Below are 144,179 nucleotides of genomic sequence, written 5' to 3'. Positions count from 1 at the left end.
CGCCCTGTGGTTAGCGCCCCTTCTCCTCATCGTCAAGCGCAACACAATGTGTGAATGGTCTGACAGTGTACGCAAAGAAAATCTGTAGCTAATACCTTCTCCACGAGTGGCTGTGAAAGCAAGAAGATATCAATATGCAATGCCATATCGTGTGCTGAGGAGTAGAAGGTGTAGTCCCCTGTCTGTGGGTGAAGCATGCGCCACAAATCCCAGATAGCCAGCCTATCTATCTGACCCAACCGGCTGCGGGCTGCCCTAGACAGGGACTTAGGGGCTGTACCTGTCCTGTCCGTACACTGGCCTAAGATAGTGTTCATGTCCCCATCCCATAAGATAAGCATCGTTGGGTATGTAGATAGGATAGACGCTACATCTGCATAGAAATAAGGGGAGTCTATGTTTGGCCCGTATGTGTTGAACAGGAGTAGCTCAACACCTTCAAGGATGCCATGTACAATTACATATCAGCCTTCAGAGTCAATATGTGTACCTTTCTCCATGAATTTGAGTGATTTGTGAATACGGGTCAGAAATCCCCGGCACTGAGTTGAGTAGGAGGCCGTTAGTACCCCCACAAGGCTGCTATACTTCCGCTAACTCTAGCGGTGGCATGTGTTTCCTGGAGAAAGAGTAAGTTAATCTTATGTCTATTCATATATGTCATCATCCTCCTGGGTTTAGTATAGTTACCCGTACCCCGGACATTACAGCTAATCACGTTAATGGTTGCCATGCCTCCATGCAATCATACCCCTTTCCGAGAGCGGTTGTCACATTTCCCCTATGTGGCCAAACCAACGGGATCCTGCCTGCAATAACTCGAACCTCTGTCTGCCAAGACAATGTTGTAAAACTTGTCATTTCCAAGAAGCAACTCTCCCGCCCTTCCCTCATCCCCCCCAAACAAGGGAGATGCAGTCCCTTCCGTTCTCAAGAAAAAATAAACACTTGCAGCGGGTCTAACTGGAGCCGCACATGAAGGCTTCGTATATCATCCCATCATGTTGCAATAGAAGCAGGTGTAGCATAAATACAGACAACAAAGTTTACCATCAGCCTCATAACGGGCAGTTTCGGCCCTAAAGGGAACAAATAGGTCTATCTTCAGGTCTTCGAGGTACCGGCAGCAGCTCTGCTGCTGGGTAGGGGAATCTTAGCTTAGCAATATACTTAACAGCTTCCTCGGGTGCTGTGAAGAAGTACAGCTTCTCTTCAAATTGGAAGCAGAGCCTGGTTGGGTACAACATGGCATATTGAACATTGTGCTCCCAGAGGAGTTTCTTAACCCCCAGAAATTGCTACTGTTCCTGTTGGACCACAATCGAGAAGTCCAGAAACAAGATCTCCTGGGATCCTAGGTGCAGGTCCTGCTTGTCACTCGCAAGCTTCAGAAGGAGGTCTCTGTCCCGGTAGCTCAGGATTTGGGCGATTATTGGGCGCAGAAAGTCTCCAGGTTTAGGGGCCAGCGCCCTGTGTGCCCTTTCCACTCCAAAGAAGGGAGACAATGGCGGATTATCAAGCAGCTGCCTGTGGAGTACCTCAATGGCCTGTTCCATATTGCCGGACAAGGCATCCTCCGAGACCCCAACTATGCGTACATTGTTTCTGCGAGACCTTGACACTTTGATTTCACAATTTCATCTCCTTCACTAGGGTGGCAACTTCGCGCCAATTCTCTCGCCAGCTTCATTGATCCGCTGCACTTCCTTTGCCAGTTGTGCTCGGATGGTGGTGACGTTCACAGTAATATCATCAGTTTCTCGTGGACTGCCGCAAACCCCTTCTGTATAGTCTCAAGCATTTGTTGCATCTCTGTGGGTGCGGGGTCAGGTTGCGCCATTGGGGATTTCAGGGGGAGGTAAGGGGCCATTTGCTGGGGGGTAGATTTGGTGAACCTGTCCATACTGCCAGGTTTCTTACCGCTCCCTGCTCCTTGCGTCATGTCCCCACTGCCCCATGTGGGCGAAGTTATGCAGGAACACTGTCATGGCCTCGCTGCAACCAATAGCACAGATCCACTTGCTCAGGCCCCCTCCTGTTCTCACCTCCCGTCTTCTCCCTCACTGGCTCCAAACTCCAGGTGTTTGGCCACCCAACAGCCCCAGAAACGTTCTGTAACAGTGGTCACACAACCCCTGTACTGGCACACCAATGCAGTCACATGTTCAAGGCAATCAGGATTATAGGGAGGGTCAGCTAGCTCTTGGCATTATCAGTCAGAGTCTGCACTCCTGTTCTCCACTTTTCCAATATTTAGCTTACTGTTTATGCAGTGCAACTGTCCACAGGATTACAGGCATGATTTTGCAGACTCAGTTCTGCTTTGGAGCCACTCTTCCAGCACACAGCGGTATAGCCTATATCCTTTGAAGGTCACAACCCGCTCCAGCAGTCTTCTTTCCCATGGCTTGTGTTCTCAGGAGGCTGTAAACCTCTCCTTCAAACCAGGGCGCGGCTCTGCGGATCAAACGTGTCGTGTGTGCTCCTTGCTGCTGTGGTGTCCACACGGCAGTGCAGCCCTGCAGTAGTCTCTGCTCAGGCTAACACAGCCTCCTTCTCCGTCCCCAGCGCTGCTTTCCACCACAGTGTGCTGCTGCCGTTTACCCGTTTCAATGCGGGATAGGTTTCCGGAGCCCCACCGGAGCTCACATGCACACCATCACCATAGCCCGGCCAGGCCTCTCCAGGCTCCGCGGCAGATCTCTGCTCTGCAATAACGGAGACCGACCGGAGTTGCACTACAGGACGCCATAGTCGATTCTCACCCCTTATTAACCTGCAAATGGGCTGATGTTGCTCATTTACGGCTGCTCACACCATGATTGATGGCACCAATGTGTGAAGCCTCAAGACTAAGCGCCCATACTGCTTGGCAGCTCCATAACGCCCCCCGCCCCACCTTCCATAATCATGTTCTGCTTACACTGGGCCAATTGCTCCCTCATTTCACATATGCTGGCCTGATTAGCTTCCAGCATTTTGCTATGGGAAGTCAACAAGTCCTTCTTATTTTATAATTCCTGCTGCACACATTAATTCTCGTGCTGGCAATATTATAATTATAATTGTTCTTTTATAACCGCTTAATACCAGAGATTGGTTTCTAAGCACAGGATCGGGATTTAAACCTGTGTTGCCCTGCGTTGTCTTGCTTGCAAGACAAACGTCCTACCCCTCGAGCTTTTCCCTCTATATTGAATTACACTAGACCGTTCTTGACTTTTCTCCTGGCAATGCAGCATTTCTTTTTCAAAGTACACCTTTAATTGACCAGCCTGTTTCAGGCCAGTCTCTATTTGTTCCAATTTGTCCTGTAGATGCAAATTTGCATCTTTCACATTGGCAACTTCTTGGGAAGAGACTTGACTCAGGTCTTCATTTTCATGCGCCTGTTTTTGGATCAGTTGCTGCATCTCATGAGCTATAGCATCACGCTCTTGTGCGAGGTGATCCCTCTGTCTTTTTCGGGACTCAAACTCTTTGACAATGGGCCTCATTACGACCCTGGCGCTAAGTGACAAACGATGGCGGTAAATGCTTACCGCCATCGTTTTCCGCCAGGTCCGATCATGACTCCTGACCGTAAACTACGATGCCAATAGCGGCATCGTAGTTAACGCTGCCGCTAACTGCGCTAAGGGTGCGCGCACGCGACCGCCCACACCGTAATTAGCGCCATGGCGGAAAGGCACGCAAATGCCGACCCAAGCGGACATGCACCTAACGCCATCACCGAGGCCGCAAAGTACCTTACCGCCATGGTACAAATAACGCCATCGCGAACCAACCGTAAAGGGCCAATTCAAGTGAATGCAGCTGCCACAGGTGCACAGAAACAGCACAGGTGAAGGCAATACAGACTCAGGGGAGTACAAAAAGAGCACACCCCACCCCTACCCACACCCAGTCACACTCCACAATGATGCCAATACGACTAGCAATGTTGGGGCTGGAGGACCTGATAGCAATGCATGTGCTACTACAACAGCAACAACAACAACAACAACAGGCAGCACAGAGGAGACGCAGGAGAAGGAGGGCAAGGCAGGCCCAGCAAGCCCCACCAGCACAGCCAGTGCCACCACGCAGGCAGCCCCCAATCCCACGCATCAGAGCCAATCCAAACAACCTCACAGCTGAGCAGATCCACACCCTGTACCGTTTGGACCGGGACACCATCACCGCCATCGTAGACATGATACACGACGACATCGTCAGCATGATAGAAAGTCCAACCGCCATCCCCCCCCTACTGAAGGTAGTGGCTGTACTCCACTTCCTGGCCACAGGCACCTACCAGCACACAGTGGGGCACCTGCATGGCATTTCACAACCATTATTCTCACGAACACTCATCCAAGTGCTCGATGCCCTCCTCAAGCACACAGACGACCACATCTCATTACCACGGACTGCCCAGGAGATTGCAAACACCAAAGTGGGTTTCCATGCACTAGCCAGCATACCCGGTTGCATTGGTGCCATCGACTGCACCCATGTGGAATTGGTGGTTCCACGTGCCATGGAGGTACCGTACCGCAACCGGAAACAGTTCCACTCTATCAACGTGCAAATGGTCTGTGACTCCAACAAGATCATCACACATTGTTGTGCCCGATTCCCCGGATCAACCCATGATTCCATGATCCTGAGGAACTCCACAATACCACGCTACATGGAGCGACATGCAGGCCCAAGATCCTGGCTACTCGGTGAGTGCTATGTCATGGAAGTGGGCATGGGAATGACGTACCAGTGCATACTCCACCTGGCAGAAAGGGGGGGGGGGATGATGCATACTCCACCTGGCAGAAAGGGGGGGGGGGATGATGCATACTCCACCTGGCAGAAAGGGGGGGGGGGATGATGCATACTCCACCTGGCAGAAAGGGGGGGGGGATGATGCATACTCCACCTGGCAGAAAGGGGGGGGGGGATGATGCATACTCCACCTGGCAGAAAGGGGGGGGGGATGATGCATACTCCACCTGGCAGAAAGGGGGGGGGGATGATGCATACTCCACTGGCCTGTGAGTAACACAGAGAACGGATACAGAGGAAGGGCACTCACAATGCACAAAACCCCTCTGCATACATAGGGTGATGGCATGCAAAACAGGCCATGGCAGCAATGAGCATATACTGGTTGCATAGTGTGAATCAATTAGTGCATGTAGAAGTGAGCCAAGGTAACAGTTCCATGCCAGCCATGGTGGAACATCATGTTCCTGATCAGACAACATGACTGACACATACATTCTCGCCTACATACAGGTGATGCAGCCTACCCCCTGAAGAGGTGGCTCCTCACGCCAGTCCGGAACCCGCAGAACCAGCACGAGGAGGACTTCAACCGTGCACATACACGTACTCGTGTGGTCATAGAGCAGACATTCGGCCTCCTGAAGGCACGGTTCCGAAGCCTCAGCAGGTCTGGTGGGGCACTCCTGTATGGCCATGAGAAGGTGGCAAAGATTGTCATGGCATGTGTCATGCTGCACAATATGTGCGTCAGACGGAATGTGCCCCTGCCCCCTGACGCAGAACTGCAACCACCTGACGATGAGGATGAGGATGAGGAGGGTGCAGATGGGGCGCCACCACATGGAGGAGGCGATGTACAGGAGGGGCGTGCCATGCGCCAAAGTATCATCAACCACTGCTTCTAGCACACACGGCTGGTGTTCATCGCATGGAGACTGCACTTGGGGCACTGTGTGTCTCTGGGGCATGCACACTGTGGACTGTACACCAATAAAGCACACATACGCAATGAAAATGTCCACACATTTCCTTTTTTTGAAAGAAAAAAGTGTATTGGAACCATGAACTGTCGTGTCACACCCCCTCCCCCCTCCCCCCTGCACACCCCAACACACCCCCTCCCACCTCCCACCTCCCCCCTGCACACCCCAACACACCCCCTCCCACCTCCCCCCTGCACACCCCAACACACCCCCTCCCACCTCCCACCTCCCCCCTGCACACCCCAACACACCCCCTCCCACCTCCCACCTCCCCCCTGCACACCCCAACACACCCCCTCCCACCTCCCCCCTCCCCCCTGCACACCCCAACACACCCCAAGTAGCTGTCAACAGATGCCTGTGACAGTGTCCACAGGCCGTCACAAGCCCCCTCTCCCGGCACCCGGGGCACCCCTGGCTGTGGAGCGCAGGTTGCGTCCGGAACGGCGCACGGGGCTGCTCTGCGCAGAACTGGCAGTGGAGGATGTCCCTGGCTGCTCCTGTGCATGCACGTCCTGTCGTGTGTGGGTGAGGCCAATGACCGCACGACGCAAGGCCGCAAGTTCTGCACAGATGTCCCTGGACATGGCCTGCATGGCATCCCTGAGGGTGGCTGTGCTCTGCGCCACTTCCGCCCTTAGTGTCTCCGTGGCCTGTTCAATGCTACACCTAGCCCCCACACATTCCGCTGCATGCTCATCCAGCATTGCGGACAGTTGATGCTGCCGTTGAGTGATGTCCTCGAGGGACGGCTGGCCGTGCTGGCCCATGGCCAGTGCAGGTGGAGTGATGGAGGGGCTGGTCCCCTCCTGTGGAGTGTGGACAGGGCATGGGGTGGAAGGCCACTCCTCTGCCTCAGTGTGCCCCTGTGTGTCGCCCTCATGGGGGCTGGCGTCTGAGAAACAGGGGGAATGTAGTTGGTCAGTGGGGCTTCTGACCTCCTGCTCCATGTCCGAGTCAGAACATGCAGCTGTTGCAGCTGTCTCCCCGATGTTGCTGCTGGCCGCTGACCCCCTGCCTTCTGTGGCAGGCAATGTCGGTGGAGGTGGAGCAGCAGCTGCTGGCCTGCTGCCAACAGGGGTGCTTGCCGGTGGGACCTCCGGTATGCCTGCAGTGGGACCTGCTTGTCGTGGGGTCTGCCTCACTGCAGCTGAGGTTGAGGGTGCAGGGAGGTTGTTGGTGGACTTCGCCCTCTTCGGCGCAGGGGTCTCCTGGTCCTCTGGGTGTGATTCTGTGCCTGTGGTGGAGCAAAGGTGGGAGGGCGTTATTGATGGGTATACGGACTTTTGAATGACAATGGTTGACATTATTTTGGCCAGTGGATGAGGCAGATTTCAGGCAGTGCCATGCAGGTTGTCTCCTTTTGGTGTGGCATGTGGATGCAGGTATGCGGGTGCCAGCAGTGTATGCAGGGTGGTGCTCGCATGTGGCTATGGGCAGTATTGATTTGTGTTGCATTTACACTCTAGGGCAACCTTGTGCTACACATGATTGGACTGCTGTGTCTTGTATGAGGCACCTACCTTCATCGCCTGATGTCGGGGCTCCCCTTTCCATCCCTCCAACGCCTTCGATGGATTCCATGCCGATGGTGGCAGCACAGATCTCCTCCCACGGTTGGAGTTTCAGGGGGGATTCTGACCCTCCACCGGTTCCCTGGGCAAGGTTGCGGTTTGCCGAGATGACGGCTCTGACCCGTATGCGCAGGTCATCCCAGCGTTTCCGGCACTGCTGTGGGGTGCGGGGTACGGTCCCCACCGCGCTGACGCGCTCAGCCACCAGGGCCCAGATGGCCTTCTTCTTCCCGATTGCTGTCCGGCTCATTTCAGGGGAGAAAACAACACCTGCGTTGTCCTGCAGGGTCTCCGCTAGCATGCAGAGTTCCTCCCTGCTGAATCGCTCCTGGCGCAGGCGGTCACAGGCCTTTTTCACGCATTTCGGCATTTTCGGGAACTTGGGTGGGTGGGTGTTTTGTCGGGACAGGTGTCAGGGTTGGGTCTGGTGTTGTTTGGTAGGATGGCGATGGATTGTGTTTTTAAAGATGGCCGACAGGCTGCTTCCCGTTCCGGCGCGATGACGCTATTTCCGGTTTGGCCTTTTACGGCCACCGTAAATTACGGTGGCCGTAAATTACGCTGGCCGTAAATTACGGTGGCCGCTACTTACGCTGGCGGATGGGCACCTTGCTCGCTTAGCGATGGCGGTAGGGGCCTTTTCCGCCATGGCGTTATTTGCATTACCGCCATGGCGTAATGCTCGTGCGCGATGGGTCGTGATGTGGCGCTCTTTACGCCATCGTCCCACGGCGTAAACGCTCATTACGCCATGGCGTTAATGACGGGCGCTTACCGCCAGGGTCGTAATGAGGCCCAATGTGTTATTTCTTGTTTTAATTCCACTAAAAAGGAGTTTTAGGGTTGTGAGGTTGCCTAGCAAGGTAGTATTATGCACAGATTGGTTGTTATATTTTCCTTGTAGCATATCGTTGGCCTCCATCCACTGATTATAAGTATCCTGGAGATTCAGAAATGATGGCATCTGATTGTGCGGTTCATCACAAGATGTCTTGATTTCAGCTTGGTCCATTACATTGTGCTGATGCAATATGGAATCCTTGCTTTTTCAGTGATTCTTGCAGCTGCATAATAGCCCTCATTACAAGTCCGGCAGTAACCCTGCCGCCAGACACTTAACACTTTTCTGGAAAGGGGACACAAAGGCACCAGCACCGTTGCTAACGGTGCTTCTGTGAAAACTCTGTGGGCGGGGGTTGTTTCGCCCGGCGGATCAGACCAGTGGGATCTCCAGTTTTGTAAGATGTTTTAATCGGGCAATATCTAATTCAGGAGAACTTTCCACCCACCCCAAACCAGGCGCGCAAAACTTTCCTTTATTTAATGAAGTTCTTTTTATGAATCTGAGACCCCAATTTAATAACATTGATTCCTTACAGTTTCCCTCCTCTTTCGGGACAAGAACACAAATGGTTGCACAGAAGGTCTATTCATTAGCAAAATACAAATAATTGAATCTGATTAAAGATAAACAAATTGTTTCTTCATAAAAAGCCAATGATAAGAAAAAATAATCAACACATTAGTCACTTCAGTTTCAATGCCGCAGATATGGAAATAGAGACTTTTGTAACACAAACACCATAGGTATCTATGCATGTAATTCACCCTGATCACGTAGGCACCATGAATTGAATGCATTAGAGCATAGGAGGAATCTTTCATTTGTGAAAAGCAACATCTATGTAAAAAGTGTCAAATATAGGTGGAATTTTGTTTAAGCTGCGAAAAGCAGAAGCCGTGTGCCAAGGTCTTTTGATAACAATGTTTTGAATTGGAACACTAAAAGAGGAGTATTTGAAGCCTGTTATGAGAAAAGGCTATCTACCGTGGGGGAAGTTTCTAATGAAATGTAATTTATGTGTGGTTTTGTTTATTTTAATTTTGAATCACAAGGGACGTCCTGCAAAATAGCTTAGTGCATTACGTGTTTGTACATTTTCATGAATTATCATTTTTATAAAGCACCAAAAGAAACAAATCAGTTAGCCTTGGTCTGTTTATTATGTCTCCTAATTGAATTGTGTAGGAAACAGATTGATGTAGAACAAGTGGTAAACTCATTTTACCGCAGACGGTATTCCCTTTTGACACATGTAAAATGCGAAACAAAACTGGTCACTGTGAATTGGGTCCATCTCAGGGGCAGTTTTTATGAATATTTGATTTTGATTATATATATATCGCGCTCCAAGACAGTTCAACCGTATTCAGGCGCTGATGGTCAAAACAGCTAGATTCGAGATGCAAACTAAATATCATTGTGACTCTGAGTTGAACTGCCTACTTAAACAAGTGGGTTTTTAAAACCTTTCTGAACTGACCCAGTGACTGACGAGATTTAATCTCCAGTGGGAGATGGTACCCGAGCATAGGCCCAAAAACTCAGAATCTCCTATCCCCTCTGGCGACAAGCGTGGAACAGCAAGCAACTGTTTATCTCCCGAGCGAAGGGCTGTAGCCAGATAATAAAGGTGAACCTTTGCACTGAGGTAATCTGGGGCAAGGCCATTAAGGCATTTGTAAATCAAGTACACTGCTTTAAACTTGATTCGATCCTCGAACGACAACCAGTGCAAGGGTCTACGAAGGGAAGATCCGTGGTCCCCTTTTTCTCAAATGTCCTATCAGTCTAATCGCTGCATTATGGCCCCTCTGGAGTCTAGATATCTGCTTTGCTGGAATACCTGCCATCAGACTATTACAATAATCCAGATGAGTGTTCGTCATTACCCCCTTAGCCACTGCATGATCTTCTGAGGGGAAGAAGGCAAAAACATTCCTGAGCATCTGCAAGGAAAGATACACTGCCTTCACCTTAGCCTCCACCCGGGTTTCACTGACAACGTTCTCCTGCCAGACAGCCCAGATTTTTCATTTTTTTGGCAAACTCAAGTTTCTCACCAAGGATATAGGGCGAGAATGCTTGCTTCTCAACCATCATTTTCCACTTGGGACCGAAAAGAACAATCTCTGTCTTTGCTGCATTCATTTGAAACTTTTTACTTGCCATCCACTTGTCAATATCTGCCATGCATTGATTCATTCTCATAAATGTGTCCTCAATGTTTTTCGTCTCAATATAGATTTGTGTATCATCGGCATAGGAGTGGAAACTCAAACCATGCAGCCTCACAATATTTAGGACTTGCCGCATGTACAAATGAAATATCAGCAGGGATAGTGATGATCCCTGAAGGATGCCACAGCCGAGGACAACCGCCTCAGAGGTGAAGCCCCCAAACAACAACCACTGAACTCTGTCCATCAAGAAGGACTAAACCACCTCACAACTTGTTCTGACACTTTTCCCACTCCTCCAAGAAACTGCAACATAATTTGATGATCTACTGTGTCGAAGGCCGCGGATAGATACAGCATCAATAATAGCATAGATCCACCAGCATCTGCGGCCTCCAGCAGATCATCATGTACTGCCAGCAGCGCTGTCTCCGTCCCATGTCCCATGTTTGTGTTGGAAACCGGACTAGAGTTCATCCAACAGCCCCTCTATCCACAAATGCCTGAAATTGAGAGGAAACCACCTTCTCCAGGATTTTAGCTGGCAAGATGAAGTCAGCCACTGGCTGGTAGTTTTTCAACACGGCTGGGTCCAGATTAGTTTTTTAACAGGGATTTCACTATTACATTGTTAAGTACATCTGGAACCCAACCCTCAGACAGGGACTTGTTCATAAACAGGGTCACAAATGGTGTGATATTGTCGGCCAGCCGCCTAGTTGTACAGTCAGGTATTGCAAATGCCAAGCCATTTGTCAGCTTGAGTTGGAGAATAAGGGAATGTATCAGTTCCTCAGTCACATGCTGGAAACCAACATTTTCCTCCTGTACACCCAACCACCAGCAGTACACCCCCCTTATCATAATCTAGCGGCCCCGCCTGACCTCTCACACTATCAATGCTCTTCTGAGTAACAATGATCTTCTCCTCAAAGAAGGCACTGAAGTTGTCGAAGGAGCAAGTGAAGCCGCAATACAAGCTGGGCTACTAAATATAGACAAAACTGCAAATACTGCCCTCGCCCGATTCCCCGTCTGCTCAATCTCCCCCTGGAGAAAATCCCTTTTTGCTTCAAATAAAGCTACCTTATAGGATTTCAGTACGATCTTTGCCCTGCATTGAGGTGTCTTGGTAAGTGTATTCTGGATTACCACTAGTGGTATTGTAGATAAACTACCACATGATTGAAATCGTGATTTAGGGCCCACCAGGTCTGGTCTTGGCTTAAAGTTTATGATCCTGGTAGAAGAATAATATCAGGCAGTCATGTATATTTTGGGCTCAACAAAATACCACAAAATACCCCAACAGGCTCACCAAAAATACCTCTAACAGAATCTAACGGGAGTCACCAGCTCCTGTCAGGTACTGCTCTCCTCTCTGCATCAGCTGTAAGGGATTTAAAGATCCTGCCACATAGTCACTCCTCCCAAAAGTGCGTTTTTGGTCTTCGGGCTTTGCGGATCTTCATCGCTCTGTCCCTCTTCCTTTTCCCAGTAATGTAGAATAGTTCTTTTACATGTAGGGAATAGTCAGTCATGCTTGATGTCTCCTATTCTACATAACAATATGTCAGAGGCATGAGGAATGGAGAGGACCTCCCTAAAAGGGAAAGGGGGATAACAGGTCTCATCCGACAATGTCTCACTCCCCATCTTAGAGTCGCCTCTTCCCATGTGATCCTTCCTCGCAAAGCCACCCCCTTGGTCAGGATCACGTAGCGACTGCCGTCCACTGCCTACTTGAGGAGAGGCTACCTCTGGGAGAAGGAGTAATGACATCATCAGACTCATCACACTTCCTAACCCGATAGCTTTTCTCCAGACTTTCCAATGAGAATGTTTTTTGTTTATTTTTTTAAAAATTATGTTATATGGTTAAACAATAACCTTTAACATTAAAAAAAGATTAAAAAAACATGTTACAATACGACAATGCATTACTTACCGTAAAAGCATTTCTGATGGTTGTATCTGCTTAGATTCACATGCTGTGCATAGGTCCGACATCCAGTGGTCACTGCGGAGTATTGCATTTTGTTTTTCGTAGTCGAAAAGGGGACGTCGACAAGGCGTGTCTGTAACACTATCCCTATAGTAACGTGCGTTGTACCCACAATCCTTCACGCGTCGAGGTCCCTCTGTTTGTATTTTTTCTGCCCTGAAGGAGCCTTCTATACGTGAGTGAGTACAGAAAAGAGAGAGAGATGTAGAAAGATGTCTATGTTCCTTCCATCCGAGCGGGGAGGAAGGATGGGCGCATGTGAATCTAAGCAGATACAACCATCAGAAATGCTTTTACGGTAAGTAATGCATTGTCTTCTGATGTTTGTTAATCTGCTTAGAATCACATGCTGTGCATAGACTAGCGAGCAGTACCCAGAGTTGGCGGTGGGTTATGAGAAGGAACAGTAGAGAAAAGATGTCTTAATACTGCCTGTCCCACCTGGGAGTCAGATCTAGAGTGTGCATCTAGACAGTAGTGTTTTGTAAAGGTGTGCACAGAACTCCAGGTAGCCGCTTTGCAGATGGACTCAAGGGGAACATTTGCAATGAATGCTATGGATGCCCCAGTGCCTCGAGTAAAATGTGCTCTTGGCCTGAAGGGTAGTTCTCTCTTAGCAAGAGTGTAACAGAGAGTGATGCATTGAACAATCCATCTAGATATAGTGGACTTTGAGACTGCATCTCCTTCTCTTCCTGCTGCCACCGAGACAAAGAACTGATTAGTCTTTCTCAGTGGCCTGGTTCTTTCCATGTAGAACATGACAGCTCTGCGTACATCCAGTGTGCGCAGACTTTTTTCTCCCAAGTTGGAAGGGTTTTGAAAGAACGTTGGTAGTTCTATTGACTGGTTTACGTGGAATTTCGAGATGAATTTCGGTGCAAACCTTGGGTGTGTGCGTAGAACCACCTTATCCTTGTGAACTGTTACGAAGGGGTATAGAACAGAAAGAGCCTGTAGTTCACTTACTCTCCTAATGGAGGTGATAGCTATTAGAAAAGCAGTCTTAAGAGTGAGGTCCTTAAGAGTTGCCTTGTGCATGGGTTCAAATGGCGAGCCCATGAGTTTGGTAAGTACCACATTTAAGTCCCATCCGGGAGCTGGGTTAGCTATCGGAGGGTGTATTCTCTTTACCCCTTCCATGAAGGCCTTGATAACTGGGATCTTCCACCAAGACACTTTAAGTTGGGAAGTGGTGTATGCAGAAAGTGCCGCCAGGTGGACTTTAATGGAATTGAACACTAGACCTGAATCCAATAAATGGGTCAGGTACAGAACAATTTGTGTGGGAGAGCAGTCAACCGGGTTGATGCTCTTTCCTCTACACCAGATGACAAATCTTCTCCACTTGTTAGAATAGCAGTGGCGAGTATTAGGTTTTCCGGCTTCCCTAAGGATGTCCATACATCTCTGCGGGAGTTGTAGATGTCCAAATTCTATGATCTCAGGAGCCAGACTGCTAAGTTCATGTTCTGAGGGCATGAATGCAGTGTCCTGCCTTTGTCCTGTGACAGCATGTTGTGTGGGCAGGGAAGTTTCACTGGGGGAGATACAGACATCTCCATCAAGTGAGCGAACCATGGCTGCCGGGCCCACAACGGGGCCACTAGTATCATGGTGACTTGTTCCTGGTGCATCTTGTGCACAACTCTGTTGAGAAGGGGAGTCGGGGGGAAAAGCGTAAACAAATTTCCCTGACCATTGAATCGACAGACCGTTCCCCTTGGACTGGTTCTGGGGGTACCTGGAGGCGTAACTTTGGCATTGTGAGTTCTCCAGAGTTGCGAACAGGTCTATTTCGGGGAATCCCCATTGCGTGAAGACGTCTAAGACGATGTGTTCGTGCAATCGCCATTCGTACTCTTCGGGCAGGGGGAAGTCTCTGCTGAGTTTGTCTGCTAGCAGATTGAGTTCCCCTGGTACGTGTTGTGACAGTAGGAACATGTTGTGTCTGAGAGCCCACTTCCATATATTCTGGGAGAGCTTGGACAGTCCTGGAGAGTGTGTGCCCGCCTGCTTGTTGATGTAGTACATGGCTGTGGTGCTGTCTGTAAGGACCATCACTGTCTTCCCTTTTAGGTGTTCTTGGAAGACTTTTAGTGCTTTGAACACCGCCAGTAGCTCCAGTAGGTTTATGTGCTTGGATGCTACGCTCGGAGTCCACACTCCGTGAGCAGTCTGATGGGATAGGTGAGCCCCCCATCCTGTGAGGGATGCGTCCGTGGTTAGAGTGGCCTCCACCGCGGGTGTGGCAAAGGGTTTCCCTATTATCAGGTTTTCCTTTGTCCACCACCGTAGCGAGAGAACCAAGGCCTGCGAGACCACCACTAGATCGTCCCATTGTCCGCTGGCCTGACACCACTGGCTGTTGAGCCACTCTGGCATTGGGCGCATGCGCAGGCGCGCGTGAGGTACCAAATAAATACACGACGCCATCATTCCTAGCAAGCGCATCGCTTTGCGCACCGTCACCTCTCGACCTGCCACATATTGGGGGATCTGAAACATCATGTTTTGGACCCTCTCGTTGGAGGGGAAGACGAGGCCGTCCTTTGTTCGAATTAGAGCCCCTAGGAATTGTTTGACTTGGCTGGGGTCTAAGCTGGACTTCTTCTCATTGATGGAGAAGCCCAGTTGGAACAAAAGGTCTACAGTCTTTTGGGTGTTTGAGAAGCATGTCTCGTAAGAATCCCCTGTTATGAGCCAGTCGTCGAGGTAAGGGTATACTGGGATGGATAACCTGCGCAGATGGGCCGCTGCCACTGCCAGTACTTTCGTGAATACCCTTGGTGCAGATGCTATGCCGAAGGGTAGCACTTTGAACTGGTAGTGTTTGCCCTCTATCATGAACCTGAGGTATTTTCTGTGCGCTGGCAACATTAAAATATGAAAGTATGCATCTTTCATGTCCAGTGTTGTCATGTAATCTCCCTGTGATAGCAGTGGGATCACTTCCTGTAAGGTCACCATACAAAACTTTTGGGGTTTGACAAACTTGTTCGCTGGGCGCAGATCTAATACAGGGCGCATGGTTAGATCCTTTTTGGGTACAAGGAAGTACACTGAATAAATACCTTCCGTTACCTGAGATAGAGGCACGACCTCTATGGCTCCTTTTTCCAGCAGTTGGTCCACTTCTTGGAGAAGGATGGTGAGGTGTTCTGGTGTTATGCGGCGTCCCCTCGGGGGTCTGTATGTTGGGGAACTGTTGAACTCTATACAGTAGCCAGGGGCTACGGTGGAAAGTACCCAGCGGTCTGATGTTATTCCCTCCCATGCTGGAAGAAAGGATGTTATCCGGCCCCCGAACGGCGTTGCATGGGAGGGGACGCAAATCTTCGCGTCACTTGGTGGTGTTGGTGGCTTGGGAGCCTCTGGGGGTGGAACCCCGGCCTCTCCCTTTGCCACGGCGTTGACCCTTCTGATTGTACTGGCCACTATTTCCTTTGTAGTTGCTGGCAGAATACTGTTGTTGTTGGTTTTGTTGCTGGCATTGGCCACGAAAAAAGCGCTTATTACCAAATCCCCGCCTGTTAGGGGGTTTAGAAATTTGGTCTAAGGTCTTTATTGTGTCAAATTCTTTCCTCGCGTTCTCCAGCGCGTCATCCACTGCTTTCCCAAAGAGGTTGGACTCCTCTATGGGCTTATTAATAAGGGACGCTTGTGTTTCTGCCTTAAACCCGGAATTGCGAAGCCAGACGTGACGCTTCAGCAAAATTCCTTGTACCAAAGTGCGGCCAGCCGTCTCTGCTGCATCGAGGGTATTCTTGACGATGCTTTGGTTGACCAGAGAGCCCTCGTTAACTGTAGCCAGCAAACAAGTTCTTAGGGGTTCGGAAGCTTCTTCAATGTCCTGTTTAAGCTTTCCCCATTGAGCATCAGCTTAGCTTGCCAATAGTGTGTTATTATTGGCAATTCTGGTATAGAATGCTGCAGAGGTGGTGATTCTCTTGGCTAAGGCATAACGCTTCTTCCCCTCTTTATCTGGGGGTGCCTCGCTGGTAGATAGTGGGACTCCGGCCCTTTTCCTGGTGTTGGTGACGACCAGGGAGTCCGGGATTGAGTGACCCTTAATATATAATGGGTCTGATTGAGAGGGAGAAAACTGTTTCTCAATCCTCGGATTGACCCCTCTCACCAGTGCAGGAGTGGAAAGAGAAGGGGTAATACGTCTCTTAACTGAGGCGAGGATGGGGATAATTTGGCTAGTGGGGGGTTTTTGCTTGATAATCCTCTCCACAAAATCAGTGTCTGGGGTGACCTCCCCAGTTTCAATTTCAAAATGTGCTGCTGCCTTCTTCAGCAGTGCATTGAAGGTGGGTTGATCATCAACAGGCGAAGGGTTCCTGACTGGTGTAGTTTCAGTAGACCTGATGACTATACTGCTACTGCCTGTGTCTGTAGACCTAGCTGGTGACTGCCAGGGATTTGGGTCGCCCTCGCCTGTGTCCTCCTGGAATCCTTTCTCACTTAGGTTAGTGTCCTCGTGAAAACCTTCCTCTTCTTGTTGGTCTTCAACATAGGTGAACTCATCTTCCTCCTGGAAGAAGGGGTCTTCCTCAGTGAGATTGTAAGAGTATATGTCCTCCTGTATGGGGCTATAAAACTTCTGGTATTTAGCCCTTGGACTCTCCATGGGTGCCTCCCTTGGTCTCTTGGGTGCCCTGTCTTCTGGGATGGACATGAACCTGTCTAGTTTATCCATACAGGTCTGGAACCTTTCAAAGGTCCACTGAGGTCCGCCAGGACGGTCTGGGAATGAAAAAGGTGTTTCTTCCTCCTGTAGTTGTCTGGTTCTGTCCCATAACGTCGAAGAAAGTGAGCCTTCGCCTTCTGATTAGCCTTCTCGCTGGCGTCGGGAACTGGCCTGATCTGTTTTCCGGCGTTTTTGCGTGCCGGGGGGTATGTGCTTTGGTGTTTTTCCGTGTGCGTCCTTGTCGCCGGGGTGTTCATCCCCATAAGCTGGGCGTGAGCCGGGCTTGTCGGGGCCGGGGACGGACGACAAGGAGCGTGAATGCTCCTTTGAGAGGTCTACAACCTCCGCTACGGGGGCCGTGTAGTCACTGTCCTCGTCACATTCGGCGGTGGCGGCAGCGGGAGAGGAATCAGGCCTAGACATGGCGTAGGCCACCCACCTTTTGACCCTGCGGTCTTTTAGAGTTTTGGGCTTTAGTAATTTACAGGCCGCACAGCCGTCCTCCTGGTGATCGAGGGGTAAGCAACGGTTGCACCATTTGTGCTTTTCCTTCCAGGTATATTTACCCTTGCAAAGCGGGCAAAACCTAAATGGCGTCCTCTCCATAGTTGAGGGCAAGAGGTGTGACTACAACCTCGAAAGAGAGGGAGGGGAAAGAGAAAGGCATTCTTAAAGAGAAAGAAAGACCACACAACCCCACTCTCCCTACTGTGTATGGCCGGCGAGGCCAGGCCACGTGTTCGGCAGCGCCAAAGGATCCCCTCTGCTCATCGAAGGAGGGATGTACGTTATTGATATTAATAACAAACGACCAAAGGTCGAAGAAACTATTTGGCAATGTCTCTCGAGGAGCTACGCATAAAGGCGACCAGTAGCTGGGCGGAAAAAAACAATCTGAGGGACCTCGACGCGTGAGTGATTGTGGGTACAACGCACGTCACTATAGGGATAGTGTTACAGACACGCCTTGTCGACGTCCCATTTTCGACTACGAAAAACAAAATGCAATACTCCGCAGTGACCACTGGATGTCGGACCTATGCACAGCATGTGATTCTAAGCAGATTAACAAACATCAGAAATATAATTACAAGAGCATAACACCTATACAGTATTGGGATGGTTACAGACACCATGCTCCGCTCTCTCAACCACTTACTCCTATTCTCTCCTTTCCCTGTTTTAATACTCTCAACGGCTTGCCTCTACTATGCTCTTGCTCCCCTCCTCTGCCCTTTCTCACTCCCTGCTGAGAGCTTTCATCCTACCAGTTTTGCAGCTAGGGGTAGGACATACGTTTTCCTCTTCAAAGGAGTGGAGTTCTCTCTGTGCATCTGTGATAATAATTATAGAGGGTAGGCAGGGCTGTGGTGGTCTCCCTCCACATACATTTGCAGCCAAATAGAATTAGAGAGAAAAAACATTAAACAATATCATATTCAGCAAATTCCCTTCGATGTAATCACATAGAACCCTTGCATTTTGCATTGTTCTCTGATACAAAAGAAATCCAGGCAAGGGAGGCCCCATCTCTGGAACATCATGTGTGTTATAGACAGGTGAAGTCCCCCACTTTTTATTGTAATGTGAGAGTCTGCATAAAAGCTCTTCATTGTTTTGGATACCTGGCAGATGAATGGCTCATAATGACATGGAATTCTCCAGAGCCCACTCCCAAATCTTAATGAGCAGCCTGTAAAGTGAAGGAGATTTTGCTCCTCCCTGCTCATTTATATAATACATGCAGTTGGTGGTGGTGTCTGTTTGGATTAGAACTGTTTTGTGCCTCAGTGATGGGAGAAACTCTATCAATGCCAACTGGATAGATCTAACTCCAAGACATTGATGTGTTCCTGGTTTGGCCAAAGGGTGTGTACTGACAGATGGTCTAATGTCACCCCCACCCAATCAATGATGAATTCCTAGTGGATGACTTCTGTCAAGGGTACCCTGCTAGCAGTTGCACTCTCTGGGACCATCAGTGGAGATATGAATGCAAGTCGTTTGGGGCTGCAATGAGCACAATCTGCAAACCTGATGCCTGGTTCCAGTGTTATGCAAGGTGTCATTTCTTCACTTTTTTTTTAATTGTAATATTTAGTTCATACAAACTTTTATCACATTTCTTTCTGTTTCATACTAAAAAAGAAAGAAGAAAAACTCATTCCTTTCATTCCATCTTCATTTCCTATACACTTCAAAACAATACCATCATCATTTACACTATTCTTAGAATATGATCCAAATAGTCGATTATTGCACAGGTTAGCTTACAGTTTATGCCGGTCAATAACATAAACCACCAATCCTCCATATTTTTGTTAATTGGGACAAATTTACTCAAGAACAAAGACCTTGGAATTTGTAATTCCATACAAGCGATGACCAAGTGTTTTGATGATTCAATTTCCGCTTTGCAGTAGCAACAAAAGTTATCTTTGTCTCGTTTTAGGAATAACATCTCTTTTGTTTTGTATAAGTTTAGTCGCAACCTTAAAAACTGATCATGATGGTATCGTGATGGAAATTGGGTTAGATATTTCGGAAGCTGGTTGATTCCATTTACAGCCGGGCCAATATCAAGGGATGATATGAGAGAATTATGTACTGCGCCATTTTGTATCCAATGCCATCTTTTCACTTTCCGCTTTGTGATTTGGGGATGATACAGTACAGTTTCTACATCGATGTTAGCATGCTTTAAGATGGTGTTCATCTTTTCTGTCAAGTACTTTAGAAGACCAACATAAGGAAGTTCTTTTTTTTTAGCCAATATATGATATGGTATGGATGGTAAGTCTAGGTGCATTTTTCTCCATAGTGCTATTGATTTCCAAAGTACTGTTCCGTATAAAGAATCTAAACATAGTTTGTATTTTATGGCTGCAACAGATATGTTCTTCAGAAATTTAAGCACCTTCCTCCAGAACGTTCCCTCCAAGACCGACCACATGGCTTCATTTATGTTCCAACCAGACTCGCTTCCAAAGGTGATTGTCGGCACCACCTTTGGCGAGTAAAATGTCAGGATCGGAAATATGAGGAAAATTGATATATGTTAAATTGAATACCCAGATAACAAATCGAGGAAGTCATTTCAATACATTCACCAGCAATTATCCAGGAAATGTTTTTGTTTCGACATCCTCGTTGCAGCCAAATTTCATGATTTTTGTTTGGTTTACATTCTCTTGCAATTCATTCTTTTCGAGATAGATTTGAAGAGAATTTAATAATCTTTGCATCCCAATTGGGGTCGAATCTATCAACACCAAATCGTCGGCCTAGGTGACCCAGCTTATTTGTTGACCGTTTATTTTCAGTGAAAAAGCTTTTGTCTTGGTAAGTCAGCAATAAATAGTTTAAACAGGAGAGCCGCCAGAGGTCAACCCTGTTTTACTTCCTTTTCAGTTTTAATTTCGTTAGCGAGTTTTCCTTGGTTGTTAATGCAAACTCGAATTCTTGTGTTTTGATGAAGGGCAATTATCGGTTTCAATAATTCATGAAGACATGACCAAGACTGCAGTTTTTCCCATAACAGGCGTCAATTTATACTATTGAACGCGCTTGTCGCAGGTCAACAAAGATTAAGTACAGATTATTTTTTACTTTTGCAGGGCTTCAAGCTTTAGTATGTTTAGCAAAGTTAGATTTAATTCAACACCTACTCCTGTATTGACTTTGGCGGGTGTCTAGGATCCCTGCATTAGTTGCCCAAGCTGCAATTTTCTCACCAATGATGTCAAGTAGGGCAATCAGGCGATAGTTGATAGGATCGTCCCGATTGCCCTTTTTGTAGATTGGAACAAAAATTGCTAGGTACCAGGATACAGGTACTTTCATTGCAGTTGTATTGTTCTCAAAGAGCAAAGCTATGAAATACGACCGTGGCTCTTTATTTGCTTTTAGCATGGAGTTTGTGAGTCCATCTGGGCAAGCAAGCCCTTGAGCTATTCAGTTTTTGAATTGCAAATGCAATATCTTCAACTGATTCAATGACATTCATGGAAACACTAGACGTAATGCTAGTTGTTAACATACTACTCTGATTTAGTGAGCCCTGATTAAGAATCAACCAAATCTGTCTAGACTTGTGCTTTAGAATGAGTTGCAAGATCTCTTCACCTCTTTCTTGGTCACAAATTGTTGAGAAAGATTTTAGCCAGTTCCTGTATTTTTGCCTCCGTTTTTTTATAGCATGTACAGTCTCAGCATTTGGATGTTTTTTTAATAATCTCATATCTTTGTGAAGAATTATTTTTGCTTCTTTTACTAACATGCTAGATACATGCGTGTGTTTGTGCGTGTGTTGCTTTTATTTCCACAAGATTGAGACTTGAATTGAAGTAACAGAGGTGCATAGTCTATTTGACTATTTAAGGAGCCATTAATAGACAACAGATTGTTCTTTAGCGCGTTGATTTGATGCTCGTTTATCCGTAGTCTGTTTGCTCCTTGGTTAATCTGTAGAGTGTGTGTATTTGTTAGTGACGACGTCTCACTATACATCCTCCATGTTAACTTAAAAACATCATGATCACTTCTGGATGTCTTTAAGATTGTCAAATTATCAATTTTACAGAGCAAAATCCTTGAAGACCAAAAATAATCTAGTGTCTTATATGAATTATTTCGATGCCAGGTTGGTCTCGCAGGGATATCTCCGCTGACATTTCCATTTAGCATGTAGCAGTCTCTTATTTTTAGTTCAGATATCCACTTCAGCCCTCTATTTAACACCTGAGTTTTTCTAGTTGGAGAGCAGCTGGACACAGTGATATCATTTCCGAAACAAGAAAAGTTTATATCTCCACAAATGATGATTTTCAAATCAAAACATTTGATCGTCCATTTATCTATAATTGATGCAACAGATATTAGATCTCTCTTGGTGGATATCATAGCCAGATTCCTAAGTATTTATTAACAACAGATGTGTTTTTCTTGTGGTCTGATTGAGATATTTGCAATACTGTTGCTTGTACAAATATATTTGGATTTTCGGTTTCGATTATCTTCCCCATGTTGTTGAATTTTATCATGGTTATTAAACCAGAGTACGGTCGCCCTTTATGATTTTTTCCAGCAGGGTTGAGGAGGATTGCGTAACCGTCTTTAGATGGAATTTCTTCAAGCCACGTTTCCTGTAAACATATCCCAAAATTGTTTACAAGTGTGAATGGTAACTCATTGAATAAATGCAAAAACCCTTGAGTGTTCCAGGAGAAGAGCGAACAGCTAACCTCTCCTTTTGTGGTCAAGAGCTAATGACTATTTTGTTGTCTTGATGTATTAGTCTCAAATCCATTTCTTTGTGAAAAGCATTGTCTTCATGGCTGTCAAGATGTGCGTCCCGTGGACGCTGCGTACCTGTGTTTCCTGAAGGCTTGCGTGCCGGGGTCGCCAGGACGTTGATTGTAGAACGAAAGATGACAGGGTAATGCCAAGAACCGGCCCAGGTCCCGTCCTGATTTGCAGGATTGAAAATGGGTCCGATTCCTGACGCCACGGATGGACACTTCCCTGGATTTACGTGGCGCCAGAACAGTGCGAGCACTGAACAGGGAAGGTCAGTAGATGTTAACAGCAAGCTTGAGTGCGTTGCTTGTGATTCTGTGGAGACCCTCTCGAAGATGGTGGAAGAAGGCAGCCGAGACTGTAGTATGGCAGCAACTGCAGGCAGCAGAAAAGGCAGAGTAAAGGCACCGTAGAGGCACTGTACCCAAGCACAAAGCAGAGGAGTATTCAGGCAAGGGAAGGTGGGCAGGCAGGAGAGGGGTAAGGCGGCAAGAAGGGAAAAGGAAGGGACAAGAGGCTCCAGACCAGGACCAGACTAAGCCCAACCCAGGGAAGCCAGACCCCCAACCAAGGAACCAGACCAACAGGACAGGGGAAGGCAGGGCAAACTGGAAGGGAACAAGGAAGGCAAGCGGAGTAACCAAGTATGGACAAGGTAATCCAGTAGCGAGCGGGAGGTCAGGACCAAACCGCGTTGAGACGCGGCGAGTACAAGACCAGGAAGCTCTTTTATAGAGACTCAGCATGGAAGCGAGCCTTGACCCGCAATCCGAGTCGGCGCATGCGCGGAATCAAGGTATTCATGGAAACGAGGCTTGAACCACAAGCCCGTTCCCTGCCGCTTCTGCGTATGAACGCATGCACCCCGACTCGCCCGGAGCGGGCATGCACCCCAAATGAGCGATGACCTCGGAGAATACACCTTCGGCCAAGACGATACCGCGGGTACAGCCGCCAGGCATCTCCCCGCCCACGAGGATACGGACGTTCCTGTTCCCGGGTGAGTGTCCTAACACCATGCCCCTCCCAGAAAGACCCGGGGCCCCCGGTTTACAAGGATGGCGTAAATAGAACTCACGCACCAAACGAGGAGCATGGACATTCCCAATAGGTTCCCAAGTGCGGTCACAAGCTGAATACCCCTCCCAATCCACCAAGAACTGCAATTGACCCCGATGGAAACGAGAATCACAGATTTCCCGGACCTCATATTCAGGAACACCCTGTACCTCAATGGCCGCAGGACGGAAGCCCGAGCGCCCATAGGGGTCATCCAGGTAAGGCTTAAACAGGGAGACATGAAAAACGGGATGCACCCGCCAGGATGGGAGCAAATCTAGTTTGAATGCCACCGGGGAAATACGTCTAGTAATTCGAAAGGGCCCTAGGAAACGGGGAGCAAGTTTCGTAGGTAAGTTGCGAACAGGTAAGTTCTTGGAAGAAAGCCACACCTTCCCTCCAACCCTAAATGTGGATTCAGGGGTACGCCTCCTATCTGCCTGGGCCTTCATGTCCTCACGTGCCTTAACCAGGGTACCAGTCGCCTGAGCATGCAGTCTTCGTATCTCTTGAATCAGCTGATCAGCAGAGGGAACCGTGCTTGGTCGTACAGGAGCAAACGGAAAAAGTCTAGGATTGAGTCCATAGGAACAAAGAAAGGGGCTAATCCTGTAGCAGAATGGATCGAGTTATTATAAGCCACGTCAGCTAAGTCCAAATGCAATGCCCAGTTGGTCTGAGAGGCGTTGGAAAAACAACGCAGATACTGTTCCAACGTCTGATTTGTCCTCTCCGTCTGTCCGTTGGATTGTGGATGATAGCCGGAACTAAGCGCCCGATGTATGCCCAGGTGACGACACGGCTGTTTCCAAAAAGATGATATGAACTGGGAACCACGGTCCGAGATGATCTTATCGGGTAGTCCATGTAACCGGTAAATGTTGTGCAGAAATGCTCGGGCCATGGAACTAGCAGAGGGAACTTTAACAAAGGGAATAAAATGAGCCATCTTGGAAAAACAGTCCACTACTACCATTATGCATGTGAAGCCCTCGGAAGGTGGTAGTTCCACTATGAAATCAGTAGCTATAGTATGCCATGGATATGGCGGTGTCTCGATTGGTTGGAGTAGACCGAGTGGCTTCCTTCTGGGTATCTTTACTTGGGCACATACTGGACAACATTCCACGTATTGTTTAATCTGTTTAGCCAATCCTGGCCACCAAAACTGTCTGGCGACAAGTTCTTGTGTTGCACGTATGCCCCGATGGCCCCCAATCTTCGAATCGTGAAATGCTTGCAAAATAGCAATTCGAAGAGAGTCGGTAGGTGCATACAATCTCCCACTGAAGAAGAGCAACCCCTCGTTCTCACTAACTTGGGGTAATTTCAATAGTTCCGTTCTGTAGGGATCTGCCAACGTTTCTTGTAAGAACGTATCCAGACAATGAGACACGGAAAACAAAAAATGTTCTGGGGCTAGCAATAGCTGATTCTGGCTGTCTTGCTTGATGTCTTCCAAGGAGCGAGACAATGCGTCTGCTTTCAGATTCCGAGCATTGGGTATGTAAGTGATTGTTAAATCGTAATGTGAAAAGAAAAACGCCCAACGGGCCTGGCGGGAAGTGCGACATTGAAGAGATCGTAGGTACTGTAAATTTCTATGGTCGGTACGGACCTCAACAGGAAACCGGCCTCCCAAAAGGTGATGGCGCCATTCTTCAAAAGCTAATTTGATAGCTAAAAGTTCTTTCTCGATCACGGCATAATTCCGTTCGCTTGACGTTAATTTTCGGGAAAAATAAGCCACTGAAAATTCAACATCTGACTGCGGGTCCTTCTGTAGCAGAACAGATCCAACGGCGAAATTCGACGCATCTGCTTCCACAATGAATGGTCTACTCTCGTCGGGATGATGTAGGATGGGAGAGGTGCTGAAGGCTTCCTTGAGACGTTCAAACGCATTAGTAGCTTCCTCATTCCACACAAACGACGTCTTACTGCTGGTTAAACTGGTTAAAGGTGCTGTGAGATTCGGGAAACCTGGTATAAAGCGCCTATAGAAATTGGCGAATCCAAGGAATCGCTGAAGGGCCTTCACATCATTAGGTTGTTGCCATTCTTGAATTGCCCGTAACTTAGTTGGGTCCATCTGTATGCCAGAACGGCAAATCACGTACCCAAGAAATTCAATCTTGTCTTGATTGAAGAGACATTTCTCAGCCTTGGCGTATAAGTGGTTCTGACGTAAACGGCTGAGAACTTCTTTGACATGTAAAATGTGTTCCTTCTTATCTCTTGAAAAATTCAGTATATCATCTAGATATACCCATACAGATATTCCGAATAAATCCGAAAATACGTCATCCATCAAACGCTGGAAAACGGCTGGGGCATTGCATAGTCCGAAAGGCATTACACGATATTCATAGTGCCCCAAGGGTGTCTTAAAAGCCGTTTTCCACTCATCACCAGTCTTAATTCGTACCAGATGATATGCCCCTCTTAAATCCAACTTAGAAAATATACAGGCAGAGTGCAAGGATTCCAGGATATCACGTATTAGAGGCAACGGATATCTGTCCTTCCGAGTAAGATCATTTAACTGCCGATAATCCACACAGGGACGTAAAGTGCCCTCCTTTTTATTGACGAAAAACAGCAGAAATCCTGCAGGAGACTTGGAAGGGGTGATATACCCTTTCTGAAGACAGTCGTTTAGATATTCTTGTAAGGCTGTTCTTTCTTGTGGGGATAAGGAGTACACTCGTCCATGTGGAATCACAGAATCTGGCAACAGATCTATGGCACAATCAAAACTTCTATGAGGAGGCAGAGGAATGTCCCCTGGTTCCGAAAACACAGAAGAGTAGTCTGCATATTCAGATGGTACGGTAGATATCTGGCATGCATGAGATATTCCATTCACCTCTGTCTGTGTGGCAGTTGTGGATATCCCAACAGATAACCCTGAGGAGGAACAATCCAGTAAACAACGATCTGAATTAAATGTCAATGTACGGGTTACCCAATTAATTTTAGGGTTGTGATACAACAACCAGGGTAAACCCAACACGATCGGATAAGATGGTGACTTAATCACATCCAAAGATATCTTTTCCTGATGTTCATTGATCCACAACTGCAGAACTCCGGTGTGATGTTGAATGGGACCAAAAGACAAAGGTGTACCATCAATGACCTCAATCGGTGTAGCTTGATTCTTCTTAAGTAGAGGTATCTGGTTCTTCTTGATGAACTCAACATCGATATAATTGCCAGATGCTCCACAATCTAGAAGACCCATGATTACAGTTGACTTGTCCTGCCAGAGTACTTTAATTCGGAGTACCAAAAGGGCTGCGGGTGACATGGGCAGTAAGAAACCATCGGTATCCGGAAGGACTGGTTTAAATGGTGGGCCTGTCATTGCCTTCCTTATACATGACAGGCCTATTAGTTTTCCGACTTCCTGAGTGGTCGTAACTGACAACTACCCAAATAGTGCCCGGCTGCACCACAATACAGGCATAAGTTAAAGTCCCTTCTTCGTTTCCTCTCCATCGCGGACAAAGGTCCTCTGAGTGCCCCCAATTGCATGGGTTCCGGACCCGTTTCTGATGTACTTGAAGCACCAGCAGGTAATGGAAAAGACCTGGAGTACGTCCTCTCCAACCAACGTCTTTCTTCCTTCCGTTCAGCCAAACGGTGATCGATTCGAAGAACCTGTTTCTGAAGTACCTGTAAAGTATCCGGTTCTGGTATATGAAGAAGTTCATCCTTGTACTCCTCTCTCAGGCCTCGCCGAAAAAGCGTCTTTTGTGTTACTTCTGGCCATTGAGAATCCGCCGCCAATTGACGGAACCGACCGATGTATGTGATCAGATCACTTGAACCCTGCTTTAAATCCATCAATTGATTTTGTGCAGTGGTGGCCAAGTTAGGTGACTGGAACACTTCCAGGAACGCTTTCTCAAAGGCGGCAAAATCACTCAAAATTAGACTGTTTGAGGACACCAAAGGAGCTGCCCATGCAAGCGCATTTCCGGTTAGATTCCCTAGAATATACCCAATCTTCGCCTTCTCGTCGGTGAAACGGGAAGCCCGGAACAAAAAATGAATCCTGCAATGATTACAAAATTCGGCCACTCTTCTAGAATCCCCATCAAACTTCATGGGTGTCGTCTGTGCCATGGCAGAATCAACCTGAGTTGTGGTGCTAGTCCTATGCACCACCATCTGACGTAGTGTCTCATTTTCTAGACGAAGCGCTGTCATTTCAGCCTTTAAAGATCTGATTTCGTCTCTAAGATCAGAGGATTCCTCCATCTCTGGGTCCGAATCGGAGGTTAGGCGTCTCAATCTGTCAAGATGTGCGTCCTGTGGACGCTGCGTACCTGTGTTTCCTGAAGGCTTGCGTGCCGGGGTCGCCAGGACGTTGATTGTAGAACGAAAGATGACAGGGTAACGCCATGAACCGGCCCAGGTCCCGTCCTGATTTGCAGGATTGAAAATGGGTCCGATTCCTGACGCCACGGATGGACACTTCCCTGGATTTACGTGGCGCCAGAACAGTGCGAGCACTGAACAGGGAAGGTCAGTAGATGTTAACAGCAAGCTTGAGTGCGTTGCTTGTGATTCTGCGGAGACCCTCTCGAAGATGGTGGAAGAAGGCAGCCGAGACTGTAGTATGGCAGCAACTGCAGGCAGCAGAAAAGGCAGAGTAAAGGCACCATAGAGGCACTGGTACCCAAGCACAAAGCAGAGGAGTATTCAGGCAAGGGAAGGTGGGCAGGCAGGAGAGGGGTAAGGCGGCAAGAAGGGAAAAGGAAGGGACAAGAGGCTCCAGACCAGGACCAGACTAAGCCCAACCCAGGGAAGCCAGACCCCCAACCAAGGAACCAGACCAACAGGACAGGGGAAGGCAGGGCAAACTGGAAGGGAACAAGGAAGGCAAGCGGAGTAACCAAGTATGGACAAGGTAATCCAGTAGCGAGCGGGAGGTCAGGACCAAACCGCGTTGAGACACGGCGAGTACAAGACCAGGAAGCTCTTTTATAGAGACTCGGCATGGAAGCGAGGCTTGACCCGCAATCCGAGTCGGCGCATGCGCGGAATCAAGGTATTCATGGAAACGAGGCTTGAACCACAAGCCCGTTCCCTGCCGCTTCCGCGTATGAACGCATGCACCCCGACTCGCCCGGAGCGGGCACGCACCCCAAATGAGCGATGACCTCGGAGAATACACCTTCGGCCAAGACGATACCGCGGGTACAGCCGCCAGGCATCTCCCCGCCCACGATGATACGGATGTTCCTGTTCCCGGGTGAGTGTCCTAACAATGGCATTTCTGAGGGGAATACTGCATTTAGCCTTTGTTTTGCCATGAATCATTTTAATTCCTCAGAGTTCAAATTTGCTTCTTCTTGATTCTCATTTGTTTCGTCATTTCTCTTTTGATCACATTCTGTTAGTAGTTCAAAGCCGAAAAAGAGAAGCTTGTCTTTAGCTGCCAACAATGTTTTCATAAAATGTGATTTTATATGTAGAATCACCAAATCTGAACGAGTTTCAGTAACATATTCTACAATCAATATATCTTCAGATGATATTGTTCGCCGCATTGAGGGGATACAATGAAATAATTTCATAACATTTCCTCGGTTTAAATTTACTTCATTCTTAATGGACAATATATTTTCCAGTTGACGTTTACATCTTTTAGTGACTGAGTGTTATATTGATTGCACAAGTCACATTTCCCACTTGCGTTGTTTTTTTTTTTAGCTGAGCAGTAGTCAATTTTGGATTTAGACTGCATAAATTCAATTTTGACTGATCAGATGTCTGTCTGGTCACTATTTTCTGAGACTGAGAGTTTATCATATCCGCAGAGAAAATCTGTTTTTGGTGGGCTCATGTAACACTTCTTCTAGCTGCTACAGAATTTGTCATTTGAGCAGATGGTGCTATTGGATTTCTCACAATCACGGATGAATGAGAATCAGAGCTGCCTGAGGTGTTAACAGAGATGTTTGCAGAGTCAGGTGCATCACCCTCATCAATCGAATAGGTTGCTAGGTCGCCCAAATCTATTGAAACTGGAGATGAGGGAGCACTTTCAGCTTCATCATCGACTTGAGGTTGTTTATTTGGATTGGTAGGAACCGCATCTTCAATCTTTTTTTCACACAAAGATTTGGAGATGCGCATAAAAAGACACATTTTTGGAGGAGTTGTCAAATTCCTTATAAATTTCTTTGAATGATTTGATCGCCCTTTTGGTCTATTAAATGTTTGTTTGGGCTGGTCCAGTAAAAATTCAAAATGAGGTGATCTTTCTCGCGGGCATTGTCTGCTTAGACTTTTGTTCAACCGTTATAACAGTTTGTTCTTCAGGACTAATCAATAAGATCGCGACATCATTCCCCTCATACATGTCTTTACCAGGCTCTGTTGATGGCTTTGACTGCTTTAACTGATTTAATTCAGTTATTGGTGCTAGTATTTCGTGTCTCGGCTTGTTTTGAGTAGACACTTCTGATCATGTAATGCCATTTAAAGCTGTTGTTACATAGCTGTTGTTGCATCTGGCTATTGATCGTTCAGTACTAAAGATTTCCGAGGTACAGTTTTTTTTTGTCTGACAGGCTCTTTCTAGCAAGACTGAGCAGTGACAGTTTTGGTTACCAATCGGGGCAAGTGTAAGTTGCGACTGAGTATTATTATGCTGCATCCATTTTGTACACTCCAGCACTGCCTCAATTAGGTTCGACTTTTCAGCTAACTCATTCCTTGCTCAGTCGACTTTGCCAAGTTGCAGATACTTCAGCCTCCTTGTCTAGACGTCGCTGTAAATGCAAAGTGGTGGTTTCCATATTCTGAATTTTTGAAAGCACATTGCCAAGCAATGCGCCTTAATCTTTTATTGACAATAGTTTTGTAAACGGTATGAGTGCAATAGACGTACCAGCTAATACAGTGTTGTGTATCTGTAGACTTGCTGCTATCGAAAGGTTGCTTTTCAAGCCACTTCCGTTTTCAGAGTCAGGTTGAATCACGGTTGCTGAACTGTTCGTTTTGTTTGTATCAGGTGAACGAAATGTGGACCTTTGAGCATCTTCATTCTCTGCAGTGTTTGCAATGATAGAGTTAACCCGAGCTTTCAAAGTTACTGTCAGATTTCCAATCACAGGCAGTTTTCGTTTTGAATTATAACTCAGGGTGCCAACTCTATTGTGTGAGATGTTGTTTGGCCCAGATTTTTGCTTGGCACAAAACTGTACATTGCTTGTTATGTGCAAGTTTGGCATCTGTAAGAAGATGGTCGTAGACTTGACAAAACTCTCATTCAGCCATTCCTTTAGAGCTTCGAAGTCAGATTTTAAGCACTCTGTCAGCCGCGCCGCGCGAGCTGCAAAATCGTATGATTTACGTTGGTTTGTGATGTTATTTCTGAAGTCGAAGCTTGAGTTGAGCTACCATCATATGAGCCATTTGCTGAGGTCTGACATGCGTATAGCTCAATTGCCGACTGATTAGATTCGGCGTGTGCATAAGACTCGTTGGTATGTCGAGTGACGGCACTATTTTTAAGGGCATCACATATTAGGTTGCTATTTGCCGACTCCCATTTTTCTGAATTTATATTTTTCATATTGCGGGCAATCTCATTTAGAGACTATGGTCTTCATTCCTGTGTAGCGAGTTCTAGAGATTCCATTCACTGAATTGGAGACATTCGCCATTCTTCAGCCGTCTGACTTTCAAAAGCAACATTAGCACTATGAACGAGCTCTGAAAGTGGAAGTGCCAAGTGCTGCCGAGCGATTTTGTTGGAGATCCTTGCTTGTGCATCGTGATGGGGATTTCAGAACAGTTCCCTGTTGAATTTCACATTCACCCAGGACTCGAACTTCCATCAGTTCAGAGTCTGTGATTTCAAATGGAGAAAGAAGCTGAGCAGCGCTGGCTTCGACGTCTAAGAAAAGCATTCTGCTTGTTTCGGGCAAATATTTATTGATCTGCCTCTAAAGCTAAATGAGGCAGTTCACATTGATCCACATTGATCTTTCATATTTTTCACATAAAGGCTTGCAGCCACGAGTATAGACAACAGGAGCACTGACAACTCAATTTCAAACGGGGTTACAGAGGAAAGCAAAGCTCTCACTTCAAACGGTTCAATGAGAGCGCTTACCTTAGCCTCGAGACCTCGTGGTAATGTCATGTTTCCCCGCCGACGTTGTAGTAAAGATGTATGGCACGTCAGGGGACCAAGAGCTGCTTCCATCAAAATTCCATCTGCCGTCTGCTCGTCCTGTTCGCAGACTGGACTCAACTCGGGACTCTGCGTGGTGCTCCGCGCCTGGAGCCTCGATTTAAGGGGAGGACTCTCCACTTAAAGAGACAGTAATGTATAGAGCGGATCCAGGCAAATCCAGGCAAAATGAGGATGGAAGACTTCACAATAGCAGAACCACATAGCTGCAGCTCCTCACAAAATGAACACAGAGTACCAAACAGGAAGCAGACTGGACTCAACTCGGGACGCCGCAGGCACGTGTAATTGTAACCGCCTCAATTTGATGTCGGGCAAGAGTACGGACACCAGAGGGAACCACCGCATGTCAGCGCAGCTCACATGGGCACTACTCTTCAAAAAATTACAACTTGCCCCAACAACTACAATGGCACAAATCACGATTCGCCCAGTGGCCAGAGAGGGAAACAGCGAACCTCCACAGCCCTGAGGTGACAACCAAGAACTGCTAGGCTGAATGACTGCGGATGTGCACGCCATGGGAAGAGAAACTGCCCGACCCAAGGCACCAATTGCGGCACATGCAGTCACCGAGATCACTACGCACGCGTATGTTGATTGACGGGTCCACCCCAACAAAACACAACCGCCAAAACCATATGCCAGGAAGAAGCAGGCGGATACCTGCCTTATTGCAACTGGGGACAACAGGTCCACAGATGAATCGGGGATGAACATGAAGAGGTGGCAGCAGCAGTTATGTACGGACAAACGAGGAGAAAGGGCAAAATCCACCTCATCTCAGCCCTGGAACAAGGCAACGAAACACCAAAGAAGAAGGAGACCCAGGTGCCTCATACATGTACAAGGGCGGTAAACTGTCGTGACGGTTGAAACAGTAGCTTCCGTAAAAGTTATGCCAGTCGAGAAGTTCAAGCAGATGCAACTCCAGCCAGAACTGGAACACTCAGACACCCTGCTGTTCGTGTATGGCTGCAAAACGTCACTACCGGTCATAGGACGATTCAGGATAACCCTCAGCAAGGGAGACAAGATCCGATCAAAAGTGTATGTCGTCAATGCAGGCATACAATGTCTACTCAGTTGGGAGTCTGCAGAAGTTCTGGGACTGATAAAGTGAATATGTGACATTGCAGACTCAAATGAAATCTGTGATCTACTGACGAAACACCCTCGTCTTCTATGGTGCATAGGATGCCTGAAAGGAAAGTTGGTCAAACTGCACATTGATCCGACAGTGCAACCCACATTCTAGTCATCAAGGAGCTACGAGAACTTGAAAAAGCAGACATTATAGAACCTGTGTACCAAAAAAAAAAAGTAACAACCAGAGAAGGTGCAGATCTGCATCGATATATGCCTGCTGAACGCGGCCATAATAAGAGAACGGCACATCACCCCGACCGTGAACGAGATTGTAACGGACCAACAGGTTCCGGGTTCTTCTCAATGCTGGATACCACCAGTTGAAATTGCACCGTGACTCGAGATACATCACAACTTTCTCAACCCACCTTGGCCTCAGAAGATAAAAGAGGTTGAGCCTCGGCATATCCTCTGCAGCGTACATATTTCAGCAAGCAATCCAGGAAGTCATTCAAGGCATACCAGGGGTGCTGAATGTCAGGGAGGACATCCTCGTACACGCCAGCAGCAGATGAGAACACCTACGCAGACTACAAATGGTACTCGATGGGCTGGAAACTGCTGGAATCACCATTCACAAAGAAGTGCAAATTCATGAAGGAGGAGATCCCTTTCTTTGGCTATGTGTTCAACAACAAAGGGGTGGCAGCTGACCCACTCAAAGTTGAAGACGTTAAGGGAGCAACACCACCCACTATGCCCACAGAGGTATGCAGCTTACTAGGCATGGCAACCTACTGTGGAAGATTCATACCGAACTTGGGTACCATATCGGAACCCTTGAGTGAGTTAACCTAGTCAAACACCAAGTGGGAATGGAATATATGCTGCTAAGAAGCTTTCGAACACAAAAAAGCACTAACAGCGGATACCACCATGGCATACTGTGATGCCACACTACAGACAGAGCTATATGTGGATGCCAGCCCTGTCTGACTGGGAGCAATCCTGGTAGAACCATCGCACATGGGAGAAATAAAGCCAATTGCTTACGCGTCACACACCCTGGGGGTCATTACAACCCAGGCGCTAATTGCGCCAACTTTACCACCATGGTGTAAACTGCGTTTACACCATGGTGGATGGCGGATTTACCGCCCCATTCCAAGGTGAGTGGGGCGGTAAATCCCCATTTCCCATTTTCCCTTCCCCATTCCCATTTTTGCCCCATAGGGCATAATGGGAGTGGGGAAGGCGCTAATTACGCCACGTTACGGTGGCATAATTAGCATCATGGCAGGTTAGCGCCATGGATTTTAACGGCTGCTAAAAGCAGCCGTTAAAATCAGAATAGGCGTTAAGGGTTAACGACGGCGTTAACCCTTAACGCCTGGGTCGTAATGAGGCCCCCTGACACCAACAACAGAACAGAACAGACGTATTTGCACATTGAGAAAGAGGCCATTGCAGTCTAATGGGGTTGCAGGCATTTCTACCTTTACCTCTATGGGCGGAGGTTCAAGGCATACACTGACCACAAATCACTACTGCCAATATTCACGTGATCATAATCTCACCGACCGGCCAGGATTGGCAAATGGCTCCTACACCTCCAGCAGTATGATTTTGACCTGGCATACCAAGCGGTAGCGGACAACCCGGCAGATTTCCTATCCAGACACCCGAGAGCTGAGACACCAGTAGAGGTCAAGGAATCCAGAGAGACAGAAGAACACGTTTGCCAAATTGTCAGCTCAATGAAACCCAAAGCTGTCAGCATCATGGACATTTCAGAAGCCACTGACACGTGCTTTGACATAAAGAACACAATTCTTGCAGGTGAATGGAAAACATTCCTCCGAAACGTCCACAATTACCCGGAAGTTTCCAGAGACTTTGGCCATTACCTTGGCGCATGAGTGACATCAGGGGATGGTGAGAACCAAGGCAAGGATACGACACAGACTATGGGTCTCATTATGAGTCCAGCGGTAACCCTGCATGTGCTACTGGCAGGTTGCTGCCAGACTCGTAATATTTTACCGGCACCTGACTTCCCGGTACCACCGGCTGATTACAAGTCCGGCGGCCCAGGAAGTCATGCGCTGGTAAATTGTAATTCCCCATTCCCATAGAGTCCCATAGAACTCTATGGGAGTGGGGACACGGATTCACCAGCACTGTGGCTAACGGTGCTGGTGCTTCCATGACGGGTCTGCCAATGGAGGCTGCCGAGCCCGGCAGGGTCAGACCTGTCGGGCACAGCAGCCATGGCAGGCAGACTCATTTGCTGATCCAGAAACAAGGGTGGAGGTGAGTTTACCAGACCCTTGTTTCCGGACCAGCAAACTCCTAATGAGGCCCTATGATTTCCCAAATAGATGCAAAAGTAGAGTGTCATCGAATCGTGCCACCCCTGCCAAGTGACCAGTGCACCCCAGAGGCCGGAACCAATAGAGTGTGTGAAAAGTGGCTCGGCGTGATGGGGCCGATCAGTGTTGATTTCTGCACAGCACAGGAAGGAACATACCTTGTGGTCACCATAGACGACTACTCACGATACCCCGAAGTGGAAATTATAGTCAACAGCGGCAGTGATCGCAGCTCTATAAAAGATGTTCACCACACATGGACTGCCGAAATACATCAAGAGAGACAATGGGCCACCATTCCAAGGGACAGAACTAACAAAGTACATGGACGATTTACACATCCACAATCACCACATTACCCCAAGGTGGCCACAAGTAAATGGTGACGCTGAACTGTTTAGGAGGACCATAAACAAGGAGTTGCGCATAGCAAAAGCCCACAACAGCCCATGGAGGGTGGACCTGTACTGGCTTTTGTGAAACTACCGGGTGGCCCCGCATAGCTCCACAGACATGCCCCCGGGAGATCTAATGTATGGAACAATTCTCAACTCTTCAATACCGCATCACCCCCAGCAGATCAGTGAAGGAACTACACAAGGAGCGCACCCATACCAGGCGGGTGGCAGCCAACGAGCACATGAGCACACTGCGACGTGAAAGGAAATCAAGGGACAAGGTGGTGGACCACGTATTGGTGCTGAGAAATACAACAATTGCTAAGCTAACAACTGCTATGACCTTGCAACATTGGGGGGTGATCAGGAAAGGAGGGACCATGATAACAGCCAGCAGAGGGCAGGAGATCATCACGAGGAATGCATCATGGTTCAAGCGTGTCCCAGAAGAAATGTGGACAAAGATCAGAACCAGCCACAGAAGGAGAATGAAGATGCACAAACATCCCCGATGCTATACCAGGGGGGACTGGAGGAACAATACAGGGTCCTGAATCCATTGACCAAGCAGAGGAAGAGGAGACGCCCCCTAGCCTGGAGGGCGAGCGTGACGAGGACGAAGACACAGAGGCGGTGCCACAACAACACTCCAATGGATACAACCGGAGGGTGGCCCCGCACCCCTGGGTAAGCTGATAAAGTATGTGCGCTAATATGAACTCGAGTTTATCAGAGGTGTAAATTCGTTTTTAAGTTCTGAGAGTGTTCATGTATTTTTGTCATTATGGAAAAAGAGGGATATTGTGTATGTTCCACGTCACTGTGCACATGGGTCATGACCCACGTAAAATAAAGAGCCAGAAGGCACAGGCAGTCCGGCGCTAACCCTGATACGGTGTGGACGTGTCTGATTTGCATGCGCCACAGCCCTGAGGCCTACGCATGGCGCACCAGAGCTCCCTCACGCTATGAAGAGCTCCAGCTGAGACCTAACAGGCACTCCAAACACAAAGCGTGTGGGTCCTGTGCTGAAAAGTGACAAGCATGACCGGCAACAAGACATACCTGGCTTAACACCCAACCTAAATGCAGAAGAACCTGCAGGAACCCAGATGCAGCAAACAAACAAAAAAAAGGAAAAGAAACGGAGGGTCACTGCTGTGGAACCAGCCCCGTTCACTTGCTGTGGAACCAAACCAAGGGCAGTGTCTTTTGTTACATGGTTTAAGGCTGACTATCTGCCTTTTGGTTTCTATGGAAAAAGGTTTAGAAACACATTAAAGGAAATCGATCAAAATAATAGAAATGCCAGAGAGATAGGTATATATATTATAGTTATTCCAAGCAGAGGTCTCTCCAATGTTAGACAGGGTTTCAGGATATCAGACATGGGCAGAGATATTCGGTCTAAATGAGTAACCATAAAGGATCCCATGATGAATAATTATTATTGAAATTGACATCTTGCCAAACATATTCTGGTTTAAAATGCATCCTTGTTGGCATCGAGGCAAGATCTGAATTACACACACAAAATACTGGGTGGTCTTCTAAAGGGACCCAATGAAAGGGCCACATTTTTATGGGGCATGACGAAAAGGCCACAGAACAAAGTTGGCTTTGGCTTTCCAGAGTTAGCCCTATACGACAATCCATGCATGTTACAGATGCTGGGAAATCTAGCTTGGCGCAGAAGATGCACACACGTAGATGAGATTCGAAGTCCGGCTGAAAAAATCTCCAGATCTCAAAATGTTCTATTGGAGAGAAATTCAAAAAGAGGCACAAAACAAGGGCTATCACAGAGCTAATAAATTGCCAGAAAGTGACCCCAAAATGTTTGAGAAGGGCAAGGAGAAGGGCCCGCAGAGTACCATTTAGGATCATCAGCCGATTGAAAGAAAGGGAAAAAGGCTACATTGGAAACCATGCATTTCAGCACATATTAACTCACTAGCCTAGCTTTGGACTGCTGGCACATCATCTTTGACGAGGAGAATCATACTGACGGTGAAGGGCTAGCCTCACCCTTCTTGACAAGGGCTGGCTACATATTCACACTTTAGGATATATGGGTGCTTTCTGGGCCTTTTACAATTGATGTGACGCTTTTTTGCGTTCTTGGTCTGTTCAGTTAGGGTTTGAGATAGGAATCGGACAAGAAAAAAGACCCACCATGATGTGCATTTGATTATGCCTTGGTTTATCTGCCAAGCTATTTGTAGAAGAGGATTGCATATATAGGAAGCATGCCAGAAGAACAAGTTATTTACCCCTGGTAACGTTCTTTCGTCTGGATGTTCCTCCCACATATTCTTCATCTATGAGATCAACTATATCCGGCTTCAGGAATGTTTTTCGGCAGAGGGCACTGAGCGTCAGTGCGGTCGACTTAAGGTCCCTCGAGGGCCTCCATCTCGCAGATGACTTCATCAAAAGGTATATATGGCACGCACAGCGCCCGTTGTCTTCAATTCTGTTTTTTCGTGTTTTTCTTACAGTAGAACTACCAGCTTAAATGTGGTTTAGATCATACCAGACTGTGAAGGAGCGTAAAGTGTAAATCATGGAAATACTACTGCGGGGTAGGCTAGGAGGGCGATGAAGAATATGTGGGAGGACCATCCAGTCGAAAGACCTTTACCAGGGGGTAAGTAACTTGTTCATTCGAATGGATTGTTTCCTCCCACGTATTCCTCATCTATGATAGACTCCCAAAGCAGTATTAACTTTGGCAGAGGGAGTACGAATTTTGTAATCAAGGGGTTATGAACCAAATGAAGGGCTGCTTTCCCAAAGCTTCCATCCTGGCTTAAGGTAATAATGCTTTGTAAAAGTGTGAATGGTAGACCAAGTGGCTGCCTCAAAAATATATTTTATTGGAACCCTTTTGCAGAGCAGAAGTAGCCATGCCCCCAGTGGAATGGGCTCTCAAGCCTTCTGGGGGATCATTCTCAGCCAGTCTATAGCATTCAGTAATAGCTAATATAACCCATCTGGACAAGGTTTGTTTAGTTACAGCCTGTCCCAGTCTATGACCAGTATATCCTATAAACAGTTGGTCATCTAGATGAAACTTTGTAATTCTTGAAATGTAGAAACTCTGAGCCCTTCTTGGGTCAGGTTTGTGTAACCTTTCCTTTTCCTTGCCAGGATGAGGTGGTGGGTAAAAGGTAGGGAATACTAACTTTTGTTCCCAATGAAAATCTGATATAATCTTAGGTAGGAATGAAGGTTTCACCTGAAGGATGACCCTGTCCTTGTAAAAACAAAAAAAACATAAAAGGTGGTGTAGAAGATAGTGCCTGCAACGGTTTATAGTGATAAAATCGAAAAGTAAAATCTCGAAAAAAAAGTCGAAAAAAAAGTCGAAAAAAGAAAAGTCGAACCCGCCCTCCCCCCTTTTTTTTTACCCATTTTTTTTTAAATCCCAGACCCCAAAATAAATATATAATTAAAAAAAGAGTAATTAGACTTTTTTTTTTCAAGATTTTTTTTTCGACCTTATTGTAATTCGCGATTTTTTTTTTTCGAGATTTTGACCGACCACCGCCTGCAACTCACTCACCCTACGGGCTGATGTTAACGCTACTAAAAAGATGGTTTTGAATGTTAGTAGTCTTAAGGGACATGAATCGAGTGGTTCAAATGGTGCACACATGAGACATTTCAAAACAAGTTCAAGGTCCCAAATAGGAACTTGAAAAGGAGATTGAGGGACACGTTAGGGAGTCCCTTTAGAAATTGTACTACCAACGTTTTTTTAAAACATGAAGTTTCCTCAGACAAGTGCTTGAAGATGCGAAAGCGCAGCCAAACAACCTTTAATAGTTCCAACCTGGAGCCCCAAATTGGCCAATGCAGCAGAAAAGATAACACCTCTGGAGTTTTGCATAGAAAAGGATCTACATTCTTATCCCTGCACAAGCTGCAGAATTTGTTCCAACGGCAGCAGTACAAAGACTTTGTTGCTGGCCTTCTGGCTGAAAGCAAGATCTCCATTACGTCATCCGGGAGGTCCCAATCCTTGTATCTCAAACTCTAAGAAACCACGCGTGACGGTTGAGCGTATTGGCCTCTGGATGGAGAACCCAACCCTCCTCTCACGAGTGGGGAGGGCAGATGGACATGTCCAGAAAGTCCGGGTACCATGTCCTCCTGGCCCAATACGGAGCAATTAGGATCATGGATTTACCGACATTTCTCAACCTCCTGATGATGTGATGAATGAAGGGGACTGGATAAAATGCGTATAGAAGTGAAAACTCCCAGTCCACTATGAACACGTTCCCTCAAGCTCATCTTGGGGGAAAGTTCCTGGAGCAAGAACAGTTTGCACTTCCGGTTGACACTGGTCGTGAACAGATCCACTTGAGGGGTTCCCCAAAGGGTGAAGATCTCTTGGAGGACTTCCTGAGCTAGTTCCCACTCGTGGGAGACTGTGCTTTGCCTGCTCAGAGCATCCGCCGCCATATTCTCCACTCCGGCTAGGTGAACTGCTGATGGAGATTCCTTCTTGTATTGCCCAGAAACAGAGCTGCATTGCCGCTCTGCACAGTGGTAGTGATGCCAAAAAGGTTCTCCCTTCAGAATGTTGTACTTGCAGGCCCACCACAGGAGATCCTGTGCGACTCAGTTTGGAACCTGAAGCAGGTCTGACATGTTGCCCAAGAATTGAGAACAATGTATCCTGAGAGCCCATTGAAAGGATCTCATTCTCAGGCGAGCCTCTTGAAACCTCAAGAAGTCGAAGGGCGGAAGACGCTGGGCACTTTAGTGACCATCTGCAGAATGTGTTGAGCCCTCACCTAGGCTGCCGAAGTTTTTCCCACCCAAGGATGTATCAAGCACAGCTGCGATGAATTGGAGCGTTTGAGATGGCATCATAATGGGACTTCTTGTAATTGAGGGAGAAGCCCAGTTTGTGGAGAGTGGCAGGTTATGCTGAGATGATGCAGGACATGGTCAGGAGAACGTTCCCTGATCAGCCAATCGTCCAGGTAGCGGTTGATGTGAATCCCCCCCCTCTCCTGCGGCTCGTTGCCGCCGCCACCACCACCACCAGTTTGGTGAATACCCTCTGGCGGAGATCAGTCCGAATGGCAGAACTCTAAACTGATAATGAGAACCGCCAGCGGCGAACCTCAGGTACTTTCTGTGCTTGAAACGGATTGGCACATGACATTAAGTACCCAGAAGGTCCAATGACACCATCCAATCCTGGAGCTGGAGGGCCTGAAGGATCTGAGAAAGTGTGACCATCTTGAACTTGTCCATCCTGAGGAACTTGTTCAAGCATCTGAAGTATCTCAAGTCCAAGATGGGTCTCAGTCCTCCGTCATAGTATTCATAAATCGACGCGAGAGATTTACAAAAATCATGATTTAAAAAGATTTTTGAATGTCCGGTGGAGGAATCGGCTTCAAGCCAGATGCCGATGGGGTCTATGAAGTCGGTGCTTTGGACAACAATGGCGTTGATGGTTTCGGCATAGACTTGTCATCGAAGTCCTCACAGACTCGACAGTCTGATGATTTCTCATCAACTAGAGGCCTTGCCGGCTCTCGAAAATCTGGCCTTCATCCCTAGGCTCGATGGCACGCAGGATTTGGCTCTAGCCCTTTCCATACCAGCTTCAGAAGGCGCGTACAATTTTCTGCCTGAATGATTCCCATTCAGCCAGAGTAGAGGCCAAGATGTACTCCTCTCTGGAGATGAGTCGGATAAGGAAGACTAAGTAGACTAGTTAGGATGCCTTTTCTTTGATTTTCTTGTCGACAACGAGGAGTGGTAGACCTAGACCTTTTAGTTTTCTTCCATCGAGGAGAGTTGTCTCACGCTTCGTCCGAGGAATGTTTTTTCAATGGGGTAGGCAAAGGGGATTTTTTGGGCAGTCTACCTACCACCAATTTCCCTCTAGGCTCCTTCAGAGCTTTTCCTCTTATCGATTGACACGACCGACAGGCCGAGGTCTTGTGCTCCACACCCAGGCACCACAAACACACCCGATGTGGGCCGGTCAGCGACATTTTGGCACTACAGTCTTGTCATTTCTTAAACCCGGTCTTCGGGGATGTTGGAGCCAAAGACATTACGAACTAACAACATGAAGAGCACCGCAGTTCACAAAGCGATAGCTTACTCAGAAGCGCTGCTGGTAACATATATACCTTTGATGATGTCATCCTCGAGACTGAGGCCTTCAAGTCGATCGCATCGACGTACAGTTCCCTCTGCCGAAGAATATGGACAAAGCAGTTGAAGCTGGATATAGGAGATTTCATAGATGAGGAATACGTGGGAGGACACAATCCATTCGAATGATCAGGTTTGGTCACGAGGGCAAGAATGTTGGGCAGCTCACATGGTTTTTCTTCTCCACTCCCAACCCCATCTATCAGTGAAACCCGGGCCTCTGGAGGCACAAAGTGGCTCTATATTTTGACCCATTGAAGTCTAATAATTAAGTGCTATATAAATATAAAAAAGGAACCAATATTACTGGGTCTAGAGCCACACTCATGGTCTGCATTGTGGGCAGGTGTTTCTCTTGCAGATTTGCCAGGTTGCAAAAGGATCATAGAGTCTTGGAAAAGTAGGCAGATGCCCAAGGGAGAGGACTGGGTGTTGTGATATGAGAGCACTTGTCACCTTTAGGGAAAAACTTTTTAGATGATAGAAACATCATTAGGACTGTGTATTTCATGGATGGGCTCTTAGAATGTTATGTCCAATTCATTTTTCTAAGACTTCCTAACCGGTGCGCAGGTTCTGTCAGCCCATTTATTAGTGATTAAGCCTTACTTAGTGCATATGAGATTTCCCTTAATGCTCAGATAAATTACTTTTGTATGGATTACTCAGATAGTACATACTCCCTGGTAGCCTCCAACTTTTTTTTGTTCAACAGTGAGTTACTGGCAGAGAGAACAAAGATGCCCTGTTCTATTGTCCACTGATCTGAAGATCCAAGCTGACTTACACTGGATCCCGTAGCACTGGCTGGTCTGCATCCAATTTTACAGCACTGTTTTGTACATATAAAACCAATACACACGTTCATGTAATTAGTTCTTTATTTTTCCAGGATCCCACTAGGCTTTCTGACGGTTATTAAGATGAAGTTCCCATGACTGAGAAAAGAAAATCTGAAGCCACACTAACAGGCTGACCCCTTGGGTAATGCGTGACTGTCTCTGTATGCTTTGTGGGAAACCTGAGAGTATCCTCACGCCTATTCCCCTTGGATCCTCTTCTCAGGTGGCCATGGAAAGGCCATCGCTTTTGGATCTTGACCCTGTAGGGGTGGAGAAGCGAGGGAGGATCACCTGGATCGAGGTTCCTTGGTGAGAGGATATCAACAGGTGAGATATAGACTCCTCCTTTTCCTTATGAAAACCAACCTTCCCCTGCCCTGCTTTTCTGGGCTATTGCAAACCTTCTCCCCTCATTCAACCCACTACAGTACTGAGATGGATGAGGAAGAGGTGACTAGGAGTAGTGAACAATAATAAGTAATTTCACCACTCTAGTACTGAGACGAGGAAGAGGCCTGCAGTGTGTTGTAAAAGTCAGGCATGTCCTAAGTGCTCCACTAATTACGACCAAGCAATTACAATCATGGACTCACAACTGCAACCTGTCAAGTGAATGCAGGTGTATAAAAAGGGGAGAGGCCAGCAGAGAAGAGAGCAAGAGAGAGTCAAGACCGATTGTTGCAGGCCTGGAGGGAGAAGCCTGCATCCCAGGAGGCAGCCACGGTGGGCCCTGCAGGAGAGCCAGGACACCGGCAGACAATCCCAAGAAGCTGAGGAGCAAACGGTCAGGCAGGCCGCGAGAAGGCTACAGGTATGCAGAAAGCACAGCTGTCCAGAGGAGATGCCAGGGGCTGGTAAGTGAGAAGGGAAGAGCTCTCAAACCTGGGCACTCATGGGAGCTGTGGGCAAGCCAACATAGATGCAGAGTGAATGAAAAAGTATGCACAAGATGAAATGAACCCAAAGCAATGGGTTGAGAGGAAACATATGGACATTAGAAAATATGAGCAGCAGATGAAAAGATCACAGTTATTGAAAACCAAACTAAACTAAGGCTTTTGGCAAAGTTCTGACCTGATGAGAAGTTTGTGTGAAATGCAAGTAGTCTATTGCAAGCAAAGCCTGAGGCATATGAAATGCAATGAAAAGCACGTACGGGAGATTGCGAGAAAGTATAAAAGAAAGGTGGAGAAGGAACAAAACCGAAACAGTCAGAGGAATCCCGGTGAACACTAATCAAACAAGCATTTGGAGTGTAAGCTCCATCTATTTCCGGTGTGGAATAGACTAAGAGTATGGGGGAGATAGAGCTATTGTGACAGGCTACGCTATCTGCTATAGCAACATACACAATTCACAATAGCAATCAGTTTAATGGTTTCAAACAAGGATTAAAATCATATTAAAACAGTAAATACATAAAGGTACACATCTAGTAAAACCAAATCTATAGGAATACACAACAAAAACCCACAACTGGTTGGTGTTCAAGAACTTTCTCAGATATGTAATAGTAATCTCAAAGCATGTAGTAGTCCAAAGTTTGGTCAGTGCGGATAGTTTAGATCTCTGTAGCATGTCTGACAAAGTTTTTGAACACCAACCAGTTGTGGGGTTTTGTTGTGTATTCCTATAGATTTGTTTTTACTAGATATTCTAGCACTGATGCATTCATTTATGTATTTACTGATTTTATATGATTTTAATCCTTGTTTCAAACCATTAAACTGATGTTTTTTTTGCTATTTTGGGTTTGTGTATGTTGCTATAGCAGATAGCGTAGACTGTCACAATAGCTCCATCTCCCACATACGCTTAGAAGGAACAAAACACCACAAAGTGAACTACATGCGAACGATGTTGCAGCAAAGCCAAGAGATTGGCAAGGGAAAACATATGGTGGCAAAGCCAAGAGAAAGATAAGGAAAAGCCAAGTTGGTGTGAACTATCACACAGGTACATATCTAGAAGACCCTGTGTGGGCTAACGAGCATAGGGTTCCTAATTGCGCAACCTGTAATGGGTGGACTGTGTGGTCCGACATCTGCGCCTGGACCGGAGAACCCCCAATTGTGAATGCCAAAAAGGTTGCTGAAGTGAAGCAGGAGAGCAATCTGACTGGACCGTTAAGAAACCAGAAGGAATAGAACGTTGGTTTGACACTGTTTTTGAACATTGAAAGATTGAGAATAAGTACAAGTTGACAAGGTGAACTTGGTAAAGGGAATCCTGAGGCTGTGTGGAACGGTCTTTAACATGGGGAAGGGAACCCCAAAGCTTTTGTGAAACTGTCTTGAACTTGGGGAAGGCGAGCTAAGAAGTAAACCTAAAGCTGGAAGAAGCTCAGAACATTATGTGGGACACCATTTGTTTTATTGCCGACATCCCTACACATTGTTTAGCTTTAGTTGTGTGGCCAAGTATAGGTTTTGGACACAGACAGACTTTTAAGTTGAACTTCCAGACTCAGCAATTCCTTAGTGTCTTTAAGTAGGGAAATCCCACCTTAGCATAGGACAAGCTAGGCCTTCAACCATCCTGACATTTGAATTCATAAAACATGTGAACTTTGAATTTGTTGTCTGTGTCTTGCTTCATGAAGCCTTCACCGTTTCTTGCCAGAGTAAAGCAGATCGTCTTTGAGCCTGACCCACCAAAGGCGAGATCTATATACATACACACAAGGTTCCTTCAAGTCATTTATTTTCTATTTAATGGACAATAGAAATGAAATAAATACAGTATTTGCATTGCATCCACCACAGAGCCCCAGAACGGACACCTGAAACGTTGACAAGAAGTTGGGACTCTATTGGTAAATTGCTAAGCAGAGATGTGGAACAGTATTCGTGTTCTCACTTGTGGCTCAGACCAGGTGAAACATAGCAGAAAATTAAAAATCAAACAGTCCTGAATTTTACATTCTTCGACGGGAAATGTTTTGTAATTTGCAAAATGCGAGTAAATGAAATTGCAGCGCCCCTCGTAAATTACAAGCACGATTGCTTGTCAAGTCGACATGGAGCTCTGCAATCTTTCAAATATCAATAGCTACAGATGAACAAATATCCCACTTGCCTTGCCACCCCCCTCACCCGCACAATTGCTTTTTTATTTTTTATTCGGCCATTAAATGTCCACAGCACACCTGTTCTTTTGGACCACTTGGGCAAATACAGTAGAAATCAAAGCACCTGATCCACCTCACGCAAAGATTGAGTAGGCTATCAGACAGTCAAAAAGAAGGTATCCCTTTGTTTTATTGCAGCTCAGACTTTTTAAAAAATAGTAGGCGTTTAATGTTCAAGTGCCTCTTGGATCGCGTGTTAACCATCCCACCTCAATGTTTTCCACAAGATTTTCTGGACTATTTCCACAAGGTGGTTTAGATTTCCTTCTCAAAAACAAAACAAAAATCATATTTCCCAGAAACAGACTTTTTTCTCTCCTAACGCATGTGGTCATGTGCAGAAGTTCCATTAGGAGGTCTATGGAACACGAACCCACAATGCTGTTACACATTGCCTTCACAGTTCATCATGTCTCCCTGCGCCAGGCTCGGTGCTTGGTTTGATGAAGACCCCTTCCATCGCTTTCCAATAGTTGTTTGCATTTGGCGTGGACATGCCATGGACCTCCCTCTGGCCCCTGATGGGGTGGCTGTACTGTTCACCTGTAATGGTCAAAAACACATCTGTTCCTATATGTTTGAAGCGCACAGCCTCTTCACGTTCCCAGTATGTGTCACCGCACTGTACAGTCCACGCATCAAGGTTGTCTCCTTCGCCATCGTCACCAAAGGCACTCACTTCCTGTAAACACATGGAACAGCATTAAAATCGGGTTGAAAAGATCTTTCAAGCATCAAATCACACAAAATTCCACTGTTTTAATAGGTTAATTCCCATAAGCATGTTAATGTGGAGCACTTTCCCACTTCTTTCTAAATCTACCTGCCTCTACTCTCCGCCCTCTTCAATTTATCCAAATCGGGACTCCAAGACTTGTCCTTGGCCTCAAGCTCTGGGATCGTATCTCCCCAGGACCGAAATCCCTTCACTGGCTCCCAGTGGCTGCAAGGATTACGTTTAAAACCCTCTGCATTGTCCACAAGGCCATCTGGGGCCCCCTGGCCTCATTACCTTCAACTTTCTCTCTAAATAACTTCCTTCTCGAGCCTTTCACTCATCCGCCTCCAACTCCCTCAGGGTCAGTCGCTTCTCCAAGCAATGAGTTGGGGGTAGATCCCTTTCCTCTGCCCGGGCACCACTCTGGAACAACCTCCCTCCTTCCCTGAAACTCGAGGCGAATCATCTCCGCTTCCGTAGACACCTCAAAACCTTTCTCTTTGCTTTTGCCTTTTCTCCTTCCCCCTGCTGCTAACTGACTGACTGAATCGGACACTGCACTGGTTACCTGGCCACCTTCTGATTTATGGCACAGGTCCCCTCCCCTGCCAGTTGCACACCTGCACTGCCTTCCTGGCAGCTTCGCACTTTGGGACTGTTTCTGTATCCCTACTAGTACTACTACCAGCACTCAACACCAGTTGTCTGCACTTACCCTTGCACTTGCCACCTGCTGGCCGTACTTCATTTACTTATTGTTATTTATTTATCCCATGTACTCACTGTCCACCTCCCCCGCACTTTCCCACTTCTCAGTCCCATGCACGCGCGATCTGAATGACACTTGGCCTAGTAGGATCGTTGTTCGTCTTCCGTCTGTTCACCCTCCCTTGCCTCGTTGCACCTTGAAACACATGCGTATAGGCGCGTTACAAATGCCATATCATACCATACTGAAAATGCACACACAGTCACAATTGCCTTTCCTAAAATCATGAAAACCAAAGGCCAAGCCTGCTTCTATGCATAAGATCTTTTGCCTTCGTAAAAGGTCCATGTGCTAGTGATTATGCTCTAGAAGGAAACAATGCACCATCAGCATAATAATTAAAACAGGTCATTAAGACGATGGTCGGCCCAGGGATGTGGAAAACCATGACTCAGTGTGGTGGGTCTGCAGTCTCATCGCACTGCTTACTTTGATGTTTTACAGGTATAGGAATGTAGGTTGTCTTTTCAGTTTAAGGTTCCCAATTGGTGTGTTCCTTGCAGCAGTTTCATCGCATACTATTTGGGGATAATTTTGAGGCTATACACTGGGATTTTTCAAACTGGGAGTCCACTTATTTTGTCAAACAGAGTGCACAAATTGCCAATCCAGGATTGTCCAACCAGCCTGTTAAGTATTGATATGTTTAAACATGGAATATACTGAGATTGTGCAAAGAGGGAATGGTCGAACAGGAGTATTCACCGATTCTGCAAACTGGAAGTATATAGGAAGTAAATACATACAGTATTTGTATAGTGCCATTCACCATATGTATGGTCACACCGCAATTGAGGGGTAGGCGGGGAGGTGGCGTGGAATTCAGGTATGGGAAAAATCTAGGCGGTGCTAGTATGCGTGTGTGTATATTGGCCAATACGAAGATATGAAGGGATGGCCAATTCCTGCTAGCCACCCATGTCGAGCTGGCATGTGGATGGGTGGTGTGAAGTAGTCTAGAGAGGTTTTGCGAGAGCAGTATAGTCCTAATGATAGTCCTAATGTGTGCAGCTACCTATTGAATTTGTCATCAACAGTAGCTGCATTCTTATGGCAGAGGTGTTGTGCAAAGTGTCTTTGAGTGGTGTATGATGGCAGATGCGTGTGGGTCAGTACACGTGCCTTCGGCTAGTTTCCATAAGCATGGAGTGGGAGAGTTTCAATACATTGGCTACATTTTAACAATCATCCAAATATAATACATCAGCTACACTGCAAGTCACCCAGATGTAACCCAGTCGCTACGCTCTGAATGCACCCAGATGGTCAAAATTGAGACCATGCTGGGATTATCTAACTGGAGTACATTTGGGCCCTGTGGAGCAGCGGCATAGGATCGCAGCTTTCTGGTGAAGCTCTGCACATCCATGGCAATCGATTGAGGGAGGAGTGCACTCTGCTCATCCTAGCAGTGTCTAACCTGGCCTGACAGTCTGTGATATCCCCGCGGTGGGCTGGTGAACGTTGTTTGGGATCTGAGGCTGTACAACATGCTGGTATCGGTCTGACCAAAGATGCGGGCGGATGCTGCAATTGTCGCTAGGGGACCTTGTGATGCAAAGCGGAGGAGCAGAGCAGAAGGTGCATTGACTGACTAGGACTAGTGCAGGGGCAGCAGACTTTGTGCCAAGACGCGGCTTGGGGAGTCAAGCGTGAGGTGGCGATTCGGCTGGCTATACGTCCATGTGGAGCTGTGGTATGACCAGGAGTGCGAAGGAGGAGCAGAGGCTCATAGGCTACTGAGTGGCCACGGCAGCAGCTGGTGCAGTGTCAGAGAAGCGGATAGTTGGCCTCCCTGTGCAGAGAGCCCTCTGCGCGATATACGGTGAGCCCCATCTCCGTTAAAATATCAGGCAGTGAGGTAATGCTGATGTGGTGAGCCTGGAGCCTATTGTGCCATGTTGCGCGCCCATCTCGGATGGGTAGACTAGTACTTAATAATAGTCTTCACCATTCTCTCCTCTCTTTGGCTATGGAGGATTGCTGGGTGGGAGAACGGGTCGTGGGGGTGGCTTTGGTGGTAGGACGCACCACCATGACGAAGGAAACGGGGAGAAGCAAGGGTGGCATGGATAAATTCATACAAGTAGTGGGCAGGCCAGGTGGTGCGCTGCAGCAGGCCCCGGGGGAGCAGGTGAAAGGCCAGATGTACGGCAGTTAGACCCACCAGATCCTCAAAAGCTTCTCGCCTCCATGCAGAGGGGATCCGATTCCATACATGGATGACATATCACGGTTAGCATAGCAATATATATGCCATCTATACGATTAGCATAGTAATCATTCGCCCTCGGAATCGCCCCTCTGCACCATGGTTCTCGGCACAGCTGAAATGGTGCAGAAATTACGATTTACAGGAGAAGGCCTGCTTCCGGAATCTGACCTACAACTACCATAAAGCGATCAAACTTTGCCAAGCAGACTTTTTTCACGGGTAGAGTTGTGACGGCTATTTATCAGTCGAGGGAGCTATTTTCAGTCATTAAATCATTTACTTCTAAGGCTGCCTTATACCAGTCCTCTTCATTCCTGGTCTGGCTTTCCGGTTTTTCAACTGAGGATGTACTTAAGGTGATTACTAAACAGAAATCGGCAGCTCCATCAGATCTTATGCTGGTGGTGGTCTTGCAGGAAGTTCTTCCAGAGGTTATCACTCTGGTTCCTACTATGGTTAATTGTTCCTTTCAACAGGGTATTATTCGGTCTGAGCAAAAACAAGCCATTGTTCTACCACTGTTAAAAAAAAAAAACCTTTGCTCGATCCTTCGGTTCTGACCAACTATCGTCTTATCTCACTTCTCTTCTTGATGAAAGTATTAAGAGTCTTTGGTGTCCCCTCTTGTATCTGGTTACCTTTGTTTGTTTGTTTTGTATTTATTTGCAGTGCACATAACCCGTAGGTATCTAGGCGTTAGTTTCACAGTGGAAGGGCAGGTTATTTATAACGCACTCGTTTTATTTTTTCCTCCCGTCGCACTCTAATGACCTGAACCCGGTTTAGCGCGGGTTCCGACCGGGTCGGGGTACTGAGAGTGCCCTAGTGTCGGCATTGGATGATCTGGCTATGTTGGCAGATAATGATGGAGTGGGGGCTCTGATATTACTTGACCTGTCAGCTGCGTTTGATATGGTCGACCATTCCATCTTGCTGTCCCACCTGGCCACAGCAGGTCTCTCGGCCTGGTTTTCTTCTTTTCTATCGGGGAATGATCAGTCACTTTACCTCCTCCCTTTTCTGTAACGTTCTATCTTGTGGTGTCCATCAGGGCGCCGCCTTGTCCCCCATGTTATTTAATATCTACATTCAGTCGCTAGTTGCCCTCATCTGCTCTCAAGTCTTCAGATGCTATGCTTATGCCGACAAAAGCCAGATTTTGGTGCGGTTAGATCTTGACCAATCAGAGGTGGCGTTGAGGTTGTGCAAGTGCCTGTCGGCCATGAAAGGCGGATGGATAGCAACTGGCTTAAACTGAATGGGGACAAGACGTAAGTGATGGTGGTGGGTTCCCCTTCTAGGGCTTCTCTGTGGACATCTTCGTTCTGGTCATCAGTTATGGGGGTTCTTCCCTACACAGTTGCGTCTGTGAAAAACATAGGAGTCGTATTGTCAACCACTATCGATGGCTGGACAAGTTAGCACTGTCTGTAAGACGGCATTCTATCTGCTAAAGCTGCTTCACAGGATTATGCCGTTCTTACCGGAGGCCTTACACCCTCAGGTGGTTGCTTCTCTAATATCCAGTTGCATTGATTACTGCAATGCCCTTTACTTGGCTGAACCTATGGGGTTGATCCAGCGCTTGTAGAACATGGCAGCCAGGGGTAGCCACAGGATCGCCATATGGTGCCCATATCAATCCAGTGATACATGCTTTACACTGGCTTCCAGTGGCAAAGAGGATTAAGTTTAAGGCCTTATGCCTAGTACACTGGTCGTACTATGGGCTGGGTGCTGAATTCTTGCATGACAAATTTAGGCCCAACATCCCCGCCAGGTCCCTACGCTCCGAAACTGGCAACTTGGTCTTTATTCCGACATTTCGGAGAGCTCGTTTAGGTGGCTGTTCATTTTCAGTTGCAGCTGCCACTCTGTAGAATGAGTTACCCACAGCAATGCAGAATTTAACAAATCATCTGCAATTCCGACGATCTTTGAAAACTCTCCTTTTTTAGGAAAGCTGCAGATTGTTTCGGTTTAAATGCCCTAGCGCCAAGGTGCCCTTGTGGTGGATGTGCGCTTTAAGTTATGTTACAAGGATTTATAGAGTGCACTATCGCCAAAAGGCATCTTGGCGCTAGGAAACCAATACTATCCGCCTCATTCTGCTCTAAAATAGAAACGTTTTCAGGAACTGTCTAAATTCCAGATCTGCAGTAGGTTTTAAAGTGGGCAGCAGGGCATTCCACAATCTGGCCGCTGCCACCGAGAACGCTCAGCCCCCCTCCCCATCCTAGCACGCCTACAGGCAGGGATCACAAAAAGGCCAGCTGTCCGTGAGCGGAGATCGCACATTGGGCAGTAGCGATCACATTTTTCCTGCAAATAGACAGCCCCAAGACCCAACAGGGCCCAGTGAACCAGACGCAGTGATTTGAAGTCAATGCGCTTGGACACCGGAAGCCAATGCAAGCGAAGGGTGGGGGTGATATGGTCTCCAAAGGGGGAGCCAGTGGCCACCCGTGCTGCCAGGTTTTGCAGCCGCTGCAGTCACTGGATCATGCCCTTTGTCTGGGCTAGATAGAGCGAGTTACAATAGCCTATTCCTTTTTAAGGAATAGATGATCACTATTCTGACATCTAGGGTATCTAGGCTTTTCTTTGCATGTTGGAAGAAAGCAACAAGTTCAATGGATTGATTTACATGGAACTCAAAGATGAATTTTAGAGAAGAACAAGGATTTGTATGCAGCACAACGTTGGGCCTCATTACGAGTCCGGCGGTAACCAAGCCGGAAAAACCGGCAGGTTACTGCCGGACCCGTATTACCATTCGGCCACCGTGATTCCTGGAATCACTGGGGCATTACGACCCCGGTGACCCGGGAATTCCGGAGGCAGTGTTGTGTAAGTACGCATTCCCATGGAGTCCTATAGGACTCCATGGGGATGGGGACAATGGAAACACCTCTGATGTGGTGTAGGCTGAGAGAGCAGCTAGATGTACTCGTAATGAATTGAAGACTAAGCCGAGTCTAACAGATATAGCAGATAGTGTACTATATGTGAAGATGAACAGTCAATTGTATTGATAGTACGTGCTCTGCACCATAACACAAAACGTTTCAATTTTCTGAAATAACAACGTCTTGCGTTTGGCTTGTGTGCTTCTTTTAGAATGTCTATGCACCTCTGGTCTAGGTTACAATGACCACATTCTTTGACTTCAGAAGCCAGGCTGCTAAGTTCAATGACTGAGACCATGAGTGAAGTGTTGTCCCTTGGTTCGGTGACAAAGCAAGGCAAGGGGTCACACAGGTAAATACAACAATTATTCAAAGGATAAATGATTCAGATAAGTGGATAAGTGTGGAGGGGAAAGAGGCTCAGTCAGATAAACAAATATAACATATTTTATTATTCATCAAAAACATAGAATAAAAAAAGGTTTTTTACATTCACACAGTAACATCATAAAATACATATAAATGTATATCAACATTGAAAAAAATCTAGAAAAATATATCTAAAAGCAACCTATATGATACTGCTGGATGTAATCCATATCCATCTATATTTCATGAGAAGTATATACTAATCAATAAGAAGGTGCTATCAAAAAAGTGCTAAGTGCCTACTACAAGTGCAGAATTACAGAGTTTCTTCCAAAGACGTAGTTTCGACGACAAACTGAATCTAGTTCGATCATAAGAACTGATGGTCGTCTTCGTCGGGACGCACAAATGAAATGACATTTAATATTGGAGAACCCCCAACATTTATACTGGCATACAACTTGTAGACTTGTGGTTCTGTGGCAACATGTTTAATGGGCACGGCAGTTTGATGGGAGGACAAAGACATCATTTGCATGTGTGAAAACCTTGTTTGTAGTGCCCACATTGGAGCTATTTGGATCAGCATTACTGGTTCCTGGTGTAGCTTGTGCATTATTCTGTTGAGAAGTGGTGTTGGGGGGAAAAGCATAGGCAAATTTCCCTGACCAGTTCATTAAAACCATTCCCATTAGATCTTGTGTGGGGAAAAATGGATGCGTAGTCTTAGCATTGTGCGTTCTCTTGGGTAGCAAAGAGGTCTATGTCTGGGAACCCCTGTTTGAGAAGACTTTGTATAGCAAGTCTGCATTTAACTGCCACTTTTGTTCTGAGGGCAGCACCACACTTCTGCTTAGTACGTCTGCCAGAGAATTGAGTTCCCTTTGGAACAGGTTGTGCTAGGAGAAACAAATTGTGTTTTACTGCCCACAGCCTAATGTTCTGGACTAGTTTGGAGAGCATGTCCCTCCTTGTTTGTTTAATGGAGCATGGCTGTGGCGCTGTCTATTAGAATGAGGACTGTCTTTTGCACTAGCTGTGGTTTGAAAGTTTGAAGCGCTTTGAAGACTGCTAGTTCTAGAAGGTTGATATGTTTCTTGGTTAAAGCTTGTGCCCACACCCTGTGTACAGTGTGATGGAGAAGGCGTCCCCCCTACCCTGTTAGGGATGAGTCTGTAGTGAGAGTGGCTTTTAGCTGGTTTGTTGAAAGGTTTTCTTTGGTCCACAACTGCAGCGATAGAACCAGAGGTTTCGAAACCACCACCAGATCACCCCACAGACTAATTGCTTGTGACCATTTTTTCTCTCTCATTGAAGGGGAAGACTGTCGTTTGTTCAAATGTGTGCCCCTACAAACTTTTTTACTTGGCTCGACACTAGACTGAGTTTTTCTCGTTGATGGAGAAGCCCATTGAAACAGTAAGTTGACTGCCGAGTGTTTTGTTGACACATTTGAGGGGTGTCGCCTGTTATTAGCCAGTCGGACATCATGTTCCAGTGTTGGGCGATCCTGTTAGAACAAGCAATTTCAATCTGACACTTTAATCCAACTGAAATAACACAAGACTACAACAAGGAAACTGCACTAGCCTGTTACATATACGTTTTGGTAATGAAGCATACTATCCCTGGTAACTATACGTTTATAGTGACAAAGGCAAGCTTCATTCCCATTTATTTCTTTTGGCTAGCATTTATGAAGCTGAAAAGGTGCATGCAAGAGAGATGCTCAACAATTTTGTAAGTTTAGACAAGTTTGGACGGAAACATTTTTTTTTTCGGCACTCGACAAGAAAAGGGCAGAAATGAAAGGGCAGTGTTTCATTGAGAAGGCGTTGCTTTCAGTTTCTTTCAAACCATTTTTTTCCCTTGAAGGTGTGTATTGCACAGTAGCGTCGCTCGGACTGCAATGTTATTTTACAGAGTCGCTGTAGACGACTGCTGCGAGGGCTAAGCGGGACCAAACCTCTGGAGCACGTGAGTGAAGAGAGTGCGAGACCGGACTACGTTTGGATATCGGTTTGTGACCAGGAGTGTAATGTTACCTTGGCTGCTTGTCTTTCAGTCTTTCTTGGTGTTCCATAGATAGGAGTTTGCACAGTCTACAACTGTTCAGTTGCCATTAATAATTTCTAATCTACTATGGTTTGTTAGGAAAGGCCTGCCAACACAAGGTCTTTCCTAACAATCCATAATAGATACTGAGCTGCTGTGACTACACTGATTGAAGTTAGGGAACATGGATAGTCAGTTAGCACCCACTCTCCAAATATCTGACAGCCACCTAGGTCCAGGGTTCGAGTTCCGGAGATGGAAATGCTAAGCTCATTGGCAGACCCGATGAGGATCCCAGGTAGGTCTTCATTTAGGAAGAACAAGTTGCATCCATCTGAGCCTGTCCACAGAACCCGGGGACAATTGAGTAAGCGTAAGGGCCTCTTTCAAACGTGAAAGAAATCTGTATCTGGTCTGCAAACATAGAAACCTTACACCATACTCTAATGATGTTGATCACTAGTCTACAATAGGTGTTGAACAAGACGGGGTGAACATGCAAACCATGAAGCAACTGTAGGATAGTCAACAATGGGAACTGCTTTTAGAAAGGAAAGACAGGATCAATTCCGGAGCTGGTTTGTCATGGCCATGTGGCCAGGAAGCATACAACAAGAGCAGAGTCTTCTCCGAGTGGTTTCGACTCTGAGACTAGTCTTTCTGGGACTCTGCAATCAAGAGTAGGGTATATACATGCGTGCGTGTTTTGGTGTGGGGGGCTAGACTAGATCACCTAAGCATATTCACTGCTCATGCAATGGCTTTTCCCTTCAAAATTCCCCGCCTTTGAGAACCAACCATCGTGAATGCCATTTTGCCAACACACAAGAGGGAATACTTCTCAACTTTCTCAAATTCCTTTGAGAATCATTTTCAACAGTACAACAGGACTGCTCAGGAACTAACTTACATACAAATAGTTTTTGCACAATAACCATATGCTGCTAGGTTGAAGTTTTCTTTCTATGCCCGGCTATTGAACCAAGAAAAATAAATTATATCCCATCTGTTGAATTAATATGAATTGTATTTCATTTTACGAAAAACGTACAAAAGTGGAGTTTTTAGTCCTTCCCAACACAGAGCCCCCAAGCCAGAGGGTAGATCTCAAACAAATGTTTGCCTTGGAGCATTGAAGGCCATGCTTACTTGAAAGACATTTTGTAATTCTGTTCTTGCCAGGGGCCAGATTCTACTCTCACTGATGAAGTGCGCAGGCTTAAATCATGTGATTTTTTGCGCTCCTCATCTCTGGGATTTCACAGAGTGGTTAATGAAGCGTGTGCTAGCAGACTAGCCAGGCATTGGAGTCCTAATGGTGAGTTCAAGTGCTGGGTGGGCAACATAACTACAGAATATCTGCAAGTGATGTGACGGGTGGTGTTTTGCATTGCAGCCGCTGGGACTGGTTAGTGAAAGGCTTGCATCCTTCTGAAAAGGACATTACTGTACTTTCATTTTGCACTTTTGTCTGTTGAAATTTGAAACCAGGGTCATTTATTCCTTTGACACTTTACCCTCATCTTCTGGCCTGGTTGGCTGCATTATCTGTGCATCATTTTTCGTGAACTACAGGTGCTTATTTAACTGCTAGATTCACAGCTGCTGGCCCTGGGTGCTATCAATCTGGGAAAGGTGACCTACATCTGCATGGGATGGTTCTTCTTGATGTGAAATAAGCACATAGCTACACTTGTAAAAACAACAACAAGCTACATAACAGTGATGCATGGAGTCAACCGAGTCACAAATAAACAAGACTAGCTACCCCCATAGCTGACCGGCAAGCCAGAGGTGTGTTGCAAGAATGGTTACCAGAGTGGAGATGCAAAAAGGGCAGTATTCGGATGCTTGAATAAGGACACTCCACACATTTGGGCACAGATACCTCAGAATCCATTTCATTTAGAAACACTGTACACCAAGGATACTGGGTTACGCGTTACTCGGAAGGGGCAAATAGAGGTATAGCGACTCAGTCGCTTAGTACGTAAAGCGTGGAATAAAAGCAACAGATAGGGTCAAAGTGTGCACTCGCTTGGTCACTTGGTGACATCATTGGGCAATACACTACGGATGGAAACGTTAGTTACTTTAAATCACAAGTCTCTCATCAGAAGTAGCTTCTAAATAACAAGCATTTGAGGTGCACAAGCATTAGACCGGAACACATTTTAAGCAAGAGAACACCATCTTTGAAAGTAAGTCAATCACGCAGTAAAATAGTTAATGGTCTTAATTTTCTTCAGAATCAGAGGTGTTTAAAAAGAAAAGAAGAAAACACAGGCCAGCATTTATAACCTGCTTTCATGTACTGAAGTGAACACGGAACGAGAAAAGAAAACTACAATCCTTAATTATCCTGCAAACAGAGTGTGGCTACTGCACCTTTAAGTAAAGAAATGCTCCAAGACAGTCGCATATACCTCACTGCAGTGTCAAGAAAGCACTCCGTTTTCACAGCGGCAGAAAAGGATGCCAATAGGAACACTGAAAACTCTTCGGAGCGGGGAAGAGTCCGACACCAATGAAAACGCTCCGAACGCTGGCTTTCCTTAGTTCCGGGCATTTTCATTGGTTGACCGCGCCTTCCAGGGTGCTAACGAGGCGATATGCCCCAAGGTGGCAGGCCGACCCTGTAGGTGATAGCCCACCACCCAAGAAGAAAATAAACCTACCTTTGTCCCAGCCCGGCAGTGCTGCTGTTCCTCAAGTCCGTTTTTCATGTTGTCATCAACACGAAAACGACTTTGCAGATAGCAGCAATGAGTGGTGCCAGGCCGCACAACAATAAAGGTCCATTTCTTTTTCGTTTTGAAAAAAAACACCATTAGCTACACGTGCGCTAAGGTGAAGGGGGAGCGGGGAAGGGAAGAACCAGACAACAATGAAAATGCTCGGAACGCAGTGTTTCCTTGGTGAATACAGCCTGCATCACACGCATGCTCATTGGTTGGCATAGCCTCCCAGGGTACTAATGAAGATAACCATGCAGGAGTACTAGGATTACAAGGAATTCACTCTTCCTTCACGGTTGTGGGATGGTCATAATTAATCAAACATTGGACTAGAAAGCTTCACCCCGCCCAACAGGGTGCGGGCAGAGCATATATGTGATAGAATCATTTCAACAAGCACTCAAACGCCGACATGGCAACAACAGTTTTAAGGGTATCCCTAGCAGATCGTTTCGTAAAGGAATGAAGAAATCTCTCCACACAGCCACCATCTGTAGAGCAGCCATTTGTTGTTTCCAGCTGAGCCATAGTTAGTGCTTGCACTGGACCATTTGGATGCTGGAAGACCACAATGAATGCACTACTGCTTAGCCTTACTGATATCTTTAGTCTGTTCGAATAAAACAGGGGGTACTTTTAAAATCTAAAAATGTTTGTTCAAGCGGGTAAGCAGGATTGGGAAAAAATAAAACACCTTCCAAGAAAGACGCCGTAGATTTGTAGTGTGAAGTGGAAGTGGGGTGTGAATAACCTCAGACAAGGCTACCTACATACATCTCACAGGGAGGAGATAGTCTAGTAACAAGAATAAATACTTTTTTACTCTCTTCCAAAATCCAAATACATTACACACAAAATAAATAAATAATCAAAATTTGAGAAGGCCCCTGCAAATCATTACGGAAGATTAACCCTTACAGAAGAACACAAAAAAACACATTAAGCTAGACTGGAGTATATTCCAGACACATCCATGGATGCATTTTCTGCTCTACACATCATTAGAAGAACCTACCTCTTCTGTTTAAAGGCTCAAGTTGAAGGCGTTTGACTGAGAAAGTCCAAGGAGTGTTGAGGCAGTTTCAAATGTCCCACTGCAAGATGGGAGAAGCCAAGCTGCTAAGTTCAGCGAGTAATGTTTGGATGGTGTAAGGGTGCAGATGTAAGGCAATCGACACAGATGATCTGCCTCTTGCCAAAGACTTTTATTTAAAGAAAATGGGAGTTGCGAAAAAACCTCTTTCCCTAAGGCTTCGAGGGGTTTCCCTACCTCGAAATAATAAACTAATGTGTCGGTCAGGATGTCAAATGAATATATATCCACCGTCGTGTCAAAAACCTATATCCAGCCCTTAAACTAAGAACTCAAACTAAAGTGAGAGGGGAATCTTTCTTCAAAGTGTATAACAAAGTTCTCTTTCTCAATTCACAAAACAAAGTTTCAAGTGGTGCACAAAATACACTTCCAATTGGGTTTCACTTGCCATCCAAGGGTATTCCGCTTTGCATCAGTTCCAGTATCATTCTATATAATAAAAAAGGGCAGCTGTATGTTTGGCCAAAGCCGTCATGTGCCCACTTTGCCTGTTACCACTGCTAGAGGGAGCCGTTGCCTTATGCATACAACAAAAAGACTTCGAAGTTCATCTTCCAGGTGAACAAAATGTATATTTAAACAATAACATACAATTAGCTGCAGAAAAGGCCCACGTCAGGGACACCACTTTGGCAGCCTACTTCAAGTTGCATACACTAAGAAAATATCTCTATTTAAAAAAATGTATTTCATTAAGCCGCTCAGCGGAAATTTATCAAAAACAATGATGGGGAACCTCCACCCAGCACAATTTGCCAAGGGAGACAATCCTCTTTTCCTGGTCCATCTGTCGGTGTCCCAGACCCATTTCTTCATTAACGGGTTTGGTGTACTCTTTTGCCAAAACACAGTTATTCCAATAACACTGGTTTCTTCTTTTTACAACATGTAGGGGTCTCAGACCCTTGTTGCCACTACTGAATGGGCTTGGTTCACCAACATGCCAAGCATGGTTATATATTTGCCTCTCGCAGTGCTCTTCCTCTTGCCATTGCCCTGCTCCTTGTCCCTTGGTCTGCCTCTTTGCTTACCTGCCTTCAAAGAACGTTTATGTGGGCTACTCTGAAACCCCTCCCCCCTTGACCACCCCCTCTGGGACCGCTCAGCCGGCTCCGGACTGCTTATGCATCCTCTTGTCTCTCAGGTATGGGACTGCGCAGCATGTGGCGTCTCACAGCTCCTCTACTTGCAGCAGACCACAACCCCGACTCTTCCTCACTCGGGACGTCATTCTGCCAAGTCCCTGCATATTTTGAGCCCATCGTGGCTCCATGTGGGACCCAAACCCTCATTTCCCTTCTCTGGGAGTGTGGCAGACCTGGTGCACTAACCTCCCAGGTACTGGCACTCAATTTCACACGTGGGTCCCAGAACCTTACTTTCTTATCTCCGACTCTCGGGATCCCCAACAGCTTTTCTGGTCCTCCAACCCTTCTCTGGGTGCTCACGGATCTCTTGCGGCTTCCCTTGAGGCTCTTCTTCAGTTCTCTGTGTCTCCCGGAGGTTACAGAGTCTACGGCAGCTCTGCAGCGGTTCCCTATCTTTCTGGTAGGCAAACTGGTCTGCAACCCCTTCTCGCACAGCACAGCTTCCCCGTTCTTCCAGCTCTTTGTACTTCACCAGCTGGAAAAGGTTCCCATCTTTCTGGTAGGCAAACCAGTTTGCAGCCCCTTCTCATCAGAACACAGTTTTCCTGCTTCTTGCTCCTCCAGGGTGAGCTTGGGAGCACTTTCCAGTTTCCCTCCTCTAGATCTACTCTAGTTGGACCTCCTCTAGGTCTACTCTAGTTGGACCAATCGCAAGCTAGTAACCAGTAGACTGTTCCTTGTAGTTTTCAGGAGTATTCTTCATGCCTCGGCTCCTCCTCTTCATCCCAGTACTTATTCCACGTTATCAGTCACTCATGTCCATTCCGCGGGGAACTCTGCATTGCTCTGCACATCTTCTTTGTCCCAGTAGTGAGGTTTTCACTCCTCACTAAGTTGTCGATGTTCTTCTTCGTCTCTGTCTCTAGTGGTAATGTAACTATGTGGTGCTTACTCTTCCTCATCTCAGTATCACCTAAGGACTGGGTGTTCTCTATCTTACAGAAGCATATGTAAGTTCGAGGGGAAGATGCATTTTGAGTGGGATGAGTGGATTTTAGAGGGGATGAGGTATGGGGACATACAGCATTCTTTCCAAATGGTTGTCCCTAAACTCATAAGAAGTGTCCCTCTTTTGGAACAGTGATGATGCCTTGCACTTCGTCACAGTGGAAATGCTTGCGCCTCACATTCTGAAGCCTGGCTACACCGACATTAGCAACAGGCTTGTGTTTCTCCACTGTTTTTGGTGAGCTGGAGATATGAAAATCATTGAAGCCTTGGACTATCAGCTTCAAAATGACATGACGCACGGCTAAACATTTTAAGTTGCAAGCTACTAGCGAGGCATAAACATACACTTGCTCCCTCAACTCTCCACATACATAAAGCACACCATCTCTTACCCGCCAAGAATCAATTATCACTAGCAAATGGTGAGTGCATACATTAAGGCCTGCTTGAAGAATCAGATGGAAGACACACTGAAAATATACTAACCTGAGCATTAAAAGGCAATTCTGCGCAAATTGTGCTTGGGAAACACAGATGTGAAGTTTGGACAAATGTTCTATGTAGGTAATACAGTTAACGTAGGTTTTGGTGACACCTATTATGCAGCATTTATTGTAATTATTCTTTTTTTTCACAAATCATCATTCATGTCCTTTTGATCATACACCTCTTGAAAAGAACATCAGGATTATGAACATGCAATACAATTATTTATAATTTTTGAATAATAAAGGTTTTATCTTTTTAACTCTTTGTACTTTTACAATGGCCACGTTGTTATTAACTGAATTACCACCATACTTGTATTGAGATAAGTTTGTCAAGACTTGGGGTAATAAGGGGAACGTCACTACGCCGATGATCAGTTGATTTAAGAAATCAGCCCGTCGCTCCTGGGAACACCCTAAAGTTGTACCCCATACTTCATGTAACAAAATGTAATTCACTTGGTGTTTCCAAATAAGCGCCGAGCACAATGGTGGGTATTAGTATTTTAGATATATAGATTTATTAAATTTAGTCAAATTCTATTTGAAATTGTAAATCAATTCTGTCCTCTGGTTGACATGTGTTTCGGCACAAGCCTTTCTCAAAACCGGACATTAATATTCAAAATCTTACATAACTAAACAAAAGAAAATAATGAATAAAAAAACAATAATAATGTGTATGTGTATGATTCACAGACAGAAGGAGATTGGCAAAGGACAGGAAAAGTAAGTAATTGAGAAATGTGAATACAATAAAAGATGATCACAATATACAATTTTATACATAACTCTCATCAGATCCTTTTTGGCAAGCTGCATTTTAATATTTGATTCACCCAATTGGCTTCTTAGTATAGTTCACCATAATGCCAATCATGTCTTATCATAAGCAGTCATGGGTTAATCACCAGTTTGTCTGTGTTAACATCATGTTGTAGATTAGTATCAGAAATGTTAATCTTCTTCGCTTTATCTTGTAATGAGTTCCCTGCCACTTATTTATATAAGGATTTAGATATTTAATCCGTCCCTTAAATATAAGGGACACTTTGCCCGCGGTTGCCTTGCCCCATGAGCGATCACTTAATCTCGCTTCATGGAATTGCAATGACCAAATTGCCTCAGTGCGTAAAAAAAGTGTGGGTTGTAATTCTCATATTGTTGGAAGTGCTTCTTGTTGGAAGTGCCCCTGTGATGCGTTTAGGCATCCCTATTCTTCCCGGTCGAATATGGCAAATCAAAATTAAGATTATAAATATTCTTTGCATATATGTAATTAGTACCTGTTCATACTGTTGTAAGTTTGTATCTGGCTGTCATTGGTTGTAAATGAGTGCATCCCACTAATGCCACGTCCCACAAATACACTTAAGGTGTTTGCATTCTCCTTCACTCAGCGTGTTCCACCTACCAGGTCATATTGTTATAAGTCTGTATCTCGCAGTCATTAGTTGATAAATAAATGAATCTCACGGTCATCACGTTGCAGCATTACACTTAGGGGGTTTGCATGCTACTTAACTTTGCGCGTTCAGACCAAATGTTACCTTCTAAAAGAATGAACTTACCAATTCTAGGAAATAATCTCCCTCCCGTTCGTCCACACAGCGTTTCCGGGTATCCGCCATGCTACTTTCCTTAAAAATCCCCCGTGATGTGGATAAGCCCCGCCCATTGACTATTTACTATTAGAGCATCCAATAGTAATCAAAGATTATTTTCTCTTCTTGACATTTAAAATGAGCAAAAGTAATCCTTTAATTATATCTTGTTGAAATGGAAACATAAAACATGCAAGTGTGTGTTCCTCTTGTCTGTTAAGTAAAGGCCATCTAGTCGTAACAAGCATTTCGAATAAGTGAAAACCCTCGGATTGGAGTTGGTAATTTTGATGGAACAATGCTAGTTATACTAATTGTAAATTAAGTAGAAACCTTTTTTTTTTTTTAAATGATAAAGCGAACTGCTCTTCTCATGTTTGATTAAAGCTTGAAAGTATATCAAATGGCTCCCCTGTTGATTAGCCTCATTAGTCCCATGCTATCACTGTATTTATTATATTTGAACCTAGTACTATATTTAATGCTTAGGCTGGTATGGCCCTCGACCAGTTTCGGAAATCATACAATTACCCAACATATGTGATCTGTTCCCTGCTCATAAGAAGGAACTAATTTCATTGTCTGAATTAAGACCAATCTCGGTGCTACAGAAAAGACATAGCCTTGGCCTCGGCTTGCCCGAGATGACGTTCCTTGTCACCACCTCTCTTAATAAGTGTGATTCTTTTCAGACCTACAAATCTGATCCCAGCTTTCTCATCCATTTGTGTTCTTTCTGCCAATGTGCAGCAAGAAGCAGACATGGGTCCTGGCTGCAAATGGATGAAATGTGTTCCCTTATTCTTACTCTCAAAGGTCGTATACTGCTACCAATATATATGTTGCCACAAATACATATCAATGTATATACAACAAACTGTTTTACAATTAGTGAATTATTTGATCATTGTATCTGTCCCACTGGAATCCCTGAAGCGCTCAGTATTTGAAGGAGCAAATGTACATATTGTACATACCCGACACTTGTGGAAACCCCCTGTGATTGGATTAAGCCACGTGAATGCTCGTTCTTTAGTTCTGCTTGCTAGAAAAGACAGACTCATTTATTTTTCAAAGTATCTGCTCTCTTGAAGATAACCGCCAGTTCTTCATCAAGAAAACTCTCTAAATCCTTGTCCAGAAGTTAGGTGCCAATGTTTCTTTAGTATCCTTCGAAAATCATGTTGGTTCTGGCAATATTTTGAGATCAATTTCACTTTACTTCCTTGGATTTCCTTATTCTTCTGTTTCTGAATCAATGTCTCCGGTCTGTCTATTGCTCATCAATGAATTGTTGCAGTTGTACCTTAGTTCCCTTCTAAATGAGTAGTGTATCATCTATGTACCGTGCCAGATTTCGGGAAACAGGCTATCAGCAGAGGATAATTCAAGATGCACTAACCAAGGCACGATCAATAGACATACAGGAGACATTGGGCCTCATTATGGAGGTGGGTGGTAAGGGTTAACGGCGCCGGTAATGGTGCCTGTGCTGTTAACCCTTTACCGCCCTATTACGAGGTCTCCTTGCGGGACCCGCAAAACGCTCCTGGTAAAACCAGGCGTCCTTAGCGGGTCCCGCGAGCTAACAACGGGCCTGTTATTAACGGGCCCGTTGTTAGCTCCATCCCCATTCCCATTGAGCCCTATGGGGGTCGAATGGGAATAGGGACGTACCGGGTCCGGGTTCCTCGAATGAGGAATAACCGGGTCCTCCAAGGTTGGAATGGCCCGGTAAGTCCTCATTCGAGGAACCCAGACCCAGTATGCGGTAAATTGCGGCATGGTTACCTCCAACCTCGTAATGAGGCCCATTGATTCAGAAACTGAAGAATAAGGAAATCCAAGGAAGTAAAGTGAAATTTATCACAAAATATTGCGGGAACCAACATGATATTCGAAGGATACTAAAGAAACATTGGCATTCATTACTTCTGGACAAGGATTTAGAGAGTTGCCTTGATGAAGAACCGGCGATATCTTCAAGAGAGCAGATACTTTGACAAATAAATTGAGTCCGTCTTTTCTAGCATGCAGAACTAAAGCACAAGCATTCACGTGGCTTAATCCAATCAGAGGGGGTTTCCACAAGTGTGGTGTATGTACAATGTGTGCATTTGATCCTTCAGATACTGAGCACTTCTGGGATTCCAGTGGCACAGATACAATGATCAAAGAATTCATTAATTGTAAAACACAGTTTGTTGTATATGCATGGATATGTATTTGTGGCAAATATATATTGGTAGCACTATACGACCTTTGAGAATAAGAATAAGGGAACACATTTCATCCATTTACAGCCAGGACCCACGTCTGCCTCTTGCTGCACTTTGGCAGAAAGAACACAAATGGATGAGAAAGCTCGGATCAGATTTGTAGGTCTGAAAAGAATCACACTTATTAAGAGAGGTGGTGACAAAGAAGGTCATCTCAGGCAAGCAGAGACCAAGACTATATGTCTTTTCCGTAGCACCGAGATTGGTCTTAATTCAGACAATGAAATGAATTCCTTCTTATGAGTAGGGTACAGAGCACATATATTGGGTACTTTGATTTCCGAAACAGGTCGAGGGCCATACCAGACTAAGCATTAAATATAGTACTATGTTCAAATATAATAAATACAGTGATAGCATGGGACAAATGAGGCTAATCACCAGGGTGTCCCATTTGATATACTTTCATGCTTTAATCAAACATGAAAGGAGTAGTTTGACTCATCATAAAAATAAAGTTTCTACTTAACTTACAATACTATACTATACTCAATTAGTATAACAAGCTTTGTTCCATCAAAATGACCAACTCCGATCTGAGGGTTTTCACTTTTTCAAAATGCTTGTCAAGAACAGATGGCCTTTACTTAATAGACAGGAGGAACACACACACTTACATGTTTTATGTTTCCATTTCACCAAGATCTAGATACACGGAAAGGATTACTTTGCTAATTTTAAATGTCAAGCAGAGAAAGGAATCTTTGATTACTATTGGATACTCCAATAGTAACTAGTCAATGGGCGGGGCTTATCGGCATCACGTGAGTATTTAAGGGAACGGAGCATGGCGGATACCCAAAAGCGCTGTGTGGACGAACGGGAGGAAGATTATCCCCTAGACTGGGTAAATTCATTATTTTAGAAGTTAACATTTGGTCTGAATGAGTGAAGTTAAGGAGCATGCAAATACCCTAAGTGTTCTGCTGCAACGTGATAACTGTGAGATTAATTTATTTCTCAACTAACGACAGCGTGCTATAGTCTTATAACAATATGACTTGGTAGGTGGAACGCGCTGCGTGAAGGAGAATGCAAACACCTTAAGTGTACTTGTGCGACGTGGCATGCACTCATTTACAACCAATGACAGCCAGATACAAACTTACAGCAGTATGAGCAGGTACTAATTACATACATATAAAGACATTTTATAATCTAATTTTCATTTGACATATTTGAACGGGAACAGAAGAACAGGGATGCCTAAACGTATCACAGGGGCACTGCAAGAATGTTTATGCACCGAGGCAATTTGGTCAATCCAATTATATGGAGCTAGATTAAGTGATCGCGCATGGGGCAAGGAAGCCGCAGCCAAAGTGCTACTTATATTTAAGGGACAGATTAAATATCTAAATTCTTATATAAAACAAGCGGCAGGGAACACATTACAAGATTAAGCTAAGAAGATAAACATTTCTATGATACTAATCTACAACATGATGTTGTTAACACAGACAAACCAGGGATTAACCCATCACTGCTTATGATGAGACGTGATTGGCATTATGGTGAACTATACAAAGAAGCCAATTGGGTGAATCAAATCTTAAAATACAGTTTGCCAAAAAAGGATCCGATGAGTTATTTATAGAATTGCATATTGTGATCATTAACTCTTTCTTGTGTTCTCTTTTCTCAATTACCTACCTTTTCCTATCCCCTTCTGTCTGTGAATATCACACATATTTATTCATTATTTTCTTTTGTTTATTCATTTAAGATTTTGAATACTAATGTCCGGTTTTGAGAAAGGCTTAGTGCCGAAACACATGTCAACCAGAGGACATACTTGATTTACAAATTTAAATGGAATTTGACTAAATGAATACATGTATATATCTAAAATACTAATACCCAGCATCGTGCTCAGCGCTTATTTGGAAACACCAAGTGAATTATATTTTCTATTGAGATAAGGAAGGAAGCCTAAGCTTGACCGTTCCTTATATAATTATCACTTGAAATTAATATTTTGTTATTCATAGATACGAGTGTGATGGGGCAGTCCTTTTTACTTCCACCCAATATCTCACTGATGCCTGCAAGTGCAAAGTCCAAATGCCCCATACCTTGAACACATTAGGTTAAAAGGTGAGCTCTGCTAAACCATTCAACTTCAATGCTTGTTTAAGAAAAAGGAGGAAAGGAATAGTATTTCTGAGGTTAGCAGAAGATGCTTGTGGTGTCCTTTGACCTTTGGAGAACAATGAGTGGTGTGTGCTTCAGTTCTAAAATGTTTATTCCCAATGCGAGCAAGCATGAGGCACTACCGTTCGTTGTTGGGGTACAACTCATTGAAAGTGGTAGGCTTAAGAGATACGCAGATTCGTAATGAGCATTGAGATATCATGATTTTGCTGGTCGGTTTCAGCCCTAATGAAAATGGACAATATCATGAGCATTAACTGGACATCGGTGAGAAGTGAAGTATGGAGAGGTTTGGTGGCACACGTGCAGATAAGTTTGTATCTTATGAAAAAGTGCAAAGTCTCACCTGATTGTTGGACAGTGGCGAAGAGAAGTGATGTGTGTGCAAGTTCTTCCCGGTGTTAACATGGGTGAGACGTACTGCTTGCCCGCATTTTATGGGAGCTCCTCTGGAGCAGGCACCATCTATTCTCCCTCGAATCCTCCAGTAACTATTGGCATCGTCAGAGGCTTCAACTCCAGTAACAGATTGCTGGCCACTCCCTATTCAAAAAAGGAAAGCAAGAAAAAACACGTACCACAAGTTATAGGTTTTCAGGAATCTACCAGTCAGCAAGCAGTGCCTAGCACAATTCACTATTGTACCCATTCCCTTCACCACTTACTGCTGCATGCACTTTTCTCTAGTGCTAAACGCCAATAGCAGTAAGTGCATCCACAACATGCACGTTTCACACTTAGCTCTGGGAAGTATGGTATGTCAGACGAAGGAGTTGGATAAAGGAGTGGCCTTTCAAACACAAGGTTTTATTCAAATAATAAGAAAAGGACCCATCTTTCCCTATACCTAGATGGTTTGCCCTACCTAACTGAATTCTAACTCGGGTGCTCTTCGTCGGGGTGGTTGTCAAACTAAAGAATCAGCCCTCTGTCCAAAACTATTCTATTCTTACCCTACCACTAATCAAAGGTATTCAGCAAACAGAAATGAAGCCAGGAAATTGACCTTCTCCTGGTCCAACTGGTTCAGCCTTAAGTGCTCATTTATGATAGTCTCTTGCAACAGTTCTGGTAAGGTGTTATTCCACCCAGGGACTTCCTAGGGCTTGGTTAACTATCAAACACATTCTTTCTCTGCATTCTATATATTCCTGGACTTTCTTCTCTTCTTTCGTCTATTGCAACACGCGAGATCACATCTGTAATTTCCTTGGCTTTTCCCACAGTTTCCACAAACCCTTTGGTGAGGAAGACTACTCCTGTACTAATCATTATCGTCGATATTTCTCTTGTGGTTATTGTGACAAAGGAGATTACTCTAGAGGTACTCTTCATACTCCTGGTTTCTTTCTTGTAACTGCTGTAACAAGGGAGATTAATCCCGAGACATTCTTCACACTTGGTATCGTTCTTGCAAATGTTGTGACGAGGGAGATTACTCTAGAGGTACTCTTTACTTTTTCCCAAACCAATACCAGGTCCCCCGTTCATCCTGTTACCTTCTTTCTGGTGGAGACGCATCACCAGTTGTTCCCGGGGTGTTGGTCTTGTGCACTCTTGTTGAACGCTCTTCACGTCTCCTTCTGCTTCTTGGCCGCTTGGTATTGGCGTAGTTGAAGGACCCCCCGGTCCACCTTCCTGAGGTCACGCCGGTCAGCCCCTCTCCAGCTTCCACGTAGGTCGGATCTCCGTCTAAGGAGTGCTCTGCTGACCGTGTCAAGGTGTCCTCATGACCAAGGACAGGCTTCCTCTGCTCACTTCCTCGTTCCCAGGTTTTAATCTCCCAGGGTTCACAGGCTTCACGCTAGAATCTCTTTTCATCTTCTTCTTGGTTTTTATGTCTTGTAGCTGTGTCCTCCCCAGTGGAGTTACATAGTCTTACTTTTGTATCAATGGAGTATTCTTCATGCCTCCTTGGGGCCACCTCTTCTCAGTACTGCCTAGACTTGGAAGAAAAGAGTAGTTTTCATTACTGCTTCAATCTTCTTCTCAGTAACTTTGGGTGATGACGTATTTCATTTTCCTGCTCCTCGTCTTGGTGGTATTTTGTCTTAAGTGAGGAAAGTAGGGCATATTGCAGTAACAACAGTAGTGCTTTCAGGTTGGTTCTCGGAGGACCTCAAGGATTTCATGGTCTCAAAAGTAAGGGGGGGTAGGAGGTTCCAGCACCGAGTGGGAGCCCTTATACCCATGAGGTGAGTCACTGCCTGCGAGTCGTGCTTTCTGCCTCCCCTGGTGGGATTGTTGCGTAGCGGACTCCTCTCTAACGGGAAGGGCTCCCTTTAGGGAGAAGTGACGAGATCCCATGAATCGTCACAGAAGGCAGTGCCAAGAGCGTGACACACATTCTGAACAGGAGTGGGATCAAATACTAGGTTACCAGGGTGCAAAATGTGCACTCGCCACGAACCATTGGCTAGTGATATTTGACACTCTGCAAATAAGAAATGGTGCAATGTGAATGTATAGAACTGAGGAGACAAGTGACTTTTTATGGCTGGCTAGTGACTCCTGAATTTGTGCCCCCTTGCGTTACCATTTTGCAGCACAAATCCAAATTTGGGGAGGGAGCAAACCAGGATACAGCAATAAAAGGAAAGCAGACAATGGAACCAGAGAGGGTGTTGTGGTGGGGAGAACAATCAAAGTAGTGCAGAGGAGAAAGCCAGTTAAGAAGGAGGAATGGAAATCCTGAACATGAAGCAAATCTTGTGGGCAGAAAATGGGGTAATGCTCTCAGGACCCTGCGCAAAAACCAGAGCTGATAAAGACCTCAGACTGGAATATCTAAAGGTCAGGTATTTAGGTACCAAGCATGTAGAAGAAGTCTGTTGGTTTTGAAGCCGGTGCAGATTGCAGATAAAAGACCACAAGGTTAAAAAAAGCAAAGCAATCTTCGCCGTAAGATGAAAACAAGTGCAATAGGCGGGTTTGAAGTGCAAGCACATGCCTACTTTAGTTACTTGAGCAAAGCAAAAAAACAAAAATAAAGTCGCTTTATGCACTTAATGCAGGCTCATGCAAAAACAGTTTCAGTTTAACCAAAGTTTAAAATTAAAATGCTTTCCTTTCGTTCTGCCCTGGCCCCGTTCATGTCTAAAATGTTTAATACTGCCTTAGAAACAGGAGCCCTCCCTCACTCAATGTTGGCCCTTATCGTGGTGCTTCCTAAGGAGGGGAAAAACCCCACCCAATGTCAGTCCTATCACCCCATTTCGCTCCTGAACACAGATGTCAAAATCCTGGCCAAGCTCTGCGCAAATAGACTGGCTAAACATCTTTCGTCCTTGGTGCATGGGGATCAGGTTGGCTTTATTCCAGGGAGGCAGGGGGCAGACAATATAAGAAAGACCTTGGACCTTATGCATGAAGTCTCAAGCTGCGACCTATAGGCCTACCTCCTCTCACTGGACTCCGAAAAGGAGTTTGACTGGCTCGAATGGCCTTACATGGGTAATGTCCTCCAAAAGAATAGATAGTGTTTGTGGGTGGATCTCAGCCTTGTACAACGGTCCCTCAGCAAGGGTTTTGGTTAATGGCACTACTTTGGCGCCCCTACACTTCTCTAGAGGCAAGTGCCCGGGATTTCCCCCCCCCCCTTTTATACGCCTTGGTATTGGAGCATTTGGCCATTGCGATTAGGTCGGATCATGGAATCGCTGGAGTTCAATGCGGCAAATGCAAATTTAAACTGTCGCTCTTCGCTGACGACATTTTGGCCTACTTGACCAATCTCTGTGACTCCCTTCCTTACTTGCTCCATCTTATTCGTTCATTTGGGTCTTTCTCTGGCCTTAAAAGTAACCTATCCAAATCGTGCATAAGGCCTATGGGCGATAAGAACCACCAAACCAGAGGAAAGTCTGAGCCGAAGGGTATGAGAGTAGAATGTAGAGCAACCCCGTACTTAGGAATATCCATTCCTCGAGAACTAGGAGACCTATTTGAATCTAATTTACCCCTGATTATGGCAAAGATCAGTAGTGACCTCATACATTGGGTGCCCCTACCCTAACCCTCTTGTGGTTTGGCCGTATGGTCACGGTTAAAATTAATATTTTGGCCAGTCTCCTCTATCTCTTCTTGGCCCTTCCCATTGTCATCCCGGAAGCTTTCTTTAAGACATTACATGTACGAGTACAAGGCTTTATCTGGGGTGGCAAAGGGGCAAGAATTAAACACTCAATTTTAACCCTACCAAAATCCTGTGGAGGTTTTGGACTTCCCAATTTTAGGTTACATCATAAGGCAGCCCAGCTTCGAGTGATGTTGGAGCATATGAGGGATGACATGGGCACTTACTGGACCTATATCGAAGATATTCACTCCCACCCCAAGAAAGTTAGGGATCTCTTATGGGCCTCTCCCAATTCCCTCCCAGCACACCTAAAATCCCATCCGACCATGGCTTCCTTGGGGGCGTCTTGGAAGGCGAATAAGGATAATAAGTCCTTATCTTTCTGGCTGTGCCCCCTGACTTCCCTGTGGGGACCCCCCTTTAATCTAGGAGCTAAGGGACCCCGCAATTCCCAGACGTGGTCAGATATGGGGTTGGAGAGGGTCGTCCAGCTCTTCCGCCAGGGCGTCTTCATTGAATATGATCAATTGTCTGACGCTATGGGAGGGGGGGGACCATCCACTCACTGTGTTTGAATACTTGCGCCTTAAGGGGATCATTACTCACTCCAGAGTTATAGTGCAGCCAACCTAGAAGGTAGACAGCCTTTCAACCGAGTGTGGGAGGAGAGACTGGGAGTGAACCTTGAGGAGCCAACGTGGAGAGCGATCTTTAGGTCTATCTTTTCGGGGTCTCTGTACACCTTGGCGATGGAACATGGTTTCAAGATCGTCCCCCCATTATCCTGTCCAAGATGTTTGTGGGAACTTCCCCGATCTACCCTAGGAAATGTTTGCAACGGGGAACCTGGTACCACATGTGGTGGGAGTGTCCGGTGGTCCGGGTATACTGGTCCGAGCTACTTCGTTGGATCAATGGAATTGTGGTCACTGGTCCTTCCCTACATCCTTTGGAGGTACTCCTGGGCACACCCGCCCCCGACTCTGATATGTACACCTTTCCAAAAGTGATCGAGGCGATGCTGAGAGCAGGGAGATTGGGCCTCACCCAAAAAATGGAAGAGCGTCTCCACCCCCTCCAAAGCTGAATGGCTCACTAAATTATGGGCCTTCTTTACGTAGGTTAAACTATCAGCTATATCCAATAACGAAATTGACTCTTACGTGCTGAACTGGTCCGCTGTTCTCTCGAGTGATGAATGTGGTGCCTTGAGACTGCAGCTCTCCTACGTTGACGGAGCTTTGGCATCTTTTCTCTGTCTGTTTACTTATTTTAAGTCGCCTTGTTTCTTGTTTTCATTTTTGACCTCACTATATCAGTCATCCTAGACCGTCTTGCTCCGTGCCTTGTTTCCGTTTGATGCTTTCTGTACCAAACACCGGGTTTGGCGTGGTAATGTTATGATCTGAGGGGAGGTTAAGGAGGGGGTGGGGGGATAACGAATTCATGTTTTGCATTTTCCTACTGGTTTTCCCTATGGTTGCCGCCAAGTGTTACGTGGCTTTCTGTGTATGTTGAAACGCTCAATAAAAATAAGGTTTAAAAATGCTTTCCTTATAACAGTTCAATGTATTGACATATTTAATGTACTTTTCTCACTGTTAAACGTACATTTTTCTTTACCACGGCCATTCCAAAACCTTCATTGCTCTTTGCGCATGTGTTAATGGCATTATAGACCTGGGGAGGAGTCATTATCGCTTGGGATAATGCTGCTTGCAAAACGTATGGGATGAGGTGAAATTTGGGGGTGGGGGCATTGTCCTGCAATAAACCCTCCCTCAGTATAAAAAAGGCAGTTTGTCTCTAGTGTGGGAGTTAGATTTGCAGCACACTGTAGAAGCTCCTTGTTCCCACTGGTAGCTCCAGCCTACCAGGTGATGCCTTGTATCCAGGAGCTACTTTTAGCTACTGATCATCTAATCTTAATATAAGACTAGAAGCACAGATCAAAATAACCAGGCAGCCACTAACAAGGCACTAATGTGCCCAACCAGACAGAACACAGAGCAGGTAGAGGGGGAATTAAGGGACTTCAGGCATAGAAGGGCTGATCCGTGGTTGATGAAGAGAAATGCCCAAAGGTATTTTGTTTTGGGGCAGGTGAGAGTGGTAGAGTGTTTTTTAGAACAAGCTTTCGATTGTGGTTTTAACTAGGATAGTACATATGAATATGCATTGGAGTGAATTGTGAACCCATGCATGTACAGTTATCCTATACAAATGAAAACAATTTATAAAGCAAAACTGGACAAGGCTTTGCAACAGATCTGGTGCCAGACATCTGTGTGAGGTGGTACTTGAATAGATTCTGAACGCTGCACAAGAGTCAGCAAGAGAACACACCAGCACCAACATCCAGTCACAGGCTATCGGTCAAGAAAGAGATCAATTCTAAAACCCTCTGCATTGTTCTTAGAGCAATTCAGGGCCAAGAGCATAATTCGTGGAAAAGCAAACTCCATCTAGAGACCAAATAGAACCCAAGGTCCTACGCCTTGAACCCAAATGTTAATGGAAAAGGAAATAAAGCGGATCAGCTTTTTCAAACAAACAAATAAACAAAACTCAGGAACATGCTCTCCAAAGAAATACGCACAACAGAGAACACCGGACCTTCAGGAAAGCAATAAAAACAATGCCTCTTTAGCATGCCAAGCAACCTTGGCAGGCCATGGGCCATGGGGCCATTGCTGAAGAGAGGCCAAACATAATTTACCACAGTATAACTTCCAGCTACACAACAAGCTACCTGCACGGCTGATTTAACTATACCATGAGGATCACAATCTTTCCCCACTAACTAAAACTTGTCATACTCCTGCAAACACATCACATGCAAACCAACTACGCCACAAACACACGACATATGTAACCCCTCCTCCAGCTGACAGCAAAGAGCAGAACGCCACAGCTCCTCCAGTAACTTAAAAACAGCCAATGTACCCTTACACCACACACAAGCCCTCCCACATGGACTCAAGCACCTGCACACCCACCAAGCCATACCACGTAGAGGCAAACTCAAACACAGGGACTGATTTTTCCAAACTGGAACTACCAATACCTCAGCAAAAGCACTCCTGTGCTCTCACTCTCCTCCCAATAAAAAGAAACCACCCTGTATATTTTAAGGTCAGCCAGAGCACCTGGACACCATGCAAATGGCAGCTTTGTGCAGTATAAACCCCACCAACATAAGTGAATCGCAAGGCCAAATCACCAATCTCCAAAACTCGGAAAACCAGGATGGCTTTCTGGTGGAGGACAGCCTTGCAGTTACATCAGATCTTCCCCCAAAAGGTCACTGAACCTGTCCCAATATTAGCAATACAGAAACTTTTATAACATATTGGAGCGACCTGAGTTTCTTTAATCTGGTATTTGCCTTATGAAGACGCCAGACAAGACTAGATACATCAATGAAAACTTTAAATGTGCAAATGGTACATTTTATCTGCATTTCCCCACATGGGAAAAACAATTGCCTTGAGGACGACCCAGAAGGGGTTGAAACACATGTCGGCTTACCGATGGTACTCCAAGAAGACTTAAAACACACTGCACACTTTGATTAAGCTCCTATGCTGATCTGTTTTACCTAACAAATGGAATACTTTGTTATTTCAAGCTTTCTAGCCTTGGGGAGCGCGCTAATACCAGATATCCGCCCTTTCCTTCACAGTACAACATTAATTTAAACTCAGCAGCTTTAGAAAATACTCCTTGTGACCACGGTCGGACTTCCCTTCCCCTCGATCAACTCAGGAATACCTTGAACAAAGTTCTAGTTCAAGAAAGTTCTGTGTAACAACAAAGTTCGATTCAACCTGGCACCAAAAGTCTTTTCCATGCAATAGATTCATCCACTTGACAAAGTGAACATCTTTCATCCAAAAGCTGTTTCACAACAACCATTAATCTTCCACAGTCGTTTGCTTGACAAAACAATTCTTTTCCTCAAAACACAAGTTCATAACATAGGATAAATGTTCTATCTCTAAGATCAAGCAATTATTAGCACATCATCCTTCATGAAAAGCCACATTTTAATAAGGATAGCGTCATAATCCTACTACTTCAAATGAAACACTTTCTAAAATGCAACAGTTTAACAAGACAAGGTGATGGATTTAATACGTAATTTCCAACACACATCCTTACCACAACCACAGTACTTTAAATCATCTTCTTTCCTGGTATAGTCGCCTGCCAGGACCAACTACTATTGGTCCCTTTCCTGGTTCACTCGCCTGCCAGGATAAAACTCCCACTACTACAATTGTACTCTGTGGTAATGTTGGTTCCAGAATTCTCCACACCAGGAAGAATGAGGAGGTTTGAACAACTGCGTCTCTTGACTTTTAACAAAGTGGGTTATAGCTCTTCCCAATTTGATATTCCACGAAAGGGAATCTGCTCCCTTGCTTTCTCTGTGTTATTCTTTTACTACCTCTTGGTTATAGGCAATTCAGGTTACAGTTCTCTCCTCGATCTCTCATAAGGAGGGCTTTGCTCCTGTTGCCTTTAGGTTTATACAACCTCTTGGCTGCTGGCAATGCAGGTTACAATTGTCCCCTAATTGGAATCCATAGTTCGGAGAGTTGCACCCTGTTTATCTTAATGTCACTCTTCTGTTGCTTTGCTGATGCGGGTTACAATTACCCCCCAATTGGAATCCCTGGTTAGCAGAGTTGCACCCAGTTTGCCTTAATGTCACTAATCCATAGTTCGGAGAGTTGCGCCCTGTTTACCTTAATGTCACTCTTCTGTTGCTTTGCTGATGCGGGTTACAATTACCCCCCAATTGGAATCCCTGGTTAGCAGAGTTGCACCCAGTTTGCCTTAATGTCACTAATCCATAGTTCGGAGAGTTGCGCCCTGTTTACCTTAATGTCACTCTTCTGTTGCTTTGCTGATGCGGGTTACAATTACCCCCCAATTGGAATCCCTGGTTAGCAGAGTTGCACCCAGTTTGCCTTAATGTCACTAATCCATAGTTCGGAGAGTTGCGCCCTGTTTACCTTAATGTCACTCTTCTGTTGCTTTGCTGATGCGGGTTACAATTACCCCCCAATTGGAATCCCTGGTTAGCAGAGTTGCACCCAGTTTGCCTTAATGTCACTCTTCTGCTGCTTTCACAATGCGGGTTACAATGATCCCCTAGTTGGAAGTCCTGGTTAGGAGAGTTGTGCCAAGTTTGCCTCAGTTCATTGTTCCAGTATTCAAAAAAGTATCAATTTCACCTAGCAGTCTCCATCTAGTACCCTGGGCTCACTGGATTCACAAATCACTGGTATGCCACAGCGTCTCCTTCTGACTCGCTGGTGTTGCTGCAGCTCTCTTCTGAGCATTCTGCGCTTCTGCCAGCTCTGGCTCAACTGCCACGGTGTGCAGTGTCCTTCACAGGAGCTTTGACAGCTCTGGGTGATCTCTAGTGCGACTTCCGTACCGGAGCAGTGCGCGGCGTGTTGGGAGCTAGTATCCCACACAGCATAGATTACTTCAGAGCTGCTTCCCTTCACATTCTCTGCAAGGCCACGCTTCCTCTGCCTATACCGCGTCTCCCGCACAGTGTCCTGCTACCGCCACTACTACACAATCAGCTTCTCCCCATCCTGGAACCCATTTATATATTTAAAAAGGTCCCGGTCAGGTGTTTTCTATCACAACTAGACCGCTAATAATACTTTATTAACTCTGAGTCACTGTTCCTTATCCCAGTACTACAGGCATTCTGGGACTTTAAGTCCTTAGTTAACTTAAGCGGATTTGTTAACTGAGGATGGTCAGACTGACGCATGGTTGTTAAACAAGTGGGTGGTATAACTTTTGCTTTTTACCCTCTGCATAAAACAGAATCATAACAATTAGAAGTTGTGTTATTAACTTCTTGAACACCCCAATGTAAAACTTTAAGCCTAAAGCATACCTTTTTGTAATCCGTACTTCTTTGCACCTAGGAATTCCTGCAAAGTAAAAAGATGCATTTGTACCTAGATAATTCTCTTCAGATCAGGGAGTCTTAATATTAGTGCTCCTTCCTGTGGCAGTACTCTGCTTGCGTCAATAATCCAAGCATACACGTGAACCTATGCAGGTAGATGCAAGAGCCAGGCTCATATGTGACTGTTGCATTTTTGATGCAAGGATTTATACTTCCATGCTTTTTTTTAAGTGGCTGGTAAGAAGAGTAAAAAAGGTTACATTCTTCCAATAGTTACCAAGCTTTCTCATATGGCATACCTACACCGAATTAACTCTCACCATAACTAGTTGAGTCCCTTAACTTTAACTTTTTTGTTACATTTTTTTTAGGGTATCGTCTGTTGGTCCGACTTCAAAATCCTTCCATTTGTTTCTTTTGGATCAAGTCTACAAATGGACTTCTTGATTTTGAAGTGGGCATGAAGTGAGCCAAAAAGCCTCAAATCTGGCTAAGATATCCACATATACCTCTACAATCAGCTGTCTGCCAGTAACAAATTCAGCAACCGATTTTGAAGAGGCAGGGGCTAGGTTCACCTGCCCAATTTGCCTACAGACCTTTTCCCCATGCCCAGCAGGTGAGGGGGTAGGTGGACCCAAAGGTTTCACTCAATGCCATTTGGCCCATGTGACAGCACACAGATTAAAGCTCTTCTACCTGGTAGATCCCTGCATTTTAGGCCACCTTTGGCAGCTACAGCCAGACCTATCAAAAGGGGGCATCGCCTCAAGGATAGAACAAGGCAAGACACTGAAAACCAGGTGGGTCTGGCCATGCAACGTAAGGTTTGAATCAACTTGTTTCAGAGAACAGACACACCATTAATCTATCCCTTCTTAATAAACTAAGCAGACCTCTGCTCTCACGTCTACTAGACAATGTGCTTAGTTTGCCCTTCAACTAGCAACCCATGCACCACAAAGATGAACCTTCTCACTCCCAACTGGTAAGTTGGCACAAATGTCCCCTCCGCCCAACACGACGCCTGTTGGTGCGTTTTGGCTCGACACAGTAGCTATTCTTATAAGAAATGTCTGAGAAAAAAGTGCCCTGTAAAAGGGTTGAACTACTACAATAGTATGAAACGTAGTTAACTGAAAAGACCCCTTGGGGCTCTAACATGGAGCTTGCAGGCAATATCCAGTTTCTGTAAAGGTACCCAACCAGCAGATGGGGAAAATAGGTTTCTGAAAGCTGTGGGTGGAGCAAACAGTCCTCCAAGGTAGTAGCCTCCTAGCTGTGGTTTGAAGTACGCTCATGTGACAGCTCCCGGCATGTGGACACCATCTGGATCAACTAAGTTTTGAGTGTAACAGTTTGGATCCCAAGTACAACTGCTGTGCAATCTGAACAAGAGCTCTTGGAGGTCGACAAATTATCAGAGAGCTGGGAATCCACCCCTGAACTGCATTCAGTCCCCCACATGGATACAGACATCAAGGCATGTGCCTGTGCTCTGCAAGGACATTAAACATCCTCAATGATCTTCTATGGAGGAAGCAGAACCATGCCAGTTTATAGGCAAGCCATGTCCAAATAAGTCCATTTTCATTACATTTGTTAGTGCTCTACAAATAGTAAAAAGGTCATACTCTTACAAGTCTGAGCAAATGACTGGACTGGAGGATTGAGGAAAAAGGGGGACAGTGAGGGTAGGGAAGATTGATCAAGTATTCAGAGAATTGATATGTGGCCAGTAAGCGTCTTGACAGTGTGTTAAGGTGTACAAGTGCAACTAGCCAAAGCAGGTGAAAACAGAAGTGGTGTAAGAAAGAAAGGTGGTGGTAGCTATGCAAGGAGCTGGACAGATGACCACCCATACTGCATGGGACACAAGTCTCCAGTAAATGACAAATCCTACAGTGGATTGTGCGTTTTGATGGTACAGGACTGTGTGAGCTGGTGATTTTAAAGAGGCACCTAGTCTACATTTTTTCTCACTCCATTCAACGACAAAGAAAGCTGCAGTTGTGCCCCAGCACCAATACCGTTCCAGCCCACTAGGGCTTCGCAGGTCAGCTTGGCCCAGTACACAATCGCAGGACCAGGCCGAGGTCTCATTGGCCGTTGGGCAACATTACTGTGGGAATGATTGTAATATCCAATGGCCTCTCCTCCATTTTGCCTCACTCCATCCACCAGCCAAGGAGGGTAAGGAAGACCACAGCTACTCTTCTGCACCACTAGGAGCATCCAGGCCCACTAGGTCCCCACGGGTCTGCCTAATAGAGTGTGGCACTGCGACCACAGGGCTGAATGGAAGCCTATTTGCTGTTGGTACACATGACTGCATTCCAGCATTCACCTAGGCGACCCAAGCTAGGCATCTCCATTCAAAGGGCATCTATTCAAAGGGTAGGATCAGTTCGGGACAGGGCAGTCCCAGGACCACCCTATCTGTAAACGAACCTTCTCTGCATAACCATGAGAAGAAGCGGATGCATTCCCACATATGACAGAGTACCTCCATCTGTCCATTTTGTTCACCTTGGGCCCTATATTGAACACTGATGTATAGTTCATAAGAATGTGCACTTGGGTAACTATGGCCCTGGGCTAGTGACTAATTCAATGGGATTGCTCTTAGCTGCCTAAACTGCCCACTCTCCATCTTTTACCTGCATACTCCTCCCAACATGCTTCCTTCATACACTTATTGTTTCTACTAATGCCGTCACTCTTGTTATCATTTCCACACTCCCTTACAGCCTGTATCCCCTTGCTCAGCCCTCTAAACATACCATCTATGCCCTCTTTTCCATCTGCCTATTCTAACCTCGCACCTCAAACTTCAAAGGCATACCGGCCGCCCCTCTCCCTGTGATCTGATCTAGACTACCCACCTACACCTCAGTCTTCCCTCTGTTCCCCTTCCATCCTCTCAACGTTGGGCTCTGCCATGCTCAATCTGCAAAAATACAATTTTAATCAATGACACTTCAGCTCCCACAACCCTTCTCTGGCAGTCTTATTTACCACTGAGACCGCATTAAATCCCATTGGGTCTGCAACCTCCCCCCATATCGACTGCCACTTACTACCACTCATCCTGCTCCATTCAAAGGAGGCAGGTTGTTGCCCTTATGGTCCACAAATGTCACCCCTCTTGCTCACCTTCCACCCACTGACCTTATACCTCAGATTTCTTTTTAATTCACGGCCCCTTAACTTCTTTCTACCACAATCGCCATATTTGTTTACTGCCCTCTCCCCGATCCCTCCCGCCCCCACACCCACTGGGCCCATAAATTCTTTCTTCCCTAACCTCAAAATTCTTCTCGACTTCATGACCGTGGAAATGCTAGTTGTACAAATGGGTGACTTCAACCATCCCAAAACCTCTCCTACCTTCAACTGCAATTGGACTCTTCTCTGACCATTCCTTACTTCCCTTCACAATCTCCCGACACTATCCCAATGCAATAAGACTGACCATTTCATACTCTTCTCCTTTAGCCATACCATCTACCCCCTCCCCTTTTGACCAGGCTATCCCCACCCCTTCCTTAACATTATGGCTGCTCCTCCCCTCGCCCTTCCCATTCCCAGTAAATTTAATCCAGACTGCCTAGCTCTTTACCTGAACAACGTGATGTCCTTCATGCTCTTTATTGATCGATCACCTTTGCTGGCATCCTCCATTGATCAAGTCTCCTCATATTTTAACCTGGCTCGCCATCAACCCTTGAACCTCCTCTATCCCACTTGCACCTTCACTCCTAACCCATGCCCCCAGACGAGTATTGCTCCCCCCCAGAGCCACGTTCTCAAAAAAGAAACTTGTGTCCTCCTACCTACGGACCACTATCTCGCACTACACTCCCCATGCACCCTCCGCTTGTCTCCTCTTCTCCCCTAGTCCACCATCCTCCCTGTACTCCATCTCACGTCCGCTCCACCTTCCTGCTGGCAGGGATGCACTGAAAACCAATTTCCCTTCCACATGAAATCATTCAAATCCTCTCATAAAAGTCAGCTTAACTTTGAAGGTGCCCCCCGCCTTCTCCCACATTTCCCCGCCCTCACGAACTTCCATCATAGCTCCCTACTATACATAAGGCTGGTTTGTATTATTTGTCTGTCATGTCACTGGTACCGTTATCACTAGCCCTACTTCACCCATTGGCTTTGAGGCACCCACAAGCTCTCAAAATGTACGGCACCCAGACTCAGGATCACCCCACAGACTTGTTTTCAGTAGAAGCGCCTTAATGGTCTACAATATAAGATTCAAAAGGTTATCCTCTTGGAATCTATGGCATTACTGCAACCCCCACGCCCCCCACCATTACTGCGACCTCGAAAATGCTGACTTATTTCACATATATTTGAGGGGGTAGGGGGAAACCCCCTGCAGCCCCCTACATGGATTATATACCATACCCCCTCCCACATATATTTGTGGTAGTAAGGGGGTTGTAAATAATATATTATTCCGTTCTCTTGTGTGCCAGAAATAGCAGCTATCCAGAGATGAGACTAAACTGCCCTTACCATGGAAGTCACGGTGGGTGATGCAGACAGCTTTGCACAATATCCTATATTTGATAGGGAGCCAGAAAAGCATTCATAGGGCCAGGTGATGCATTCTCATCTTTGGAGTGTCAGACGTCACCCAGCTGCCTCATTGCAATCTCTAGTCTGTCAGAAAGTATTCCAGGAGTCTCAGGTAAAAGCTGTAAAGTTGTGTGTGGGAATGTCAGGTTTTTCACAGGAACAGTGGTCAAGTGTCCGTTTCCTCAGACCAAGTGCATGAGGTTTAAAGGCATGACATGGGCTGAAATTTGTGGTGCCGCAAAGTATAATTTCGGTTTAGGTAGCGTTGCATTTCAGTCTGCTTGTCTTCATCCATGGGTGTACATGCGCAATGCAGACGCTAAGACCCAGTGTATTTGATGTGGCGTTTTCTCTACATTTCTATAGGATTTGGGTATCGCCTGCAAGGTTCTATGTCATTTTACAGACGTTCGTTTTTTCGATGGATTCTTTGCCGTCAAAAATACATCGAAAAAACTCTCAAAATGTATTTCTTTTTTTTTAAACCGGCCATTTCCCTAGGTTGTTACCCCAAAGTCACTTTTATACCCTTACTTACCCCCTATATACATTTTGATGAGTTTGTTTGATAAAAACGACGGTATAAGGTCTGCATAGTTCAAACAGGTGAGGCTTGGGTTTGTTAATGAGATATAGGGGGGGAAGCTTCATGTAGGTATTGAAGAGAAGTGGCGAAAGGATGGCTTTTTGGGTTAATCCACAGGTGAGTAGGCAGGTACGCAATTGGGGCAGGTGTGTGGTTTCCGTCCTGTCAGAGAGGAATTAAGCGATCCTGCGGAGCACAGTTCCTTTTTAGCTAAAACCCTCAAGTCTTTTTAGCAGAACTTCATGGCAGAGTGTCAAATGCAGCTTTAGAGGTTGAGAAGGTTAACTGTACTTTGCATGTTTGCATCAGTGTTGGAGGAGAGTGCAGAATCACTTCCCCTCCTCAGTTTGGACACATACGATGAAGGACGTTGTTGGTTTCCACTCGTTTGTGGAATTGTTAATGCGTGAACGTTGAGTCAGTAGTTTCTAGATCATTGGAGTTGGCCATGGGTATTTTCAGTAGAGTTTTAACGGAAACGGTTTTGAAATCGCACGGGACAATGGCATGTTTTTACAGATGAATAGAGCACTTGGAACGAGTGGTCAAATCTTAGCTGCAGGATTATTGCTTCAAAGGTGATGGGGTATAGGACTTACAACTATTGACATTGGTAATGAGGTGTTGCATAAAGAAGGAACCGCAAGGGTTTAGTGCCATTACTGGGGCTCTATTCTGTACGGCTTCCAGTTCCGGGGTTGATCAGTTTGGCCTTTTATTGTCCACAGAGGTCTTGGATCTGTCAAATTTAATTTCTGAAGCGTGCTACAATGTGGTCACGGCTGATGGGCATCATTGTTATGTTGCAGGCTGAAGGGATGGAGTTCAGTGTTCATTTTTTAACATTACCTTCTGGACATGTTAGAGACTATGCAATGCACATAGCAAGCGTTTATGCTTTTATCATTTCTGTTCTTTAGTTCCAGAGTTGCTGGTAAGAAATCATTATGGGTCTCATTAGGAGTGGTGGGGCGGGAAAAAGAGGTGCTGTTAATGGCAGTACCGGATTTACTGCCGTTTTTACTGCACCTCTGAATTCCAAGTTCGTAGGGAAAGTGAGGATTTGCCTCCAGCTTTTTGCTGGAGGTAAACCCTCCACTTTTCCTCCAAACTCAGTTTCCACGTGGTAATTTCGACAAAATTCCCATGGAGTCCTATGGCTCTAAAAATTGTGACTTTACAGCGCCCTACCACCACTTGTACTCCTGCAGTAAATCTGCAGAACCAAATGGCAGTAACAGTAATCTAGTTTGATGGTATTTTGTCAGATTTACCACCAATATACAGCCACTCTCATAATGAGGCCCTTTGTCTGTTGGTTGGTAGTTGGGTATCCAAGTTCATTAGTTTCATTGTTTAGATGGTTGGGGTTGGAGTCTAAACCATGTAGCAACTAGCTTCCTTCATGTTTATTTCGAGGGCCCATTTGCTGTTATGTTGCGGATTAGCGTTATCCATGACGAAGTTGTGGGAAATTTGCCTGGAGTTCCCATCTGGTTTACGATTTGGAGCTTTCGTGTTTCTCCAGGAGTATGTTCTAGTTTTCTCTCTTTTGAGGGCCCGGTCAGCGTCACTGTAACCTTTACTAATAAAATCTGTCAAGGCTCCCACAACAAAGGTGAAAATGGTAAAGGTGGGGCCCTCCCCACCCTTATGGTAAGAGCAATGTGAAGGAGACTGGTGTTTTTGTTCCAAAGATTCCATCCAGTGGGTGCCCAGCAGTGTTGCGTGGGCTCTCTAACTAGTTGATTGGGTACAGGGAATGCAGGTTTGCCAAATCCGATTTGTAGCAGTGTTGTCCTGTTCAGCAAAAGGGTTGAAATCTCTAAGTATTAAAATATTTGTGGAGGGCAATAGAGAATTTGGCCACCCCATCTGTCAGGTTATCTGGGAATTAAGGGGTTGGAAGAAAGTAGTTTAAGATAAGAAGGAAGCTCAGCACAGAGGGGTGTGAGGAGGAGCAGTGAATTCACAGTTTGGAATGTTGTTCATGGGCAATATTTTAAAAGAGTTTTTGTGTACTGGTCTAATTTTTCCTCCTCTAATTGTGGATCGGTTGGCGAGTTAGTGTGAAGTTTGGGGGCATTGCCTTGTATATAACCAGAGTAGTTGCCATTTGTCCTTTCTGAGGTACATTGCCATATAGTACCCATGTTTTACCTTTAACTCCCACATCTCAGAGTTCTGTTTTTTGCTTGGGGCTGGGGCAGTCAGGGTGTAGAGATTTTTTTTTTGGGTGAGCCGCATTAATCTTTGAAAATATTGAGCAGGTTCTGCTTAGGATTGCCATGGTCCTCTTGGCAACAGTGAATGTTGGTGGTAGGACAGTGTTTTGTGACCTTGAATGACTGTAGGAATGAAGCGTTTTAGGTATTTGTCTCTTTGGTCACTGAAAACCAGGTAGGACCTGTGTTTTAGGCATCACAGAGTATATCTTTGAGGATGGGCGTCAATTGTCTTGCTTTGACGAGGTCTTCTGTGTGTTGTGTGGTTAGCTGGCGGTTTTTCTGTTGGTGTTGGAAGGCATCTAATAAGATAACTTGGGGGGAAAGCGGCCAGTGTTTTTTGTTAGTGGTACGCTGGAATTACAGTTGGCTTTTCTGATCCCCTACTATGGCTCTGTCCTTTGACCATGTTGTTGACCTTCATGGTAGACTGCCTTGAAGTAAAGTTTCATGGTGGTGGAGGAAATCCAGACAAAGGCTGATGCCCGTGGGGTCCTGTCAAAGCGTGCAACAGACCGGGCGGGAGGATTGAACCACTTGGGCCACATTCCCAATGGAAATATCTAAGCACAAATGTAGTGGGGACCCCCAGAAGCACAAATGCCCAAAGGGGGTCACCTAACAGCAAATCAAAGAAAACATAGCTTGGGCATATCACAATGAGAAGACCTAGGGCCAAATGATAAATTGGACACCTAGTAGTAAACACATTAGGGACATCCAAAAGAATGACCACAGTATGGAACAAAACATCAGTGGGTAAACTGAGTAAAATGAATTTGGCACACCAAAAAGTAAAACCTGGTGGAGACAACACCTCCCTGTGCGTATGTGCTTTAAACCTGTGTGTACTCAAATGGTGCGTTTCTCCTAATAATTCGATTTGGTTCAGGGTCCAGCTCCCAGCACCATCTTGGGGTTAAGTTTATATATCGCGGCAGCTGGACAGCACCACTTTCAAGCTGCCAGTGCCTTTAGTAATTGCACCTGTTCACTATACCAAGTCTGTACTGTGCATGTATGTATGTATGAATGTCCTGGCCGTCTCTCAGCTTCCAGGCGCTCGCTCTGAATGTAGGAGTGCCGGGCACTGTTCTTCACTTATCAGGAAAAAGATTTCCCAAAAGGGTGACTGCAGATGTGTGGTCTGGCTGCCCAAGGTGGGACTACAGAAGGTCTGTGGGAAATCCACATGCAATACCAGTGTCACATCACATAGGGGGGGGGGGATTCCTTGTTTGCAGGGATCGTCAGTCTCTCCCCCCCAACGCTCTCTACCCCCCTAAACCCCACCCCCCGTGGTCTGCACAGTGATGACTCATTAACATGCAAGTGACTGAAAATAGCCTCTAATGAGAGGAGAGAAAACCTACGATGGAAGAAATGTGTAAAACACCAATACTGAAGAAATAAAGTTACAGGTAAGTAACTTAATCCTCTCCAGTATTGGGCCTGTTATAGGTTCACATACTTTGAATATAGATTAGAAAGCAGTATAATAAACTAGCACTACAACTTTGATATATCCAACCAATACTCAAACACATATTACTTCAATACATGGGTGGAGGGCAGGCGGTGCCTCATCCAAACAGGTTTGTAAACCTTGTTTGACTGACCTGAGCAAAGTGGTTATACAATTTTTCCAAATCTGTTTTTGGCATCAACAAAAGAGCTGGAACGAACATTGGTTGAAATAAATGTGATAAAAGACGCAAGTAAAGTTGAACTGCTGATGAGAGATTTAACTTTAAAACAAAGATACAATGCCTTTGACCAGAGTAGACCAGCACCACGTGGGTGCTCAATCGAAGGTCTCTGTAAGGTATCTGGCTGAAGAGTGAAAGTAGAGAATTGTGAATCGGAGTGGTCCTGCGACAGGTCAAGCAAAACCCAGTACACAATCGAAAGTCTTCGATGTTGATACAGTAAAGAAAATGTGTGGCAAAGTTGATCAAGTTGGGCCGAGCCCAGCAGAGGGAGATCAATTGAAAGTTTTGCATTAAAGTGGGTCTGAGCCCAACAGGGGCACACGGGGTGAAGCAGAAATCACCTGAGAATCAGTATGTGTGAAACTCTAAAGAGAAAAAAACTTTGTTTGTCGTATTGCATCAGGCCTTCTGAAAAAGAGACTTTGAATGGCAAAGAAACTGACACAGAAGGCCATGATGCTGAAGTTTTGAACTGCACCCTTGTGCTAGAGAAGTCAGAGACTGTGCTAAGCTCGACTGTGCTGCCTTGTCTCGTGCTGAAAACGTGGGGAAAGGGAAGCCAACGGCTTGAATATCCAGACATGCAAAAGAAAAGTGTTCAAGAAATTATAGAACATTGTTTCCCACACTATTTGTATTTAGAAGTAAGGATTGGCAATAGGTTTATTAGAATAGGCCATTTTATTTTGACAAGACACCACTACAACTGCGTTATTATTTCATGGTCGCAGCTAGCTTAGATAAGCATTTTTCAAACCCAATTGAAGTTCAATAAACACCCTTGAATGTGATCACCTGTGTCTGTCTTACTGTTTGATACCATGCCTTCCTTACACAGGATATAAAGTACAGCCATGTTTAGATTGTTGCTTCTTAGCTAGGTTCATGTGATGCACAGAGAGCTAAACTGAGATAGGAACTCAGAAATAAGCCTAGGATGGAGGATCCATGGAAGACTATTGAAGATAGTCTACAATCGAGTACCATGGGAGGTGAGGGGTAGTCTCTCCACACATTGGCAGTAAAAGAGTCAAGAAGGAGCAGTAAAACCAGCGTGATTTGCTGTCCACTACCAGCACAATGGGAGTTATCGGAGCACTCCACCGCCTCCCGGAGAAGCACACTAGACAGGAACGGTATCGCTGCACATCTCAGCAGGTGGTAGCAGATTTGTCACAGCAGTAAAGCTAATCCATAAAAAGACCAGCCCAACACAATAATCAACGGAGAAGAATTATATTTCACATGGTTTACGTTTGCTTACGACATGAAACCTTCAGATACTGTACATTACTTGGTGTTTGAAATCTATATAATAATCATCACTTTATTTCGGCTAAAAGCCATAAATGTTTTACAAACAACATTATTTATATACAATATAAAACATCCCAGATACATTTCCCACAGGTGGAGTAGCAGGTTGAAAGCTGCTTTAAATTTGATCTGAAGGTCTCTAAATTATCGTTCATACCAACAACCTATGTTGGATCACAAGTATAACCAGGAGTTGTCAGGAAGAATGGGTAACCTCCTGCCCCCTATTCAACTTCCCCTGAAACCCCAATTTTTATAGAGGAAGTGGGAAAATGTAACTGTCATTAGGGTGTTCAGGTCCCATAATTTCCCAAGTACTGGGACTAATAAGAGGGCTAAAGAGGAACAATGCTGCAGAAGTGTGGTCAGATCGTTAATGGAAATGACCCACACCAGAGGGAGATTGGGAAGCTTAAAAGGCCTCCTCAAGTGCAGCCCAGATGTGTTGCTTTCGAAGCTGAGGAGAGAGACCAGGCCGAGCAGAACAAGCAGTGTATGCAGCATATAGAGAAGCTGGAGGAGGGAGAGGACGCCGGGACCACTGTAACAGAGAAGACAGTAGCAGGTCCCGAAAGGGTCTGTGCCTCCAGAAGTCTAGAGTGCAGAGACTGTGCAGTGAGAAGCGAAAGCAGGGGAAGCTTTACTTCCCAGGAGGCCATCTCCGGTGGCTGGCATACACCAGGGAGCCTCAGGAGGGAAGGAAGCCCAGTTTTTGAGTGGCACAAGCGGACCAGAAGTGGAGGTTTGCCGGGGAGTCACAGAAGCAGAACACCTGTAAGCAACAAGGGGAATCGGATGTGCAAGACTTACCCAGTGAGTTCACCAGCTTGCAGTGACCTCGGGAGCACCCGGAGACCGCTCGTGTGTTCAAGGCAGGCATTTAACTATTAAGAAACACTTGCCTAAGAGTGAAAGCGATATTAGAAGTTTTGGCATTTGTTAAAGCCAAAAGATTAACTTTAAGCGTGTGAGTTTATGGACAACCCAGCAGCCCGATCGGTAAAAGCTAGTATATACAACCATTGCCCAAGCCAAGAGAAGCTAAAAACAAGGCAATTCAAACCCAGCAGACATTGCCAAAGGTGAAGGGGGAATAATGAAAGGCCCAAAGGTTGTGCAGTGTGTTACTCACATTTTGAGAAGCATATAACCACCGCTGGTATAACCACACATTGCTGAAGTTAAGGAAGAAACAGAATAAAACGCTATTCTTGTCAGTATTTGGTTACTTGTGCAGTGGGGAAACAAAAGTGGCAAAAAACACTGCCCTTCTGAAAAAGGTTATTCAGAAGGAGAGGAGAAGAATTTGCAGAGGAGCATTAAAGACTACCAAGGTGAATGTTGTTTTGCCTGTTAAAAGTGTAATGCAAAGCTATTCTAAGTAGTCCTTCACCACAGAAGTTGTCAGGAATCAGGGGTTGGGTGCAGGAAAAGACGTGTAATGTATAGGTAAGGGAGATAAGACTACATTTCCCCAGCAGGCACAGGGAAATTGTGTAGTTCCTGTAAGCGTGCCTGTCCACAGCTGCAGGCAATTGTGAATCAGGAAGGCATGCTCTTAACGGCCGTCCGCCCGTGCTCCGGTGCTGATGATTGATGTTGGAGAGCACGGGCGGCGGCAGCAGCAGCAGAGCAGCGATACAGGAGGAGGAGGCGGGCACACGCTACTCAGCTTAGGAGAGAAATGCTGGGCCATGAGCGGCGGCAGGCTCATATCTCGGGCCGCGGCGGTGAGCACTGGCTGATCTTGATGTGCATTCTTTCTTCGGGTCCGGGGCAGCCGCAGGAGGCGCCCGGACGCTCAGTTAAGTATTTTGTGTGTGTATTCAATTATAATGCTGAAGGCCGGTTAACTCCTGGGTCGCGGCGGTGATTGATATTGTTCAACGCTTCACGCTTTGTTGTCCGGACGTTCTGAGGAGACGTCCGGACAATCAGTTAAGTGTATTCTTGTACGTATTTGGTGCTATTATGGACATGGTTATGTAAAATACGTCCTTGCTGAATTGAGGGGCATGGATGAGGCTTGCTAACCAGGGGAGAACTAAAATCAGTTAAGCCTGCAATCACAAGTCACAATGACACTCTCAACAAGTGTAGGGTGCTGTTCCATGTAATGTTGCTTGTGCTTACCCAAATTGGGGCATTTTTTGTCTCAGTGTCATTGCCTGCTCTATGTATGTTCAATATGCTGCACCACATGGTATTACAAGTCCCAGAACTGGCTTTATAATGTTTGTGTTGCTATGAAGTCATGCTTTGTAAGTCATGCTCTTTAACTGTCCTGGTTCATGTATTGCGCTCAGTGTGTTTCGTGAGAATTATGTTATGTTTCCCTAGTTTATGTGAGTAGGGTCAGGTTCCAAGATATTCAAGTATCAGGTCAGGAATAACCAGGGTGGAAATACAGGTGTGTAGTTTTGCTCTTTATGTATTGTTGTTTTCCCTTTCCTTCCCTTTATTAGTCCATCCCCTTTCCGTAACTCAGTCTTCCCCCCCATTGGCTGCCACATGGCTTCCTGTACTTCAAAAAATCCAGGCGCCCATGCCAACCACGGTGGGAGGGTCGATCCATTCGGCCTCTGTGGTTCGGGAGAGGGGATTGATATCCTCCTCCTTAAATTGTAGTTTTGACAGAAGCACTATCTATTTTTGAAATGCTGTTCGGCAAAGAGAATATACCCGGATGGCAAATCATGAAAGCAGTATGCCTGGCATGGGAGTAAACCAGGTAGAAGTTTATGAAGTGCTGTAAAATGGTTCTGAAGTGTGCTCTTGCTCAAAGAAGAGAAGAAATCTTCTGTTTCCTTTGTTGAATAACTGGAGTGTTGGAACTTTGTTGTCAAAAACTATAGTGGAAATTTGTTGCGAATCAGGATTTCTTCAATGAAATGTGAAGCAGAACCCTGTTCGAATCTGGGGAAGGGGAATTCACACAGATAATTCAACTGCGATATCTATATACCTTTTGAACTGCCGTATATTACCTTATTGATGTATTGTATGAATGAATGGGAGGGACAGATATCCTTTGTTAAGAGTATTTCCTTTAGTTTATTTTAGGAAGGAAAATTCTCGTCACGGTAGGCATAGTGAGGCATTTTTCCAACATTTTCATTTAATAAAATGGCATTTGTTGAAAAACCTTCACAAAGTTGTCCGCCTCACATTTCTGATCCCTCCCATATGGGGTCAGAAGTGGGCTATTATCAATTGATACAAATTGGGGAACCGTTAAATTTGAGAAACTCAGCAAAGGAGCCTCTGCTCCCACAGTAGCTACTGAGAAATCGGTTTCGATATATATAGTAGTAGAGGGAATTTAATTCTCTGGGAGCGAGAGCGTTGATTCCTACATATTTAATTATTATTCTTCCCCAGGGTAGGTACTTCTGTCCGCCTTGCATCTAAGTCAGGTCGAGCCTGGCGCTATGGCCTCGATGTATCAGCAGGAGTAATTGATCCGGGCTATAGAGGAGATTTAAAGTATTGATGCAAAACAATGGAAAGAAAGCATATTAAATTAAAGCAGGAGAACGGATTGCCCAAGGCATATTGGTGAAGGCTAGGTTTCCAAAGCCAAAAGAAGTGAATAGTGGTCAAACCGGAAGAGGCACTCAAGGTTTGGGGATGCAGACCAAGGTCTGGTGGCCGAAGTTAATCTAGAAAGTGAAGAGGTCATTCCTGACTTAGCTTTTGTACAACGTAATGATCCATCACTAGTAGAAATCTTTAATCAGGTAACAAGTGAGGAAGAGGGGAGGAGAAAGTATGGTATATTTTTTTTCTCTCAACGCCGGATTAATATATGGGGGTGATGTTTAGTTTAGATTCTTCTGGCAATCCCTGGACTCAAATTATAATCGCCAAAAGTCAAAATTATTGTACTGGAAATGGCTGATGCTCATTTAACAGGACATTTAGGAACCGCTAAAACACAAGCTCAAATTATAAACAGGTTCTATTGGCCAGGAATATATGACGATTCATAAACACCTGTGCTTTGTGTCGCAATAGAATGCCCTTTCCTTTACAACCTTTACCTATTATTAATGTTCCTTTTTCTAGAACGAGCAGTGAATGCAGCCGACGCAGAAGCTGGAGGAGGGACGAGACCGCCAGGACCACTGTTACAGAGAAGACAGTAGGGGGTCCCGAGAGGGTCTGTGTCTCCAGAAGTCTAGAGTGCAGAGGCTGCGCAGTGGCAAGCGAAAGCAAGAGAAGCCTTCCTTCTCAGGAGGCGGTCTCAGGTGGTTGGCAAGCACCAAGGTGCCTCGGGAGCGAAGGAAGCTCCGTTTTCAAGTGGCGCAGGCGGCAGCAGACTAGAAGTAGCCGTTTACCAGGTCGCAAGGAGCAACAGAAGCAGAACACCAGCAAGGGGGATCAGATGCGCATGCCTTACCCGGCGAGTTCACCAGCTTGCAGTGACCGTGGAGCGATCCGAGACTGCTCGCTTGTTCAAGGCAGGCATTTCACTATTATGAAACACTCGCATATGTTTTGATTAAGTGTTTTAAGTATTCAACTTTTTTCACTTCTCAAAACACTAATGCGATTTCAATATATATAACAAAAACCATTTAATTTTAAATTTCACAGCAACACTAAAAACATTTAATTTCATATTAAACTTCACATAAAAACCCTACGCAAAAATGTCAGTTACAATGTTTAAAATTGTTTCATCACTGGTTAAAATCCTAAACCAAAAAAGAAAGATCGTAATTTAAAAAAAGGTTCGTGATAAACACATTTCCCAAATAATGTCCAAGCCTATCATCTGAAGTTCATTACATTAAATAGTCAAATCTATGAGCGTTTCAACTGCATACCCACAATACCTACATAGCCTCCGATTTCTAGTATTATTTCCCAGAGCTCCCATTACCTCTCTAGTAGGTAAAAGATTTAGTTTAAATCTCATCATTTCATTTCTATGTACCGGTTTTCTTTTCAGATATCCTGGTAAAATATTAAAAGACACGTTAAATGATAAAATAAATAAAGAATAGTACATAGCCCCAACCCGATTCGCAATCCAGTCCCATTCATAAAAAAAATAAAATCTTAAACTTATCTGGATTTAACACCCGATGTGCAGTTGTGAAGTCAATATAGGATAAAAGATAAGATAAAACTTTACATGTACATTCACCAGCTATCAGATGTATTAGATTTGTGGGGGCACTGTTGCGCAGATTGCTAAAATGGCATACTGCGTCTGAGCTCTGCACTGTGTGGAGGGTATTAATTGAATCCATGCTGATATAGTGGACGCAAAGTGCTCTAAAATCAGGTTGTGATAGATCCTTGCTGGGTGCACAACTGCTGCGAGTTTCGAGAGAGGCGGGACTGCAGGAGTGGAGCACAGAGCAGCGGAGTAGGACTGCCTCTCTAAGGGTGCCCCTGGATGGTTGCTGCGGAGGCCTGCCTGGCTGCGGCCCGGATCGTTGAGGGGGTGACTGCGAGCCTGCGTCAGTGGGTGGCCCTGGCAGAGACCTGGCTTAGATTGACCTCTCAACCTTCCCCACCCTGGCAGGGCGGGAGAGGCAGAAAAGTGCATCTTCCGAGTGGGGGCATACTAAAGAGTGTGCGAGCAGCCAGGAGCGCAAAAGGTGGACACCTACTGTACGCCATCTCGCCTTCAGTTGAATGTGCTCGCCACCCTGGGGGCCCCAACAGAGTGAGTTATTGGATGCCCGGATGGGGACCTGGCTCCTGCTTGGGCGCTGCCCGCCGTCCATTATTTTCACGGAAACTGCCACCTACCCCAGATACTACTAAAGCGAGCCTCTCAACGTTAATGAGAGCCAAGCTCCATGCTCGGATTCTGCAGGAATGTATCTTGCTTGGCCCCACTACACGCCCCGTGGATTAGGACAGGACTCCAAGATAAAGCAGTACATGTGGTGAGTTAGCTGTCCTGGACCTATTAATGTAGACTCAGTGATACTGGCTTGACACTGGCTAATCTCTCTGCAAGATGCAGCAATACCGTGTTGACAGAGCTTCCCTTCCCGCTACGCCGGTTCATATTGTTTATGTGGCTGAATAAAGACCATACTGGGCTTGTGAAGTAGGCTTCTTGAATTAATGCAGCACTATTACTCTACCTTTTACGTCAATTCACCTGGCATACGTGAATAGCCACGGGCCTATTAAGAATTGGAAAAGGGAGCTCCTCCCCCAACTGCAAGGAGAGCCAACGTGTGTCACGACATTTGTGAACCGGGCAAGCGGACTGCTGACAGCACGTCGGAGGCAACCATGACAAAAGGAGCAACTTGGTATCAGGGCAAGAACCACACCGCCTATAAATCTAGAGGGCGTCATGGACACTATGCAACATGGCTTTGCAGCAATAAACAAGTTAGACGGAATTACATTCAATGTTGCATCGATCCGTACACAATTGGAAAAAGACACTCAATGTATAACAGAGGCTGAGAACCAAATTAGCGGCACAGAGACCGCAGTGACGGCTCCCAAAGATAGGAGCGCAATGAAGGCCAAATGTGAGGACCTGGAATCGAGATCACGGCAGAACAATCTGAAGACGCACTCACAGGCTCAATGGAGAAGGCTGTGGAGGAGCTGCTAAGACAACTCTTGGGTGATCCCAAATGGTTTCCATTGTTCATGATAGAACAAGCACACAGGGAACTGCTGGCGAAACCCAGACCAGGAGCATTCCCGAGACCAATAATCGCCCGCCTGATGAACTATTGAGACAGAGACCTGGCACTGAGGGCGGCTCGAGAAAAACAAGAATTTAAATTAGGAGCTAATACAGTGCGTATTTTACCCCAAATTATACTGCAGCCGCGCAGCAAGAAAGACAAACGTTTGTGGAGCTAAGAAACTCCTCGGGGGCGTGGGATTTCATACGGCATGGTTTACCCTGCCAGGTTGCGTATACAATTTAAAAACAAAACTTACTTCTTCACGTTCCCTGAGGATGCTATAACATTCATAGAGGTCCAAATCCCACTGCCATCGGGGCCTGGGTCTGTGGTGTCCCGATATGCTGTTGCAAACACCCAATCTCCAAATGAATGTGGCTCATACAGGCCACTGTCACTGGTAAATATAGACGTCAAAATAATTGCAAATATTCTGGCTTTGCGGCTGAATCCATTGATGCCTCATATGGTTCATGAGGATCACGCCGGCTTCATACCGGAGAGGTCACCTGCATAGAACTTGCGCCGAATGGTTAATATTATGACGCAGACACCTCAAGATAGCCAGTGTGGTGGGGGCGAGGGGGGAATTGCGGTTTCCCTACATATGCAGAAGGCATTCAACAGTGTCCTGGCCCTTCTTGTTCATGATATTGGACATTTATGGTTTCGGGCCCAACTTCATAAAGTGGGTAAAGGTGCTGTACTCTCCCCCATAGGCCAGAATCTATACTACTAGTAATAGGATTTTAGGCACACTTCTGCAGGCTTATGCAGAATTAATAGTTGTAAGGGACCTCACTACATCGATTTGTAGCATGTTAAGACCACTGAAGCTTATGAGTGAGCGCTGTTGTCAACGCATACCTGATCAGCATGGTTACCGTCTGTGCTATATACACATTCAAGAGATGCAAACATGATCACTTAAGGGGACCTCCGTTCAATGGTTTATAATGAGTTCGGATCTCAGAACCGCATGAGCAAGCACTCATCAGCACCCACCCGACCAGCGGAGTTACTGTCTGATATGTATACATATATACGAAATGCTAACATTATCAATCAGATAACAATTACCAGGCCCATATCTACTCAATTTCCTTAAATATCTGCACTCATTTTATTTGGTTAGGATCACATGGGGGTGTAGGTATAGCCCGGATCAATAAGAAATGAATAATTTTCATTGATGGGCACGAGTTCCACATTACGAGCAAGTAACAACAGGTAATTTTCCCATATAACTTAATTTCCTTAAATTATTAAGGAAATTAAGTTATACAACTTTCCTTAAATCAGTTGTATTCACCTTGACAGTTCGTTACCTCTATGATTTCCGTATAAACAACCCATATTGGAAACAGCATATGCTTGTTGAAATATTTGCACTACAATTGAAAACTTATGTGACTAATTAACATGTCACCAGTAGATTACAACTATTAGGCATAATACATTCTCAATGAAAATGTATATGACTGCGAGTAGATATCTAATATGACTGAGTCCAGCACTACTGCGGAATTACAGAGCCCATCATGCTGGGCAGCCATGCAGATGTCACAACGTTGTTACGTGGTGACGTAGGAGTTAACCTCGCTGGTGGTCCCGGCGTCTCCGCTTCCATGGCAACAATTGCAGCTGCCGACACAGATGAGTCTAGACCACTGGAGAGACACAGCTATCACGCTGCACTAAGGAATTTGAGCGAGTTGTTCACACACACATTTTTTACATATTAAATATATTGGAAATACGCGCCGATGGCCACGTTATTGTGCATTTGTTCCCACCACGACAAATGCACCAAAAGCTTAGGCACCTTTCCCTTTTATTGTACATGTTACAGCGATCGAGAACATGGGCGTTCTGCCTAATGAACAACTAACTTGGCCCTAGCAGCTTTTTACACACAACAGGACGATTGGACAAAAGCTAAGGTAACAGATTTACCTACACATAGTAGAAAAAGACACGTTTTTGTAAATATTACGTTATAACTATATTCAAAAGCAGGGAAGGTGTCTCATACAGAATTGTGCAATGTTTCATTTTCAATAGGAAATCTGTACTGATGGATTTCAGATAATGCAGTGTGGAAATAGTTCAAAGAAAAGTGGATTCTTTAGTTCTCACGCCAGTTCCATTGCTTGATAGGTATGTTCTACAGGTTTGTGTCTGTTATTTTTTTTTAGAGCCCGCCCTCAAGAAGGACCTTGAGTCTGAAATGCATCGACCAGGGCTTCTGCAAATCAGCTTTTGAATAAACACAATTTAATCACTTACGATTTTGGACAATTTGAAGACTATTGCAGTTTTATTTAATTAACAATGGATACAATTGTAAATGATGGACTATCTTTTGAAGTAGCGTTTACTACGCACCAGGTGTCTCCAGGCTCATTGAGCAACTTTTGCCTTGTAGAGTCTATACTAATGGTATACTCTCCTCCACATTATTGCTGGGGGGAGGCACTAGGCAAGGGTGTCTGCTGTCACTGCTAGTATTTGCGCATAGAACCGCTAGCGGACCTTGTGTGCCCGCTTCAGCTATGCTGGCATTCATATAAACGGTCAGCCTGAACTTATAACGCTATATGCTGATCATATAATGCTATAGGTAAGGGACCCTTGAGCGTCATTTGCAGAGAATACTTACAGTGGTACATGGGTTTGGTAGATACCCGGGCTTGCACTTAAACAGCAGTAAGTCTGAAATGTTCCCACTGAATGGATATACCGAAGACCCTAGGAACACCTTTGGCCTAAACTGGTCACCCCTGAATATTCAATATCTAGGGATTGAAATAGCACGCACCCTTACACTGATTAAATCTCTTAATTATGACAAATCTGGTGATAAAAACAATCTGCAAAATTGGAAAGGTGGCAACACCTCCCTATATCGCTAGCAGGGCGGGTTGCGCTAGTGAAAAGGAACAAGTTACTTACCTGTAACTGTTGTTCTCCAGCATGGGTCGGGCATGGATTCACATGCTCATGAATCTTCCCCGTCGTCAGGCTGGGAATCCTCAGTAAAGAAAAAATCAGTATCAGTTTCGATTCTGATCTGTCTTTCTTAGTAGTAACCAATCACTGGTCTCTGGGTCATACTGCCCCCAGCCAATGACTGCCCTCTCCCTAAGCTCCGTCTCTGGCAGCCATCCTCAGATTTGGTAGCACGCCAAGTGGCAGTATGACCAAGTGAAGAGCCGCAGAGGGGTAGGTGGGAGAGTTCGCATGTGAATCCATGCCAGACCCATGCTGGAGAACAACAGTTACAGGTAAGTAACTTGTTCCTTCTCCAGCATGGGGTCTGGCATGGATTCACATGCTCATGAATATAAGAATACATAGCAGTACACACATGCACAACCCCGGGAGGTGGCAACAGGCTCAACATTAAACATTACATACAAACTCAACATTAAGCAATTCTTACCTCCTCACCTTAGGCAAACAGGTTGCGCAGCACTGCTTGGCCGACCCTGGAGTCCCGATCGACGCAGTAGAATCTTGTGAAGGTGTGCGTCGACCTCCACGTAGGAGCCCTGCAGATGTCCAGCAGGGGCACACCAGACAGGAACGCCGTGGTAGCAGCGATCGCTCTGGTCGAATGGGCTCTCGGATGGCCGGGCAGCGGTCGGTTTGCCAACCGGTGACAGTGCATAATGCAGCCAGAGAGCCACCTGGAAACGGAAGTCTTCGAGAGAGCCTTCCCTTGATTCACAGACCCAAAGTTCACAAACAGTTGTGACGTCTTCCGAAAACTCTTTGTGCGGTCCACGTAGAACTTCAGCGCTCTAGCTACATCCAGCGAGTGCAAAGTCCTCTCGGCCGGCGTCGAAGGCGACGGGAAGAAAACTGGTAACACCAAGGGCTCGTTGAGGTGGAAATCTGACAGCACCTTGGGCGTGAAGGAGGGGTGCGTCCTCAGCACCACCCTCGTGTCATGAAAAGTCAAGTATGGAAGCTTGCAAGATAGGGCCTGGATCTCTCCCACTCGTCGTGCGGAGGTGATGGCCAAAAGGAACGCTGTCTTCCATGACAGGAACTTCAAAGGCGCCGAATGCATAGGCTCGAATGGGGCCCCCATGAGCCTGGTCAGCACCACATTAAGCTCCCACGCCGGGGCAGGAGCCTTCACTGGCGGGAATGATCGGAATAGTCCCTTCACCAGGCGATGAGACCACAAGGACACCCGTCCCGTAGTCCTGGTATATCGGGAGATGGCAGCCAGATGTATTTTGATGGAGGCATGAGCCAGTCCAGCTTTGGCCAGCGACAGAAGGTACGGCAGTACTTGAGGGGCCGTAATCCGCAGAAGGTTAATCTTCTGTGCACGGCACCAGACAGAGAACCTCTTCCATTTGTGACCATAACACTTGAGGACGCCCTGGCCTTTGCAAGAACCTCTCTGCAATCAGCCGGTATATCGTACCCTCCACACTCTAGTGCTGCAGGAGCCAGGCCTGCAAGTTCAGCGACTGTGGGTCGTGATGGAGAATGGCGCCTCCTTTTCTGGAGAGGAGATCCGCGTCCACCGGCAGCTTGACTGGTGGGGACGTTGACAAGTCCAGAAGGTCCGGGAACCAGATCTGCCTCGGCCACGCCGGTGCGACGAGGATCATCCTGCACCTGGACTTCTTGAGCTGGTTAATGAGGCGGAGCAGCAACGGCAACGGAGGGAACTCGTATAGAAACAGGCCGTCCCAGGGGGAACGAGAAAGCATCGCCCATGCTCCTCGGCTGTAGGAACCTGCTGGCGAACCTCTGGCACTTGGAGTTCGTCGCCGTCGCGAACAGGTCGATCTGGGGTTTGCCCCATCGTTGGAAGAGCCGATCCACTTGATCCTGGCGCAGTTCCCACTCGTGGCACGAGCGCACCTCCCTACTGAGTGAGTCAGCGATGGTGTTTTTTATTCCTGCCAAGTGGAAGGGAACCAGAAACATCCCCTGGGCGACGGCCCAGTGCCACAGATCCTGGGCCTCCTTGGATAGGGCTGGGGATCTGGGGCCCCCTTGCTTCCGTATGTAGAACATCGTGGTGGTGTTGTCGGTGAAGATCCTCACCATCTTGTCCTTGAGGGACGGAAGGAACGACTTGAGAGCCCAGAACACTGCTCGGAGCTCCAGAATGTTGATGTGAAGAGACCTCTCCTCCGGGAGCCAAAGGCCTCTTGCGTGGAGATCTCCGGTGTGGGCCCCCCAACCCTCCAGAGAGGCGTCTGTCGTCACCGTCTCCTGAAACGCCAGGGTTTGAAAGTCCATGCCTGTAGTGAGGTGAGCACGGGTGCCCCACCATAGGATCGCCCGGCGGAACTCCTCGTCGAGAGGGATCCTATCCTCGAAGCAGCCCGTCGCCTGAAACCAGCGGGCGTCGAGGAACTCCTGTAGCGGACGCATCCGAAGTCTACAAAGGGGCACAAGATAGATGCATGAGGACATCATCCCGAGAAGGGACTTGATGGACCTCACCCTGGCCACGTCCGTGGCTAACGGGCGCGGCACCTTGCCCAGGATGGTCTTGGTCCTGTCCTCTGAAGGGGAGGCCAATTGCCCCACTGTATCGAGCTTCACTCCCAGAAACAGTGCTACTTGCAATGGAACCAGGTGGGATTTGGGGTAGTTGATGGCGAACCCCAGCTCTGTGAGCAACCGGACGGTCCTCGCCGTGTGTTCGATGGCGAGTTCCCTTGTTCTTGCCCGGATTAGCCAGTCGTCCAGGTAGGGGTAGACGTGGATCCCCTGCAGGCGCAGCCGCGCCGCCACTGGTGCCAGGCACTTGGTGAAAACCCTGGGTGCCGACTTTAATCCTAACGGTAGGGCTCTGAATTGGTAGTGGCGTCTCTGAACCACGAACCTGAGGAACTTCCTGTGCCGTTTTAGAATGGGGATGTGGAACTAAGCATCCTCCAGGTCCAACAACAATAGGAAGTTGCCTTCCTCCAGCTGTCCCAGCACGTGCTGGAGGGTGACCATCCTGAATTTCTGCGCCTTGATGTATTTGTTTAACCGACGCAGGTCCAGGATGGGGCACCAACCGCCTGTCTTCTTTCTGACGAGGAAGTACCTTGAGTACACTCCGGAGCCTCCCATGGACGAGCTTGATGGCACCTTTCTTGAGCATCGCCCTTACCTCAAACAGCAGTTGAGGGACGCGATTCTCCTTCCTGGCCACGGGAGGAATGCAAGGGCACTTCTTTTGGAATTCCAGCGAGTGCCCGTTGGCCAGGTTGTCCAACACCTTGTCAGCCGGCCTCCCACCGGGGTGCTTCGGTGGAGGCCCGACAACACGGCCGGGTCAGTCTTGCTTGGAGGCGGCCTTGCCGCCTTGGCGTCCTTGGCGACGACGGCGGGATCCCCCTTGCTTGCCGCGACCTCTGTAGGCCTCCTGGGAAGAGGATCAGGCCGCCTGGCGGTAAGTGGAGGAGCCACCGCTAGATCCTTTGGAGGCACCCTGTCTGCCTCCGGAGCTCCGAAAGGGCCGTCACTGTTGAAGCACCCCTAGGGCCCGGGCCGCCTCCGAGTCGGTCTTGATGGCCTGGAGAGACTCGTCCACCGCCTTACCAAAAAGGTTGTTGCCGTCGAATGGCATGTCCAACACTCTGGTCTGGACGTCCTGGCGAAAGTCTGTTGCCTTGAGCCACCCTCGTCGTCGGAGGCAAACTCTGTTGCCCAGTTGGCGAAATCCGGTACCGGCAATGTCCGTGGCCACCGTTATGGCATGATCCGATGCCACCTCGCCTACCTGCAGAATTTCTAGGGCCTCCGCCCTCTTGCCGTCAGGTAGGAAGTCTAGCAGGGGTGCCATCTTGAACCAGAGCTCCCTGTCGTAGCGGGCCACGATCGCCAAGGCATTGGCCGCCTTAATCGTCGTCGCCGCCAACGAGATGACTCGTCGTCCCATGGAGTCCAACTTCTTGCCCTCGCTGACCGGCGGGGAAGTGGAAGTTGAAGCCGCCGCACCCGCTGCCGCCTTCTTATTTTTTTTAAAACCTTTATTTTTGGTTTTTGTATTATTCTATAAAGACATAAGAACAAATACACACCCACATTAGGGTGGACTTAACTCTGCGCCGTGTCCCACCACCCATTCTCCCCCTCCCCCTAACCCCCCACCCACCGGCTCGGCCCATAGTTCAACTGTTTGTGCCGTCCTGATTCCAGGTCGATGTAGCATGGGAATGGTGCTGCTAGTTCTGTGCCTTCACTGTGACCTTTCTCCTGTGTCTGAGGCATCTGGTTGGCTGGTAGAGTCCTCCTCTGAACGCTGCCTTCTTCTTAGCCACTGCCGAGACGACAGAGTCCGGCGTGGGCTGGGCCCTGAGGCACAAGGGGGCGGCATTGGGGACTCTGTACTTCTTCTCGTACCTGTCCCTCTTGGCGGGTGTCGTGTAAGGGTTCTTGAGAACAGCAAGCCCCTCGTCCCAGATGTCGTCGAGCAAAGGCACCGCGAGGACCGTCTTCCTCTTGGCCTCTCCTCGTTGGTACAGAAACCCTTCCTTTTTTTTGTTCTTCAGGACAGAGCTGGAAGAGCTCGGATGCCCTGGTTATCATGGCGTGGAAAGAACCAATTTCATCAGCTGGAGAAGCCTGCGGGGGGGGGGGTGATGACGGGATGTCCGCTGTGTCATCGCCGCCGTCATCGTCGGTCCCCGTCGCTGTATCCGTCGCCGTATCCTCTCTAGGGTCCGGCGAGGGGGATGAGGGAGTCGACAGGTCTCGCAGGCACGAAGGGCGGAGCGGGGTGGACTCTCCACCGCTTGTTCGGAGGGCTTCCTGTTGGGGAGAATTCTCTCTTTAGGCTGAATTTCCTCACCTAATGAGTCCCCCAGCAGCTTTGCTGGATTTCTGGAGTTTGTTTCTTTCTCCTGACAAGAGTGAGACTCTTTCCCCCACTGTTAATGTGTTTTATGGGCTATGGGGTCCTTTACTCCATAGGGTCTCATATGTTTTTACTATGTGTGTTACACAGCACCCTCCGTGCAGTGACACAGGGGTGTCATAATGACACCCCACCATAGACTCCATACCCTGGGACTGTACTGTCTCCCAGGGCATGTAAAGTCACCATTGGCTTTACTAGTCCCAAATTATGAACAGAAACCAGTACAAACCATCATATTGTAGACGTACTGGTCGGGGCAATTCGATTGCCCCGGGGTCTGTTAGTCGAGGGGGCACGTCTCCGCCCCCCTGATCGAGTTTTGGCTGGTGGCAGTGGATACTACTTTTTATATTCGACCGCGAATATATCCCCATGGGATTTTCCCATTGTTCGAGACTACCATCTTTAATTATTTAGTTCTCATAGCCTCGAACATACCGCCGGTTTATTTATTTAATATTAATTCGCCGGTTGGTATTTTTTGCCAGGACTCGATTCTAAAATGGCGTTTGTGTTCTCGTCTGTGACTCCAACCCAAGTCGAGCCCTTTGTTCCACTTTTTGGCAGCTTCTCCACAGAAGCCTCCAAAAGTGGTGCCACTCTGTCTGGGTACCACAGGGTGTGTGGGAGGGGGTTTAGGCACCCTGGACTGAGTTGCCTTGGCAACTCAAGTCGCACTCTTGTGTGACTGGCCCAAGTGGTGAGCCGGCTGGCTCACCACTTAGCATGTTTGATTGACAGCTAGGCTGAGTGAATGGGGGTGTGCTGCATAAAAGCAGGGCTTTGGGGACTGGAACTTCAGAAGTCGCCACAGGACCTGAGAATCCGACGAGGGAGAAGCTGAGCCGACCTGCCACAACGACACCACCGGTGGAGCCCTGCGGAACCGACTCACCACTTCCCAACGACAGAGAAGATCTCCCGGCTGGAGAGGCTTCTTCCCCCGACTGGTGGGCACAACCAGTTTACCTTCTTCTCTTTGCACCCCAGACCGTCTTGTGGTCGAATTGCCCGTGCCAAGCACCCCGGCAACCGGATAGCCACTTACCACTGGACCGCGAATAAAAGGACCGCTCCTTTTACCTGAGAACTCTGCGGATGGTTTCTTCCCTGGCAGTGCAACTGACTCCTGTCTTCCTCCCCGACGAGATCCTCTCTTCCCCCGGACGAAGCACCGACTTGCATCCGCTGCCAGGAACAACTGCCCCCGCTGGAGTATTCTCACCACTTTAAGGTACTGTGTCCGCCAGGCCTCCCTTTCTAAAGATTGCTACAAGGTAATAATAACCCCTTAACCTTCTGGACTGGGCTGGCTGCCTTGACCTTCTAACTGGTGCCTTTCTTTGGTCCAACTCTTTTTGAACCGTTTCAAAACTTTTGTGCACTGCAACCGTGTGACCTTGGACACATTTTGTTTTGATCCCCTTAAAGTGGATCCGGCCTTCTGAACTCTAACTTCACGGTTTTACTTTGCCTTCCTCTCTTGTTGTGTTCTTGTAAAAGTGTTGGGACCTTCAATTTATTCTCTGCTTTTCTCTCCCTTTTAAAAGAAATTATTAGAGGGCCATCTGCGTTAAGCGCTCACCGCTGTCTGAAAATAAGTGGGACTTTACTCAAGACTTGTCTAATATTCTTCTAAGGGAGTGTATATCTTTTAGTGACCGTGTTTTTGAATTGCTTCCTATTAGTGCCTGTGTGTTTTTCTAGATGTGGTTTTAAATAAATAATTATATCTCTTTTACACCAAGCCCTGGTCAGTGTTTACTTGTTCTACTGTGTTCTTTTGACCTATTGTGAATACTCTGTATACTGCCTAACTCTTCTTGAGGGAAGTCTGACTGCTCAGCCACAGCTACCAAGTGAATCTGTGTGGTACAGACTGCTACCAAGTGGGTTTACTGCCAAACACCTGTAGTCTTAAATCTTTTGCAGTGGTCCCAGAGGGAACTGCACAGGTTTCTGCCTAACACTTCCCGACAGGCCTGGTTCTGGATCCTCCGTCGGGGTCTGTGGTAATCTCGTCCTTATCTCGGTACATAATGATTGGATTGCCAACAAAATGGCCGCCGAGCTATCCTGGGGCTCGGGTAATGGCTGCGACGGACCGGATGGCCGCTCCACTGGGCCCTCTTCGTCGATCACGTCAGCAGGGACCGCCCCCTGGTATCGGACCTTCTCGAACCTCTCGTTGAGGCCTATGGACCTCTCGTTGAGGTCCTTCTCGGTTTCCACCAGCTCCTCCTCAGAGGCTGATTCCGAGTCTGTAATGGCCACCGGCCCCCACCCCCTCTTTTTCCGCCGGAGACTTCACGGGGGTCTTAACGATGGGCTGGAAAGAGGATTCCCTCCGAGGTGGCAGGTATACTCTGGGCCCAGAGGCCGTTTTCACTGGTGTAGTCTCAGCCAGCTTCGCCAGGGTCGCAGCGACGACTTCGATAGAGGCCTTTGCCGGATGGAACAAAGCCCTCACCACCTTAGGTGCGTCCTGGGCCTTCGCCTTGGGGGGAGGGTCAGCGCCTCGCTCCCCCTTCGAGATCGACCGGGTCCGCTCCAGCAGCTTACCCGGGTTCTCGGACTTCCTCTTCCCCGAACCAGAGCGCTGGCTCGTGGTCGAACGTGCCGGGGAAGTAGCGCCCTGCCTGGCAGCCGAAGAGCCCGACCTTTCGGCGCTCCTGGTGCCCGCGGACTTGCGGTGCTTGGCCTTCTGTTGGGCCCCCGTCGCCGGGGCGCCCTCACAGGACTTAAAAGCCCGCTTAGACTTTTTCTTCGCCTTCTCACCTGCTGTGCCCTTATCCAGCCAGGCGGCGAGGCGGGAACGACGATCTTGTTTGGTCCGTTCCAAAAGGTTCTTGCAGAACGCACAGTCCTTCTCCACGTGCGTCTTGTCCTCATGAAGGCAGTAGAGACATCACGAATGCTCGTCCTCCTTGAAAACATTCTGCAATCCGCATCCAGGGCAGCACCTGAACAGCTTGGATCCGGGCGTCGAGCTTCCCTTGTCCTGGGCCATGTCCGTTGAGGTAGGCCGCAGATCTTCCGGAATCCTCCAAGAAGTGTAAACTCGACCAAAACTTCACCCTTGAGGGGCGTAGAAGAATTCCGAAACGGGTCCCCGTTGTCGGAAGTAGAAACGGTGGAGCTTGAGGCTCGATTAAACCGAAAAAATGAGAAAATCTCCTGAAAAAGTGTGAAAACGCAGCAAAAACTTGAGGTAAAGCACGAGGACTCCCAACGCTTGAGCATGCGGTAAAAATCTGAGGATGGCTGCCAGAGGCGGGGCTTAGGGAGAGGGCAGTCATTGGCTGGGGGCAGTATGACCCAGAGATCAGTGATTGGTTACTACTAAGAAAGACAGATCAGAAACAAAACTGATACTGATTTTTTCTTTACCGAGGATTCCCAGCCTGACGACGGGGAATATTCATGAGCATGTGAATCCATGCCAGACCCCATGCTGGAGAATGACTATTTTACCTAAAAACCTGTATCTTTTCTTCAATATTCCATTATGGCCAGGCAGATCATTTTTTTTATGGATTTGCTAAGTTATGCTCCTCCTTTGTTTGGAACAGACAAGTCTGTGCGAAATGGTAACGACTCACAGTCGACTGAGGCCAGGGGGTCTTTTGGTTTCTGACTTTGAACTATATTACTTGACGGCACAAGCACACTTCGCAACATACTGGATGGAGCAAGATCCATGGTCACGGCACCCAACCCTGGAGAGGCATAGCGCAACCCCTTGCCCGATGGTGCATCTGATCGCGGGCAGTGGGTAGCAAAATACACACCTGCTTGACCCAGTAGGGGCAACACAAGAGGCATGGACACAAGAGGTATGGACAAAGCTAACGGGCTGTCCCAAAAACTTAAAACTATATAATAAAGCCATACCTATATGGAGTCTGGCAGCCCTGAACCCCACGCAGGATAAGTCACAGGCAACACAACCCGTGTCATACCCATGTCTTAATTACATAATGTCACAGAATGCGGGGAAGAAATCAAAATCATTTTTATATAAAGTTGCACAAGCATCTCGAACATCATTCGGTCGATAATAAGGGTAAATGGGGAAGAGATTTTGGCATTACCTCCACAGACGTACATTGGACACGGATATGTAGATTGACGAAACAAGCATCTCTGAACTCCAGGTATAGATGAATACAATTCAAAATACTCAATACAACATATTATACTCCTGCTGGTCTTAAGAAACTGTTCCCCACTTCAGAAGGGAAATGCCCGAGATGTGGAAACGTGTGTGCAGACAGATTACATTATGTTATGGAATTGCTCAGCTCTAACAGCATACTGGGAAAATGTGTGTCATACGTTGGATGATGTAATAGGTCAACACCTAATGTGGTCATCATCAGTCTGTGTACTGGGTTAAACTAAAAAAAATCAACCTGACTCGACGTACGTTTGTTAACTTGGGACTGGTTCTTGACAAAAAGAGCTATTCTTATGCAATGGACACAAAGAGAGGCGCCCACATTGGAAAACTGGAGGCATTGACATGATATGAGCTAATGCCATGGAAGAAATGTATATAAGTCTTCAAACCTCCTTGTGCCATCTCAGAGACATATGGGCAGACTTTCAACTATTTCTTGCCGGAAAGAATGCTGGAGACAGCATTGAGTGAAAGGTCCAACATACAAATAGCTGTAGAGTGAAGCATCAAACCCATGTAATAAGTATGATGACTATTATTGTTGAAATGTACTGCAACCATGTGCAATAAATAAAAGGTATAAAAAAATAAATTTAAAAAAGGATCAGATTTGTAAACAGGGTATTTTCAGGTGTAATGAAAATTCTCAACATATTGCAACATTTTCCAATTTACTCACGCACAAAGGGAAAGTAGCCCCAATTCATGCCTTGGGATTGTAATCGGAATCCCCTGGGGGAAGTGTAATGCTTTTATCCATAGTAGAGCTTCTAACGCAGCCTTAAATGTATCCCAATCTAAGGACCATGCCCAGTTTCAGCACCATAAAGGATACGTGGAACTATTTTTTGGATGATTATAATTTAAAACAGCAATAGCTGAAAAACTTTATCAACAAGGTGCAACTCTGCAGCACTGGTAGTGGACGTTCTTCTGGTATTGTTTACATCGCCAGATTCCTTCCTTACTGCGTGTATATTAATACCCAGATATTTAAAAGACTACTCCCAAGCGAGACCTGTCCAAGGACCAGAACAAATTACATTTTTTATGCTTGGAATAGTTTAGGGCCCACTTGTTCAACTTCTTTATATTTACTTTAAGATCTAAATCCAAAAAGAAGCCATGCATCGCTGTTAAAGCTTACTGTAGCCCTATTGATGTCAAGTCACAGAGGAAGATATCATCAGCATATGACAGGTATTTTCTTTGAGTTTTCCCTAGTTTTGGAAGATGTGCAATTATCTTTTCATAAATACCACCATGGTTGCATATATAAATGTTGAACAAAAAAGGTGTTAAAATGCAACCGTGGTGTCATCCCCGTTCCATCAGTATCCAATGCGTTGCATATCCCGCTTGGTCTAATCGTACTTTTATCTTCGTGTTTGAATGCAAAGCTATTAAATTTCTAAAAGCCACGGCAGAGAACCCCCATTTTTTCAATTTTCTCCATGAAATGTCTCTGTTCACACAATCGCACTCTTGAGTAATATCTAAAAAGGCACAATATATCTCTTGCTTATCGCTTTTGCACTGCATTTGTAGCAAGTTCAACACTAAGCAATTTAACGTAGTTATATGGCATTTATAACACACCTGTACACAAGTATTTTTAGGCGCGACAAGACAAGGAGGGGAAAACATAGGGAGGACAAAACAATGATCTTACTAGGCCCTGTGTCATTCAGATTGCGCAAGTGCAGGGAAGTGGGAAAGGTGCTGAGGGAGGGTTTGGGGAGAAGTGCAGGTAATCAAAGTGCAGCCAACGGGTGGCTCATAAGTGTGGATAGAAGGGACTGTAGGGTTACAGATACAAGCCACAAGTGCTGGGGGTGCCAGGGGGCAGTGTGGTGGGCCACTGGACATGCAGGGAGCTGGGACCTAGTTCAGAGGGTGGCCAGTGTGTGGAACAGTCAGGACATCAGCTGGGGAGAGGAAGAGAGAAGTGGAAGCGAAGATGATGGTCTTGAGTTGCTTCCAGAACCGGAGGTGGTTCTGCTCAAGTTTGAGAGAGGCTGTTCCAGTAGGAGGCACCAGCCTAAGATAGGGATGAGACCCCAATTCTCTGCTTGGAAACAGAGAGTGTTCCAGATCCCTGTTTAAAACCAGATTGAAACACATCCAAGCAGCCTGTTAATGTGGCCCACATTTGTAATTCCTGTAGTATCAGGCTGCCAAAGATTTTACGCAAGGAATCCAAAAGAGATACCGGCCGATCATTACAAGGGAGCATCCTGTACCCATGTTTATACATAAGTACAATTAAAGCACCATTTCAGGACGCTGGTAAAGTGTTCAATGATAGAGAATGATTAAAAAGACCCCACAATATTGCAGACCACAGTTGGACATTGGTCTTTAGGGTTGGATTTGACAACCCATCAGTGGCCGGAGCATTAGAACTCTTACTTTTACTAATACAACTGTGGTCTGTATATAATTTACCACTTCTGCCCATTATTCATGGTAAGGAATGTTGCCCCAACCAGAGAGTTTTTAACTTTTTTTAAAGTAGTCACATTTTTCAGCAATCTTTGAACTACTTGATCATACTACAAGTGAAGGTTAAAACGTTTAGCGATTGATGGCCTCCATGTTAGGGTATGATTTCTTGGAGAAACTTCCAATGTCATAATCAAATGATTTTCTACAGGGAATTGAGCATACATGTCCAAACCTAATCGCAATAATGATAACCTCAAAATTAAAACATAGGAAATGTAGGTTGATAAAAATATATAATCCAGGGTTGAATTAGTACAGGCATTTGGCGCAGTGAATTTTGGTGGTATATCTCCACCCATATTGCCATTCGTAATCACCAGATCCCATGCCCTCATTTCGTCCCTAAAAACAGTCCCTGGTTTCCTTCCTAACAATGAGGCATTTGCTCGATCAATATGCAAATAAGTCAGGGTCTAGACATTCACTATTAAAATCCCCAAGTACAATTACACTATAGCAGCCTTCTGTCCTTTCCATTAGTGACGGATCTGAGAGACTACCCAGAAACTTTAGCCACCCAGCAGACATTGCCAAATGCGAAGGGGGGATAATGAAAGGCCCAAAAGGTTGTGCAGCTTGTTACTCACATTTTGAGAAGCATATAACCACTGCTGGTTTAAACACACAATACCAAGGAAGAAACAGAATAAGACCATTGTCAGTATTTGGTTACTTGTGCAGTGGGGAAATGAAATGGGCAAAAAGGCAGTCCTTCTGGAAGAGGTTATTCAGAAGGAGAGGAGCATAATTTGCAGAGGAGCATTGAAGAGTACCAATGTGAATGTTGTTTTCCCTGAAGAGTTGTTAAAGGTGCGATGCTACATAACACTGCACATTGTGAAGCTATTGCAAAGCTATTCTAAATTGTTCTTCACCACCCACAGTATGCACCGAATGCCACAGGAGTACGGCACCAACAGGCAGGCTACAAGTCGGTTGGGAGAGGCCAGCAAATGAGTGACTGTGGGCAAAACCATTTGTAAATGAAGGCCTGTGAAGTTAGGAGTTAGGCTACATTGAAGGTGCACAGGATGGGATGAAAAGCGGGTGCGCACAAGCACACAATGAAGTACCACGAAGCACGTGCCAAATCGAGACTGGAACGGCACATGTTATGCAGTGCATGCACAGAAGTAATCCGAGTTACCAGGAAGTGTGATTGAGCAGGAACACTCATCACAAAGCTCCGTGGAGCGGCAGAGTGCTTGCCCTTTGTAACAAGAAACAGGAGTGACAACTAAAAAACACATCTAGAGTAATCAATCAGGCAACTGTGAAATAACTATACAAACCCAACGGTAAACCACCCAGGTATGCAATAAAGAAAGAACATCAATAAAAGACACCGCTCAGAGCACATAGCGACCAGTACCTCTTACTCCAGCGACAGGGACCAAGTGCAAGGCATAAAGAAACTTCCACATATGTTTTCTCAAGCTACTCCTTGTTAACGAGCTGCCAATACAATTGAACGGTTAACACTAGGGGTTTGAGCATTACTCCAACAGTGTGGGGGCTCAACTATGGTGTGGAAAGGGGAACTAACTCTAAATCGCTGCGTAGGCATGGCAAGACCAGATAAGCAAGATCTGACGCAGAGGCCCACAGCCTTAATGAATATGAAACATGTTTGAATAAGCTGGCAAGCATTATGAGACCAATCTCAATATCATACTTCCAAGATTCCACTTTTGAAAGAAGGTGCAGGAGGAAAGAAACAGTTTAGCAGTACATCACAGCCCTCGTGCCAAATGAAACTCCGGGAAATCAGACGGATGAACGCCTAGGTGATCAGTTCATGTTGGAAAGTAGGGACTGCAAAGTGAGAGATCTGTTATGTTCCCATGGGAATCTGACTTCTCATTACAGCACACCTCAAAATGTGTGAAGATGCCAGGGGAGAATGCAATTCAGCAAGAACCATGGGACTCTACTACACCTGATGTAAAACTAGCACAACACACCACAAACAAGAGGTACAGCAATAGTATTAATGAACAAGGGTATAATGCTTATCAAACACAGCAAACCACACATTTAAAGATACCCTCTCACAGTTCAAAAAACAATTGATTTTTGAATCCACCATTGGTTATTTTATAATTTTTTGTATAATTAATTTCATCAAGCATACATTTAACAGAGCAGATTGCTCACTATTATAGTAAGTGTCAGTGCATAACCCTCAAACATTACTGTCCTAGGCACACTCTCCATATTCATACCACACACTCAAACAACCAAGCCTCACAAAACAACATCACTTTAAAAAGATACTAATTCTATAAATTGGATCCTGAAAACAGGATCTGGTGCGACACCAACTAAAATAAGTGTACATACCTATCATTTCACATATAACCTGCACAAAAATAATTTGCCTGCAGTCAGGTCAACAAAACAACTCTTCAAAAGTCAAAAGACTAAGTAGACCTCATGGTCATTTGTAGCGTTATGTCGACTCGAATTTCAGCTCTCCTGGTCCAAGGTTTACTGGTGGACTAGCCTCTTCAGGACTAAATTTTGGTGTAGACAGGGTAACATCAATACTTCTATTGGAGCATCACTTGGCAAAACCAAACTGCTGCTGGTTAATTATTTGGCATTTGGGGCGATTACGAGAACTTAGTCACCATACAATCCAACCCATCATGGCAGTGGTGCCTCCTATGCTCTGCACGCAGCAGGTCCTTCCATGTAGACCTTCCGACTTGCGGGTGTCGCACCAGATCCTGATTTCAGGATCTAATTTATAGAATTGGTATCTTTTTATAGTGATGTTTTGTGAGGCTTGATTGTTTATGAGGGTGTGGTATGAATACGGTGTGTCTCTAGGAGGGTAATGTTTGAGGGTTATGCACTGACACTATTATAATAAAGAGCAATGTGCACAGTATTAAATGTATGTTATGATATAGATGTGTGTCTTTTGATTAAATTATACAATAAATTAATAAAATAACCAATAGTTCATGCAAAAATCAATTGTTTTTTTTTAAATGCGAGAGGGTATCTTTTAATGTGTTGGCTGTAAAACTAGTCCAAACCAAGTGAATCACAGCTGGAGACCAGCGTAAATTCTTTTTTTTTTTTTTTATTGTTTATTTGTTTATGGCTTTCTGAAGAGAACCTTTACAAAGTCGAATACAAAGAAGAAAAAAGAAGCATTAAAAGCTTAAAAACATGGCCTTGCAAAACGGTCAGGAAAAGCTCACCCCTTGTTCGGCACTTTGACTATACTTTGTGAGTATCAAGCAGTTTTCTAAAACCTTTACAATTGCCGTGGTGAGCATGACTTCCTGACCGGAGATCAATCTATCCCAGAAGGAATCTTGTGAGAGGGTCTCTTCTCTGGTGACGAATCTTCCCAGCAACTGCCGTCTTGCGGGCCAAGTCCCCTCACACTCTAGCAGCAGGTGTCTCAATGATTGTTGGTTCGGTGGCTCGCAGAACCTACAAAGCTTTATGGTTTTATCGCCCTGCTGTCTTTTGGCCAAAATTTCTCCGGTATGAGCCAGATTTAGTCTAAGTCTTAGAAAGTTGTTTCGAATGCTCTTATCGGGAAATTTTTGGAGATAGCGTGGTAGAGTACCCACTTTTCTCTCCACTGTTAGGAAGAGGTTCGGTGGGTTTAAGAGCCTAACTCCTTCAATCGTACAGATCCAGTCATGGATTTCGAGTTGTTTTTTTATTTTCACAGGATTAACAATCAATAGTTCTGGTGTTGAGTTCAGCCTGAGTAGAATGTCCCCCACTTTTCTTTCGAGGGTGAGAAGATGTTTCGATTTTTCCTTTTTATGGTGTCCCATTACATCGAAGAGTAGAGTGGAGGATCTAGCGGCGATAATGTCCCGGTATAACGACAGAAGCTTCCAGTCCGCTCGACAGCCTTAGGAGATCAGACCCAGTTCAAATCGCAGACTACTAAGAGGTGTGCATATCGGCAGATTTAATGCTGCTCTCCATAGCTTACCCTCTATTTTGCTCCAATTGTAGTTCCAAAGCATAGGTTTCACTTCTAGGCCGTACAAAAGGATTGGCACAGCTTTACCAATGTAAAATTTGAGAAGCGGCAATATCGTAAATTTGCAGAACTTCCCCATCAGGTTCTTCATTTGGGCCGTGATTTTTGCAGTCTTGCCAAGGATGATTGGTAGCATCTTGCTCATGGATGGAGATGTGAAAACTTCATAGCCCAGGTAAGTGAGTTCTTCAACTCTGGGAATTTCCGTTTCTTCGAGAATCCATTTCCTGGATGGTAGGTTTTTTCTCGGATGTTTGAATACCAGGATTCTAGATTTCGAGGGATTAATTATTAGACCATTGATCTTGACATAGTCACTTAGTTTGAGAAGGAGCTGTTGCAACCCGCGGGCCGAGCCGTCCAGGAGGACAATGTCGTCTGCATAGGCCAGCCAATGTATCCTTCTCCCATTTATCCTAGGTGCTATCATGGAGGCCGATTCAAGGAAATTCCCCAGGTCTGCTAGAAAAAGATTGAAAAATAACGGAGCGCCTAGACAGCCTTGCCGGACTCCCCTGAAAACCTCTATGGATTCTGATAAATTGCCGACATCGTCCAGTCTTACCCTGATGGTGGTATTTCTGTGTAATTCTATGAGCATGGCCAAAAGGGGTGCTGGAATCCCCCAGTTTTGGAGTTTGCGCCAGAGGTGAGCCCTATCCACCAAATCAAATGCTTTGGATAGATCCACCCATGCACCAAAGAGTGGGGAGCCATCCTTCTCGTTGGAGCCTTCGCTGAGTAGGTTTAGGATAAGGCCATTTAAACTGGTAGATAGACCTTTCCTAAAGCCCGTTTGGTGCCGGGAGAGAATCTCGTTGGTATCAGCCCAGTGAGTGAGTTCTTTCAGGAGAAGTCGCATAAACAGTTTGCTGTCGATATCAAGCAGGGCGATTGGTCGATCTAGCAGGCTTGAGTCTATCGCCTCCCTTGAAGAATGGGATGATAAGTGCATTCTTCCAGGACGGTGGAAAGGAGCCGGACTTTACGATTTCCCGAAAAAGATGATATAGTAGCTTTGCCCACATTGTAGGGTGATTTTTTAGGACTTGATAGGTTAGGCCGTTAGGTCCTGCTGCCTTTGATGTAGATGCTGAGAGAATGAGATCAAGAATGTCTTGTTGATTAAATGACAATGACCAGGTTGTTGGGGGTCCAATGAAATCTCTGGTGCCTGGATGTTCGAAGTTCTTGGTTAAATAGTCAATCCAGGATTGCTCTGGAACTAAATTGCAGAGGGAGCTATTATGGCCTGTCTCCAGTTGGCTGAGTGCGGCCCAGAAGCTTCTGCAATTATTGGCATTAAGTAAGTGGAGCATCTTTTCCCCATCTTCTTGCTGTGTTTGGTGTTTATGGTTGCGAGACCAGTTTCTGTAAGATTACTTAGCTTTCCTAATTTTTTGTGAGGTTTCTCGTTGGTCTCCTCCCCCCTTTTTCTTTAGACTACGAATGAGACGGCGGAGAGACCTTTTTTGCTTGTGTGTTTCCTCATCGAAATGGTGAAAATGTGATTGCTTCCCTGCCACTTTCATCTCCTGTGGTGGACAAATTGACCAAATGAAGTTTCCGAATTTTTCAGGGTGGAATTCCTCTATCCATAACGGTCCCGGTATTGTTTCTAGGAGTTGATTTAATTTTTCCCCGCCAGATTTGTATTTTGCCACTCTCAATTTGTTCTTGAGTCCAACTAAATGCTGTGGACGTGATGGGTTGAGGGCTCTCTGTAGTTCCGCAAATCGAAGTTCGAGGCTTGCGTGGTCGCTGCCTCCTTCCCAATTGAGGGTTAGGATCGGGCGGTAAGATGCGAGACCTGAGGTTACGAAAATATAATCCAACGTGGATTTCGAAGAACCCCGGCACCAGGTGTGATTTCCTAACTCGTTGGCCCCATTTTGATTGGTGATCCTTTCCAGGTCCCAGGAGGAAAAAAAGTCCCACCATAATTTACCATTTCGTAATGTAGTCGGCTTAAGGTGTAGGGGCCGGCTACTTTTTGAGGTAATATAGTCGGCATTGAGATCGCCTGCTATTATAATGTGTGCTCCCTGGAAGTTGGTCTTCACTCCTATTAGAATGCTCTGTAGGAGTTCCAGAAAATCTTGCAGCTTTATGATGGCTGGGTTCCAGTATATGTTGATGAGAACTAAATTAACTCTTGTGTTGTCTGAGGCCAGCTCTACTTTGCAGGCCTGAATGCCTGCGACATTATTGCAGAGGGAGATGATTTGATGGATACTTGAGTTTTTGAGGACCATTAAGAGTCCACCCGCCGGTCTCCCCTTAGATTTTTGTGAGGCCCCGAGATTTTTGACTGTGAAACCCTCGATCTCTATGGGGTTTACGAGCCATGTCTCCTGGAAAAGTAGAATATCGAATTCTTTTAATAGTTTATTTTTTAGTAGCTTTTTTTTTAAAAAGCTAGAGCCTCTTGTATTCCAGGAGACGAGACCGAGACTATTTTGTTTAAAGGCTCATTTGCTCCTCACCAAGATTCAGGAGAACCTGCGATATAATCTCGGGTAATTTTATGATGAGGTTCTCACTTAGTTTGGGGCCGGAGATAGAGTTCCTTAAATGTTCAGTCGGTGTGCCTACTGGTCCTCTCAATCTTGGTGTATCCTCTTTATTTGTATATGTTCTAGAGTAGTTCCTGAAACCATCTTCCTCCTCCTGCTCAAATATCAACAGGCCTGCTCTTGCTAGTTCGTTTTTGTTCCCAATTAATGCCTGAAAGGCTCTTTTTGAGCTGAGGCCTACCTCCACATAGAACTTGTCATTAGCAGCTGGAAATTTGACGTATTCAATGTCTTCTGATGAAAAGAGAAACAACTTATAGTTTTTCCTGATTTCTGTTAGGAGGACTGATCTGCAGAGGGACGTGTACCCGATTGGTCTTTCCAGTCTTAGCCAAATCCTTGGAATTGTGAAGTCAGCAATTTCCTGCTCTATCTCCCGCTCCGGGGGAGTGTGGTAGGGGCCATCTACCTCCTCTTCCACTGAGCTAATTTGTGGAAAAAACTCTAAGTTTCTCGATTTTCCCAAACCATTCCGACAGTCTGCTTCACAGGCCAAGGACCCAGTTGGGGGATTATTATTGGTCGAGTGAAGCTCAAGGGGTGATGCCATTGGGGTTACCGTCGCAGGTTTTGGAGTGGCTTTTAGGAAGATGGGTGCCAGTCTGATGTTACTTATACTTGTTTGGAGGGCCGTGCTGCTGGTAGCATTTTTTTTAAACCCTTTTTTAGAAAAATGGGGGCTATTTTGATGTTCGAGTTAGGCATAATTGGGTTTGATTTATTAGAGGCTCCATTCACGGGGATCATAGGCTCAGTTTGCATGCCCGTATTTGTGGTTTGAAGCGTTGTGTTGCTATGGGCTTTCCTTAACTTCCCGGGGTCCGCTATGTGACCGTTTGGGCCCTTTCCTCTTTTGATGGATCTTGAGGCCTTCTGGCTTTTATTCTGAGAGGAACCAGCGACTGGAGATGCATCTACTTCTAGGTCTGAGGACTTTTCCTCAGTCGAGGATAGGTTTTTAATAAAAGCGTTTGTTCCCGATTTGTTTGGGGCTTTTTTTATTTTTTGGTTTTTTGTTTTTTTTTTTAGTTTGTGGATGGGCCGAAGGCCTCTCTTTCTGCTTCTTTCCTCTTCTTCTTTTCGGATGACTTGGAGTAACCAAATCTAAATTGACTTCATTGTGCGGGGAATCTTGAACGGTTGCAACTGTGATTTTGTTTGGGCTCTTTGAGATCTCTACCGTAGGCTCTATTTCAACGTTCGCGAGTCTGCGAAATTCTTCTAGGACTGAATTTGATAATGGTGTATCATCAAAGCAGTCCACTGGATCCTCTTCTGACTGCGGATGATTCTTATTTGTAGTGTCTCGAGTTTCCATGGAAAGGTTTCTTATAAGATCTTGTGTTATAAGATTGTTCCTTGCTTCTTCTTTCAGTATGGAGTAAATTTGAGTGAGATCCAAACCTTGTTTTACTCCCTCGATTTGTGAGTCTTTTATTGTTGGAATCAAGATCGTGTTCATGATGTTATTGAGTGCCGTTGTCGTCGACTCATTCTTTGATACTTCATTTACAAGCTCTAATAGAACGCCTGCTTGTGTTTGGACCTCTGCTTTCAGAAGTTCGAATACAGAGACCAGAGAGTTCAGGACGAAGCTCAATGCTGTCAGCGTGTTCTCGCTGGTTGTGGGCGGCACTTCCTGTGATTCCGGTTTGTCCTGTGAGCCTACTGGAGCAGGGCCATTTTTAAGATGAAAAAGACAGTCGATGGACGAAGGTGATTGACGGATGACATCACTCTCCTGGGTTGGACTGGAGGTCTGGCCAAGTGTCGCCCTTGAGTCAGCTAGGTCGTTGGTACTCTTATTTCTTTTTCTTACAAAATGGTCATTGATTCTACTTTGTATTTTTTTAGTTGTTAGAGTGTATTCTAGTCCTCTCTTCCACCCTTCCTGAATGAGTGGAAGGGAGACTTGTGGCTCAGGGGCCGAGTGACAGACCGCATGGGTAATAACTTGACTGGCCTGATTAGGTAAGTAAGATGTTCCTGGGAGAGTAGGGGGCGCTGCATCGGATGTAGATCTGCCCTCCCCCCCCAGATATGATCCTTCTTGATCCACCATCTCTTCCGATGGCGGTGAACTTCGGAGCCTCATTTACTAGCTTTCTTTCTTTCTAGTATGATGGTTGCCAAGTTTGAGGATGTCCCCCCACGACAAGGAAAAAAGTGGATTATGGGTTACCTGTATTGTGCGCCTCTGCGCCTAACAGCCGCTTAACAGTCAGACTCCGGACTTTACCCTGCAGGGCTTAACGCCGCAAGGGTACACTGCGAGTGCTTTTGTGGTCGTCGAATGTCACGTGACCGATCACGTGAGCGGCCCGAAGCTCCGCCTCCTCCAGGAAGCGAGCGGCCGTGCGGGTGGCGCGAGTTCAACAAACTCCCAGCGCTGACACACAGCTAGGCACACAACAGTAGGTATATCCTTTAGATGAACTGCAGCAGTGGCAGTGGCGATACCAGCGTAAATTCTCACAATGGGTTGACCAAGCACACAGAACAAACGCTAACGACCTGAGTGCAATGAGAAACCCCAATGTCTCTGATGTGATAAAATATGATTTTACAGTTAATTTATATAGCGCCTATATACAATGTGTTTCAAAGCGCTTCACGGCAAAGGAGGGAAAATACAATGACATTCTTACAGGCCATGAACAACAAGAATGTGAAATTAACTAATTAACTATCGTACTCGGCCTGACAACATTTCTGGTAGTGCCGGTGAGTAACAGAGGTGAGAGGGGTGGGGAGGGAGAGGAACAAAACAAGCGACTATCGTACTAGGCCTGACCACATTTCAGATCATGCTGGAGGGGGTGGGCGGATTAGCAAAGAGGGGGGGGGGGGACAAACATTTGTTGCTATCATACTAAGTCCAGGGACAATTATGATAAAGTGCATAGAAAAACATAAAGGAGGGCGGGAAGAGAGAGGGAGTAGGAGAAAACAGAGAATAAAACAGTAGGAAATTATATATATATATATATATATATACACACATATACACATACACACACACACACACACACACACACACACACACACACACATGCTCCCCCCCTTCCTATCACTCTCTGGCCGGCCTCTCTTGGCCCTCTTCCCGAGCCCACCTGTGAGGCCAAAAACCTTGCGGTCATGTTCGACTCCACACTCTCCTTCTCTCCTCACATCTCTTGACGTCTCTAATAAGTCACACTACCAGATACACCTCCTCAGAGGAATTCTTCCTTTCCTCTCCTTCCCCCAGAAGCTCACCGTCTCCAGAGCTCTGGTTCTCCCTAGGCTGGACTACTGCAACAGCCTCTTTCTAAATCTGCCTGGCTCTACTCTCCACCCTCTGCAACTTATTCAGAACGGGACTGCGAGACTTGTTCCTGGTCTCAAGCCCAGGGATCGTATCTCTCCAGGACTGAAATCTCTGCACTGGCTCCCAGTGGCTGCGAGGATTAAGATCAAAACCCTCTGCATTTTCCACAAGGCATTCTGGGGCCAGCGGCCTCAATGCCTTCAACTCTCTCTTCCTAAATATCTTCCTTCTCAAGCTCATCCCCCCTTCAACTCCCTCAGGGTCAGTCACTTCTCCATGCAACGAGTTGGCGGAAGATCTTTCTCTTCGGCTGGGGCTGCCCTCTGGAACAGCCTCCCTGAAACTTGAGGAGAACCATCTCGGTTACGGAAGCACCTCAAAACCTTTCTCTTTGCTTCTGCTTTTTCTCATCCTCTCCCCTGCTGAACCTCTGGCTGAAACTGCACTGGTTACCTGGCCACCCTCTGATCTCGAACCTAGGACCCCTCCACCACCAGTCGCACACCTGCACTGCCTTCCTGGCAACCCTCGCACTCTGGACTGTCATTGTATCCCTACAGTCCCTCTACCAGCACTTGACACCGGATGTCTGCACTTACCCTTGCACTTGCCACCAGCTGGCCGTACTTACTATGGTATTAGTCTATTATCCCATGTACTTCACTCTCCCCTCCCCCTCTCCCTCTCCCTTGCACGTTCCCCTTCCCATGCGCGATCTGAATGACACCTGGCCTAATAGGATCGCTGTTTGTGTTCCCTCTGTTCCCCCTCCCTTGCCTCGTCGCGCCTTGAAACACATTTATTTATTTCATGTGTATATAGGCATGTTATAAATGCAATATCATAATATAATATAAATATATAACGCAGGTGCCAACCTTGAAGCTGTATTTCTGTGAGGTTACAAGATGTGAAACTTGGCGTGTAGACTTGCAGCCTTTTGGATGACGTGCAGTTAGTGTACATGGAGAGGTCACGTAGCAAAGTTCTACAGGGTGGGCAACACCTCCGTTTACGTAGATGAGATATCTAAAGAGACTTGGAAAATTTGACGTTTGTAGTGAATGACAGACAAGGAGGTGATTGACCCTAGGACACAACTGGGGCGGAGGGTAGCCCCATCATGAGGATGGTGTATTGAGGCGAGAAATACATGCTTGCGGCAAAAAAAGATTGGTTAAATGGTCTGTTAGGCAACTACGAAAGGGGGATAAAATCCCCTTAGCATATGGTTGCACATACATCCATCTTTTGGGTAGCTCTATAATGAACTGCCGTTCAAAGGACAGGCAAGCTGAAGTGAAGGTTTATCTGTCTTTGAAAGGGTGCACACTGGTCTCACCAGTAGCACCTTGACATGCAATCAGACCCAAATGAAGAGGCAGTGGCGGTGACATGCAAAGACAAGAAGACAGAGCCAAGTATGTCTTCAGGAAAGGTCTAGGGTGTTTTAAAAGACTTTGTAAATTGCAACACACTCCATAAAAGGGCATAGCCTTTAGTAGATATTACACTAAATGTGCCCATCACAAGAGAGGAAGTAAAACAAGAACTGATGGCCCTGAGAAGTCAAGGGGTGATAGAGTGCATGGACGCATGAGAATGGCTGTCCCCCTTGAAGTGTTTATGAAGCTAAAAGGAAACTGCGACTGTGTAAATCTCTGGTCCCTCAACAAATGTATAATACCAGACAAATACGATTTAATATGGAGAATGTGCAACTAGCACTGGTGATGCTAGAAACTTCTGCGTTCGAACTTATGGCAGCATATCACCAATATAGCTGCCATGAATAATTAAAGAAGATACATCTTTTATCATCATAAAACAGATGTTATGTTATGTTATTTTGCATTTATATAGCGCCTTATATACCATTGGTATGGTCTGAAGGCGCTGGTAGGTTGAACGCCCTCGGGAACCGTTCGGGTCAGTAGAGAGAGGAGAGAGAGTCAAAAGTGCGTGTGTGCACCAGGTATGTGTGCAGCTGGTGCGGAATTCAGGTGGTAGCTGCTTTTTAGCGGTAGGTGTGGTGGTTGAGAGATCAGGAGTATGTGTTCGCTCTGGTCGATGTCTGCAACTTGCGGCTCTAAAGATGTTTTGGACTACTACACCCAGAATCTTTCACCACTGAATATACTGGCTAGCGATGATGGAAGTGGTCGTCCAAAACATCTGAAGACCTGGAGACCTAAAGGTTGCAGACCCCTGCCATAGAAGGTCTCTTTCAATGTAGATGCATGCCGTCCAGCCTCGTGTTGGCAGCATCAGTATTGCAACCTGTCATGTAATGGATGTTCCACACAGAAGGGCATTTTGTCTGTTAAGATGTTAACTTAAGGCAGGGGTCTGCAACCTTTGGCTCTCTGAATGTTTTGTACCACAACTCCCATCAGCCTTTGCCAGTATAGTCAATGGAGAGGGAAAATCATCTGAAGAGCCAAGGGATGCAGACCCTTATCCTAGGGCATGGGAAGGATGGTATGGAATGCAGCCAGGGGTTAGAGAAAAATGTTGAGTTATAACAGAGTTGGGAATGACTAAAAGAAAATTAAGTTAAACAGGGACCACAGAGATTATTTAGCCCATGTTAAAGCGAACAAGGGCATGAAACCAATAAGTGACTTATTAGGAAACAATGACACTGCTATATAAATAACCATTGCTATCAGGGCTAAGGCAGGCAGAAAATTACTTGCGGTTTCTTACTTTGCTGAAAAATAAAAATGTTAAAAAAGGACCCAAGTGCCTGAAAATATTAAAGAAGCCTGAGACAGGCACCCTCCCTCTAGAATTACAAACCAGGAAGAAGGACCACCATTTCAACCGACGCCAGTGACAAGGGTCCGGGTCTGTCCTACTACAGGTTGAGGAGGACAAAGAATATGGGAAGGCTTTTTTTTCTTGAACAGGGAGGATCCCTCTTACGCTGAAACAGAAAAAGAAATGCTGGCAGTTAAATGGGCGATTTATAAATAGGAGTACTTTGTATGGGGCTTGAATTTCGAAGTTGGCATGGACCATAAGCCCCTCTGGAAAATTCTGTTAAGGGCCTGGACAAGTCTGCATTGCGAATTAGGGAGTGGACTACTAGCTTCCAAGAATACATGTTCAGGATGGAATACGTCAATTGGGCTGTGACCAGAACAGCAGATTGCCTTTCCAGCCTATCTAGCAGATCAGAAGACAGGGTTCGAAACTGGGAGAAGCTGGGAGCTATTTATCTCCTGCTTGTAGCCTAGAAGAGCGTGGTTAGCTTGACAGCAACAGCTACCAGGAGCTAAGTTTGGCTCCCCAGGCCAACTATTCCTGAAAAAACACTTATGTGAATTTAACACTGTGCATTTGGATCAATTTATCGATAAACATGACTGCACATCTAGACGACATTTAAAGCACAAGGGGTGGTCCTAGATAATGGACAAAACTAGGTTTGTATCTTATGTGGAAGTAAGAATTGCAGAACGCTATTTGCTAGCTTCTTGTCCTCCATAGATAGCTCCTGGCCACTGTAAATAAATACACAAATAATAGCTGGCACCTCAACCATAACCCAGGAAAAGTGTAGGATTGGACTTAATGGGTCCTATTTATAGTGGAACAGTTGGAATGTATTGCAGCACACTATTTGACCTACAAAGAGAGTTAGCTGGCGTTTCCTTTACCAAGAGCATTTGTACCAAAGACCTCACATTTCTGTATGGAATTTTCACCACAAAATGTCTTTCACAGATAACAGGTCAAGTTGGAAGAGATGAAAAACAGCTGGGTGGAAATGAAATAGAGCACAACCAGTGCTGTTTCATCACCCCCACATGAATGGGGCTGTAGAACGTTTTAACCGAATTATTAAAGATAGCATTCGAGGCGGCATCTCCTCTGGACTTGAAGATGGGCACTAACTGACACACTGGTGATTAACACATGTTCACCTTGTTCCAACACAGGCTCCCGGCCGGTCATTCAAAATGCCACCTTTTAAATGCTAAAGGGGAGGAAACCAAACACAAAACGACACACCCTGCATTTCTTCTTCTTGCTCAGCCCCCGTACCTCAGCAGCGCTATGAGCAGTGCCAACTCCAGGTGGACCAGCTCCCTGTACGTGCGCTGCCAATTAATATTGTGTGAGCTGGCCCGCACCCTTTTGTCAGCATCATGTTAAGTTCGCCACCAGCTCACACAATTCTAATGTCAAATTCGATTCTAACTTTTAATTTCCATGCAATCTCACTGTTGCCCTTTTGCATGAAGCTCTTAGAGGCCTTGATCTCCCTACTTCTTTCATCCTTCCAGGAGACTGATACGCAAAGTTTGTATGCAGTACCCTCTGGGATCACTACACACAACTATGACTAAAGGTGTAAGCAAACCAACCTTTGGTATAAGTCTGTACTACACAGTTTTGGTAGCGTGTTGACCACCCTACCTTGCTGGCCCTTCTTAAGTGCTTGCTTTGTTTACCTAGTTCCTGGTGGAGGGATACCAAATACTCTGCTTCCTCCCTTTCTTTCTCTTCCCTGCTCTCTTTCCTGTGGTGTCCCAAAGGGCTCCACCTTGTCCCCTATACTCTTCAACATGTACATTCGGCCACTTGTGTGTCTCATCCGCTCCTTCGGCTTTAGGTGCTACTCCTATGCTGACAACACTCAGATCCTGATCCGGTTAGATCTTGAGCAGGCTGAGGTGTTGTCGTACCTCTGCCAGTGCCTGTCTGCCGTGGGAGATTTGATTAACCACAAATGGCTGAAACTTAACAGAGCCAAGACAGAGGTTATGATGGTGGGTGACACTCCCTCCCCACATCCCCCCCACCCCCACCCAGCCCTCACTTGAGGCGTTTTCCTTCTGACCGCCCATACTGAGACCCCTCCCTGTTCCAGTCACTACGGTTAAGAAGCTTGGGGTTGTGGTCTCCTCTACTCCATGGATGACCAGATCTCGGCCGTGTGCAAAGCAGGACACTTCCACCTGAAGATCCTGTGGAAAGTGCTCCCATCATACCTCCCAAACTCGGGCCACCAGTTGTAGCCGCTTGGACTACTGCCACGTGCTTTATCTTGCCCAGCCCAAGGGTCTGGTCCAGTGGCTGTAGCGTCTACAAAATCTTGCTTCCTGAGTTGCCACTGGATCACCTTACAGAGCCCATATCACCCCAGTCTTGTGTGCTCTACAATGGCTACCTGTAGCCCAGCGTATTAAATTTAAATCACTCTGCCTGGTTAATCGTGCCCTCCACGATCAAGGGGCTGAATAGCTCTGTGACAAATGTGTCCGTTATCTCCCTAATCAGACGCTCCGCTCCAGGTCTGCTGGCCCGCTAGGTGTGCCTTCCTTCCGCCGCATGAGAGCTGGCGGTCTGCCCTTCTTTGTGGCGGCGGCTCAACTATGGAAGGCCTCCATTAAAAAATCCCTCTAACCATCTACAATTCAGGAAATCCCTTGAGACCCTTCTTTATTAGGATGCACTGTTCAGCCTGTCCCTTTGCCTTCCCAGTGCCAAGATACCTTTGGATGACTGAGCACTTTACATTATGTTAAAGCTTATAGTGTCAAAAGCTGGCAATGCTCTTTATTTGCGGTACCCCTGTGTGACCGCACCACTTGATCGCCCTTTGAGCCGGCTCTGGCTACCAGGTTTATCACTTCAGCACAACGGTATTGAGACAAAGATTCCAGTCAGGTAGGCAAATTACAAGAATAAGGCTGTCAGAACAAGTGTTATGAAAAAGGGCAACTATGTTAGACTCAAGCTTCCTCTTTCTCCATGCCAGGGTTTGTCACGTAGATCAAACACAGCTGAGGTGGAGAGTGTCTTTCACAACTCTGTTAAAACGGGTGATGCCTGTGTGGAGACTGGAGAGGGTTGCCGATCTGTTCTCCCCCGAGGTAGAGAGTGGTTAGGGACGTGGTCATGGAATGTACGCCTAGGACGGACCTGCCCATCTTATGATGGGGAGTAATTCTAGTAACAAAAGAGTTTACATTAGGCCAAGTTAACTTGATGCCTAAATCAACCTACCCATTTGCTTCCCCCGTGATATCCCAGTATTACCCAAATTGACCTTCTGCACAATTGACCTTTATACTTTTTTTATTTATATATTATTGGGTTGGTTTTGGATTATAAATAATATTAGGGGATTGGGTGGGTGTTGCAGGGGTTTCCCCCCACAAATATGTCCTAATTGACCTTCTAAATTAGGTCAATTCTCCCGAGTTCAATTGTGAAAAGGTCAGTTAGTATACAACCGATAACCCTTGTGTGTAAGGGAAGGGGTGCACTTCCCATATACAAAAAAGGGAGATGGGTAGCATCTTATGAAAGTGCTTTGTCTCTCCTGTTCCAGAACTTCCCAATGATTCTACGAGGGTTCCAATGTAGGCAGTTCATCCCCAGCCACAGGAGTGCCAGACCCTGTCTGGAAACTCCCCCGACCCCCCCCCCAAAAAAAAACTGTTTATCCCCAGCCTCGTGTGATGGTCACTAAAGGAAAACCTTCACAGCTCCAATCCTCATTCACACTCTACGACTACACTTCCAGCCTCCCATGTGCACTCCTGGCTCAAGTAAAAAAGGAGAAGAAGAAAAAACACCAGCATCATTCTGGTGAAAAATCTCAACTGTTCTCAAACGTTCTGCCTCCTGCCATTTATTTATTTATTCACATTTGTTGAGCGTTCAACCACTAGTCGCAGAGTCTTCACTGCAGCCTCCATTCTTCTCATCGGCCACCCCTCTTTCTCTCCTGTGATGTCCTTCTCAAGACATGCAGCCCACAGCCCTCAGACCTGTCACCGCCCTCCTTGCTCACCTGAGCCGTATTTCACATCATGGGAGTGAAGCCGCACGCCGTGGCGCTGGTTAAGCAGTTTGATGACGGAGCCGCACGTCACGTACTCGTACGATTCAGAGGCGCGGGCGAGGCTGCAGCAGAGGCCGAGCAGTAGGGCCGTCAGTACACCAAGATCGCGGCCAGGAGCCGCCATGTCAAGATCAAGAGCCGTCAGATCGCGCACGATGGCAGCCTGCCTGAAGCCCCAGCTCGCGAGCCCACTTCCCTCAACAAGAGCCCACCAATCACACGCGGACACCAGGCTCGGGGCGGGACTTCTTGCAGCCTATCGTAGCCCGCCCCGCTGTTCAGCGAGCTTTCTCCTTCATGATTCACTGAGACGCCAGTAGCCGAGGTACGCAGATTCACGGGATTGGTGCAGGTAACTGTCATTCAAGCCGTTCACTGTCAGTATTCACAGGTAGCCACGACTGTACATACTATTGGTCCACGGAGCAACTTCATACAACTGATGCCAACCAGTGCGCAGGGGGGAATGTATTCATTGGGTGGTCGGACAGCAAGAGTACAGACACAAAGGTAGGACATTATCCTGCCAGTATGTTCCGTGTGTTTGTAAGGGCTGGTAAAACGTGCCTTTCCCGTTCCAGAAAGGTAGCCTTCTGGCTCAGTAGTTCAGCAACACGCATGCGCATTCATTTAGCGAGTATTGGGGCACTGCCATTAAATAGGCTTTATTCTGTAAAGCAAAGTATTAATATGGCCAAACTTGCCACCTAATCTCTGCATAACAACGCCTGTGTCGAGCTGTACCGAGATGGTAACAGCCCACTGCATGAGTGAATAGTCTGTAGAGTGGTGCAGACTTTTACTACCAGGTATGCTGAAAAAAAATTATATATATATATATATATATTTATGGTACAGGTATCATAAATGCCAACCCTCCCGATTTAGGCGGGAGACTACCAATTTTACAGTAAAAAATATTGCCATTTTTTTACTTTCTCGCTCCTAAAATATTGAAATCCCCAATACAGTCCTAGGGCAAAATTCCTCTCCCCCGATTTCTTTGGCAAGATCTCCCTCCCAGTTGCCAGAGAATATTGGCATGTATGAGGTAATCCTATTTTTGAAAGTGGGTTCTATTAATTGTGATGTGTGCCCCTGGCATGTGTATTGCCCTTTTAAGCTGTGGGTCCCTCCCAATGTGTACTAATGGCCTTTTAAGATGGGCTGTGTCTTGGCCCAAGCTAATAAAAGGAGCCCCTGCAGGCACGTGCATCAGAACAGCTGCAGATTCCAACCATGGAACTTCTGTTATCTCCGTCTCTCATTCTGGGCCTGCAGACCTACACCGTGTGATCACGGTCCTGCAGGCCCATGCCATGCGATCACAGCCCTGCAGGTCCCGGCTGGTCTCGGCTCCCTAGACCAGCCTGGTGCCCTGGGCATACATGCCAACCCTCCCGATTTAGGTGGGAGACTCCAGATTTTTCAGTGAAAAATATCACTATTTTTCACATGCACGACACTTAGAATTCTGAACTTTAGCTTGCTTTGCATCTAGAAAGAAATGTGATTGTTAGCATGTGCCACACTCAAGATTCCTAACTCCAGCTTGCGTCGCATCTAGATAAAAATGTGATTCTTAACATGCACCAAACTTAGAATTCCGAACTTTAGCTTGCACCCCATCTAGATAGAAATGTGATTGTCAACATACAACATACTTAGAATTCTGAACTTTAGCTTGCGTCGCATCTGGAGAGAAATGTGATTGCTAGCATGTGCCACACTCAGGATTCTTAACTTTAGCTTGCGTCGCATCTAGATAGAAATGTGATTCTTAACATGCACCACACTTAGAATTCTGAACTTTAGCTTGCGTCGCATCTAGATAGAAATGTGATTGTTAGCATGTGCCACACTCAGGATTCTTAACTTCAGCCTGCGTCGCATCTAGATAGAAATGTGATTGTTAGCATGTGCCACACTCAGGATTCTTAACTTCAGCCTGCGTCGCATCTAGATAGAAATGTGATTCTTAACATGCACCAAACTTAGAATTACGAACTTTAGCTTGCGCCGCATCTAGATAGAAATGTGTTTGTCAACATACAACAAACTTAGAATTCTGAACTTTAGCCTGCGTCGCATCTAGATAGAAATGTGATTGTTAGCATGTGCCACACTCAGGATTCTTAACTTCAGCCTGCGTCGCATCTAGATAGAAAAGTGATTCTTAACATGCACCAAACTTAGAATTACAAACTTTAGCTTGCGCCGCATCTAGATAGAAATGTGTTTGTCAACATACAACAAACTTAGAATTCTGAACTTTAGCTTGTGTCGCATCTGGATAGAAATGTGATTGTTAGCATGTGCCACACTCTGGATTCTTAGTGTTGGCTTGCGTCGCATCGAGATAGAAATGTGATTCTTAACATACACCAAACTTATAATTCCGAACTTTAGCTTGAGCTGCATCTAGATAGAAATGTGTTTGTCAACATACACCAAATTTAGAATTCTTAACTTTAGCTTGCATCGCATCTAGATAGAAATGTGACTGTTAGCATGTACCGCACCTAGATGGAATCCCATAATTGCAAGGACAGCAATGCCAACTAACCAACCAACTAACAATCTCATCCCTCTGCATACACCTCTCAAACTCTAACCAAACACAACCACAAGCCTAAAAATGCAGCAATCCGCACAAACTTCACAACAATGCAACAACAAAACAAACCACATATAGACTTGCACAACAGCACACAACGACTACCGACCGTAAAACACCCCAAGCCCAGCCAACGGACCCACCGGGCTGAGGCTGCCAACAGCACATCACTGCACTCTTGCACTTTTCCAGCTTATTCCCACTAAACCACCCCCTCTTCTCCCCTTTTCAGAGCCACCAGAGCGCCAGACGACCACTTTGGTGGTGATAGTGCGCAGTACAAATGTCCTTTAACATTAACATTAACATACCACCGCTAAAAGAATTCAAGCCCCAATGCATTCATATGGCAAAATATATGCCTCCCGATTTCTCTGATGAAATCTCCCTCCCAGGGGCTTCTGAATGTTGACATGTATGCCTGGGTCCAGCCCAGGCACCATCCAGGATGCTGCTGGCCTACGAGGTGCTCCGGCACCCAAGCTGTGTCCCCGCAGCATCACAGGGTCCTACCCTGTAACCAAGTAAGTCCAGGTGACCCCAGCATACCGACATGGTGCTGGGCCCCCCAGCACCATTGAGGCCGGCCACGTGACCGCCGCCGGCCGCACAATACTAATCAGACCCCACTGTGATGTTAGGCAGACCGGGGCACAGTGGCTGCTAAGTGCCAAAGCTGTAATAGAGGAGCATAAATAAATCACAGGCAACTGGCTTGATACTTTACTGCTTTTTCTGTTTCTGGACTGCGTGCCACTTTATTCCTCTATCTCTGTCCCTTCCTCATCCTCTCAGATGGGGTCGGGCTCCCCCTACTCACACATGACCAATCGTGTCAGGTGCAACACCACACCCACTCTCATTTCTTTTATTTTTATGTATTGGATATTGTTAAGATGGATTTCTGAACTCTGACCTGGTCGTCAGAGGTTCAGAAGGCCAGCCTAGTTTCTTGGAACAGGGTAACCTTCTGGACAAGCCAGACCAATCAAGGTAGTATTGGCGGCCGTCAAGACTAGGTCTCAGGAGGGGTGAGGGTGACTGAAAGACCTCAATGAGCACACAGAGTAAAGGACATTTACAAATCACTCCCAGTCAGGTATAGATATATTAAAAATACAAATACATTTATTTCAAGGACTTTGAGTTTCAACACACAAATAAAATCACAGTAATACTTCTAAACCAACACAATCCTATCATTAGACATATATACAAGACCAATGGGGTCTAAAGGGTTAATGCACAAAATGGGTCCACAACCTAAAAGGGGAAGGAAGCAGGCAGTGCAAACCATTTTTAGTCCCTTCTGCATCAAACACAATCCTAAGTGAAAGGCAGTCCATTCCCTAAGAAGAGTGGTGCCGATTCCCTAAGAAGAGTGGTGCCTATTGCTCAAATGTACTTGCAATGATGCCGTACACAGTAATGCAGATGGGCAAAACAGGGTCTCTTGAAGAGTCTGTAGCAGCTCAGGAAGGTGGGTGAGGTGATGCAGTATAAGTTCCCACTATTCGTGGAGGGTCTCCCCAACAGGTCAGAGCAGATTCCAGAGTTCAGGAATAGTTCACTAGTTTGCACTAGCAGTGAAAGGAGAGGGGCCCTCAGGGGCCACTCATGTGTAAAAATTGATCGATGCTCTAGGGGCCACTGGTTATGGTTGCAATTACTCACCGACCCCCGAGCGCACTCCAGACCAAACTTCGGCAGTCGAGTCCACTTCGGTTGCAGATTCAAATGCGGCAATCTCGCAGCTCTGTGGCTTTCAGCAATGAAGCGTTGATTCCCAAATGGGACAGTGGTGATTTCTCCGCTCCTGGTGGATGGATCAGGCCAGTTCTGCTGTAGCAGGATTCAGGACACAGAGGACCATGGCTGCAATTAATTTGCAAAGTTCGTCACCAAGGCTGGGCGACACAGTAACCCCATATTCTCTGATTCGGGCGCACTCACTTTACTCCAGACCTGGGAACGCCAAGTGTAGGAAATTCAGTGTGAGAGTGCTGTGAACACTGAGCATGCGATGTACCTTGTTTCAAGGGCTTCCTCGAAACGGTGGCGGTATCAGGGCAAAGATCCTGCGCAAGCTGGTCAGCCCACTGGTTGGCTCAGGGACACTTCCGAAAAAGGCTTACTTGCAGGTTTTGATGAAGGTGCTGAGAATAGTTGGTCCCACCATTCTAATGGGTCGAAGCATCTTCGCATACCTTCTAGGATGACCAGATGCAGAGGGGTCCCACGGGATGACAGCGGGCTCAGGGTGCCAAACCTTCCAGCGGGTCACCAGCAGTTCCTCTACTCTGCTTCTTAGTTTCAGGATACTTGGATCCTATCCTTTGTTCAATGAGAACTCCAGAGATCAACATGGTATGGGTGTTTGGAGCCTTCTTTCATCCAAAATCTCCTTCGCGCCAAAATGAAGAGGACCCAATGGGACATCTGCTCACATACAGGCATACCATATCTGGACCAATCATGGACCACAGTGGTCCCAGACATTCACAGCACACCAGACTCTCTGGCACCCAGGATGTGTATTGGAACTAGACAGTCCAGCCCACATCCTGGGGGGCGCACACTCAAGGCATGCAGAAGCCCGCGAAATCTTGGTACTTTGTGGAAAAAGGCATGCCCAAATAAGGACTGACCCGGGTTGGCTCGGCCTCGGGAAGGTGAAGGGACTAGATGGCCAAAGGACAGGACAAAGAACCTCGTAGCATGGCCATTTTGGAGCCAGGCCACCTAAATGTGCCAGATGTGGTAACTGCGGTTTACCTAGCAGGAAAGGGTTAAAAATACACAGAAGATAAGCTGCCACCAGCTCTGTCCAAGGCACATCTGCACTTCTCCTAAAAAATACTTCGAGAGTAACTAGGACCTTTAGAAATGACGGGAAGACCCAAGTGCATTGTACTATAAGGTACTTTGTGCACTTGCAAAATATTGCAGAAAAGTTGCAACGTTGACAAGGACTAAGGGAAACAAAGTCTCCCGGTACTGACTGTCTTTAAGGGCATGTCAGTTTCCCCATAACAAAGTGAGCGAAAAGCCCAGAGGAGTGCAGCAGAAGGCTGTGCTCCTCTGGTAAAGTCAGACTATGGTGTTTAAACAAAGTAAAAAGTTGGGGGGTACAGAACTGAAGGGAAAATTACACATGGAATGGAAATCTTTCCTAACAGATATTTGTAATGCACCTATACAACAAATGGTGTTTCAATGCACCACAAGGCAAAATGGGAGGAGGGGGAACAAGGGAGAAAAATAACAATAATGGTCCTACTAGGCCTTGTGACGTTCGGTTCTTGCAAGTGCAGTACCAAGAAGTGCGAGGGACAGGGGCGGGGGGTCCCCCATGGCAATAAGCAAACTGCACATATGTACCTTCCTGAAGCCGGCTGTTGACATCCACAGCAGTTGCCCAATAGTGGCAGCAGGGCAGGTTCAAAATGTCATATTTATTTATTGGTTATTTTGCTATAGATCCCATGCTGTTTCAAGGCGCATCAATACAAATAAAAAGGGGGCACAAGGGAGCATAAAAAACAAAACAGAAACTTTCCTACTAGGCCTTGAGACAAGTGCTGTAACAAGAAGGTATCAGGACAAAATGCGGGGGGGAACAGGGATGAGGAGAGCAAACAAAAGGCCAAGGGCCACTCGGAGCATGAAGATGCTGTAGCAAGAAAGCAGGGGAGAAGGTGAGGGAGGAAGTGCAGGGCCAAGTAGGAAAATGCAGGAGTGGAACGCCTCATAGTGAAGGGGCTACATAAATATGCAGGTACAAATCAATAAAAATGCAACATAAGAATGGCCACAAAGGCAAACATGGCAACATTCTGATGCACCTGGGAGGGAGTTTTCGGCCGAGAAATCGGGAGACAAAAATGTTGCCATAGGAATGTATTTGGCAAAGATTTATTTTAGGCAGGAGAACGTGAAAAATAGCAATATTGTTCATGGAAAAATCAGGAGTCTCCCACCTAAATCCTGAGGGTTGGCATGTATGCAAAGGTAAAATGTACCAGACAAGCAATGTGACAAGGAAGGCATGAGTGCAGACTGGAAAAGCCTAACTTCATGGCATGAGGGGCTATGTCAGGCATGCAAACAGGCAATAAGAAAAAGTAGATATGAGTGAGTGCAACTGGAAAAAGCCTCACCTCATGGCATGGGGGCTACATCAGGCATGCAGACGGCAAGAGAAACAAGTAGGCGAGAGTTAAAAAGGTAAAAAAAACAGGGCAGCATAGGGCTGAGTGAAGCATCAAGAATCGAAGTTACAAGCAGGTAAAAGCGAGGCAGCACAAGGCTGAATAGGTCAGAGTCACTGATTACAGGCAGGTGGGTCATTGTCCAGGCAGCTCATGTGGATAGAGGCAGGCAAACACTGTTGCAGGTGCAAGGAAGGTCAATGGACATGAAGCTCATGTGACAAGAGGCAAGAAATAATGTTGTGTCCACAGGCATGGAAAAAAGCACCCGGATTCAGTTGAGCCAAGGTAGGAGAGAGCAATTTTGGCTGGTAGCATCTCAGGAAGGAGATGGCCAAGGCCCAGCAAGAAGGTGAAAGGACAGTTCATTGGAGAGTGCGGCGATGCAAAGTTGAGAAAAGGGAGGTGCATGTGGAACTGGTGCAGTTACGGGCACAACTTGTGGGACATGCATGGAGCGGAGGAAGGATCCTGTGACGGCAGGAAAGCCGGCAGAGCATCGGGGCACAAAGCACATAAGGGTGTCAGGGATCGAGTGGGAGAAAGCCACAAGAGAAAAGGTGGAGCGGTGCAACGGTAGAAAGCGCGAAGGGCACACAGCGCGTGGAAGAAATTAGACGTGGGATGCCAGTGTCAGGTGCTGGCATGCAGTGGATGTGGGGTGGAATCAGCCCCTGCAAGGATTACGCTGAGCGAGTGGCAAAAGTGGAAGGCCATTGGGGGTTAACAGTTCCCAGGAGATAAACAGTGGGGAAGTCTGAGAATATGAGCGTGGATCAAGCCCGCCTCTTACCTAAAGAGGTGTGAAACTGATGCAAGCAATAAGGGCCTGAAACGGCCCTGACAGGCACAGACAAGCTAAAAGCCTTCCCCAGCGTAATGAGCCGGATTAGGGAGACCCAGGAAAAGGGAAACCAATGACCATTCAGGCCTCAGGGTCGCAGGGGCTCCTCCCACCACACTACCAGTGCTGGGTGATGGATAATGGCAGCAGCCATCTTAAATAAGCATCAGCTTCGATCTTCAGAAGCTGAATGCTGGATGCTGGTGACAATAATATTATTATAAAATCTGTATTGTGTTATGATTTCAATGGAAATCTGTCACCCACAATCAGATTCCAATATAACAGTATAATGTGCATAAAAGACAGTGGTATGATGCATAACATTAAAATACATAATGTTAAAAGCCTCTAGGTTCCCTTACCCAAGTCCAGTACATTTCCAAAAGGCCTCAGGGGTTCGCTTCCCCAAGTTTAACACAGTTCCAAAAGGCCTCAGGGCTCCCTTCCTCGAGGTTAACACCATTTACAAGGTCTCGGGGTTCCTTTCCCTAAGAATGCAGCTCCTCCAGCTTCACAAACACAGTTCAGCTCTTTCAGCTTTAAAAAATGTTTCCAATTCAGGTTTAAAACCTTCTAAACTTTTCAACAGTTCACATAGCTTGCTCTTTTCCTCAATCACTTCAGCACTTATTATTTAACACAGTTTCTGTATCTTAGCTTTGCTTGGTTCATTCCAAGTAGGGGTTACTCCATCTAGGCCCAGTTGTCGGACCACACGGTCCACCCATCACAGGTCACGCAACAGATTACCCTTGGCACTTTGTTATATTCACATCTTCTCTTTGGACTTCATTGCCAACACAGGTTTTTCCCTCTGTACCTATGTTATAAGTACACATTCAATTATGTCCCTTCTTGGCAGTTTCTTGACCATGCCACAAAGTGACTTTCACACAACTTACTTCGTGGTGGTTATTCCATGTCACCATCTTGCTTTCACACTATCCTATAGTGCTCATCATTTCCTTTCCACTTAATTCACCAGAGTTCCTTTACTGGCTTTCACTTTATTCATACTCTCACATTGCCCATCAATGCTCAATAGTAGTTTTCACTGTGCTCATCAATGCACATCACTTTTGTTTCACTCGTTCAGTATTTTCATATACTTTGCATATATTTTCCTTAGTTCTGTATACAATAATTCAAAACATACTTTGCAGCTTGTTCAGTATTTAAAATGCTTCTCTTTGGTCTCCAAACCCATTCAGAATCACTCTCTATTAGATCAGCATTTCCATTTGCCCATTTACAGCCCCTGGAGTGCCCCGGTCTTAGTGTTCCCTTACTTTCGCTCACTGGTGACCGGCAGCTCCTCCGGGCTCCTTCGCTTTCTTCTCTGGCTTTCCTTTGCTCCCTGTGTGCTTGTCGGGAGCTCCGGCGAGACACGCTCGCTTCTCTGAAACCCTGCTGCTGTAGTCGGTGGCACACTGGAGTCTTCTGTGTCCCACAGCTCTGGTTGTAGTCACGCAGCATGGGGGACTGCCTGGCTCGTGACCCTCTCGCGGTCCATTCTGGCCTGGTGTCTTCCACTCTCCTCTGCAGCGAACAACATGCTTTTTGTCTGCCTCTCTCCAGCTTGCTCCATGTCCGGTTGCTGAGTCCTTCTCCCCAGGTGGGTTTTTTTCCCCTCTCTTCGCCTGCCTTTCCTTTTATGCACCTGTATTTTGGCTGCAGGTGCAAGTCCTTTGCCTGACTATAGTTAACCTCAGTATTGGGACAATGAAATCCGATAGGTCATTTTGTTAAATGCCTGCTTCAGAAAACGTTGGGTCCGATTCATGGAATTTTAAGCATGGTGCAACGTTACTTACACTGATGTAAAGTCACTTTGCACTGCAAAAATACACTTTTTACTTGAATCAGGGTGTTTTTGCTGGCAGTGCAAAGTCAGTTTGCAGCACTGCTCAAAATTCTATGAATCAGGCCCTTTATGACTTGTGAGGGTCGTAGATTTGAATTCAGCAGGCTCTGCCTCTCTAATACATCCTTCTAAAATAAGTGCTGTTGAATTGGTTCGTTTAACCCACTACTACAGCGCTTAGAAGAATGGATCCCCCATTGACCGCTCATTGCATTCTCAGTCACTGGCCCGTGTGCTGCTGCAAGTTAAGCACTGAAAACATTATGCTAAGCAGTTTGCATCTCTGTGATCACTTGTCTAAGTGGTCTTGTCATTTTTCTGTTTTTCAATAATTTATCAGCTTGCTATATTGGTTTGTTTAAAGAAGTTTCATTGATTAAGTAGACCAAGTTCGCAAACAGCTATTTACGGTAAATCAGTTTAGCCCAGTGATTTTCACATGCACACAGGGGTTTGCATGCCTTGCTTAAAATGAGCACCAACAAAGATTCCCTTAAAGGGCAATTCGGTGAAGAATGTGTATTAAATCATTTGGCATGCAGGCATTTCCTTTTGCAGTTTCGGGAGGATAGCTCAGAGGCAATGTGCTCGCCTTGGAAGCAAGGCGACACAGAGCTACACAGGGTTGATCCCCGAGTCCGCGCTTAGAAACCTCTGGGTATTAAGCGCGTTATAGATAACCTATCATATCATACAGGCATTTTCTTTTGCAGTCTCGGGAGGATAGCTCAGAGGCAATGTGCTCGCCTTGGAAGCAAGGCGACACAGAGCTACACAGGGTTGATCCCCGAGTCCGCGCTTAGAAACCTCTGGGTATTAAGCGCGTTATAGATAACCTATCATATCATACAGGCATTTTCTTTTGCAGTCTTGGGAGGATAGCTCAGAGGCAATGTGCTCGCCTTGGAAGCAAGGCGACACAGAGCTACACAGGGTTGATCCCCGAGTCCGCGCTTAGAAACCTCTGGGTATTAAGCGCGTTATAGATAACCTATCATATCATACAGGCATTTTCTTTTGAGTGCTTTCCTTCTTCCAGAGTGTGCCATTCTTGCTTTGCTCTACAGATTTCTGTACAGATTTACTTTAAGTTGTGAGGCGGTTTGACCATGCGTTTTGGAGCTTTGTGAATCGCTTTTATTGAACAGGGATTCCAATATTAGCCCCACAAAGACAACTGGGAAGAAAGTCTGCATATTGGTCTAGCACAAACTCCCGAATGGGCGGAAATGTAATCTGCTGTCAATTTGTCAACTGTGAAACCAGGAAAGCGAGACTCAAATCCCGGTTTTTCAGCCACACTCAATGATCTGATCCTCATCCACTGATCTTATTTCACTGTGCTTTGTGTTCACTTGCTGCTATAATTCTGAGCCCAGAGGTGATTTTGTTCATCATGCATTATGTTAACAGACTCCCTCACGCAGTTTAGTAGATTAACGTGTTGATAAATATAATCACTATGTATGTAGTGCGCAGTAGACTGAATTGTCTGTTATCTCTTCTTTACACTTTACAATGTGATCTGTGACCATGAGCCATCGTCCTCTCGCAGAAATGTCCAATGATGACTACAGCATGGCTTGGTGGGCGTGGGAGCTTTCCTGTGGCCTTCCTCTCCAAGAGACACCACACATCACTTACATGTATGTTGCATGCAGTGTGTATGGTGTGGGGTGATTGCTAGCATTGCTTGTACTTGCTCTAGCAGTGGATTTATGTGTTAAATTGCTCTGGATGTAAATGGAGAATTTGGGACAAGGGAACCCGAGTTACAATCCTAAAATCCTGTCTAAATCACCTATCTCTTTGTGTTTGAGTCCCTGTATCTGGCAAAATTGGGAGTCCTTTAAACAGTGACCCCTAGTACTATACACAGACTTTGAAATGGGGCGTTTTGGTTCGACCTTGTTTTTCTAGGCAGTTGGGCTTGCAGTGCTGTACTTTACACAATTCTCCTCACGTATCTGTATGCTCACATATACAAAGCAGAACTTGCAATCCAAAAATTGGCAGCACTGAGTGTGTATGGACAAGGGATCCAAACTCTGAATAGGCTGCAAGGTGTATAGTATGCAACAGAGATGGGCACCCAAGCATGCTTGCAGCATGCAATGCCATCTGGTCTAAGACCAGGCCTGATCATACTCATGGCATATTTGAAGGACAGTAATTCATAGTTCAAGCAACTCTAATCCTTTGTCAAATCAATTTTTGGACTCTTAACAGTTGGTATGCAGTGATAAAATCGCGGCAAGAATTTTGCCTTTACAAAAAACGCGGCAAAAATGCAGTGGTTTGACCCGTTAAAGGTGTACCCCCTCACACCATTTAAGGGGGGCGGGGGTTGCGGGGGTGTCCTCTGCATCCTTTACATGGATTGTGGCGTCAAAACCACAGCATTTTTGCCGCAATATTTTGTGTTCACGGCCATTTTCGCAGCGAATATAACACATGGAACCTAACAGCTTTGTACATGATGTGTTGAACTGCTGCATAGCTCACCCATAGCATGGTGCTTTTGTTTGTACGCAAACACCCATTATTGCAGGCACAAAGGATTTTAAACTTGGAAATGTTTTGTTTCTAGGGCTCACTGAAAACCCTAAAACATCAATGCAGGTCGCATGCCTTTTTGCTCAGGAAAGTGCTACGCAAAAGCAATGCATTTATTTACTGCAGTACAGATGGCGAGACACTTAGACCATTTTGCAGGTAACACACATGTTGCGGTTTGCGGGCATCATAATAACAGCATACCCAACCTCCCATTGCCCGAATAACAAATGTGCGCAGTGTCCCAAATCACTGGAATTCATTGATGTGATACACTTTTTTGAGTGCTGTGGGACACTTTTGTTTGGCTAGCCAGGCTTATTTCTTGTCCCAGTCCGACTCTGGTTAGTGGGTTATTAAATAAACTCCTTCTCAGGGGTCCTGGTAGTCTGTGGTTGTTGGTTTCTGCAGCTCTCTGTCTACTGCATTTCCTTATTGGATAACATTGGGGAGGAGGGTAACCATGTTCTGCTTTTCTGCTTGTGGGGCTGCTGGGTCTCAAAACCTCCACTGGATCTCTTCTTCTGGGTTTCCACTGGTGTTCCCTGGGGTCGATTACATTCTTATGGGTAAGTGAAAATTGTGGGTTCTATGTAGGCCTGTGCGCTTTATTTCACACTACTTACACACACTACTTACAGGTTTGCCTCTCCAATGATTCAATTTAAACTTGTTAGGGCAAAACACATGCACGTGCCTCCTAGCGGAATTATGTTGGCACCGCTTTGAGATTAGGCACAAACTTAAAAGTAATAAGAAAAATTGTAAAAATAAAAATTGTAAACAAATAAGTCTAAGTATCCGAATAAACTATAAAAGTGTTACTAACTAACACGTTTAAATTAACTCATTGGAGAGGCAAACCTGTAAGTAGTGTAAAATAAAGCTTAAAGGCCTACATAGAACCCACAATTTGCACTTACTGATCCCTGGACTGGTCGGTGGATACCAGTCTCTATGTAGCCATGCAGCTATTGATTTCCACGCTTGTTGGAACAATCATGAACTAAAGAATCAGTAACCACAAGGGGTAGAGCAAACAAACTATTCTATTCTATTCACCTAACTCACCATTCTTATGGGTACTGTGATGAATCTAGGGTATTTGTTCCTTCTCCTTAAGGGGGCATCACCCCCTTTGAGGCTAGGGCGGTGAGCCCGCTTTGCCAGACCCTCCCTAGGTTCTGGGCAAGTGGGTTCCTCACTGGAAGAGACACCCCTTTAGGTGACAAGCACTCTCGTTCCTATGATCAACTCCCTAGACCAGTGGTATTCAAACTGTGGGTCGCGACCCCCTAGGGGTCCGCGGGTGCATCCCAGGGGGGCCCTGAGAGCTCAGCATGAAAAAAGATTTTTTTTTTTTTCTTTTTTTTTTTTTAGATTGGAAGAAATGGGCAGGGGTGGCCCACATGGGCGGGCTGAAGCATGAAACTGACTCAGGCAACAATGAAAAAGTGGCCCACAGTTGTAAATGGATATTCATTCCTTTAGTCACAGACTGGGCCTCATTACTACTATGGCGGACCAGTAACAACGGTGCTGGTAAGCTACCGGCACCGTTGCTACCGTTCCGCCATAGTAAGAGTTGTGCTCGTGGGTGCTTGACAGCCCCCGCCAGGTCTGACCTCAGCTCGTCGGATGCACCAGCACCGTTATTAACGGTGCCGGTGCATCCGAGCACCCCATTCCCATTTGAGCCATATGGGGCTCAAATGGGAATGGGGATCTACCGGCACCTTCGAAAGGGCAATTATCATGTCCGCCTAACTCGGCATGACCTAGTAATTGCCCATTCGCGGGTGCCAGACCCGGATGCAACTCCAGTGGCAGCCGTGCCGGTTTTACCGGCACAGCTACCGCCAGAGTAGTTATGAAGCCCACTGTTTCAATAGTACCCAAAGGGGTGCTTTGTGTTAAAATGTAAGTAAATTGTGATATATTCAGCAACACTACCACTGTTTGTTGCCTTTATTATTTATTTATTGTTATTTATCTGTTTCTCCTCTGCTTCGCACTTTCCACTTCTCCCCCCTTCCATGCACTTTTCCCCTCACACTTGCGCGTTCTCAATGTCACTGGGCCTAGTAAGATCGCTGTTTTACTAACTGCATAGTTAAGTAACTCATCAAAATGGTCCACATTGGCCAAAATGGTGGCCCATTTTGATTGGCCCAAACTAGCATTTTACATTTTTGGTACAGGCATTGCCCTATAGGCCTGTCCGAGCCTGGCGGCTCATCCATAATGGCAAGAGGCGCCCACCCAGTGGCCCCTCACCCATTATGGAGGAGCTAAGGAGCCAGCCCAGTGAAACAGTGAGCACTCCCTCAGCTGCTTTATCCAGCTAATGGAGTGCTCCTGGGCTGGCTGAACTGTCAAAGGGAAACACTGTTTCCCTTTGACAGTTCAGTTTAGTTCCCCAGCCGCACATGCTCACTGAGCCATGCAAGTGCTGGGGCGTTTTGCTTCGCCAGCATTGCATAGCTCATTGGAAATGCTGGCTGGGGCACTGCATGTCTGTATGTCCGAGGGGGAGCTCCTGCGCCTCCTCGCACATACGGACAGAGCAGCTGGAGCAGGCCGTTTCAGCACCCACACACAGGCCAATGCAGAAGGTACGTTTATGTTCATTGTTTTTATTTAAACATGTGTATGGATGCGTTATGAGTGAGTGTATGGTGATGGATGCTCATGTGAATGATAGAGTGATTGCTGTATGAATGTGCGGCGCCTTGCATATACACATAATCATGTTCATTGTGTTAGGACCGGTGGGGCCCAGGGGACAGGGATGGTATCTTTTTACCGGACATCTATCATTCAAAACCCTCTGCCTTGTCCACAAGGCTTTCTGGGGCCTGGGTCCAAAATACCTTCAGCTATTCCTCCGCAAATACCTCCCCTCTCGAGCTCTTCACTCCTCTACCTCCAACTCCCTCAGGGTCAGTCGTTTATCAAAGAAACGAGCTGGGGGTAGATCTCCGTCTTCGGCTGGGGCCTCCCTCTGGAACAGCGCCCTGCCACTCTAAAACTTGAGGAGAACCATCTTTCTTCCTGCACTTATCAGACCTACCCTGTCTGCTGCCTTAAACGTAGCACTTGCAAATTGCTGGCTGCACTACCACTGTTTGTTGCCTTTATTATTTATTTATTGTTATTTATCTGTTTCTCCTCTGCTTCGCACTTTCCACTTCTCCCCCCTTCCATGCACTTTTCCCCTCACACTTGCGCGTTCTCAATGTCACTGGGCCTAGTAAGATCGCTGTTTTATTCTCCTCTGTTCCCCTCCCTTGCCTTGTCACGCTCTGAAACACTTGTGTACGAGCGCGATAGAAATAAAATATCAATGCCTGCCCCCTGGACTCCCAGCAACAATTGCAAACTGTTTGGCTATTTACCCATTTTTTGTTAAAAGTATGCTCTACAATGCAACATTTTAACCTATTATTTAAAAAGAAATTCACAGGGGGAAACCCCCCCGAACCTCCCCTTAATGCCCCTCCACTTAAAAAAGATTCACCAGCCGCCACTGGCCCTCAGACTGTGTTGGGAACGGGATGGGGGAACCGAGGGACTATGGTGGGAGCACAATGGGCGGGAACCATGGGATAGTGATGGGAGCAGAGTGGGGAGAGCCCTGGGTGTGTGATGGGGTGGGGAGAGACCAGCGACTGGGTAGGAGTGGGATGAGGGAGCCCAGCGACTTTGATGGGAGCAGGTGACGGCGCGCAATATATACTGTCCATTTGGCATTTCTGGGGGGTCCCGACCTGCCCAAATTGTGCTCAGGGGGGCCCTGGCCAAAAAAGTTTGAAGACCACTGCCCTAGACCAAGCACCATGTCAACAAATATGGGACTGCCTCCTGTGAAGAATAATGTGTCTTCCTTACATTTGGCTGTAGGCAATGCTTAAGCGAACCCGTTATCAAAATTAAAAGAAGATATCTCTTTTAGAAGATACATGTATTTAAATGGGACGAGTGGATTACAAGGGGAGAGAATGTATGGTGTGCTGGGGAAGCCCCCTGACATAAGGCAAGAAACACCAACTGGCGACACCAGAGAGTCGGCAAGCCCAACAATAGGGAAGATGTTGGCAAAAGGAGAAGAAGAGTACTGTGCAAGGTGGTGGCATGATTATGATTGGTTATTTATAACACACTTAATACCCAGAGGTTTCTAAGCGCAGACACGGGGATCGAACCTGTGCTTCTCCGCATTGTCTTGCTTCCAAGGCAACTGCGTTGCCCTTGAGCTTTGCACTGGAGCATGACTTTGTCTGTATCATGGTGGGTGGGACGCCCGGCTAACTACACCAAGACCACCTTAACTTTGAACATTAGCAGCTTCCTACCGCCAGCATAGACGGCAGCAGCCTACAGGGAAGCTAAGAACGGAACACCGGCAAAGCCAAAGACTGAGAAGTCAGGCAGCAAAGTCGAGTGTCTGGGTGAGTCCCGAGCCCTGCAAGGTTCTCCTGCATACACAAGGTACCAGGGAGAACGGAAGAAAAAGGAGGCTGCTGGGGCAACAGTATATGAGTGGAGACTTCTCTTACGAATAATAAGGAAGCTATATAACCAATAAACCAGCCTAACCGGAGTTGTGAGAAGCCAATAAAGAACATAAAAATAACACTATATTGGAAGTAAAGAGAGACTGGAAACGAATAACATAGGAAGAAGAGGAAAGGCCCCATATGTACAGGGTGAAAGAATGCAGAGAACACACCACAGAAAGGTGTAATAAGTGCTGTGAGATAACACTGTCAAGTGTACAGTATAGAAGAAGCAATAATCCAATACAGAGAACCCAGGAGGGTGCGAGACTAAAATTGGATAAAGTCCTATCAAACCTAGGAGAGGTTGAATTTAAAGATTGTGAGAGCTGGGGGGCGTGGCTAACTGCAGAACAAGGAACATGTAGGTCCTGCAAGCTCCTGTGCCACCATCAGAATCCTGGCAAAATCCTGCTGTATATCCCCCGGAGGTGAGCGTAAATCGGAGCGCAAATGCAGTTGAGATGCCCGGGAACCGAATGCTTCATTTTATGATGCTGAAATGCAAGTGAAACAGCTCTGAGCGTGAGCGAAAGGTTTCTGCGGGAAGACGTGTGCCCAAGATGGCCCCCGTGGTGCAGGAACAGACGAGAAGGCGGACTGCTGGAGGCTTGGCGGCGGAGAGGTCTCATAGTAACCTCTGGCAGTGAAGGCAGACCCTGGAGGGGTCCCCCTCCTTTCTGGCCCTCTCGCTGATTGGGGGCCGATACGGCGCTGGTGTGCGGGCGAGTGGTGGCGGGCAGGGGGGAGCCTCCTTGCCCGGGGACTTGTGTAGCGCCCAGACGGGAGGTGTGAGACAGCGGGGAGGAGGGGCTGCCGGGAGCAGTGGGGTGGGCGGGCTCCCCCCTAGCCTGGGGGCAGAGATTGCTGTCCCTGTCTGCCAGAGAGCGCGTGCGCCGCAGGTGTGCCGGAGGAGGAGCGTAGGAGAGGAGTCGGGCAGGGAGTTGAGCAACAATGCCTCGGTGTGAGGCGGGTCGGCGCGGTGTCTGGAGGGCGTCGGGTGCAGTGAGAGCTGACGCAGGGCTCTGGAGCGTTGGGGCATGCCCTTCTCCCCTTCCCCTGCGGTGTCAGTGATCGGAGCCTGGGACCTGGAGGCTGCTGAGGGGAACCGCTCCTGGAAGGGCCGGGGAAGGAAGTGTCCCGGCACGTAGAATTGCGAAGAGTGTTTGTTGGGTCCGGACTCTGTGATGGGACCCTGACTGCTGGGCTGGGTGAGCGCCCCCCCTCACCCCTGAGTAGAGAAGTAACAGGTGGCGGAGGGCTGTGAAGGGGAAACAGGGGTGGGGGCTGCTGATGCTCCGGAGTCTGGAGAGGCTCGGAGGGCGGGAGGAGGAGAGAGGGGACTGTGGGGTGCCTTTGGTGTGGTGGACCAGGGTGAGGAATTGCCTGCTGCCTTGAGGGGACTTAGGTAGTGGCCCGAGGAAACCCCCTAAAGAACTGGGGACCTGGAGCGATTTGCCCGGCTCAGGACGGTCTCCTGTCTGTGGACTCAGAACTGGGTTGGAAGCGGGCAGACCAGAGATTAAGGAAACTGTTCGGGGGTTCACCTGAAGCACAAGTGGGGAGCTTGTATCCAAGGAGTAGGCCCTATAAGCTACGTCTGACATGGGCAAGAGTCAGCAGCGGATGGATAAATACACAAATTTGAAGGATGGGGCGCATGGACAAGGGGGCCCGGACCAGCTGATGGGGGAGAGACCCTCGGGTGGGATGGAGAGTACTGTGATGCTGGACTCCCTTATGGAGGCGATACAGGCCTCTAGAACCTCTCTCCAGGAAAGTATCAAGGAGGTGGGCGTTGATGTCTCCTTGGTGAGAGCGGACCTCTGCAAAGTATGTGAAAGTGGAGCAAAGGGTCAGCACGGTGGAGGACGACAT

General features: G+C 46.3%; 1 protein-coding gene across 1 annotated transcript; it reads right to left on the bottom strand.

Moving 5' to 3' along the window:
- Positions 1–45,203: 45,203 nt before the first annotated feature.
- On the bottom strand, positions 45,204–126,091 carry SDF2L1 (stromal cell derived factor 2 like 1). Its single transcript, XM_069619975.1, has 3 exons — positions 125,597–126,091; positions 67,487–67,683; positions 45,204–46,329 (listed from the first exon to the last, which is right to left on the bottom strand). Exons 1-3 carry the CDS (start codon positions 125,769–125,771, stop codon positions 46,045–46,047), a joined length of 657 nt encoding a protein of 218 aa, XP_069476076.1. The 5' UTR covers positions 125,772–126,091; the 3' UTR covers positions 45,204–46,044.
- Positions 126,092–144,179: the final 18,088 nt, after the last annotated feature.

The sequence above is a fragment of the Ambystoma mexicanum genome, chromosome 10, assembly GCF_040938575.1.
Source record: "Ambystoma mexicanum isolate Mex_15411 chromosome 10, UKY_AmexF1_1, whole genome shotgun sequence".
Taxonomy (NCBI): Eukaryota; Metazoa; Chordata; class Amphibia; order Caudata; family Ambystomatidae; genus Ambystoma; species Ambystoma mexicanum.
The sequence above is the reverse complement of the archived record's forward strand: the minus strand, read 5'-3'. Positions and strand labels throughout refer to the sequence as shown.

Bases quoted from the DNA above. Each gene is read 5' to 3' on its own strand.
- SDF2L1 (XM_069619975.1), bottom strand. From the start codon at position 125,771: ATGGCGGCTCCTGGCCGCGATCTTGGTGTACTGACGGCCCTACTGCTC. The intron at 67,684-125,596 runs GTGAGCAAGGAG...TTTTTTGAATAG, and splicing joins TGATGTGAAATACGGCTCAG to GGAGTGGCCAGCAATCTGTT. The intron at 46,330-67,486 runs GTGAGACTTTGC...ATGTGTTTACAG, and splicing joins CGCCACTGTCCAACAATCAG to GAAGTGAGTGCCTTTGGTGA.